Source organism: Camelus ferus, chromosome 25 (genome assembly GCF_009834535.1).
Source record: "Camelus ferus isolate YT-003-E chromosome 25, BCGSAC_Cfer_1.0, whole genome shotgun sequence".
In the NCBI taxonomy this organism is placed as follows: Eukaryota; Metazoa; Chordata; class Mammalia; order Artiodactyla; family Camelidae; genus Camelus; species Camelus ferus.
This window is the reverse complement of record NC_045720.1, coordinates 16,158,302-16,302,480: the sequence shown is the minus strand read 5'-3', so window position 1 is coordinate 16,302,480 and position 144,179 is coordinate 16,158,302. Positions and strand designations below refer to the sequence as shown.

General features: G+C 40.6%; 1 protein-coding gene across 11 annotated transcripts; it reads right to left on the bottom strand.

The window, feature by feature from the left end:
• Positions 1 to 33,240: 33,240 nt before the first annotated feature.
• Positions 33,241 to 134,434, bottom strand: ENPP2 (ectonucleotide pyrophosphatase/phosphodiesterase 2). 11 transcript variants are annotated; one of them, XM_032468152.1, is made up of 28 exons: positions 134,299 to 134,434; positions 132,975 to 133,424; positions 105,236 to 105,338; positions 95,844 to 95,999; positions 91,856 to 91,981; positions 89,799 to 89,859; positions 87,754 to 87,851; positions 87,459 to 87,538; positions 86,568 to 86,687; positions 79,489 to 79,544; positions 74,897 to 74,962; positions 74,131 to 74,203; positions 69,314 to 69,469; positions 67,206 to 67,314; positions 64,334 to 64,459; positions 61,046 to 61,077; positions 60,225 to 60,352; positions 57,831 to 57,918; positions 57,580 to 57,667; positions 56,299 to 56,471; positions 53,677 to 53,728; positions 47,276 to 47,350; positions 45,826 to 45,962; positions 44,696 to 44,831; positions 43,955 to 44,032; positions 40,140 to 40,272; positions 38,527 to 38,683; positions 33,242 to 33,837 (listed from the first exon to the last, which is right to left on the bottom strand). In XM_032468152.1, the coding sequence occupies exons 2-28, from the start codon at positions 133,203 to 133,205 to the stop codon at positions 33,667 to 33,669; spliced, it is 3,009 nt and encodes a 1,002-aa protein (XP_032324043.1). In that variant the 5' UTR covers positions 133,206 to 133,424; positions 134,299 to 134,434; the 3' UTR covers positions 33,242 to 33,666. The 11 variants fall into 11 exon arrangements, with proteins under 11 accessions (XP_006186538.1, XP_032324043.1, XP_032324042.1 ...); XM_032468151.1 differs by having other exon boundaries at positions 56,287 to 56,471; positions 134,299 to 134,427; XM_032468154.1 differs by lacking the exon at positions 47,276 to 47,350.
• Positions 134,435 to 144,179: the final 9,745 nt, after the last annotated feature.

The following is a 144,179-nucleotide window of genomic DNA, read 5'->3' as shown; positions in this document are numbered from 1 at the left end:
CTCAAGTATTAATATACCATATATTCACTAATATACCTTAGTGAAAATAAGGCACTATATCCTTTTGGACAAAATATGAACCTGACTTTTAGATTTCTGTATAGATAAGTGAAGTCATCACTTAGGAAAATTTCTTGAGAGAAAAAAACTAAAACAGAAAATTGAATCCATTAATTTTACCTTTTCTGGGATTTGGGGGAAAAATATCATTTTTTAAAAATAGGCATAGCTATTTTATTTATGTTTATTTTTTAAAGATTTTATTTATCTAATTTTTTATTTTTTCTGTTAATGTAGGAACTGGGGATTGAACCTAGGATCTCATACCAAGCACAGGCTCTACCACTAAGCTATACTCCCCACCCCCGTCATTTTTAATTATAGTGATTGAAGCATGTCTGTCCAGGTAAAGGGCCCCATTGCTCTTAGGAATATGGATTTTGAACCTTTGCTAACATGGGAGAAAAAAACCGTCAGGAACATTTTTTTTTAATGGTGTTACATACAAAGTGCCTGTGCGTGGCCTCTCCCTGTGACTTGGGCTCCTCACAGCACAGTGCCCGGGTTTTCCGAAGGAGCATCCCCGAGTGCCAAAAGGCGAGACAGGAAACCCGCCAGACTGAAGCGAACCTGGGCTCTGTCTAGGGCTGGCAGTGTCACTCCCACCATATTCTGTTGGTTAAAGCGATCCCAGCACGTGCTCAGATTCAAGGGGGAAGAAAACGTAATTCCGCCCTTGATGAGGGAGGGGGAGACAAGGTCATTGAGAATGTGAGACGGGCGCTACTGCTGTGGCTATTTTTGGAAGCTGTAATCCACCACAGTTATTATTATACGTGTAAAGTTAAGTAGCTTGCTTAAGGCCACAGAGGTAATAGGTGATTGGAACCAAGACCTGAAACACAGCTTACAGCCTCTACGCTCTGAGGCCCTCTTACGGCCCCAGCACTCAGTTCACACACTGAACTGCAATCATCTGCTTGCCTTCCCGTCTCTTCCAGGAGCGCTCCTTGAGGGCTGTGTCTAATTCTTTGTGTTTTTCGCAGTGTCTGGTACAAGTCCTGTCACAGAACGGGTGCTCAATACATGTTTTGCTGAGAAAATAAGTGAATCTTGCAGTGTCACTCATCCTTCGTTCCACCAAGCTGGGATGGAGTCATTTTCTGGGGTGACTTGTTTGCTAGCCCGCCTGGATGTAAATGACGCCAACGACATGGAAATGCCTGAAGCAGATCCATCAGCTGGGAACTCGTCACTGCAGAACGCAGACCTGGCCCTGTGCTGAAGTTTACCATCTTCTTATTCATTCTTATTGCCAGTGGTGATGGTCAAATTAAAGAGTTAAGGGAGTGGTGCCTACGCTGGAAAACAGCTTTGCAAATGACTCTCATCCACGTGAATAAATGGACACCTGAAAGTTCCGTTTCCACTTTTTATTCGCAGTTCCTGAACTCTCAGAGGTGAATTACATGCTATCGGAATTGCTGACTAGTCTCCATTCTCTTTTTCCATCCTGCTTGGGGGCCAAAAAAGGTTGACTTTTGTCAACAGAATCAGTCTTCGTTCTCTCCAGTTAGTTCCAGCCAGTGGCAAGTAACAGCAGGAGATGGAAGGACAGGAGAAGCATGAGGTTGGGGCATTTCTCCTCCCAGAATTACTCCTTTTAGGCCATGGGTAGGTGGGGGCCAGCTTCCTCTATGGAAGCCACTTCACCGTTGGGGGCCGGCAGCCTCCCACCCCCACCCCTTAGCTGCAGCTCTTTCTCAGGATCCCAGTGTGACTCCCAGTCCCTCACCTTCAGGTGTAGGGGGAGGATAAGGGCTCCTGCCAGCTCTGGGCTACTTCCCTGTTCCACGTATTGGTTTCCCTTAAATCAGCCCTTACCTTCTTAATTAGTCCATTCCTTAAACTCTCCTCAATGCCCCTGTTCGAGTTGATTTCCTGTCAGAACCTGACTATTGAAAACAGTGTTATGATTTGAAGATTGGTAAATGCCTTGCAATGTCCCGTTTCATGAATTACTCATGATTTTGGTTAATGTTCCAAATCCATGTTACAAAGGGGAATTAATTAAACAAATATTTACTTAGTTGATACTATGTGCCAACACAGGATCAGGCTCTGAGAATGAATTAATTCATTAAAAAATACATGTATACATATTTTACAACAAACAGTATTATTGAAATATAATTCACATACCATACAATTTGCCCATTTTAAGCTCACAATTCAATGGCTTTAAAAAAAAAAAAAAGAAAACACCATAGTCTAGTTGAGTGAAAAAAAGCCTATTTACTGTGCTGGATTAAATAAAGTGAAATAGCGTTGTTTTCCATAGCCAGAAAAAAGCAAATAACTTGTATGTCCATCGATAATAGAACAGAATAATATAATAGGTTGGAAAATTTTGAAGTGCATTCATATTTGGGTCTACTGAAAATAAGTTATATGTAAAGCTATTGGTATGGAATTATATCAGTGATGTATTGTTAAGGGAGAAAGGACATTTGTAATGTGCATGATGTAATCTCACTTTTTATAAAAAAAACACAGCTGAAATGACTCTATCCATGTATACTTATCCTTTGTCTATAAACAAGAAAAAAGTGTGGAAAACATTACAGTGTTAACATCAATTATCTCTGGAGTGGTTGGGATGGAGAAGAAATTTATTAATATTTACTTTACATAACTTGGCATTTATGCAGTGAATGTGTCATGAACAGTTTTTGTAGTTTTTTGATGTGTATGTGTAATTTTACAGGACAATTTAGTAATAAAATTTAAAGAAAAAACAAGATAAATCTAGAGCTGCTCCTGAAATCTTTCCACCGGTAACAGTGACTCTACTGGAGTACATTACCTGCCTCAATGCTACCTGGAACATGAGCGAAGAAATTCAAATCTATTTTAGTAAGAAGGGGCAGAATCAGCATGCTCACAGGATTTAGGTTTGTTTAAAAATAGCATAACCAATTTTCTCATGTATAAACATCTCTCTCAATGACAGAAAAATTACATAGTGCTGACTAGACGACTGTATTTGGATCCTGCCTCCTGAGATGGAAGGTTTAGCTACTTGTCCAGCATCCTTTGGATCTGTCCTCATCCATTATGAAACAATCTCTATTGCCAAGGATGCCCACCTCCAGCTCTGCTTAGGCACCAGCTGCATGATGAATCCTGAACCAGTTAATATGGGAAGGGAGATGGAATTATACTGATTGGTTAAGGCAGCCTGGATCCACCCCTGGAGCAGGTGGAGTCCATCTCTTCTAATTCACATGGCAACAATGGTTGATTCATGGACGTATTCATGCCTAAGTTGATCACAGTCAGGCAAAGGATAGTTCAGTTTGATGGTAGGGAGATTTCCTCTCTCTCTCTGGGATGTAAACAAGAAGATGACATTGGTCTGAGTTGCTGCTGGCAGGCATCTTAAACCACGAGGGGACTTTAAAATGATGCTAAGCCCTTGGAACACAAAGAAGAACAATGGAAAGAAACTAACATTGGTTCCATCATTGAGACACTGGATCAAACCGAGCCTGAAGTGCACACTAACACCAGACTTTACAGTTAATATACATTTCAGACTATACATTTTCTTTATTGAATATGTTCATTTGAGTTAATTTTTCTGCTTTGTGCAACCAAAAACATCCTAGACATACAGATAGTCAAAAGGCACATGAAAAGATGCTGAAAATCACTAATTATCAGAAAAAAGCAAATCAAAACTACAATGAGGTATCACCTCACATAGGTCAGAATGGTCATCTTTTAAAAAGTCCACAAACGATAAATGCTGGAGAGGGTGTGGAAAAAAGAGAACTCTCCCACACTGCTGGTGGGAATATAGTTTGGTGAATGTAAAAACAATGTGGAGATTCCTTAAAAAACTAAAAATAGGCTTACCATATGATCCAGCAATCCCACTCCTGGGCATACATCTGGAGGGAAATCTAATTTGAAAAGATACATGCACCCCAATGTTCATAGCAGCATTATTTACAATAGCCAAGACATGGAAACAGCCTAAGTGTTCATCTTGACAGATGACTGGATGACACAGACTGGATAGAGAGAGAGAGAGAGAGAGAGAGAGAGAGAGATAGAGAGAGAGAGAGAGAGAGAGAGAGATGTGATATAGATATATACATATGTGTGTGTGACACAAACAATGGAATACTACTCAGCCATAAAAAAGAATGAAATAATGCATTTACAGCAACATGGATGGATCTAGAGATTATTATACTAAGTGAAGTAAATAAGACAGGAAAAGACAAATATCATATGATGTCAGTTTTATGTGAAATCTAAAAAAAAAATGACACAAATAGACTTACTTACAAAACAGAAAGAGACTCACTGACATAGACAACAAACTTATAATTATCAAAGGGGAAAGTGGCGGGGTTGGGGGTTGGGGAGAGGGATAAATTGAGAGTTTGGGATTAGCAGATACAAACTATTATATATAAAATAGATCAACAAAAAGGTCCTATTGTAGAGCACAGGAAACTATATATAATAAATTATAATAACCTATAATGAAAAAGAATGTATGTATATACATATATATGCATCACTGAATCACTATGCTGTACACCAGAAACTAACACAACATTGTAGATCAACTCTACTTCAATAAAAAAATTTAAAAAAAAAAGTATTCACATGGACCCACCATCTGCATAGGCCAGAGATTTTAAAAATGTCAAAGTTGTATTTCCCTCCATATGTCTTGTTATTGAGAAAATTCTGGCATTTTCTAAAGTGCCTTAATGAAAGCGACCCACTCAGGGGAAGCAAAGAAGGAGCAAAACCCGGACCCATGATGGTTTTTCTTGGTGATGGCACCCGCAGAGGGTGTTAGAACAGCTGGGATGTGCTCTGTACCTGATTTTATATTTTATTCACTCACATCCTGCTGCCTGGCGCTTGCTTTCCTCAGAAGTAGGCCACAGACACCGTGTTTTGTATGTCGTAAAACTCCAGCAAAGCAGATGCTTGTTTCCACCACTAGTAAACATCACAGCCTTTAGCCAGCTTCACCATTTGGAGGGAGGGAAAGTCTGTGTTTGTTACACTCATCTTCTCTTTGGCTCCCCAGTTCACTAAGGTTCACCCTACATTTGGTCTGGAAAGCAGAGAGGGACCTACCAGGCTCCCCTGATAGACGTGGAGGCCACGGCTGCACAGCTGGAACCTGGAGACCATTTGGAAAGTCCTCCTCGGCCTGCAAGCACCTCCAGCAGCCTCTTGGTGGAGACGGTTTGGTTTGATGTTTAGAAGTGCAGTCTTTGGGGTCAGACACTCCTGGGTTTGAATACTGCCTTTGCTTCTTTCTCGTTCTGGGACATCGGACATGTTTCTTAATCCATACATACATCCTCCTCCGTAAAATGGAGATGGTAATTCACATCCACCTCTTAGGGCAGTAAGGCTTGGCAAAGGGATCTCCATAAATCACTTAACATGGTGCCTAGCAGGTAGTGAGCTCACAAGAGATTTTAGCTATAAAGACTTAGGGGTAAAGGAAGCAATAGAAACCATGAAGGCAGCTCCACGGAAATAGTTAAGGTCTAGGTGAGGGTGATTTTCAGATGATGAGCGAGGGGCAGAGAGCACAGACATTTAAGAAGTATTACCCAGACCTCCTCAAAAGGAGTCTAAACTCATGATTGTGTTTTCTTGCCCAATACCTTGCCAGTTCTTCCACATTATCAATAATGAGTTTGCCTATCACATCTGTGAACAATCAGACCAGGGCAAAACCTTTCAGGCATTTTCCCTCCCCATCAGTAAGTTGAAATTGCTTTTCCAGTCCCCAAACACCCGCTACTCTACACACACACACACACACGCACACACATATTCAGCAACTCATTGAGGTATGTTTTGTGCATGACAGTGGGCAAAAAGAAAAAAAAAAAAAAACTATTCCTTAAGATCAAACATTGTTTTCATGTCTAGGTTAGCCTTCCTGGAAAATCCATCCACAGTATTTTTCAGGCAGGTTAAAAATCTCTGAGCTGTGATCAAATAACGTGCCAAGAACATGGTTAGACAGAGCGGCTTGGAAAACTGGAGAGGAAGGTTTGTTTCCAAGTGAAAAGTGTAGAATAGTCACAGCTGGCATTCCGGCATGAAGGGCTCTGTGGGGAAGGCCGTGCTCTGGAGAGAAATCAGTCGGTTCGGAGCCGGGGGGCAGATCACTCTCAGGGTGCGACTTGCTGCTTCTCTCAAGATGGACTCACTCCTCTCTCCTTCCTCCATGTTGAACAAGTAGCTTCATAATGTGCCCCTGGAAGTTGGGTAAATATTTCGCATTTGAATCGGTAGAGGTAGCACTTCTAAGCTCTGTGTTATTTGGTTTTTTTTCCTCTTTCTCCCTTAGTTGACACTTGGATTCTCATGACAAACGTGATCCCTAAAGCCTATGAATTGGACGTACCTTCCCAAAGCAGAGTGGCTCCTATTTCATCCTGGAGATTTTTCAGAAGAGGTTACACAGCTAGCAGTGGGACTGAGGAAACTTTCTCTTCCAAGAGCCATCACAGAAAGGAACTCGCCTTCAGATTTGGTAAACAGGGCAGGTCTTACTAAGAAGTGGCGGAAGCTAGAACCCGACCAGTCCTCCCCCACCTTGCAAACCAAAGGAGCCCGAAATTCTAGGTGTTAGCTTCAACAGCACGATGTAAAACTAGAGCACACGATTCACCATTAAACGAACAAGAATTTGACTCCTGATCCTCCACTGCCTAGCTGTGTAACTTGGAGTGGGAAAGTCACATTCCCCGAGTTTCAGTTCCATCAACTATAAAATGGAAATAATAAGAATGGCCTCATGGCATTGTGTATATCAGATGAACTCAGGGCGGTGGTTCTCCTTCACAAAGCCAAGCAAAATAAGCATGGTTAACCTTAAAATGGTTATAAATATCATTCATTACTCCTCTACTTTGTATTACTGGTACCTGTTAAAACAGCTTTTCCCTTTGAGAAGAGCACTTCAGCCATACTAATTATTTGCTCTTTAATGTGAATAAAGAATAAAAGTAACGGACTAGGGGAGAGATGACTGAGGAAGGGCTGGAAGAAACAACAGTGTTAGAATATACTACGAAAGCAGTCATCAGGTCTCCTAGAAGTCTTAATGGAAACATTCTCCTCTACAAAGCTTCTTCCATGCTGCTACCAGGTTAACTTTCTTTTCTCCAACAGAGAAATGTAGAGGATGTGGACTTTCGGTCAATAAATTAAGTATTTAGTGAGGGCCTGGGAAGTGCCAAGCACAATGATGGGTGCTGGGAATGTAACAAACAGACTCGTCACGTGCCCTTTGGAGCCTGCAATCCACGTTGGTGGTTGACACCAACTAGAGAAGAAGGTCCAAGACAAATCCGTGACATGCTCCTATGTCTAAGGACGGGGATACGTAAGAAACTGGAAAAGAGGCTGAACAGAGGTCTGCAGAGAAGCAAGAGGTGGTGGGAAGAGATGGGATTTAGTGCAAAACGGGAGATCAGTCTTAGGCGGGGGTGGGGTGTGTACTTTCCATCTATAAAAGAAATCACTCAGTTACGCAGCAGATATAATCCGCACCTACTCTTTCTTAGAAACTGAACTAGGACCTGACGATTCAGTTATCAGAACAGATTGTGTTTCCCGGGAAGCGGACTCTGAGATGGAGGTCAACATGCAAGAGGTTTTATAAAGAGTTTATTAAGATCAACACCTGATGAAAGGAGGGGATGGAGGCTGGATTGGGCTGAGGGAGGGGTCAAGTGCAATGTATGTCCAGTGTCAGCCTCAGCAAACCTCACAGGGAGCTCTGGAGCTAGAATGGCCCTTCAAATTGTCCTCAGTTGGGCTGAGGTGGCCACATCCCCCAGTCACTGGATGGGGACCAGGCTGGGATGTGGTCTCAGGCAAGGTGGCTTTCTGCCGATGATGCTGCCACTGAAGGGACTGACAGTGAAAGGTCATCTTCCAACAGCACTCCCAGCATCCGGGGGAACAAATCCTTCACAGAAGGGAGACACGTACAGTGCTCACCCCCAAAGAATAATACAGTTTCAGCTCCTTGGAGGTCATACCCTCGCTCAAGGTTACAGACATGAAATAACTCGTCCAGCAGGTGGCAGCATTATGATTTGAGTTGGCGGGCCTGGATTAAAGCATTTGTTGAGTCAGGGTTCTTGGATGCAAATAACCGAAATGGATTCCAGGTAACTAAAACATAAAAGGGTTTATGGAAGGGCATGGATTAGCCCAGGAAATTGATGGGAAGGCCCAAGAAACAAGCACCAAAATGGATGAATAGCAAAGAGAGGGTGGGTATCCGGAATCTCAACCAAGGTCCTGCCACGCGAGCAGCCTGCACTGGGTGGCTCTTCTGACACCCGTGCACACTGGGAGCCACCACCTCTGCCTCTGGAATGAATTCTCACCTGTTCCCTGCTACTCTGCATCACTGGCCCAAATTCAGAGATGCAGACAGAAGCATCTGTTTGGCACAGTGTGGGCAGGTACCCACATTCTAGCTGCCGGGGCTGAGAGTGAAGAAGCATTTGGCCTTTCAGGCATCCTTAGCAGAGGAGAGGACCTGCCTCCCGCCTCAACTTACAGAAAAAAATATCCTCAAACATCAGAACATTAGAGGGACTTCAGACACTAGACTGTTTTTTTTTTTTTTTAAACTAGAGATGGAGACAGAAAGATAGAATGCAAAGCCCGGACCCATCAACTTGGCTCAGCCCTCAAGAGACAGAGTAAACAAGAATTATTCAGGTGTTAGGCCCCAGAAACACATGGTAGGGGCAGACCCTGGACTGATGAAACAAAGTAGACAAACACTGAAGACCAGTCTGTCACTCGGGCTGAACACTTGTGAGAAGCGGTTAATGAGAGTTATGCAGACGGGGTCCAGCGGGACAGATAGGGTGTTGACCGAAGGCCTCAGTCTCGGTGTAATGGAAATGCATTCAGGAAACCAAGGCCGAGTCATGGTCAGAAGATGGAGATTAGAGAGAACTGAAGATCCGAGAATGGGCAGACACCCATGGCTCACTGCCCCCGCCCAATACTGGCAGAGAGACTAATTCCAGGCCCTTTCCAGTGGTACAGGGAGGACCGTCGAAATATGGTCACATTTGGCCGAAACTGGCTCAGGCACCAAGGAGGAGGGGCTGCGAGTCTTTGAGTTGAAAGTTTTCTGTTCCAGCAAATGAGTGAGGCTTGGAGAGGGTGATGCTAGGAAGAGAAATGACCCAGACGGAGGCTTGAATAGCTTTCATCTCTGTATCTGCTCCTCCAGAGCCCTCCCCAAAGTAAAAGAAAGGCACGTTAACATTTATTTACTGCCAACTATACTAAACCGATGCTATAAATATTCTGTTTAAAACCTCAGAAAGTCTGTTATCCTCATTTTTACCAGCGCAGAAGCTAAATATCATAGATGTTAAATAGCATGAACCAATTCTCATGGATTCCAACTCCAGTCTACCCCAAAACAGAACACACCAACTTGCTGCTAGTTACACTCTCTCCAACCCCTGTTTCATTCCAGTTCCTTCATGCCTCACCTGCCTCTGATAGGCACTTTGTATTTCTGAGAGTCATGCTTCTTAAATGGGAGCTTATAGTCTCATTATAATATGTCTCGGGGTATTTGAGGTCACAGACTAAGAATAAGCACATTCCTGCAAAACACAGTTTCACTTGAGGATTTTGCAGGGCTGGGGTTGCAGGGCGGGGGAGGGTACAAAGTTGAATATTCGAATTGGTTAGTGCTTAAAATATTTTTTTCGTTAAAGAAAGCACAGATGCATTTAAGGTATGAATATTTAAGACAAAATAGGCCATGTCAAAAGAAAAATCTCGAGCCACTTTGGGCTACGACAGATCCTTCAAGATATGCATTCATTTCACACTGTCATTGAGGCTAGATTGATAGCCAATTTTAAGAGACACAAGTTAGGAGGAGACCTGGGGAAAAGGAGGTTAAGCTCACCACCACCCCCACCAAGCCCACCTGTGGGCAAACAATCTCTGGCCTTCATTCTGGAGTTTCCCTATCTCGGAAGAAGGCAGTGAAGAACCAATGAGTATTTGGAGAAGCCAGGGCCCTGGGGAAACTTCCTGAGACTGCCGCGCCAGCCTCTGGAAAGGATGGAAGCTGCTAGAGACAAAAGAATGAGTCAGAGGCCCATGAGTATGAGGAATGGAGGAATAATGAGACAAAACGCGGCAAAAGCAAGCTTCGGCTTGGGGCTGGGAAAATTTCCAAGCAGTGAGAACAGTTAGGTGGCCGCCTCACGGAAGAGGGAAAAGAGGTTCCCCCAACACTTAGCTCATCAAACCCAACAGGACTTTAACTCAGGCAGCCTCGTCTACAGGGAACCATCTGTACCGACTCCGGAAGGGCAGGATGGCCAAGCGGGTCATTTTCAGCTCCTATTTCTGTTACTCTATGGAACGGGGGTGATTCAAACCGTATGTCTTTAAAACCGCTCTTCATTTTGGTGGTTTGGTTGTTTGGGTTCTTTTAAAGCACCACGTGACCGAGGCCCTTGTGACAAAACAAAGCACTCTCACAAACAGAGTTTGTTTCAAACCGGACTCCCTTATCTTCCCTTCCCCCCATGCACGGAAAGTAATAATGTGCTTTCTTTTAGAACTCGTTCCAGGCTAAACTGGATTGATGTTGCACTTTACGTAAACCGTGAGGCCAAAGAACAGAAGACTCTGAAAGATCCCACACTGGGTAGGATCAAATTTCAGTGCAGCCTGGGGCTCTGAATCTGACAGTGGTACCCAGGGACATGTGGCTTGGAAAAAAAAGTGCTGGTTGTTGTTAACCTCAAAAGGACAGGGATGAGCTCTGAGTGGACAAACATGCCTCTTTTGTGGGCAGATGTTTTATGAATGCCTTGTTCCAACTCTAGTAAAAACAGTAAAAACAGCCTGGACTTCAGAATCAGACAAAACTGGGTTCGGACATCCTGCCACATGGAAGAAAAGACTTTGAAGAGTGGCTTTATCTTCTTGGAGCCTCATCTGTAAAATGGACAGAATAAAAACCACCCCAGAGCCTGGCAGAGAGTATGAAATGAGAAAGTGTGTTACGGGGCCAGAATCTAGCAGGTGTATATTTTAACAAGCAAGATGGTTGAAGATCTGTCTAAAACTCTCTTAAGACTGTATGTTTCCACCATTTCTGGTGCCTTGGTACCAGTAATTCAGTTGTGTCTGAGATCCAAGCCGTTATTACGGTTACGTTACTCTGATGTATGAGGTCTTACCTCACTAAGAGATACCAGCTGCCTTCCTAGTTGGAAGCTGTCTTACTCTTAGCCCCCTCCGGCTGCTGTAACCAAACAACACAAACTCGGTGGCGTAATCATCAAACATTTATTTCTTACAGCTCTAGCGGCTTGGAAGTCCAAGAGCAAGGTGCTGGCTAATTTGATTCCAGGTAAAAGCCCTTTTCCTGATTTGCAGATAGCCATCTTCTCACTGTCTCCTTACACAGAAAAGAGAGAGCAAGCTCTTTTTAAAAGGGTACTAATCTCATTTATGTGGGCTTCACCCTCATGATCTAATTACCTCCCAAGTGACCCACCTCCAAATACCATCACACCGAGGATGAGGGCGTCAATACGTGAATTTGGGAAGGGAGGCACATTCCATCCATCACAGAAGGGAATGTTGGTATTTCGCTAACAGGGCCCCAGCTTCAGACTACAAGGGAGGCTCTGCTCTGTTAATTCTTGGTCCGTAAGGGTGGTCTTTATAGCTCAGACTTCCCTCCCAACCCCTTCCTGAATCCTAAGGGATTAACCTGTTCCCTACCTTCCAAATGCTATGAGTTAACTTTCCCTTTTTATAGGTTTTCCTAAGTAAATACAACACTCTCTAACATCTGCCATATAAGTAAGAGATTACTTACTTGTTGCAATGAGAGTGTCAAAAGAGTCAAGATGAAATGAGTAACAGCATGTGGCTGCCTTGGCTGCCTGTCTGGGTTTGCCAAGCGACCTCTTTTCTTGCTATTGCCATGATACCCACAGGCCAGCATATAGCTTTGAGGATGCAGCTGAGTGAATGAATTAGGGGACTGCTCCAATGGGAGAAGGTCTACAGCTCCAAAGTTCCTATTCATTTTTAGGCATTGGGGGTATCTGGTATGTATTCCTGCCAATGCAAAAATGTTCCAGTGTCATAAATAAATATGGAAAACAGAGGGTAAAGTCTACAAGGAACAGAATCAAGGCAATAGAACAGTAGGTTTCTTTTATTTGCTGGGCTCTCACCGAGTCATTTCCTTCAATGCACAGAACCAGGCTGCTTAGGGCAAAGAATAGGGAAGTTGTTTTTCATCTGAGGGTGTCAGTTGAGAAGGGCTCTCCATCCACCTTGCACTGATTTGCTCTGAAGTTCAAGTGCATGAACTCCTCAACCCCATGAGGTACCTGTGTTCCTAGCAGTTACGAGTGTCCTGGGGTATTCAGATACTAGTTAGAGCTGGGGAAGCAAATTACAAAGACAGATTCTGGCTAATTTAAGCAGGAAAGGGATTGTCTGCACAGGTATTGGACACCTGACAGAACTGGCAAGAAGACGAGAGAACCGGGTATGGCAGGAGCCAAGGGCAACTTAGCCAAAATCCTGCCCTAGAGACAGTCTGCCTAAAATGCCGCTCTTCTACGTAGAATGTCCTCAGCCACCAAATTCTTGCTGTGATGACACTGGACTCATGAATCTGCTGAAGTCTGCAAGAATAATTGTTAACTGACTCACTCTACTCACTTGCGTAATTTCCTCAACATTCAAAGCTGGATGCTGGAGAATCCAACTGACTACACATGGGTCACATAACAATGACCAGTTACTAGAGCAGAGCTAAGGGGCGAATAGCCCACCCCTTTCATTTCTGTAGAGAGAATGACTTCCCACCTCTCTTAGGACTTTCCCTAAAATGCAAAGGACATTTTTAGGTTCTGGGCAGCCAAAATGACTAACATCCATCACCGTCTTCCACTCTGGATACCATCTCCCCAGATCTGTCTTTGCTTCTTAACATTTTCAAAAACATTTCTCCTATCTAAACACAATGAAATTCTCCCCAGAACAACCAAACTCATACCGTCTCCTGATGGAAGGCAAAATAATGTGTCATCTGGTGCTGCAGCCAGCCCCAGGTCTAGGATCTTGGGATAATGTCCATTCTCTTTCTTCATACCCGTTCACTTTGACTGAACTAAAAGTCAGTCCCCAACAGTACACAACATGTGTACACACTTAAAAACAGAATAGAGAACTCAGAATAGGAAGAAAAATACTCACACACATATCAAGGAAAGAAGTATGAGTTGAGGCTATATTCCTCATTTTTGTAATTGATATGAGGCTATTGCTGATGTTACAGGTTGGGTTCTTAGGGAAGCAGACTCTGAGATAGCATTTAATTTTCAAGATATTTATTTAGGAGATCCCTTGGGATCAACACCTGTGGAAAGGTAGGGAATGAAGTAGAGTAGACAAAGGGTAGAGTCAAGCCGCAATGCGGGCCCCTTGGAAGACCATGGATAAGCAATCAGTGGGTGAGTCACACATAATTAATCCATTTCAACCCTCCTATCTCAAAAGTCTTTGGAATCCATTTCTACAATGAAACTGGCATCTTTTTCATGTCGGTCCAGACTTCAGTCAACCAAGTGAACAAACAATTAGAACCACTCCTAGGTGTTTAAACTTGTACAATGAATCCAAAATAACCTCAGAACCGACTGATATCAATAAATCAGCCTGAAATAAAATTATCTTCTTCCATCCTTAATCCAACACCTTCAGAATCCATTCCTGCACACATATCTTAGATTTTTGTCCATGTAAGTTAGTAAATTCTTGTAATACTTCTGGAGTATAAGATTTCTCTTCTCAGATTTAATTTTTTAAATGCCCCCAGCCCAGATATTCTAGGAGCAAACGTTTTTATAGACAGAGAGTCAATGAGGTTGCTGGAGAGAGGACAAGGGGAGAATTGGCTTCCCCCTCAAAGAGTGAGGGAGTTGGGCACAAAGCCTTCCAGCAATCTTGGAAAGGAGTCACCTATTTCATTGGACCATGGAGGGTCACTGCAGTAATGAATATGGACACTAAAATGTCACACTGTCCCATTCTTATTTATGGGGTCCCATCCTACTTCGTTGTCTTAACTTTAGAAGAAGTCTAATAAAACTTTGAATTGAACCGATTTTGTAATTTGTCAAACCCCAGAACGAAGCTGTTTGTTTGGTTTTGGGCCATCTCTGTCCTAAGCCTCCAAGAGATAAGATATTTTTTCTCCATAGTCATAGAAAATACCTCTCTTTCAGGCTGTTCCTTGAGCCAAGAATGTAGGAACTTGAGTCAGCCCATCTCTTTAAGGCAATCCAGTACCATTAGAAGTAGACACCTTGTGATGAATAGTCTCCCTTTGCCCACCCTGATCTACACTCTGTTCTTTTCCTCCTTGTTCTTTTGCCTCAAAGAGAGATCTCCATGGACTGCATCAACCAGGTGACCTTAACCTTCCAGCTTCAGGTTGGCGCCAGCCAGTAGGACGCATGAGGGGGAGAATCAGATGGAGAAAGATAACGGGGAACTTATTTCCTGATTCCAAATCTGCCAGGCCATGAGACAGCAGTAGCTGGATTCTTTTGCCAAAGTCCACAGTTCCTATTGGAAAACCCTGCTCTGTAGATACAGCTGTGACTGCAGCTGTCTCTGGGTTCTGGTAACTGCTCCTTCCCCTTGCCTGGAAGGCATAGGAGCAGTAAGGGACCCTGCAGTTCAAACCCCTAATCTACTTCACCATCTTTCTTAGATCCATTCAGCGTTCAAATGTCAAGGACAAAGTTCTGCTCCCGTACAAAAGGCTTAGCCAAATATTTGAATCATGTTAAGTCCTTTAACTTTTTCAACAGTCTGGTTATATCCAGATGCCTTGATAGGAAAACATTTCTTTGTTGTACCAAAGGCGTGCCTGTGATTAGATGGGCAAGTTTGCATAGAGGTTAAGGAACAAAATTTTGGATACCTAGGTGGCAGAGACTTCAACAACTTCCAGTCTGATAGTCAACATCAAACCCTCTTTGATAGACTGGGATAACGTCAATGTAAATCCACGAAAGGCCTTTAAAAGGGGGCTCACAATAAAAAAAGGTGAAGCATAGACAGAAGATCTAGGTTCGAGGCCAAGGTCTACTGCTCCTAGGAAGAGGACTGATTCTGCTGAGCATGCAGCGATGGTGAAGTTCTTCCTGACTCAAAAGCCATTATGAGCACTTTGAGAATAATGCCTTTGCATGAGAATAAACCAGAGAGCCACAACGGGAAGTTTTCTGGCGGCAGATAACAATGGGGGAGTCAGATTACTTTCCCTTGAAGAATCACGATGGCAGGTCCAAGAATCTGGGCCAGCATGTCTTTCTACCCAAGCAACTTGAGATGCAAGTCATTTGAATATCAAAAAATTAAAGAAGGAGCTTTTTTTTATGCCATTAAGCTGGTGAGGCAGATCATCTTAATTAAATGGAACTACTACTCACAAAAGATCTCTATTACAGTCACTCCCTACTCTTTGTAGAGCCCTCTGTGTATGTCTTGGGAGGAGATACTTGGTATCTGTATGATGAGTTGATACACATTTGGACTAGTGGATCAGTAAGGCCACCACTGTGCTGATAGGAAGATGCACCGAAGTCCAAGCAAAGCTCTATCTTCATTATGCCTGCCTGCCTACGCTGTTGTATGGGCATTATCTGCTGCAAAGACTGGACTGTCATTCATTCATTGAGTGTATTTAAAAGTCTTACTGAGTGAAAATCTCTTGGTTAAGTATAATAAGCACTAGGCTGGGAATGAGTAAACCAAGCTGATTCCCAGACCTCATAAACATTTAATTATCTTTGCAAATATGGACAAACAAGTTACTCTCTTGAAACTTAGTTTTCATCTGTAAAATCTATAAAATGGAAAAAGTAAGGCCATTCTTGACTGCAACCCAGAGTTACTATGAAGATCGAATGGGGTAATGTATGTGACGTATCACTGCAAATCGGATTAAATAATGTATAAATGTGAGATGACCTAATTCATCTTCCAGTTTTAACTGGTAAATTTGGGATTGGCAAGTACCCATTTGAAACAACATTTCTCAGAGGAGTTCAGGGCCTCTCGATCATCAATTCCCCAAGGCTTTTAAAGGGAGTCACAAGGCTGAATCTCCACTGCCACATTCAGAGTATGAAAAGCCCATTTAGCTGTCATCCCCTGCTCTTGGCAGCCTCTCAGGGAATGCCAGCAAAACGTCTGAAATTGGAACAGCAACCCACCAACTACATCCAAATCTTTCATCAAACTGAGCCTAGTTTAGAAGCAATATTATGTTAACATTACCCCCACCGTGGATTATTTCTAATGAAACCAATCTGCCAAGGTGAAATGAGAGTATGTGTCACGGAGAAGCATAATTGGATTGACTTGAAAACTCAGCTGAAAAGTAAATATCCTTTCAATTAAAGATGAGCAAAAAGGATTCCAGAAAATATCGAGACTTCTGACTCCTTCAAATCTGTGGCCTGTCCCTTAAACCAAAATGTAATCAAATCTTTTAACGTTTCTGAATGTAATTGGAATAGAAATTTGTCATTCTGTGTCTTGAGTCAGCTTCTCCTGATAGCTGAACTCTCTTAATTGTAGGCTAGCAAACTTCAAAGGCTGAATCAGCTCTTTTAAGCTAGCATGGCACCATTCAGGATGTGGAAGATACCAAAACAGTCTTTAAGTTCAACCTCTGAATGGTCATCACTTCTTTCCTCTCCTTCCTGGCTTGATCATCTTCTATCTCCCTTGGTAGCCTCTGCCTGCTAGAGTCCAGAATTCTATGCTCATTCTATTTTCTGGACACCATGATGGGCTTTAGGAATATAAATGTGAGTAAGACAGGAGCCTTGACATTGAATACTCTGCTTTCATCCCCATCAGCTTCTTGGTTCATTCTTTCTGTCCCAGATCAAGTACTTCCTCTATGATGTCTATCCTTATTCATCCAGGAAGACTTAAAACTTCCTCCTTTATGATTTAACTGCTCCTGGAACATATGTCCATTCTAATTTATATGGTATTCATTATAATTATTCATTTACATATTTCCTTGAAATCAATGATCAAGTCTTTTAATCTTTGTACCCCAATATCCCACATTGTATCTGGCAAAAACAGGTGTTAAAAATGTTTGTTGCATAAGTGATTCCCCAATGCAATCATTCCCCAGTCACTAAGCACTTCCATTTCTGCCCTTTGAGTGGTTCTTTTCTCCAAGTCCTTTTTCTTCACTACTTTTATGGCCCAGCTTTGGCCCTTCAGATCTGTTCCAAATAAGTTTTCCATATTCTTACACATCTCAGATCCATTTTCTGTTCCTACCGAAGTTATCTAAAGTATATGTCCAACTATCTTACTCCATTCATCAAAGATTCTCTCCTAGAGATACAGTAACCATATCTGATCTAATTTACATTCTTCAATCTTTTTCTGCCCTCTCCAGCCAAGTTTACTGTGCTCCTAAATAATTCATACACTTTAGTATCTCTGTGGCCTTGCTCCTGTGTCCCTAAACTTTGGAGGGCCCTTCTATTCATGTCTGCCTATTGAAAACTTACCAGTCTTTAACGTTTTAGCTGAAAGATCACTCAAAAATCACAAAAGCACAGGCTACTAAGAACCTAGTCCCTGAAACTTATGAAAGTAACTTGCCACAATCACATCTAAAGGCAGAGCTAGAACAAAAACCTGGACCTCTAACTCCAGACATCTTTACACTGGCTGCTGCCTCACCTATGAATAGCACTCTCAAATCCTGTATGGCCCAAAGGGAGTTTTAAGAGTTAAAGAAGTACTGGTAATAGTTACACCACTCACAATGACACCTAAACGAAAGTATAAATCAGGACATATGGTCAACCTTCCTAAATCTAATCCCCCTTAAACTATGATCAAAGTATACAAACCCTGTTAAACAAAGAACTCTACAACATGTAGATCTTTCTCCTAATGACAGCCCATTGGATAATTAAGATGATTTGAGTGTTTAACAAGTGACTTTGTATTACTCTCGGTCCCTATTTTAAAACAATGGCAACAATAAACACATACACACAAACACACATGGCACTGTGACCTATGGTCCTTCCCTGGTACCAGCACAGCTATTGTATACCAAGTATTTCTTGGGTTCTAGAGTCAGACATACCTGTGAGGGCCACACAACCCCATCACTTATTTTATAAACATCACAATTAAGACAAAATGAAGACAAGAGGGCCTATCTAATGGGATTTTTCATTTAGTCATTCAACAAATATTTGCTAAGTGCTTACCAAGTATGAGATATTGTGCTGGCTACAGGGGATACTATAAGCAAGTCATTGCTCCTCATTACAGTCTAGTCAGGTAGATAGATATTAAGCCCACATGAATGTACTATCCCAAGCAAAGATGAACGCTATGACACTACACTACCACAAAACAAAAGAATCTGAACTACGTTGTGAAGTCATGAAATACCTGAGGACATGATGTTTATCTTGATACCTTAAGAGCATGTGCAGGTTATCTAGGCAGAAGAGGGAAGGAAGTTTATTTAAGGAATTGGGAGATTAGCATGTGCAAAAGCCCTGTGTCCATGTAGAACCTGGTCTAATCAAGAAACACAAGAAAGGCCTTTGTGACAGGAGTAGACACTGCGAGGGAGAAAATGATGGGAGATGGAACTGGAAAGGGAGGCAGGGACCAGTACAAGAAACAACCCAATATGAATTGGGTCTCCATTTCTTTGCAAAGAGCAATGGAGTGTTAAAGACTTTTGAGCAGGTAGTCAACCAGGAGCAAAGGGGAAAATAGATCGGCACTCACAAATTAGATTTGCATTTGGAAAGATGACTTTTGTAGAATAAAGAGTGAATTAGAAGAAGAACCAGAACACATGCAGGGAGACCAAACAAGAAACGTTTACCTTGGTGAGAAGCAAGAGTGGTTTAGACTAGGATGAAGGCAGACAAGGTGAGAAGGAAAAAAAAGAGGTAAAATGTACAGATTTAGTGACGGTAAAAAAAATTGAAGATAATGGCAAAAAATGACTCCTAAATTTCTGGCTGAATGGTGAGGCCATTCACTGAAAGAGAGAGCACTTAAAAAAAAAAGTGAGTTTAAGGAAAGTTTATACATAATCTTGGATATAATGAGTCTGAGGTGGCCCTGAAGCATGAAAGTGGTGATACGGAATAGAAATTTGGATATATGAGTGTGAGGCTTTGAGGGAAGTTCTGGACTAGACCCTGATGGAGTGCTCATGGCAGCCGTGTACATCAGTGAGATTCTGGAGAGAAAATATAGAAAGGAAGAAAAAGGAAGAGAAGAGGGTATGACCAAGCCTTGGGAAACTTTAATATTTAATGGCAAGTTAGTGGGGGAAAAGACATTGTAAAGAGAGAGAAGACTTGCTGAAGATGGAAGAAATCCAAGATGGTGTGGCATTTTGGAGTGATCGTGAAGGAGGCGGGCATCTGTATGAAATACTGCTGAGAGGTCAAGAAAATGGGAACTAAAAAGTGGCCTTTGGATTAAGTGGCATGAAGGTCATTCGTGATCTTTGCGAGTGACGTTGGAGGAGTGAGAAGGCAGAAGCCAGATGCGGGTGGAGAGAAAATGGAGGCATCAAGTGTGCACAGGTATTTTGAGAAGTTTGGCTCTAAATATTGGAAAGAACTCAAAGACTATTTGGAAGCAAAATAGTTAGAGAAGCTGTAAGAGGAGACAGGTACACCATAAGGGAATTTTCTTTTCCACAGTTTGAAAAGAGTTAAGTGTGTTTCAATATTTATGGAAAGTTCTGGTTGAGGGGACTCACTGACAGTGGAAAGTCCCTGTGAAGACAGAAAATGAATTGAAAGTACAAGGAGGAGGCTTTGACCTTCAGAGGAGGGACATCCTAATAATAATGTAACAGGGGGTGGAGGTGGGTTTTGCTATAGGGACAGATATACACTTGCTAGTCTGAGTCTGGAGAACTTCTGGTCTGATGGCTTCAAATCCTTCTGAAAGAAAGAGGAGACATCAGAAACTCAGAGCAAGGGGGCATGAAACAGGATCAGATGCTGGGGCAGTGACAGTGATCATTGTGGAGGGTGGTGAGAGAGCTGATGGACTGCACCACACGGAGGCCCGTATGGGAGTGTGATTGCTGAATTTATCGTGCTACCACTGAGCCCTGTTGTGTGGCTTTCTCCAGCATCCCCACGCTACTCAGATAAAAATCCAGAAAAGCAGAAAATAAGTTAGGATTTTGCCATATCGATGTAAGAAAAAGATAGATGAACAAGAAAGTGGCAAGAAGAGAAGAGCAGGTCTAAGGACCGATCCTGCAGCTCTCTTTACAAGCAGGTATTACAGGTTACAGAGTGGCCCTTTTCCTGGCATCCCAGAATCGCCACTAAGGCCGAAAGCTGAGGGCCAAGTTGCCACGTACAAGCCACATTCCAGAGGGAGCCTCCAACACCGGCTGCCAACAATTAGGGCCATTGTCTCCCTCCCTTCCCCTCCCTTCTACCACCAGGACTTACTAAGAAGAGTTAGAACAGGCCCTCTGACCACAGAGCCTCATTCCAATACCCTCACCACTACCATCCAACACACGCAAGCATCTACAAACACTCATCACCATTTTTAAAAAGAAAAAAAAAAGAATGAACAGTAGAGACATAGACTTTCTAAAGGATGCAGAAGCGGTCAGAAAGTTAGAGTCTTTGCTCAAGACCCCTCAAGGAAAGGAGAAAGGGAGAGGGTCCCAGAGTGCTTCATCCCTGGTGTGTTAATTTCACCCCAACACAGCAGTTACGTTGACCACAGCCTGTGGCCTGTCCCACGTCGGTCCCGTGAGTTCATGGGAAGCAAGCGTTACGTGAGGAGCTGTGGGTTTTGCTGAGCAGCCCCGTCCCTTGTTGTTTTCCCTCCTCTGAGCTTTTGTCCCTCTCTAGTGCTTCTGAATCAATAACTGTGCTTTCTCGCTTCCCAGACTCAGCCACTGGATGGGAGATAAGAGCCGAAGGTGGAAAAGGCTGGCACAGTTCTCTCTGACAGCTGCTTCTCGTCTACCGCTCACATTTGCCCAGGCTAACCAAGCGACAGTTGCTTCCCCTTGCCAGTGCCGTGGGACAGAAGGTGAGCCTTGTCTCCTCCCTGTCCTCAGGGAATTGAGGCTTGACTTTACAGTCACAGCCCCTCGGTCTTGGAGACACCAGAAGCGTTACTCTGGAAGGCTCAGACTAAATGCTTTCTGACTGCAAGTGCGTCACCCTGCTCCTGGGATCTGGGGGACATGGCACTTCTCCCAGGCTGAGAAAAGAGCAAGGGATTCCTGCCAACATTTCAGTCCCACTGGTGTGCTGAGATCTTACCTTAGTGCAAATCCATCACTGAGCTCCAAAGCAGTGACTTCCTCTCCCTTTTCCAAAACCAACACTCAACTGTTTGATGAGTCATTGGTTCCCTGACATTTGTAGAATACGCTTGAAATGCTCCCAGAGGGAGGAAAATTATACTGCAATCAAACCACATTCTCTCTCTCCTTTGCCCTCCCCTGCCTCTCCAGACTCTACAAATGAGGAGCCCAGAAGTTTAACGGTGGAAGCCTCTGGAGCTATGACTCTTTCTCATCTAATTCAGCTGAATGAGCTGGTTTGTGGGTTTTCAAAAAAAGAAATAAACTAAGTCTCCCCTAGCCTCACACGGGATCAGGACTCTCTAGTTTATTCCTGTAACTGAGAAAGCTTAGGAGGAATAAGACAGGACCAGTTCCAGGTTAGTATCAGTTATGCATTTGTTCATTGCAGCACTTAAGAGATGCTCAGGTTAGAGTCAATCAAGGATGAATAGACATTAACGAGGGAGCCAGGCACCAGGAGGCAGCTAGTGAGGAGAGTGGGGGACCGAGTGGACAGGTAGGTTGGTGATCAGGTGGAACAGAGAAGAGATGAATTAGTGGAGGTGCCTGTGTGGCAAAAAGTTAGAAGTTGAAGCAAGAGCTTTGAAACAAAGAGGATGATGATGGTAGAAATGTGAGGGGTATGTGTGGCTAAGATTGTTTTCTTGAGTCTTGAATGGATTCATAGACCTTAATCTACAGAAGGAAGAAAGGACCAGCTCCTATGTGAGTCAAGACACTTTCAATTAAGTGTCAAGTTCAAGCCCAAACTAACTGGTCCATGTTACTGAAAAGCTGGTGGAAGTGCCTACCCACATGCGTGGCTTAGGCAAGGGACCCAGGTGGTCTCTCTTTACCTTGCTTGAGTCCACTGTCATGCACTACACCTGGAGTGGTCTTCCCTCCTGGAAGAAAGACTATCATAGTTCAGCTTTACATCCTCCTGGGGTCCAGTCTAGTGGGGAAGAAGCATCTCCTTTCACGACATTCCAGCCAAAGTCCCACTGTGTCTTGTTGGTCCTGATGATATCACATGCCATTCAGAATCATTCACTGCACCCAGAGAAAAGCAAATCTATAATTGGTCAGATCTGAGTAACCCACCCATAAAACTAGAGTGGACCCATATCACTCAAATGGCATGAACTCAGAGAAGGACAAATAAAAGTGATTTCTTAGAAGGAAACAGGGTGCTGCTACCAGAAGAGGGGTACAGTGGGTCCCAGCAGCCACAAACACTGCAAATATCCTCCCAGTTTACTGAAACTTTGTGCTAATCTCTGTATTCTAATGGCTGCAAAGAAGATCAACAAAACTGGAGTTAAACTAAGCCGTCTGATTCATGTGACTGGTGAATTTTTCTGCAAGAAACCTGCTAATCTTCATGCTAGGTTTATCTGAATTATCTTCTGTTATTTTCACAATGATCCTGTGAAGTAGGTGCTTTATTATCCCATTGTACAGACAGGAAAGTGAGGCTCAGTGAAGTCAAGTGATTTTTTTCAAGGTCTCGTTGCTAATAAGTGGGTGAGTCAATAGTCAGAACCAGGAAGACTTAAGCCAGAGAAGCTTTTTGAAAGTTTTAAAGTATTGTAAAATCTGGCCCAGAGTTTTCACTTCAGAGATTATTAAGAAAAAATTCCCCCAGGGACAAAATGTCTTGCCCATAGTCAGATAGGGAAGATACTAATACGAATTTATATAATTTAAAATCACCTACAAGAGCCGTGGTACCAAACTCACTTCTAAGAATCTCTTATATTTAGTTTCTTTCAAAGCTAAATGAAAGCAAAGACTTGATTGCAAAGGCAAAATGTTACTGAGGTCTAGTATTTAGTCCATCTCGCTGCGTTATTCAAGGCTCTTCAAGCAGCCAACTAGAAAAGGAAAAATACAAAAAGAGTAGAGGTCAAGGAGAAAGTGTGAGGAGAGATGAGTTTAGAAATGCTCAGCTGTTGGCAATGACCCAGGGTAGCATAAATCCAAAAGCCATTTATATTATATTTGGTTAAGTAAAGTGATTTGATGTTTCTTCCCTCCCTATGAGATTCGTGTAAAACTTCTCCTTCTTACGCATTCATCTATTCTTCTGACATTATCAAGTTCTTGGCAGATACTAAGAATACACCAATACATAACTGAGATTATGAGCCAAATAGTTTCTAACCTAGCCAGAGAGGAACCAGTGGCAAACAACTAACTAAAGAATGCAGAGATAAATGTTATCTCTTTCTTGGGAAGACTGCAAGGGGAGTAAAAAGATGGGAGTAAACAGTCTTGACATTGGAACCAACTATTGGTGAAGGGCACGTGAAGAATTCTACATATGAATTGAGTAGACAGATTTAGAAATTAGGGGTGGAGTGGGAGGGAAAGTTTAGAAACTCAAATTTACAAGGTTCTGATCATTGGATTAGACCAGAGAGATCGTCCAAGTCACTCTCATTTTGCACTTGAGAAAATTTGGGCACAGAGTAGGCAAGTTCCCTCCAAAAATTAGTGGCAGCATAAGACTAGAATACCAGTTTCCAAATTCATGATTTTACCTCGGGTTTATCTTGCTGATTAAGTCCAGAGCTAGGCAGTTAGTATGCACTGGGTATCTACTGTGGATCAAATGTGGTGCTGAGACCTGGCGGTGGAAAAATATTGACTAAACCACAGTCCATGTTCCTAAGAGCTCTGGAGGTGGAGGCTACCCCAGACAAAGATCATGAAATATAGATACCAGGGGGTGAGGAGAACGCGAGAAGTTTGTAGCAGCCAGCAGATGCTTTCCAGAGGAGGTGCTCCCTTGAAAATTAGCCAGGGCAAAATAGGGCAGAAGGATACTTTACGGAGAGATCAAAGACACACCTTCATTGCTGGAAATTTACTGTATGTCCTTATCCTCTCTAACCCCTAGCTTTCTCATCTATAAGATGGACCCACTAATACACTTAACTCATGGGCCTCCAGGTGACTGATCTGTCCCATGTGCCCGGGACCGTTCCAAGTGTTAGAACAGAAAGTCCTGTGTCCTGGGACCACCCTCCTTTCCAGGACAGTGGATGATGCTACATTTTGTAAGGATTAAATTCAGTAACAACTGTGAAGTACTGTACACAGTGCCTGAAACGTGATATGTTTTCAATACATCATTATGATTAGTGTAGATCTCCTTTGCCACACCCCTGGGGTTTTTTACCCCCTGGAGATACTAAATATTTGTCGGACTATGCATAATAATACTAAGTACTGAACGTTCATTACGTGGATGAAGAGTGTCACCTGCAGAATCAGGTATCAGTAAACAAAGGATGTTGGGGCCAGCAAGCCAGCAATCACTGCAGTCACCCCCAACTGTGCACCCTGAGGAAATTCAGAATGGAAAAAACAAAACAAATAAACAGCAACAACAAACGAACAACCCCCCACCCCCAAAACCAGGATACTGGCCCTAGATGGCTAGGTGCATGATCAAAGGAATAATTTCGATGAGCCCAGACCTCTGCGCCTTCCCACACATAGAAAAGCACTAACTTCCTTAACGTGAGATGTCCGGTTTTCTTCCATTAACAGTACTCTTTTGATGCTCCCACTACCTGGTTTTTGTTGCAAAAATTCTGATATATCCTGGCTCCCCCCCTACCTCGTGGGAGCAGTCCCTCAGAGCGATCCAAGAGGCTGTCTTCTGGGCTTCAGTCCTCAGAACATTCACCAAATAAAACAGCGTTCTCAACTTTTAGGTTGTGCCTTATTTTTTCACTCGACAATATTAATTTTCACAAATACCCAAAGAGGTACATATGACCATCCCCGTTTTACCAATGAGCTGCCACAACATGAGAAACATGACTGAGAACTGGGACATGGCAGAGTCCAGACTTGAACCTACATCTGATCTCAAAGCCCCAGGCTCTTCCTTCATGTTGCAGATTCGAGCTGTTGATGTGAAAGGGGAGAGTGGAGAGACAGGACTCGTTCGACCAAGTGGGCAACAGAGTTTTAGCAGAGTGGGGGAGCAGAGCAAGGAGCTGTAGGTCTCTGGCTGGGGTGTTATCACGGCCCAGAGCGAACGTTACCAACGCGTGGAAGAAACATTTCTCATTTCAGGGAGCCAGAAGTTGAGAGTAAGTGTGGGCCCCCGGTTACCATTTTACTTTCATCTCGCCGAGAGCTTTTCACCCACAATGGCACTCTCTTTGAGGGTGAAGAGAGTAAGGCCTGTCAATCACTCATCTATCAGTTAATGATAATCAAATCTATGTGAGACACTATGCAAAGGTCTCTGAATGCACTGATCAACAAGACAAGAGATAAATAGATGAAAGTACGACGCTGGTTGGAGTTATTACTGAAATGGCAAACAAAGCTCTAAGGGAGGAGAGAGAGAAAAGATTATTAAAGATTTTTAAATCAGATAAGGAAAATGACAATGCTTTTTCCATGGCAAAGTACATAATAGAAATGTGAAGTCTGTCAGCATGGGGGCAGCGTGACCAGCTCGTCACAAGTTGCCCAAGACTTCCTCAGTTTTAGCACTGAAAGGCCTCCAGTCCAAGGCATCTGGTCACTCTACATGGGGGTCAAAATTAAATGCCTAAAGGCAAGCAAAGTACATTAATGCAGTAGGGTAAGAATAAAAACAAATGCACTAACACAATAGAAAATGGGGACTTAAGCACCACCCAGGGTGGAAAGAAGAACAGTAAGACAGGTGGGTTTACTGGAACATAGCAAAGCCCATTTCGTTTTATGTAGCGTCTACAGTTGCTTTCGCTCTACAACAGCAGAAGAATCGAGTGATTAGAGGCTGCACGGCCAGGCTCTTTACAGAAAACATCTGCCATCCTCTCTTCCAGAAAATGCTTGTCTAAGGGCAGCCAAATCGGCTTCTACTGATTACTGACGGTAAGAACAATAGCCTACAAACGATGACTAAGTAAAAAACACTTCTAGTGTTTCAAAAGGGTTCAGAAATCTGGACTTCTGCATGGAATGTGATGATTTTAAATTTTGGCATCTAATTTATTTTTTAAAATATCACGCGGGCACAACAAAGCAATCTGTGACCCGTATCCAGCCTTCAGGCCACCATTTTGCAAAGCATGATGTATATCATCTGTTCTATACTAACACTGACCCCCAGGAGGTAATTATATTTGTTCTTTAATTTGAAGGCAAATCTATTACAGCTGACTTTTTATTCACCAATTGCTCTCAATTTCAAATTTGTTTATAATTCAATGATTTTATCCAGTAGTGCCTTCCTTTCCAAGGTTCTCAAATCTTCTCAGCAGCCTGTGAAAGCTTCTTCCCATCCTAACTGGCATCAGATCCTCCCTCAGCTCTGCCCCTCTCCTGCAGTTATTGTCTGTTTCTCCTGTTTCCCATCTTCAAAGGGCAGTCTCCATGCCCTGCCTCCAGTGTGGGCTCCCATTCTCTCCTCCTCCCAGTACAGTTTGGCCGTTTTTCAGACCACTTCATTGAATGAGCTTCCAGGAAGGTCATGGATGACCACCTTATTGCAAAATTCAATGGATGCCTTCAAACTCCTGTCTCACTTTACTTCACTCTGGCATTTGACATCGCTGACCACTTCCCCCATTTTGAAAGTGTCTGTATCCTTGGGTTTCACAATACAAGCTCTTCCCTGGTTCTCTCCCTACCTCTCAGCTACTCCTTCCATTTTAAAAAAATTTTTTTCCTGGCTCATTTTTTATTTACCTAATATTCTTGAACACCAGAGAGGTACCAAGCATGGTGCTAAGCCTTTTCCAAATGTAGCTGGTATCTACCTTTCTCTCTATTTTTCCCCCCAAATAAATCTCACTTCCAATCTGAGATTCCAGCTTACATGATGTTTTAATTCAGTCTCTATGGAGATTCTCACCTTCCCCGCTGGGTTATACCAGAATCTAGTAAATGGAAAATGATGGGAGAAATATAACAGGCATTTGTGTCTTCACTGTGCATATCCCCAGTTCCTCTGAGGTTTGCCAGTCTTCTGTTTCCAAGCCATGGCCAGGACCTCCAGGACCTAGGGTTCCACCTCCCTGAAAAGATCACAAGCACATCCTGCAGTGTAACCACCGCTCAGATCCACAGACTTCTCTCTGTCCCGAATCCCAGGAAAGGTCCCTTTTTCTCTTGGTGCTCTAAAGACTATTTCTTTCCACCTCTTCAGTGGGTTTAGGTTTTCACAAAAGACAGGAAATCCATTAATTACAGACTACTTCTGCTCCCTACACCCACTCTGCAAAAATCCCCCAAGCCAAGAAAACAACTTTGAAGGGGAATGCCTTCCTTGGAGGGGAGTGGAGATAAAAATGGAGGGAAAATTTATCAACTTGTATTTCAGAGAGATTTCCTGTCATAATTCTATGCCAACCCTGAGAAGAGTGATTATCACCTAAAATTTTATAGATGAAAAACTTTAGACTTAAATTTTCCCAAAGCCATGTACCTGCAAATCTCCAGTTTTTCCCCACTGACTAACACAGCCTCCTCTTCTCTTCTCTGGAATGAAATGCTGGCGTTCTTCCTCTATCTTGGTTTTTCTCACTCTGTGACCTTTATGAGGACAATGTGCCCCACATGTACTGTATTAACTGACAGCTACATAGCAGGTGTGCAGACTTTCCCTCCACTTGGGTCTCCTACTTTGCCTGCTTCCTGGTCACATCACTGAGATGACTTTTTCATACTTCCATTTCAGCCCTAATAAATTAATACCTTAATTTATTGTTGCTTGACTACTCCAGCATCTTTCTGTTCTTTTCCTAGAATATTTGATCCATGGCCGCATTATTTCCCCAATTGCCCAAATTCAAAGCCTCTGAATTATGCTTATCATCCCTCTGTCTGTCTGTTGAATCTCCTATTGATTTGTCAAATTTTTCCCTCCTTTCCATTCCCAACGCTATTACAACAGTTTGGGTCTTTACCCTTACACCCAGTAACAATAGGACTCTTTTTTGGGGGGAGGGGGGTAATCAGGTTTATTTCTTTCTTTATTTTTAGAGGAGGTACTGGGGATTGAACCCAGGACCTCATGCATGCTAAGCATGCATTCTACCACTTGAGTAATAACCCCCTTTTTAGGACTCTTTACTGGACGCCTACCCAAATTATGCTCTGCATTGAAGAAAGACGGAGATTCTTAAGTCACAACCCTGAGCACACTGGTCTCCATGGTAACCAAGTGCCAGCAGGATGAAGCCTAAATCCTTTCAGCAAGCTCCTCTGTTATTTGAGCTCAGCTTTGCCAGTCTTTCAGTCTCAACACCCCAGTTCCAAACCCAGCATGAGCGTGCTACATGAAACCAGTTTCCACTCCCTCAGCATGCTGTGATCTCTCAAGGACGCCTGCTTTTGCAAGCATTTGCTAGCACTGCCTTCTTTCATTTTCTTCCTGAAAGACATGTACTGATCCTTCAAGTGTCTTACTGGCTTCAGCGCCGTCACTTCTCAATGTCTCTTCTGACCTGTCACTCCCAAACCTGAAAGGCAGTTTGGGGTGCGGTATTAGCCTGGCTCTTGGAGTCAGAGAGGGATCCCAGTGCTGCTCCTCTTCCCTTTACCTGTGTGACCTTGGACAGCTCAGTTTTCAGCAATCACTCTGATTTTTCTCGGCTACAGAATGTGGAGTTTAGTGTGCACGTCGGGGCTGTTACGAGTGGTGAAAGATGCAGCACAGGTAGGCCACTGGCTCACAGTCTGCCGTCTGGTAGTTGCTTAACACATGCTAATTTCCACATCAAGGTAGGGCCACTCTTCCTTTGCTTTCTCACTAAATATACTTTGCACTGTAACTATATTTTAACATGTACATGTGACCCACTCTACTGTAAGGTTTCCAAAGTTAAAACCATTTCTTGGGCATTTTTAGGTTTGCAGTGCCTGTCTCAGTCTATACTCCCTAAACTGGATGTGAAATTCCATTCAACATTTTAAATGTCATATGAATTCAATTTAGGAAAAAATAAAAAACTATCCATTACCTATTATATTCAGGGTTCAGTGCTTGGGGAAGCAGGGAACACAAAGATGAGTGAATTCTTGCCTTCAAGGACCAAGAACAGGAGGAGACAAGGCTGTGAAGCCAGACATGGCAAGATGGATAAGTTTCATTGGGCAGAAGACCCAAGGCAAGAAAACGCCACAGAGACAGAAAAGTCCAGAACTCTGCAGAGGGTCCCAAGCATTCAGGTGAACATTAATCAGTACCTGAGTTTCCACCAAAAGGCAGGAAAAGAGCCACCTGAAGGAACTGGAGGAATCAGAGCCCAGAGCTCACAGCGGGTTTGGAATTTTGCCTACTCCCAATAGCCAGAGTGAAAATATTCACAGGGCAGGGGCACCATTTCCACTTTTACATTCCAGCCAAAAGTTGGCATCCCTGCCAGGGATGGGGACAAGGAGGGGACCAGAGGGATCAGGACATGATCTTCCTAGAAATGCAGACTGAACAGGAATTCCTGTCACACTGGGCTGGGCATCGAGGGCTCTGTTTACCCCAGCCTACGAACTCAAACATCTCAGTCTTGTTCCTCACTGTCCTGTACAATCCCTCTCTCTCTTCAAAGCCATGGGAGAATTCCCGTTGCCTTTACCACTTCCCACCCACAAGGCAGCCCCGTCCTGACTCAGCAAAGAGATAGTGAGAGACAGCTGAAGCCAGAGGAGGGCCAGCAGGAGGATCAGCCCCGCGGTATCTGCAGCCACCCTCGTCCCCACCGCAAGGAATAACGGACGCTGGAAACTGGGGGCTGTAGGCAAACCCAACTGACACCAAACATGGCTTTTGTACAGAGAAATTTTTTCTTAAAGCCAGCTCTCCTAAAAACAATTCAGAATGTTTTTTGCCCTTGAGAAACTATGTGGCTGCTTTCCTGGTTTACTCTATTTACACTGAGCTCATTTTAGAGACGCAGTTTCTGAATCCGTCCACCAGGACAGGACCACCAAGCTAGCAAGCAATTGGCAACTTGCTCAATGAAAGCATGAATGGACCAAGGTCTCGATATTTAAAAAAAAAAAAAAAAAAACCCAACTTAAAATAGTCTTCCAGACCTCATTTTAATAGAGTCCCTGTCCATTCAGGGACTTTCATAAATAACCCCACAATCAATGGCATGTGTTTATCGGCAAAACCACTCACCTGAAATACACAGTGGTTGGTATGGAGTTTATTTATGAGAAAGAAAGGCTTGACCTAAGGATAAAAATAGAACAGCAGTACTCAACTAAGTTTGCAACTGCTCTCCCCAAAAGCCTCAGGTATAACCTATTTTGAGAAGAGTTCAGTCTAAGGTGATGTGGAAATCGAGCTAAGCAAGGAGCTTGCAAATATTAAAAAATTTGGGAGTGTTAGGGCAGAATTACTGCACCTAATAGGCGGACCCTCTGATATCAGATGTATTTTATGTGGAATTACATTTAGAGCACACCAGGTAATTATTGCATATCTATGTCAGTGCACCGAAATCTTAAATCAGATCCTGTCACGCCTCTGCATGAGACCTCTCGATTATTTTCCATTGCACTTAAAGTAGAATACTCAACGGGGCCTCTAGGGAGGATCTGCTGAGCTGGTCCTTACCAACCCCGCCGCTGTGTTCGAGCACGCCTGTCTTCTTTCAGAACTGCACACGTCCCAACAGCTCTCCCACCCCTAGTCTTTGGCCGTGTTCTTCCTTCCTGTCCCTGGGCTTCCTGAGGCCAGCTCTTCTCAGTGTTGGCCACACTGTCATCTAAGTCTCTTCGCTTTGCACTCCCTTGTCCCTTGGCACCTGTTTAATTCTTTAGCACACATCACAACCAAGCCCTGGGGTTTCTTGAGGGGGCTCTTTCTCCCATTAAAAGGCAAATTCTGTGATGTCAGGAACCATGCTTATATTATTTTGTTTAATCCTCAATAGCAAGTATAGGCACTGCCTGGCAGGTAGCAGATGATCAATAATGAATATTACATAAATGCTGAGTGATGTTCTAATTCATTTATACCATATTTCTGTTACCAAACCGGGTTTATTTTGCCTGATGTGCAGTAAACCTAAACACTGAGATGCTGAGGTTTGCCGCAAAGAGAAGGTTTATTCTAAAGGCAGCCAAGTAAGGAGACTTGAGAACAGGTCTCAGATCTGCTTCCCAGAAGGCTAGAGGCTTAGGGTATTTATGGGATAAAAAATAATAAAGAAGCAGGGCAGTCTGAGGCTTGGGGAGCACGGGAACCGTGGGGAAAGGTGATTGGAAAAAGGTGCGATAGTCAATCATCGTTCTGTGCAGGTGTAACTTAACTACGGACCTCTGCCTGTTAAAAAAAAATGGAGGCACTTAGCAGGACCCGGGGGGCGGGGTCAGCCCTGTGATGTCAGAAGGCCGCCCAGAGGACACCATGCGCATGCCCAGCTGGAGGGTTGGCGGTCCTCTCCAGTCTTAACCAGCTCAGCTCAAACTCGACACAGCTGACTGCAAGTTCCTGGAAAACAACTTGGACAAACACCTTATTGTTTAGGCTACAGGCCTCTTGCAGGACATGCAAGTCTTTCTGTACATGACCTTGATTCCTGAAGGCAGGTAGAATGGATTTGATTAATGATTACCCTCCATTTCACTTTCACCCTACCTACCCCAAACCGCAGAGCCCATTCCAGCCTTCTCCAGCCCCATCCTTTCTTCCCCTTTCCATAAAATCTTCCCTGAACTCCTCACTTTTCAATATTTAGCGTCAAAGCTGATGAAGCGCCAGAGACGTGCCTGGAACCCAGCGGCTACTGGACAAATAACAGCTGTCATCAGTGTCACCACAGTCATGTCTTCCAGTGCAGTCCCGTAGCGGTGCTTTCCAAGCATCGGTTTTCTCACACCACCTGCATGACAGTTCCCATACCTTCAGGCCTACTTTCGTTGTTACGGATTTGTTATTTAACATTTATTTCTAAAGGAAAATTTATAGAAATTAAAAACCCATTTCACTGACCAGAAAAGGGGCCTACTGTAAAAATTAACATAATGAAAAACAACAATGGCATGCTGTTCTCTTTTCTTTTTTTTTTTTTAAGGGAGATTAATAACCGCTAGAGACTAAGACCCACCTTTCTCCATGATACAATCAGAAGGACTGAAAATCTGACTTTCTCACTTTGTGCTTCATTATTATTTATAAGCCATAACTGGGTCCCTCAAGAATCCCTCCATCCATCACTCAGACCCTTCCGCCATATTGCATTATTAGTAACACTTTTCACTTGGCATTTATTATTCTCTCCCTTGATTGGTTAATTACATTTTTATGTCAATCGCTCATCCCACTGTCTCATTTCTCTTTATCTCCTCCCTGGTTCTTAGGTTGATACATTATACAGAATATATGATTAGTACTGTCTCAGTTGAGTCTAATACAAACTTGGAACCAACTTGATCAAAAGATCTTGTTCCTCCAAACTTCAAAATAATTTTTTTAAATAGATAGGTGAGAGAGGGTATTCAGGGGTTCTGCTTCCCCTTTCCCTCTGCCCTTATGATTCCCCATATATAGGCACCCCATCTATCTCATCCAGGCCACCGTAGTTGAATATGGAGGATGTCCCTTTGTCTTCAAGAACTACATCCACCTGGTAAGAGGACCCAAAACAAGAAATTTTTACTTTTCATGTGCAAAATACACCAGAAGCACTCTAATTTATGTGAAATAAAGGCCAAATAAACCAGGAAAAAACTGAATGGGTGATTTATTATATTTAAGATTGGTCTATAAGGCTTAAATATATCTGTCATAATTAACAGTGAATGCAACTTTACAAAATCAGTATTTCAATATAGTACAGGACTACATGTGGCAACTGTGCATTGGAAAATTGATATTTCCTCAATGCATATATCAGATTTGCAGCACCATTTAGAAGCTCCCACTAAAAATGCAAGCTGCGGTATTTATTACAAGCTCTACTCAGAACACAAGGCTACCTAAATCAAGAATTAGAGAGAAACAGTGGAGTCACTCAGGCGTAATATGTCAGATCTGGTACAGGATTAAAAGACTAACTTCTTTTTAATGTCCTGGTTTCAAATTAATAAATACAAAAACAATATAAAAATATACACCAGTTGATAAGACTGCACCACAGAGGATCAGAAAGTTAAATCTCGCTCTCATATGTATGCAGGTATGTCTTTAGTGTCAGAATTTCTGGATAGTTGCGACTGGTCTTGCGGAAGAAATCCAGACTGGTGAGATGTTCAATGTCCCGCACCCTAGCCGTGTGCATCTTTATAAGTTCTTCTACCCACTTCGACTCATCCTCTGAGCTCTGCAATGGAAAGGGAATACAATCAGAGTCAGAATTTTCCAAAGGAGTCTCTCCAAATGGTCAGCTTGCCCCAAGTCCACAAATGACCTCTACACACTCCTGCACCCAAAGCCAATGCATGTTATTCCTTCCTGGCCTCCCCACTGCTCTCCCACATTCCTGCCGGCAACGGGCCACAAATACCGGCCCTTGGCTGTAAACATTTTCAACAGCAATTAGGTGTTCCAAATAAACGAGGCATGTGGTGTGAAAGGGCATTTGACTCAATAGGTTCTCAGAACATAAATCAAAATTAGGAAAACCAAAGGCCCTGGAGAATTCAGTAATTCGTTTCTTTCCCCTGCTGTCAAATTGCAATGTGGAGCACAGAGCATGAGGAATTAGGAATGTGCCTCTGCCTCCCAAGGAACGTGGAGAACTTGTGCCCAGTGCACAAAATGATGTGTGTGTGAATTCCTAGCCTTTCAGAAGAACATGCTAGATCAACCACATCATCTGCTGGATTGCAACCAGGTGATATTTGAATGAATTTGACTCAGAGAAGCTCAGCTGATACACCTGGCACTTTGGGGCCCAAGGGACTGGCTTGGAATTGCAGCTCTTCCACCTTCCAGCTGGGAGACCCTGGTCAAGCTACCCGACCCCTCCAGACCTTGGTTTCTTCACTGGTTCACAAGAATACTAATGCTTACTTCAGCAGCTCCCTGGGAGGCAGGAGGGAGGCAAGGAAGAAAGAAGGGGGTGGGGAAAGGTAAAGTGAGGAAGCAACATCATGGGGAAAAGCAAGGAAATCTCTTTCTGTCTTAACAACTTGACAAGAATTGCCTCATTGGCACAAATTCAAGGTGAAAGGTGTTTAGATGTCCCGCCCCAAACAATTTATTTCACGTCTAGGCTGAAACGAAAAAGTAATGCAGACAAAGCATTTTATGTTTAAAAACCATCTTCTTTTACTTTTGAGGGAAGTTGAGAGAAAGAATGAGATCTGAGAGCCTTGAGAATTATGGGGAAAGGTCTACCTTCGTGGTAGACATGGGAGGCGGGCCTTTGCAAATAACTTCATTCCCAAATGCCCCCCAGAATTGCAATGGCTTCCAAAAGTCTTCCTACAAGAGGCAGGGTAGCTGTATGTTCTAGGGCTGAGGACGTTCTGGTGCCCGCACCCACCTCTCTGACTGCTAGTGGTCTCAATGAACTACCCACCGAAGCCCAAGAACCTGCAATGGGTTTTCTCGGAAAGCTCTAACCCACAGACCTGGACAGGGAGCTGCAGCAGCTTGTGCCAGGGCTAAATATGGACCAGGAGGGTGTTGGTTCAGGAAACTGATGCCTGGCCATCCCAGGAAAAATGAAGAAACAGGAAGAAATTGCTTTGCAGGCTGGGGAAGTGAGGATTTTAACCCTCCACACCCCACCCTCCTAGCCCAAGCTAACCAAGATCTCTGCGATTCATAGGAAAGGACAGGCCTAAATATAACTCTACCCACAACGGTGCTGACCAGTCCTCAGTGTGACCATATAATTAACGAAGTAGGAGGTCTCCAAATGGGTCAGGACCCCCGCAGAGTAAGCAGAGTAAGCACGAAATTATATTTTGGGAGAATTTTCATATTCAATTCATTTATTTGATTTTTCAATGGTCAGTAAGTCTAATGTTTCCTTTGTAAATGCAGTCATTTGAAATGTGTGGACAAGGGGTGAAAAGGTTTTTCCTAATTTAAATGATGGCCAGCTGGGATTATAAGAATTTAGGGGAAAATCTGTCTTTTGCTATTTCTTTCCTTGGGAAGTGACTTGCCAGTTTCATTTGAGAGACTGGTTCTCTTTCATTCTCCTCTGGTTCTCAATGCCAAAATCCTGCCTCCAATTAGTCATTGGGAAATACTGGGGTATGCTACACGCGAAGAAAATGACTTCTGCCCCTTGCTAGCCGGCAATCCACAAAAGTTCTCGCTGAGGGAAACTCTAGTACAAAATGCAGAACTGATAAAAGTTGAGTAAAAGTTCATGTGCACCAAGGGAGGACAAGAAAAACTTTAAAAATAAATAACTTCAAATGTTAATGCAAATGATCCATGAACATGCTTGCTGTTCTTCTTGCTGTGCGTATTTACTCTTCACCTGCCTTTTCTCCCCGACTTCCTCCCAAGCGAGTTTGTGAATTGAAGCCCCAGCAGTTTTAAGGCGAACTGCAGGGCAAGGGCAGGTTTCTACGTAGGCAGGAGGTTCTTCATTAAGAAGCGTGCTGGCCATGAACTCTACAAGAAACACCTCTAAGCTCTGTGCAGAGAGGAAGACTTTTGAGGCCAGCAGTGGATTTCACTTGTCAGATGTTAACCTTTGGGGGGAATAAAGAACTGCTTTTGAGCTGAGTTCAGAACAGCATTTTTCAAACTCCCCCATCACCAAATTTCTCTAATGACAGAGAAACTTGAACATATGTTCCCCAGGAATTGAGGCATCCCTACTTTAAGTCTGAAATGTCTTTATAGTCTCTGCCTTGTTTTAAACATGTATGGTAATTTTTAATTTCACTCCATAATATACGTGTTTATTTTTTGCAAAAATTTTACCTCCCCACAACAAGGTTTTAGTAAAACTAGAGTTCAGAAACATACATCATGTTATACAGATTAGCAAATGTACACCAGTTACATATATACATACATGTACACCATGTACATCATCAGTTAATCTCATGGGTTGTGAACAACCAAAATCGAGAAGGTCAAGCCAATAAGCTGATTACTGCTCCCCTCTCACCTGAAGTTCCCTTGCTTCTCCACTTCCCATCCAATTACTTCTAAGATCTTATTGATCCTTCCAGCACAGAAGATTGCCTTCCATGTACATAGCTGCCTTTCATCTTCCTCTTGAAATTTCCAGGACCACACCCCAGTTCAAGTTCTGTGACCTCAATCCCATGAATCTTGCCAAAACCCTTTGTGCACCATGCTTGCCCCTCTCTGATTCAAATTTATCTCCTGAAAGCAGAGCCTAAAATGTTGCTCTTAGGCTTAAACACCTTCTGTGGCCATCTGATGCCTGTGCAACGAGGAAAAGTCCTAAGGTCCCGAGGTTCCAGCAGGGAACCTGACCAGATTGAAAGAGGACGGGCTTGTGCATTCAGAGACCTTGAATCTAAAATTCTGCTCTCCTGCTGACCATCCAGGGACCCATAATATACACTTTTGCTTTATGAGCTACAGCTTTCTCAACAATGAATAAAAGGGGAGGGGAGGAGATCACATACACCTGCCTCATAGGGTAATGAGATGATTGGCAATCATATGGGAGAGGACCTGCTCTGTACTTGGATGATAACATGAACTCAACAGATGGGAACAACTACTACTGTGGCTGCTCTGACCACTGCTACCACCACTTTTATTTTATATTTGATTCCGTGCAACCTGTAAACACATCTTCCACTATTACCCTCATTTCCAGTATTCTGACCAAACTTCATTAACTTCTTAAGCAATATTTCAGATGTCTGTTTTTTTCCCCCTGCATCCCTTATTCTGTTTTGGATGGTCGTAGCCTCAGTCTTCACCCATCATTGAAGCCAGAGCTCCAAAGCTGCCTTGTCCACGAAGCTGATAATCTTTGTTGAAAATATTCTTAAGGCTTTTTGCCTTTGTTTATAGGGATGGGTTTTTTTTTTATTTAATTTTTTTTAATAGAGGGGCTGAGCACTGAACCCAGGACCTTGTGCATGCAAAGCATGCACTCTACCACTGAGCCATCCCCACCCCGTCGAGGCTCTCTGCCTTTAAGCGAAGCAATTTCGGTACTTGTTTCATTTGCTCTGCCCCTACGCAAGGCTGCCTAGAGTCGCAACCGTTTAAAACCCTATAGTTTCTCCCAGAGTACCTTACAAAATTAGGGAATGTGAGTACTGCTTGTTGACTAAAAGTCTTCTTTGTAGATTTTATCACCTATCCTTCTATTACATAAACAAAAGCACAGACTCGGAGCACAGAGTTTCTATCACATTGTAATCATGAGCTCTGTCCCCAGTGCAGAGTTAGCACAGGGCCAGGAGCATGAGGCGTGGCTCCTTCTGCCTTCCAGGGGCTTCTTCCTCGTGCTGTCCTGCTTTCACGTGGGAATCAGTGAATCAAGAGTCACCTGTGCTACTTGAGAATGAGGTGACCTCTTACATCTGCCCTCATAACTAGTAGCAAATGAGGATCTGACTTGTGAAGTACACATTCCTTTGTGTGTGTATCTTTGTAAAAAGTTTTGATTAATGAAATTTTCAAACATCCACAAATGTAGAGCGAATAACATAATAAGCTCCCAGGAACGCTTCCCTCATTTCAATAATTGCCAAAACTGTGCCACTTTCCACTTTTTACAAAATACATACATCTTTTGCACAACTGAAAACATCTGGGCACTTTTGTCACTTGTCAAAATCGAACACAGATATAGAACTACATTAAATGCACGCACACCACACATACCCTTACACTGAAAAATAAAAAGCCACTAGAACACAGAGTTCCCAAGGGTTATGAAAAGTTTTGTTTGGGTCCTTTCTAAAGACCCAATTTGTATACCCATTTGCATAGTCCAAATATTTTATACTAAGCGTGTTCTAGTCAAAGGGTGGGAATACAAATTAAGACACAAGCACGGATTATGTCAGCAAATCCTAAAGGATGCTGTCCTTGAACTCACATTGCAGCTCTCCTCGTTGTCCGGTCTGTGAGGAAGGATGAATGAGGAGACCGAGAGGGGGCCGTCACACTTGTCAGCGGGCTGCGTGAAATCCAGGCAGCTGGTAATGATGCTGTAGTAGTGAGTTGGAACGGGAATGGAACTGCCTTCCACGTACCTGAAACAGGAAGGCAAAATAAAATTACAGCTGATGTAGTGGCTTTCTTTTTTAAGTGGTGGTCAATGAATATTGCCGAAGTCACTAAAATTAAATTCCTGATTCAGTTGGGTCATTTTTCACTCACAAGCATTAGCCCACTTGTGTAACTTTGAATGTAATGTTTTCAGTGCCTGGAGTCCCTTCTTTCTCTCTACTGGGTAGAGTGAAAAAGATATTCCAGACAAAGAAAAACAGCTTGAACCAAAACATAGAGGCTGGACATGATGAATAGATAAATGGAGTAGACATGTAAGCCTGGAAGGGTCAATAAAAGCCAAAGTAGGGGGATGTTCTGAGTGCCAAAATTGTGGAGTTTGGGCATAATTATGTACACAGGGATGCTCCATGGAAGGTTTCTGGGCTAAGGAGTGCCACCAGGGAACCCATGTTTCAGGAAAATAACTTTCATAGAGTTTGAATAAAATGGACGAGGCAGGAGACACTGGAGCTAGGAGAATAATGGCCCTTTTGAGCCACAATGAGATCCTGAGCTTGGTACAGTGAATTCATTTACTAAAGAGATTTCTAAGGACTGAATGCTAGTGATGCGCCTAGAGGTACAAAAAAATCTTTTCCAGTAGAGCTTTAGTACAGAAATTCACAATTCCTCACCCAGCTTTCTATTATCTTAATTTTAATCATTTCAAAATATTGAAATAATGATTGAACTGATAATGTACTTTGGGCTAAAAACTGTAACAATAATCAGCAATAAAATAAATGTACAAGTAAGATGAAATTTCCCTTATGGGTGACTGGAAAGGGAGTAAGATAACTTCTATTTCATTAGTATGAAAAAATAGCATTTTGTTGTCTAATTATCTATTACAATGAAACCCTCTCATATTTTATGTTGTTCTCTGATTGTTTCATGCTTGTACAAAATTAAATGATGACCTCTTATGAATTTGTTGCATTTGTATTTTCTTATCTTCTCCAGTAGACTGTGAGTTCCTTATGAATAGAGTATGCCTTATCCTTTTATTTCCCTAATAGCACTACAGAGAGGGATAGAAATGAGATTGGATCAAAGTTTATATGCAATCTCCTATTGAGATATACTGACTCAGAAAACCTAAGAATCCTAAAAGTTCCCCAAAATAATGAAGATAAGAGAAAATTATCATCTTCCCACTAAAGAGCTGTTGAAGAATAAATGAAAAAAAAAATCTTTTGATAAATTTCCTTTCATGGAATTGAAAAGTGCATTTATTTACCACAAAACCCATTCCATTCCAGCCACCAGGGCTATGTTTAAGCAAAGGTCCAAAAGAACTGAAGAATTCACAAGGAGATTCAAAAAGCAAAAGATTAAAGAGGTACCAGCTCTTCTCTAATCTGAATATTTGAAAGATAATCTTTAGTGAGGTCTTAGAGTTTAAAAACACACACTGAGTAGGAATGAAAAGCTTACTGTTTGATTTTGTCTTGGGTGTCATGTAAGCCATCATAGTCATAGTCAAAAATTGGTCCACTTATCACATTGACTCCATTTCTTTCTGAAGCATACTTCTTCACCAGAACCCTTTGGAAATAATTCCAGACTCCTGTGCAAAGACAAAATCAGTTCTTCATGAACAAACTCCTTGCTTAGGCCAAGTTCTCTCCAGGATGCCTTCTACAAGCCAAATGTCACAAGCTAAGAGACAATAGAGCTGTTGTGATTCTTGAGAACAATCCCTCCTGAAGCATTAGCTGTGTGTGTCATCTATGAACCAGCAAAGAGAAAGATATTGGAGACACTGGTAGAGGAGTTGAACCCAGCCCAATAAGTCAGGGAAGCATTTACAGATGAAGTGGTTACTCGGCTGAGATCTGAAGGACAGGTGGGTGTTTCCTAGGCAAAGAAGTGGAGACAGAACATTCCAGGCTGGGAGAATATTATGTATAACAGAGGAAGTATGGTGTTTGTGAGACACTAAAAAGAAGGCCTTAATCTACTTTCTCTTCTCTCATGTCATAGACAAGCTAATTCCCAAGGTTATGTTTCTAGCCATGACCTTTCCCTGCAGCTCCAAGCATGTTATCCAACTCATGCCTTTTAATACCTAATAATCATGCATGCATTTGAATACCTAATAATCATGTCTAACAAAATATTATCCAAACAGAATTCTTTATTTGCCTTCTCAATTCAGCTCCAGTTCTTGGCTTCTCCATCATAGTCAATGGCATTTGCACACATCTAGATGTTCAGGTAGCAATCTTCTGAGACATCCCTGACTTCTTTATTTCAGATGTATGTGAACAAGTCCTGTCAGTGCTACCCCAAAAATACATCCCAGTCTTCCAAATCGGACTACTCCCACCATTTTCACTGCATCCACGCTGGTCTAAGTCACTTCCCTGTCTGCAATGAACTACCGCAGAAGTCTACTTCCCGAGCACCCTATGAGAAAGTCTTATTTCCCTGTAGCCCTTTCTCTACAGAGTAGCCAGATGGATCCTCTTACACCATAAATCAGATTGTATCACACTTCCCCAACACCCATTTCTAACTTCCGGATGATTTCTCACTGTAATCAGAATAAAATCCTCGCTTTCCACCATGGCCCGTGCCCACCTCCATGACGTTACTTCCTCTCCCTCTCTGCATCAGGTGCATGGTTTTCCTCCTGTCCCCCAACTTGCCAAACTTGTTTCACAGTAGGATTTTGCATATGCTCTTCCTTTTGCCTGGAAAACTCCCCAGATCTGAGCACACTTGGTTTCTCCTCCATTGTTCGTTTCTCAGTTTTACAGTCATCCTCTAGAGAAGATGCCCTTGTCCATGCTGGCTTCAGTTTACATTATGGTTAATCACAGGGGCAGGGGAGGGGCAGAATGGAAAAAGGAAAAAGCATCCACAAAGAAAGAATAAAAGAATGCCATTTACAGCAACATGGATGAACCTAGAGATTATCATACTAAGTGAAGTAAGTCAAAGACAAATATCATGCGATATCACTTATATGTGGAACCTAAAAAAAAGAATACAAAAGAACTTATGTACAAAACAGAAGTAGACTCACAGACATAGAAAACAAACATGGTTACCAAAGGAGAAAAGTGGGAGAGGGATAAATTAGGGACTTGAGATTAACAAATAGACTCTACTACACATAAAATCACAAAATGTTATGGTAGCTCATAGAGAAAAAAATGTGACAGTGGGTATGTATATGTCCATGTATGACTGAAAAATTGTGCTGAACACTGGAATTTGACACAACATTGTAAAATGATTATAAAATCAACAAGGACCCACTGCATAGCACAGGGACCTATATTCAATATCTGGTAATAATCTAGAATGGAAATGAATCATAAAGAATATATATGTATGTATAAATGAATCACTTTGCTATATACCTGAAACACTGTAAATCAACTACACTTCAATTTTTAAAAATAGTGAATAGATGACCAAAAAAAGAAAAGAAAAGAAAAGAAAAAGGCAAAAGAAGGGAAGAACAGAGGAGGACAGGAAAGGCAAACCAAAGAAGCTGGCTCTCAAATGTTAGCTTTCACTTACCACGTTCTACTCTGCATGGGGGTTTTGAGGTTCAGACTGTTATCATTTCTTGTTATTAAAAAATACTTTGGCATTTTCCTTATGGTGCTCTGTTCTAAATGAGAAAGACAGAGCAGGCCACCAGAGCCAAAATACCATGGATAATTATTTTCAATAAAGAAAGGAGGACAGTGGGGGAGAAGTTCAAATGTTAACTTCAGCATAAAAATTGGAGAGGCGTAGAAGGAGAGAAATAACAATGAGAACAGTCAAAAGGCCAAACCCGCAGAAATGTGGCCTGCGAAAAAGCCATGGCCCTGGGCAAGAACAGCGAGCCCTCTGTGAAAGGCCTTTGGCCACACCAGCCTCAGGGTGGTACCATGTGTTTCCTTTATTGCTACTTGGTCAAAAAAGCATCAGTAAAGAATAAGAAATCCAGGAAACCCTGATTTGCGGGAATTCAGTGAGGCTGCGTTCCCTGTAGTATTATGACGACTGGATCTACATAGGTTTATGAACCATGTCTCAACCGGGCCTGAGAACAAACCAGGAAACCGCCTTTTAAAAGCATACTTTAATGTTTCACTCATACGCAATGGATTCTACCTTTGAATAAGCCTTTGTTTACTAACTGAGGACATCAAATAAACATTTTTTTCCTCTAAACCATGTTGGCCATCTCATCAATGTCAAACTGGGGAGGCCTGCCCCAGTAGGTGACACTCCACCATCACGTGTTCCTATTCTGAGACTTGACTTCAGCCCTGAGAGTTGTGTAACAGGGCCCAATGCCCCTTTACTGAGTGGAATTAGGTAGAAGTGTTTCCTTTTCCTACCGTTCCCATAAGCATATATAAGTCTGCTCACTGTAAATGAGCTAAAGCCGGGGATCAAAGCTACTCCATGATGCTTTCTCTATCTCTGAATACAGGGTTGTTCGATGGATGGATGGATGGGCAAATGAATGAATTCTTTGTTATCAGAAATAGAAAATGGATTATTTTGGTCATTACACAATTGTTATAAATCCATATAAGCCATAAAAGTTATGCAACCAAATCTCATAATTTTACAAATGAGGCTAAATGGCATTTCTGTGATCACACAGCCAGTGGTAACACTCCGGGGACTAGAACTCAGTTTGGGGGCCAGGGCTCTCTGTGCCGATACCATTCATTCCACAACTATCACCCACAAATAATTATATCACATACAGAGAAATGATGAGTGTATATAATTTGCACAGCCCTAAAAACCAACTGAATAAAATACTCTGATGATTCAGAAGACCCTTTAAGTTCTTGCTGGGTTTCAGGGTCAACATTCAGACTACATCATCACCATCACCCTAAAGGAAGGACGTGCTAGTGGCCTTCCCGTAATATTCAATAAATTAATACAGATGCTGTTGAATGTCAGGCAGCCTTTAAAATACCGAGAGGACTCTTTTTAACCACCAATACAGTGAGAACTGAAACAGGAAGAATACCAGATTAGAAGGAAAGCACAAACGTGATTTAGCCGTTTCTCCTATTCATGACCTGGGTTACTTCTTGTGATTTCAATTTTGGATTAACAGTAGTGAATTTACAATTAAAGGTTTTTGAAAATTGTAAAGGCTAAATACATGAAAGGTATTATTATTAAAATTAATATAGAGGTAGAAAAGGTAAGTGGTAAATTTAGAAACACTTCTTTCCACAAATAATAGCTTAATAGGTAAATATTGGACTTACGTTTGAAAGCAGGATACATTGGAACCATATTGGTTACAAGGAATGCATCATATTTAGTTTCTGGTGAAGAGCTCAGATCTAAACATCAGGAAAACAAACAGTGTCTATTACATATAAAACCTACATCAATAAAAAGGTAATCTTCTAAAATGGTCCAAATAATATGAAGTGAATGGATTTACTATTTTATTCCTATTTATTTCCTTCTTTATATACCATTTTCTACTTTGCTTCCCACTCAGCCTCTTTTCTTCACTCAATAGGTCTCTCTAAAAATTTTTTTACAATTCTTTTTCTTCTTACTTAGTCTTGGGTCTACTAACTATTATGTAGAAGAATTTCTTGATTTCAGTCACATAATTTAGACTTCAAAAAACATCATCACGGTAATGAGGAATTATTAATGTAGTCTTAAGTGACCACCTTTTAGTGTTATTTAAAAGATTAATATCTTAATAATTTACTATTTCACTTTCAGATTCTCATTTAATGATGTCAGGGAACACACAGAATATTCCTTTGCACTTTAGAATTGCCCTGGAATAGGATTTGCAAAAGCTGGTCTCTTTTCTGGCTGCTTTTGCAAGGATCCCATAGAAGTTCATCTCTTCAATCTCTTGAGCACCCCTCTTGAAGAAAACCCTGAAAACCACTGAAATCCTAAATACCAAGTTGCACACGCCAGACTCCACAAAATAACATCCCTCCAGAATGGTCAGAGCCTGGTATTCTGTAACTTACAAGGAGGAAAGAGAAATCCATAGGACATCTGTTTATCATTTTTGTAGGCCAAACAGCTCTGACTGAAACTCGGAGAAACACGGACATCAGGCCGGACACAACTGGTCAGGTGTTCGGGGACGCCAGAGACCTCAGCCTGTATGGTGAGTCAGAGGTATTCAGTAATGCCATCGCAGAGACAACACCAAACCAACAGGGAAATACTGAAGCCAGATTGCTCAGTTTCAAACAGACGAAATTAAAACCCCATTAGCTTTTCCTATAGCTGATAGTTTCATATTCTCCTTAAAAAAAAAAAAAAAGGGCCTCAGTTTTATATGCACTGAGCTAGTAATTTTCAAAGTCTTAATTGTTTTTAGTAGCAGAACTCTCTTATTAGTCTTAGGTAAAACAATAATACACAAGGCATAAATCTCACTGTTGATATAATCGATAGGATTCCATAGAAGACAGCTTAAAAAATAACTCTGAGGAATAACACAGATATATCTTCTATTAAAAAAAAAGACTGGATGTGTATTGTACCTGCCTGAGTAAAAGTAAGTGCACACAGTACAAATTAACAAGAAGCTGTGTTTGGGGCAATAGAAGTAGTCATTTGTACTCAGAAATTAAAAACGTATCTCAACTGCCAAACAAATTTTTCTAATTCCTGATATAAACTCACCTATCTCATCTTTACCAAAACTAAAACCCCAACATAAAACATTTATTTAAAAAAACAGAATGTTGATAGCGAGGGAGGCTGTGCGTGGGGCGGGGGCGTGGGTATACAGGAACTCTCTGCCCTTTCCACTCAGTCTTTCTGTGAACCTAAAACGGCTCCAAAAAATGAAGTCTATTAAAACAAACAGCCAAATCTTGGTGGTTTCTGCAACTGTTGGGCAATGAGAAGCAGAGTGAAAGAAATGAAAAGAATTGGTATGTTATTTCACATATTACCATGAAGTTGTTGGAACACTGCGGAAAGTCTAATTCAAGATAGTTTAGAAATGATCCAACATAGGATATCTTTCATTAGGAAAAATTAAAATCTTATCTAAGCCAAAATTCTGTTAAGAAAGCAATCATTATATTAAGTCAAGGAGTGTAATGACATGAAGAATATGAAACCTAATTTTCTCAATAACCTGTTTGGAAACAGTGTATGATGTCCAGAGTGGCATTAGGAATATTTCGCTATAACCGCTTTCAAAGTCAGTGTGATATAAGATAGCGTATCTAGTCCGATAAAGCACTGCAGGCCGTCCATAGAGCAGGTGTCTCTCTAGGAAAGAAAAATAAACTGTGTTAAAGACATATTAAAGTTTACATCAAATGTTTGATTTGAAAGAGAGTCAAGTTGTCCACAATTTGCTTGCTTACTTATTAATAAGGTAGCTCCTTCTCCTTAATTTAATCAGGTTAGTTTTCCTAACACTTTTGTGGTTTATTTGATCACCTAAGCATGGGTCAAGGCTTACAGTTATCAAAACTGTAATGTAAATGCCATATTTATTTTAATGTTTTGTTTTCCAACTGTAAAGGATTTTAATCTGTATTGGAAGGAAACAGTATACAGTAAATTTTGAAATGACACTGCTGAATGGGAAGTCAAGAGGATTGAATTTTTATAAAATTAATTTATTTGACCCTGAAAAGGCACATCAAATTAACCAATGATTTAATTAAGAGGCACTCTGATCATTATTTGTAAACTGCAACTCAAAAACGTATTATTTCAGCATAAAAAGTGAGTAGTAATGAGCATTTAAAGAAAGTAGATTTGTGACATGGAGGAAAACTCTTTAGATAAGGACTTAAAGGAACATGTATAGATAAAATAAGTGGGCATTCAAGAGAGTCCTTTAAATACAGAAGAAAAGAGGTCATTACTTATTAAAGAACTCAGACCCCAGTATGTAGATTCTGACCCCTAAGAGAAAGCTTTCCTCTTAGGGGGAAAAAAAAAAAGCTTGAACCTTACTCTTCTAAGAAGACATGGGAATTTAGTGTGCAAACCTTCATTCCACACCCACAGTAAGTGCCTGGAGCTTGATCTGCCCATTTTAGATAGGCTAAAGTCAGAATTGCCATAAATTCTTAGAAATTGGGGTCCTATAGACCAAAATAGTTAGAGATTGAGGCTTAGGCAATTCACAGTTACCTAAGTGATAATCCAAAAGAAAAAAAAAAACTGTTACTATTATTTCTGTTAGAAACAGTCAGTTCTGGCAATCACTTATTGAATTATGTATACATGTTGCTTTAATTAAAGTATTACCATTCTACACAAGGAACAGAGAAAACTCTTTGTAGATTACTTTGCGAGACCCTCCCAAGTAGAACTGCTGATTTGAGGCAAAAAAAAGCCCACCCGGTTACAGCACAAGCCTGTTCTGGGTAGCTGGGCTTCGCAAGCATTGCAGTAAACGTAGAAGCCTTGGTTAAGCTGCCAAATTTGGGGACCCCCCCTAAGAATTAGAACATAATACACTAATATTATATAAATGAAATATAACGAACAAGTAAAAAGCCAGCAAATCATAACAGTAGTACTTGGGGGCAGTTAACCAAGTCAGACTTTCCTTCAAACCAAACCTTTTCTAGGTTCAAAATTTCCATTAACGTTTTCCTTGATTTCATTTTTGCTGCCTCTGAATTTCCTGGTTTCAGCTGGAAGCAGAAGTATCAAGATTCTTTGAGAAGCTATTCTCTTTTTATCATTCAAGTTTTAATGCTTACCCAACACATTCCTCCTAGCTCAAATGCAAACCTAGCATATTTTCCAATCTATCCCATCAAGGGGACAACAAAACAGTAGCCATATTTCGCCAGGCAACACCCCTCTTTGGAGCAGCCATCAAATAATAGTTTCAGACAATCTATAGACTCCACCAACTCTGTTTCCTTCTTATTTCTTGTCATTCCTCAACACAGCATCCATTCCACGAAGGCTGATTCATTTGCAATACTGCTCATGACCGTTGTCAGCAATTCTGTGCTATTATATATGTGACTCCTTTTCTCTTTACTGGGAATAACTTCTCCACCAGTCCTGTCACTATCTTCAAAGATTTCATTCATGTATCCCCCCTCATCAAATGTATACTGAATACCTTCTTTGTGCCAAGCCTTGGGCTATGAAATAAAGATACTGGGTAAAGAAAATTAAGATAGAGCTTTTGCCCTCAAGAAGTTCACAGTTCGATAGGAGAGACAAACATGACACAAATAACTAAAATGCAATATGGTGCACACTCTACCGGAAATATCAACACAGTGGAAAGGGAACACAGAGCATCAGACATGCCACAGGTGGGGATGAGGTGGCATCACTACAGTCCTTACAGAACTTACGAAGCTAAGAGTGACACCCCCATCCCATTATGCCTGCTGTCCTGGTATAATTGCCCTTCTCACATTTAAAAGGGGATGACAAATAATAGGGTCACACAATTCAACTCTCATGGAAGAGACATGAGGAGGAGACGGACAAAGGGAACAAGATGGAAAGAGACAAATCTTAAGTCACTCACTCCTGACTGATTTCTCCAGTTAAGCTTCTCTATCTCTACTCACACTTCTGCTCTGCATGTACAGACTATTTTCGTCCAAAATGTGGGCTTCATGGCTCCCAAGCTCTGCACAACTATAGTTTTTGGCACACAGCTGGAGCACAAATAATTAATGATCTGACCAACTTTCTCTCAATTGTTAACTGAGCATATATGACATGAAGAGAAAAGAATGTAATAGTTTTAGCAGTCTCCTAAAATCCAGTCTGGTGCCCAACTGACCCTAAGAATCAATTTGGGTCTTCCTGAAGCATAAGAGTCTTATCTAAGAGGTGAAATCATCCAAATTATCTAAGAAAGAGGTGAAATCATCTTTGCAGTAAGAAACACACACTTTAAGGTCCAGAACCAAAATTCAGATTTTCCTTTTTCAGCTTATCAGCATATCCAAGAATCACAAGTTCTTGGTCACAGTTTGAGTCTGCTACTCCTTATGACACCTTAGACAAGCCACCCGTTGCGTTTCTGTTTAGCAAAATGTCCCTAGTCATGCCACAGGAGTGTACATGAAACTCAGTCTCTGGTCATGTAAGTGTTTCACTGAGAACCCAGTCCCCCTGGAGATGAGCCTGCGAGCCTCTGCTTTCGAAATATGTTCCTCGTGATTTCGTGATACAGATCTAGTGGAGCTTGTTTCTTCTCAGGCTGGGTTTCTACTCCATGAAATTCCAGCCAGAGCTTTCCTTCCACACCCCAGTTCCCTGTTTACAATAGTGTCTGGCATTTTTGGTACACACCAAGGTTCTCCTCCAAATACCACACTTGGCAAAATTCTGTGAGGCAAATCTTTTTAAGTGGTGTGGACTTCCTTAGTGCTCATTCTTTTTGTCTTCCAAAATTTGGTCATCCAGACTTGAGTTTGTGTTTCTTTTCCCTCCTCAGCTTCCTGATTCATATTCCCACAGATTAGCTGGCTGACTTGAGAGCCACAAGAAAATCTCTCCCCTTTTCTTTGTTTTTTCTTAAACATTCACTCCCACAATAATATGCTTTTACATTTTACCACAAAATCTCTATCCAAGGTCTTTCCTTTTCCTACATCCTTTCTCCTCCTAAGTGTCTACTACCATTTACTGCCGTGTCAACCTCCTCCAGGATCAGATTCGGTGCCTCTGTGAGTGTCCTGCTCTTTCTTACCTCAACCCTTAAAACACTATGTTGTAATTCATCAACTAGCTAAATTTCACAATAAAATAATAACTTAATGAAAACAGGGCTTTTATCTATTTTATTTAGCATTGTATCTCTACCACCAACAATGCCCAATATCTACTTGGTAAATACTTGCTGAATAAATAAATGATTGTTTTATTTTTTTTTAAATACTATTCTTTATGAGTTTTAGGAACTGGCTTTCTACATATGATCTGCCTGATATAACACCAAGAGATAGACTGGGCAGATCAGTATCTTCATTTTACTAATGAAGGAACTGGCGGTTGATGATTTGTACAAGATAATTCAGCTACATAACAGCACCGAGAATCTAGGTCTTCGATGTCCTGGTCCATTATTCTTCTCCTTATCTTTTTGGGTTGTCTCCAGGTAGAGGCTGCCTGCTGGGTTATTCTAATGGAGAGCACATTGGAATGAAGACCCATCTACTCCTGAGCAGGAGCTCTGCCTGAGTCACGCCTGCTGAAAAGCTACTGAGAGCAACAATTTGTATCCAAGCATCTCATACTTTGGGAAACAACTTCTAACCCCTGATATGCACTGAGAATCACTCCAAACACATTCTCTTTGTTCCAGCCCTTAGAAGAAGCATTTACAGAGGAAAGTACGGGGGCTTTAGTGTCATATAGGACCGAAGTCAGATCTCAGCTCAGCTCTCTACAGCTCTGTGATTCGGTAATTTAACCTCCCAAAGCCTCATATCTCACTGGAACATTGCACTGTCTACAGGAATATATGTTAAGCACCTAGCTCAGTCTTGACCCAAAGTAGTTGTAGTGATTTAGTAAAGGGTATACACTCGCCTTCAATCTCAGCAAGGAAGAGTGACAGGTAAAGGTTATTCAAATATAGTGTCTATTTCATCCAATTAGTCTTGAATCCTACTATAAATCATAAAAAATTATATCATGTATTGATCTCTTCCAAGTCTCCCCCAAAACACACACAAGAATACGTACACAGAGAAACACAAGCATATCTCCTTCCTTCTTCAGCATGGCTAACATCTCCAGTGAAATAATGAAAATGAGAAACATTTTAGAATTGAAAAGAGCTACAGAGGCGAGTCCCTCTCTAGTCACACTCAGGACTCTTCTTTAAAGTTAATAAGAGTTACTAGCGTTCAAGTCATTTTTCTAACTAAACTAACTCCTCGTGGTGTGTGATAAGGAGCCAAACATACAGGTGTTAAAATGATCTTTAATTCCTTTTCCCACAAAGATGATAGTGAAGGCCAACCTGACTAAGAAAACACAAAACATAGTCTAGCAATGTAAATAAAGAAAAGACTAAAGTGAAAATAAATAGTGCAATTATTCTTACAGTGAAAAATAAACCTGGTTCTAGGGCCAGAACTGCTTGCCATGAGAGATTTAAACATGTCCATTTGTTCATTCATTCATCCATGGATTCAATGGATTTCAAAATGAAACTTCAGTAAGTTCGCCAAGACATTACACACATGTGATTCAGAAACAGTAGTCATGCAATCAAGATCTGGAATTCACTACATATCTAGGAACATTAAGGCTTTAGCAACAGTTTAGATCACAGTTTTTGAAGATTACATTTTTCTTCCTTTTCATTTTAGTAAAGGACTTAATTCTGGAAGTTTAATATTTATAATAAAATATAGCCTAAGATTAATTTAATATGCCTCTCTTTTGTTACCTCAAATATCCCCTGGGTATAGTGGAATGTACAGCTTTTACACATGTGTTTTGTACAGATGCATGAGTGGTTTTATGTCATGTGACATTAAAACAGCCACATATGAGTGTCACAAATGGAATGTGCAGAGTACATGGTTTATTCTGAAAAAATTGGCTACCTAGAGGGTATTTAAAAAAAAAACTAGGAATGAAAATAATATAACTGTACATTTGCATAGAACTTTAGTCCTACAAAATGGTTTAAAAGCTTCAATATATATTCAAAGATATCTGGAAAGGGGAAGTGATTACTCTGAGTATAACATGCACTTGAATTCACAAGTTTCTACTCTAGCAGAGCAGACAATGAAGATTTCCAGTGGGGCCTAGACTTATGATCCAAGATACAGCATAAGGCCTGAAAGAACTTGGACCAAGAAAATGTCATTTTGTAGCTAAAGAAATGACTGAGACAGGATCCTTAAGGAGACAAAGACCAAGAGAGAGAAAGAGAGAGAAAAACAGGACAAAGAACACTGAGGCATACACATACTCTAGCATCTAAACAAAACACTGCTCTGCACATTATAAGACAACAATACGTAATTACTTGTAATTCATGTAATAGTTTTAAAGTCTCCCTTGTATCACGCTAGATATTGGCGATTGCAAAAGGCCATTATCATGCATACATACAAAATAATGCTCTATAGACTGAAACAACATACACCAAAAAAGTCTACTGAATATTAAACTGTTAATTATAACAAAAAATAAATAAAGTCTCTCTTGTATCATCAAAGGCTACCCCACTAGGCCATGAGCAGACCAAGAGGATGCGCTACCATGATCCTCCCCTAATATTCTGTCATCATTGTGAAGTCACATGTTGGAAATTATCGGTGACAATGCTGACAGAACGAGACATCTTGAAGAAATCAGCTCCCAGCCCAGGGCAGGTGCTCGACAAATACCCATCAGGGTCCATTTCCATGAAAGTATATAAACTGTAAGCCTCAGTGATACAACATCATCTAGAAATACGACACTAATATTCACCTCTGAGCAGAGCAATGGAGCAGTGAAGTTACTAACTATGGCTCCTTCCAGCCCTGAGAGTCAGCGATTCACCCTGAAGATGCCTCTTTATTTTCATACTCAGAAGTTTGAAGCTACTGTTTAGGGTGAGTTCTGGGACTGGTTTTGTCATATGAGCACACTGCCACCAACAAACTAAATGCAGGGTGTTTTCCCAGACGGAAATGTTTTAGGACCACGAATAGCTCGAGTTTGAATCAGCAAAAACATGAGCGTCCATTCAAAGTTATCATAATTCACTATTTCATTAGTGATTTTTTTCAAGATAAACCTTTCAGTAAAATCTCTGTCTTGGTGATTGAATATTTGAAAAACTCAAATCATGAGACTCTACCCCCTTGATCTGAGCAGCATTTCAACTTCTCTGGTTACAGTGACATTGCGGTCCATTAGAGGTTAGATGTCAAACATTTCAAATCACTTCTAGAGTTTGTAAAGGATTGTGTTCCACCAACTAAGTCCTATCTCCAAAGCTGTGTTTACCCAAACATGCCAGAGTCTGTGTGTTCTATCATGAAAAAGAGAAGGGGGAGGGTGGCGATGCAGAAAGAGAAGAGGGAAGATGAAGATCTTTCTTTATAAAGCGGGAAAATAAGTCAAGTAAATAAAATCTTCCCCCAGTTTCCTCAACCTTTACTTAATCAGATTGGAAACAGCACATGTGATAAACAGAACCACATGTCAGCTAATAACCCAAGTAATGCTCTCAAGAGAATTTGACTATGTGCATCTTTACTGCATGACTTGGGCTGCTGTGCTTGAGTTCTGTCTTCTTTTTAATGTAAGTTTGGTCATTCTCTTGCTGTTACAAGATGCTATCCCATTCTGCTGTAGTAACCTGACTAGAAGCTTTCCCTCCTCTTCTAATTTCTTCTCATTTTCTGGAATTTCTAAACCAGAAGAAGAGCTTGTGTAGATTGCATTGTTGTTCCTAATAATTTACAGCTCTTTTGTAAAGGATTATATAATTTCACCCATTGCCATGGGACTTGCAGTGTTATTATTGTACATAAAACAAGAGAAGGATGAGTTAGGGTTCCAGATAATTTTTATTTGAAGACAGAGTTCTGATTTGGTTCCTTCTGTGCATCCCTCCCTGTTACATGCACATTGACTCTCCAGGGAGGGAGGCTTCAGGCCGGGTAACAGCTGCTACCATTTATAACTGTGACTTCCATTCCCCTCATGGAAGTCCCCATCAGCACCTAAACTTATGATCCATCAGAGACACAATGGTATGTCTGTTTTTCAGAGGGCTTAAAGGCTATTGAGGGGGGAAAAAAAGGTAATGGAACTTTTCTGACTATTACACAGCTGGCATCTTGTCTACATAGAATAAACCAATACTTTTCCAGATGGCATTAAAATCACTTCACAACCTAAATTCAAATCTTAAAAAAATATTGTCCTTACACTATGAAGTAAATAAGAAGTCTCTCCAATTTTTGAAAACTAGACAACAAAACTTATCTGGTTGTTTTTTCCATCAACTGCTTACCTTCTGTAGACCCTTTTATATGAAGGCGTTTGTTGAGTTCATCCAATTTGTTCTTCATGTATGAAAACCAAAAGAAGAGAGAGAGAGAGAAAAGAAAGAAAATCAGAAATGTTCTTTTTTTCCAGTACCCTTCTCTCTCCTTAGTACCCAGCCAAATTCAAAACAAGATCCTTAAATTTCATCAATATCATAAGCTCTGTAGAGGTATTACTATTCTATCTCAAATTGAAATTTTAGGCTTCACTTCCTGGTGATTCTATGGTCATGAATGTTATTTACTCTCTCCTCGACTTTGTTTCCTTTCCTTAAAACTATGGGTAGTTATGGTACTAACCTCCCATGTTGGCAATGATGATTAGGGCATATATATGTACATTAATTTGAATATTGCCTCAATATTTCAGATTAATCTCAAGGTACACTAAAGTGAATCTCAAACTAACCTGTGAAATTGCTTTTTCTAAAGCTGAAACATAATGACTCAGCAATTCTGAAAAGTCATGACTCAGCCACTCCAACTCCCACTACAGCTACTAGAGACACTCAAGCGTATGTGCACAAAAAGACATCTACAGTAATGTCTATTGCAGCATTGTCTGGAGACACTAACAGCTGGAAATTACCAAATGTTCTCAAATAGGAAAATGAATAAATTCAGTATGGTATATTGATAGGATTAAATATTAACTCAGCGGTCAAAATAAATGAGCTAAAGCTTCACATAATAATAGGCATACATCTCAAAAACATAATGATGAACAAAATAATTGCAGGACACATAGCATAATAGCATTTACATAAAAGTATATAATGTGCAAAATGATACTATAGGTTATTTTAGGGAACTATACTAAAGATTACTTAATATATTATTTAAGAGCTACTTAAGGTATGGAGTGAAAGTATAGAGGTCTGCTTGGCAATTATGCACACTCTATTTGGGATGTTAATTATGTCTGGGGTAGGAAGGAAGTGGGGTTGGGATGGGGAGGTGTCACGTGGAGATTCCACTCCATCTGTAATGTTGTCTTTCTCACAATGTGTATATTAAAATCTTCATTTTATTAATCTCTATACCTTATCAGTAAGTCTGTATTTTTTTTTTAAGAAAAGGAAAGTAGTCTTTTGGTGAAACCCACTGACAAAATACAGATGATCTAGAATTCCTCTAAAATGGTTTAAGATAAAATAACCAAACTATTTCTTGTTCCCCAGAAGAAAGGTAATTCAGACAACAAGATACAGCTAACAGATTCCTCTAAAATTATATCTGGAATTCACTTCAAAGACCACTTCCTGTTGACTTGGGCAACTCAACTCCTCTAGCTGAGGTCTTAGAATTACCTGTTTTATACTAATTAGCCTCATTAGTTCTCATCAGGAGCTACAGTAGGAAGGATAAAGGGCGGGGGTAGGGGGGACAGTAAGGAGGCAGAGCAAACTTTCTTCCATGGTGGGCCTCCCAAACTGTGGCTCCTAGGCCCCTAGGAGGTAGCAAATGGAAGGGAAGGGGGCTAGACCAGAAGGAAAACTATTTTCCATTTTTCTAATAGAAAGGTCTAATAGAAAGATGACATATTTGCCTGTAATAAAACCACACATGTGAAAATAACAGATTTCTTTGCCTTGTGTTGGAGTCCTATCAACTCAGTGTGGTAACACTGGTTATTTCTTTGCTGTCAGAAGCACTGATTGGCAGCTCTAAAGTCTTTGATCAGTATAAAATTCAATATGCAAATCATTGTTGAACACATGTAGTTTGTTTCAAAAACTGTCCAATCACAATGTGCTGGGTAGTCCTTATTTTCACCGCCACCAACAACGTGCTGTTCCCTTCCCTACCCGGCTCTGTGCCCTGGGAGACTGCCCTCTAGGGACTGCATCAGAAAGAAAACTTGCCCTCTAGCTGGGCTCCAACACTGGGAGGTCCCAGCAGGGGACGAGGGGCGGGTAGGATTTACTCCCCCAACTTCCCCTTTACCAGGCTGCAGTGTATTCATTCTACCCATCTACCAAATCCCAGAGGTCCTTCCTATACAGCTCTTTCTCCATGTGCTGGTCACTGCCTTAGTGTGGAGCCCTTTAGTGTGGAGGCTGAGGATTGGTACCCTAATAGCCCCAGGGTGCCTCACCATCCCTCACTGATTTCCCTCTACCCTGCCCAGCCTTTGTGAATAGTCTTCCCATTAAACATGACTGAAACAAACCCTTTAAACTTTTTTGAAAAACCTCTTCTGCGTGGGCCATCTGTTTCCTATTGAGACCATGACTGATAGACATGTAATCCAGGTTGAAAAAAAGGAAAAAAACTTTGGGCTGGGAATTGTGACTCCACAGCATAGCATTACGAATTTTACTTTTTGCTCTTCATTATCTATGCCTGTGCTGTCCAGCAGAGCAGCCACTGAGCCACATATGGCTCTTTAAATTTAAAGTAACTAAACAAAACTAAAAATTTAGTTCCAGGTGCTCAGAAGTTACATCTGGTCAGTGACTACCATCTTAGAGATAGATACAGCTATAAACTACGTATATCATCACAGAAAGTCCTAACGGATGCTCTACGCCCACCAGCCTCCTCCATGAAAAACATAAAAAGATTATTTCTACCTTTGGCTCTACCTTATCATCACAGGTACAGCCCAGGTCAAAGTCAGACTGAAGGTACATAATCCCTGGGTAACTGGGTCTCGTAACCTCCTCTGGCATGGTTGGCCTGAAAGTATTAGTGCGCAGGAGATGATTCAAACTTCCATGGGTCCCGTTATTAGGCGCTGGCTTCAATCCCAGGAGATCTGATAAGAAGAAAGAAAAGAAGCCAGGTAGTCTGTAAATATTTTAGATGGGATATAGTGAGAGTCAAGACCATTCACCTTCCAAGGGTCTGAAAACTTGGAATACACATTAGAACTGGACAAAACCAAATTTAGACCGTAGGCTCACTTCTTACTTCCTAAAGTATTCCTGCCTGGTCACATTTTGACAACAGCTTTTGGAAATAGCATGTTCATTGATTGTAAAGAGAGACATTCCCAGAAAGAAAGAGTGCAAGGAAGAGGGTCTTACTTGGCTACTGCCTGTGCCTGTGATGGTTTCCACTCAAGCACTATCAGTGTCAGGATCATTGCCTTTCTGCTTGTCTGAGACTTTTAATCCCAAATTTTGAAATGGGACTTATAATCAGTAAATAACCTTTAGTCTGCCCTCCAATGCACTCCACAGAAGTTCGGGGACAAGAGGAGGCTTTGGCCTTGTGCCCTGAAGTGCCGCTGTGAAATGAACAGGCTGATTTCATAGCAAGTGAATGGTTGCCAAGCGAGCATACAGTGACTTGCCTAAGCTGAGAGGCAGGGCAGGGGAGAGCTAGCAGCCAAGATGGGAAAAGAACCCAGGAGACCCGACTTTCAGACTCCCCCTCTAACCACCAGACTGGCACTCCCTTACTAAATAGGAAAAGTTGTCCTCATTCAGCAACTAGAAACTCAAGGAAGAAAAATAATTAGAAGCACATAAATAGCTGGCCAGGATGCAAGCTGGCAACAATTTTAACTGGGCTGCAACGCGAGAGATGGAGGTGGGAGAAAGCTCTGTACCGAACTCTTGCTTCACCCGGTCTCTGACCAGTGGTGTCAAACTGTAATGCTATGTTAGATCAGCCCAAGGCTGCCAACAGCAACACTATGAAAACTCCCCATTAGTCAACTGTTGAAGGAAGACAAAGAAGCCTTAGAAGGGGATGATATTCTGTCCCTTGAACCAATGGGCAACTTACAACATTTTTTTGTGTGTGAAAGGACGAGGTGATCCCAGAAAACAGACACCTCATTTCTTTCTCTGACATTGAAGGAGGTCATATGTTAACTCAAGATTGTTTTATTGGTTTTGATTAAATAAGTGACTTACCACACATAACATTGTAAAGTTCAATGTTTTCAAATGGAGGCACTTTAGTCTTGTACTTAAATGTTGGGCCATAACCTACAAAAACAGTCTTCCAAAAGAAAAGAAAACAAACAAAAACAATTAGGCTTTGCTAAGATCCAGTAGCAACCCTTCCTCCATTTATGAGTACTTCACGAGCCTCACTCACACCACCATCCCCATCAGTTCTGAGAACAGCTCCAACACTTCAGTTCATACTTCTGTGAGCATACCTGCATACTGTTGACCTTGTTATCAAATCCATGGTCTCCCTGGAAAAAACATTTTCCCGATGGTTTCTTATAAACATCCAAAGGTTTCCTATAGCAAAACAGTTGCACAGTCAGAATTTCTCATGAAATCATTCTGATTAAAAGAAAAAAGTTCAGTGAACAAAAAAACTCTCTATGAAGTGGATTTTGCAAGCATATTTGTCTCCATTTTAACTGCATCATTCCGGTGGGGATCAAAAGATGATGATGTTCATTTGCCCCCAAGCACTTTTGCTTTGATGGTCAGCCCAGGACAAATGGGGACCCCTGACCAGAAGTCCTGGTGCCCTCCTCTTACATCGTGCTGGCACTGAGCAAAGCAGTGGTCACAGGTACAGACTCACCTCGGAGATGTTGCACGTCTGGTTCCAGACCAAGCAAGTCAATACCATAATAAATTGTCATATGAATTTTTTGGTTTTTCAGTGCCTATAAAAGTTATATTTATACTAGACTAAAGTCTATTAAGTGTGCAATAGCATTATGTCTGAAAAAACAATGTACACACCTTAATTTAAAAAATAATGCTGTTAGAAAAATGGCGCCAATAGTCTTTTTCAATGCAGGGTTGCCACAAACCTTCAATTTGTTGAAAACTCAATATGTGCAGAACAAACGAGGTATGCCTATGTTCTGTATGCTCATGCGCTTCACTAGCTCCGAGACCGTAAAATTCTCCCCTCTGGGACCAGGTTTGTCTGGTTCGCTTCTACGTACCCATCACTATGCTCAATGCCAAGCACATAGGCGACACTTTTAAAATACGCTGATGTTTAATCAATGAATGGAGATCTATCTTCTATAAAAATGTTTGCATACAAATTTACCTAGTAGCACAACTAGAGAGCATAACTGAGTGGTAAACTTAACATTTGTAATAGTGGCATATTTAACAAAAGCTAAGCCTCACCTGGACAGTATCTCTTATTTAGAAACAGAAAACAGAAAGTCTGCTTTCCAGACATCAGAAGCACTTGACATTCCTTGTTCTGAGAGGAAGATGCCTTTTGCTTAATGTCATGTAGCACTTTTCAAAAAAATGTTCATGTTTATTAATACAAATATTTCTTAAGTACCTATAAGTACATCACACTGAAGTAAAGTACTTGGGGGAAAACAAAGAAATTAAATTTGGGGGTCCTCACTCTTAGGAAAAGTACTTTCAACTTGGGATAGTAAGATATGTGCATATAACAACTCAACAATTCATGAGTTAAATTTAAAAGATTTACTGCTAATTAAAATGCTTGGTTTTGGTCTACGCTAATTTGCTCAACAGTCGTCATCTTTTACTTAACTTCTACTCAATTCCCAGGTCTTCTTCCTCTAAATCTACCAGTGGTGCCAAACTTGCTTTCTCTTCCAAGCCATCCCATACTCAGATATACTCAGTGAAGCCATTTTGGTCACATTTTTGTAACTTTTCCTTGAAGATTCCCCTTGTCTGTTCTACGTGACTTCAATAACTTCTAGTCCTTATGCATCTCTCTTCATAATCCTACATATTTAACCTAATGTATCCCTGACAATTGCAGTAGGGTATTTATGTATTTGTCACATGCATATCTCCAGATGGTCCATACGGATACGAACTCTTAGGGACCAACATTTCCTCGTTATCTTCTCTCCCTTGTAAGTTCATCCCAGTACCTACCCAGACTGCATCTGGTAGCTGTTCAGTTATTACTACGGATGGATTTACTACACTTTTCTTAAGAAGAAAGTCAAAGCAAGAGTGAGTGGGTAAGGGCTGCTTCCAGGTCTGTGCAAAAGGGATTAAGCTTTTGATAATTAGCTCTTTGGAACAGGCTAGAGTTCAGACACATCCACACCAGATTCAAGAGCAAGGAGTAGTCTCTTCCATGTTTGGAGAGGCTTTTGTAGCTCAAAACAAGGCAAACATCTGAAATATTTAAGGCAATGTAAAACATGCTCGCAGTAATAGAAGTGTAAAGATTAACAACATTTTCTGAACTCTTCTATAAATATCACTACAGACTACAGTCTTATCAACAGAGACCAAATCAGCCCAGTGTGGCAAGGCAATGTCCCAGCCATACTTTTGACTCACTCAAGTAATCAGAATAGGAGCTAGAATGTTAGTTTGAAAAATGAAAGAGACATACACACAAAGATGGACTAAGAGGCTACAAAAAGCCACAGGGATGCTGAGATCAGGGACCGAGAGATGAATTATCTCAGCGTTAACTGTTTATCTAGCATATAAACTCTTTGGAAACGATGCGATTTCCAACTGAGATTTCTTTTTATAATGGCTAAGGACCTTAAAGCACTCCAGGTGCCAAGGAGGTAGTTACAAAGATGAGACACAGGGACTGCCTATGCCCAAGTTACCTTGCGACATGCCACCTGCGGTCCACCAATAAATGGATATCCTCAATTCTTCTATTATTGGCGTAGTGCAAACGTTTGGGAAGGTGCTGTTTCATGTAAGGCTTAAAGTGCTGATCTGGTTTTTTACACTGAAATACAAATGGATATTGGACTTTAGGTGGGGTGTCTTCTAGAAAAGTCCAAGATATTCTTTCTCTAGAAAGCTGAAGGAGGTTTTAAGTCAAACAAAGGCTAATTAGTGAATAAATGGAACTTGTGAGCCCCCCATCAAATAATAAAAATTGAAAACAAATAGATTCAAAGGCGATTAGATAACTTTGAAGAAGACATGGAAGGTTGTCAGAGGGGAGTTAGAAATTTTTGAGATACATTCCTGAATCGTGAGACCATCACCGAGAGCAGCTCAAACTCCAAGGCTTTTCCCAAATGCTGCAAGTCCGGGGATGGGAGGTGGAGTGGGGAGGGAGGAGGATGCATGTTCAGGCCTATGTGATCACATTCTCTACCCTGGATGGGGAAACGGTGGAACAGGGTGGTGGGCAGATCTGGTTCAGAAAGAGTAAGGGTCTGTTTAATCATAAATAAATACTTTCCAGCTCAATGGCAAGATCAAATATTCTCATTTTGTATCGTTGCCAAGACCATTAGGGAGCCTGCAGCTGTCCCCAGGCCAGAAGTTTTGAAAGCTCTTAGGGGAGCAAACATACAGGATGGTAGGGCAGTGAGGAAAATGCTCCTCTCACCCCACAGGGGAGGTGAACACAGGAGGTGAGTGTGTGGAAGCCACGCCAAGCAGAGGCCTGGTTACATGCGATACTTACCGTGAGATTAGCAATAATGATTTTAGGGTCATCTGTTTAAAGAGAAAAGGAAAAGATTTCAAAAGAGTTGGCAATAATCACTGAGAGAAATCATTTTGCGAGAGATTCCATTTTTTTTTCTCCTAGAAGAGCTACCACTTTAGGTTTTGTTTAAAATATATGTAAAACTGTGGGGGTATTTAATATTTCAGTAAGTGACAGGCAGAAAATAAGTGGACCAATTCCTATGGTCAGTGTCCCTGCTGGGTCCAGGTTAATGCTTCTGCAAGGGAATTCCTCCTTCCAGGGCACCAGGATATTGCTGGGTACATTGCTTCTTTAAATTCTCCCAGATGGTCCCAGCCTGGATTTAGTTTACTTGAAATTTAACATCGGGAACTAAACTGGGTATTTGGGGCTTCTTATGAAGCTTCCTATTTATCCACAGATCTTTGAAACAAGCCATCATCCACTTTAAGATACATCTTCTAATCCATTGAGTTACATTTTTTTAAAGGGAGTTTTGTTTCCTCGGTGACATCACAGGTCTAATTACATAGGTAGCTGCCCCCTTCCAGCCACAGACACACATGCATGCACCCCCTTTATTTTCACCACCGGCAAACAAAGGATATTTTAGTCAATACCCTGTACGAGCTAAAAGCAAAGCTATGTAAATGATGGCTCTGTGTAAACTGTGGACAGGATTACACTATCTGAAGGTCCCCTTTTGCGGGGGGGGGGGTGTAGGGGGAAAGAGGAGATTGTATGTTGCTTGGATTTTTGTTCTGTTTTCAAAAAAATTTGCTTCAGTATGTCATTATAGAATCAGCAGAAAAGGAAAGCAGCGCTCAGAAGAGATACCAACAGTCAGGAGGCAGCTGTCCCTGGAATATAAACACCAGTAGAGCAGGTCATGTCTCTGTCACTTCCTGCTGCATCCCTGGGGCCTGGTGCATCGTAAGCACTCAATAAACATTGGTTAATAAGTATAAATAAATATTAGTTCATATTTGTTGCAAATGCATGAAGAAGCTTGCCTTGCAGCATACATATACACTCTTCAAAGACAATGTTCAGAATCTTAGTTCTAAAGCTGTGAAATCCAAAGGTAAAAATGGAGTCCCTTCTGCTTAAACTGGGGTTAAAATTTAGTTACATCTTTTAATGGCAAGCAAATCAGTAATCATGAGAGCAATAATAATTAACCCAAATTGTGTGCATACAACGTGCAGTCTCCCTGTAAGAGCTTTGCAGACACTGTCTCTCTGGTCTTTCACAACCACTCCGGGAGGTAGGTGCTGTTAGAATCCTTGCTAAGCCAATGAGCATTTAGAAGGTGGCGGCAGGGCGCACATGCACACTGGGACCCTACGGGCAATCTGACTGAGCAAGCCATGCTTTGAACTGAGACACACTGTGGCCTCATAAACCACAGTCCTCAAAGGAACCAAACAGTGTTAAGCTCATATTCTTTGATAATGAAGAAAAATAAATAGCTCAGACAAATCCCAGAGAACTTCTAGGAAATAACAGATGTCTGAGCCCATGTGGGGGACACCAATCCTACAATTCCAAACTACTCAGTCCTCTTCGGCTGACAGCTCCCACTTTGTGAGAGCAGAAAGGACCCCCAGTGCAAGGTGGTGGTTAAAACTCAGTTAAGCACCTGGGTTGAAATCCCAGCCCTGCCACTGTCATACTCGTAGCCAGTAACCTCGCCTCTCTCTGAGCCTTGATTGTTACTGTTTATAAGAGGGGATACAATAGCTGTCACATAGGGCCATTGGAAGGATTAAGTAAGATGGTGTGTGTATAATCTGGCTGCAAGAGTGATGTGACGAAAACGTCACTGTCGTAACTAACATTTGTATAGCTTTGACTATGTGCTAAACACTAGTCTAAGTGATATGTAGATAAGCTCTCCTTTAATCTTCCCAGCAACCTTATTTTACAGATGAGGAAACCGAGGCACAGAGTATTTAAGTGGCTTACCCAAGGTGACAGCGTGAGCAGCCGGCAGAGCTGAGATTTGACCCCGGACACCTTGCCACGCTGGCTGTGCTCTTAACCACCCTGCTCGCCTGTCCCTCACAAAGTGTATCAAAGTGTTTTGTAAAATTACAAAACATTTAATTATTGGTAGTTATCATTTCATTGGCCCCAGGAAAGTTTTTCTTTCCCCTTAAAACAACCCCTCCATTACTTTCACTGATGTCTCAAATACCTTTCAAAATAGATAAAACCTTTCTTGCGCAAGCCCTAAAATGCAAATACTAATTCATGAGGTTACGTAGTGACTTGGCAGGCCGTCTCTGGAGAGAGCCTGCCTATCTCAAGTGAGCAGAGGAGAAGAGAGGACACAGAAGACAGAAAAGCATGAAAAAGAGAAGGCAGAGCCACCAACACTGTTTATTTCACAGCGTTGCCTGGAGTTGACCTTGGAACAGTTCCCATTTGTGTTGACTCAGGAACGTTGTTTGGGAAAAACTTAATTTTCCAAAGCTTTATGCTTGATGCCAATGGTTTCTTATTCCCAAGGCTAAAAATGCTAAAGGAGTCTTTTTTTTCCCCAAAATGCAGCATGTTTCCAATAAAACTATACACTTCTCAAAAGCTAGGTGGTTGGGCAATACATAAAATATCCGAGCCCATAAATCAAAGTTCTCATCAGTGGCGTATCAGATCCCAAATGTGTAAAATATGAGTGATGATAAGATTATTCCTGTTTATCTCTAATCTTTTAAAACAGCTGCCACTTTCCAAGGGCTTAATAGTTTCTCCTGGGTTCTGTCGATCACTTTTATAAAGGTGAAGGGTCCCCTTCAACCATGCTCCTGGGAAGGTTCAGGGTCTGAGTGTGGTTCTGTCAACGCTGTCATGGACTCCCCAGCTTCCGCTCAAGAGTAAGCCTGAACCTCTTCTTGGAAAGTTTTTCTCTTGTAAACAGAAGTTTATGGTCATACACATGCCTCAAATTAAGTGTGTTTTCCACATGATAAAAACAAGAGCAAATATTTATATAATGCTACCATGTGCCAGGAACTGTTCTAAGTGATACACATAGATTCATTTTCACAACAACTCCCATGAGCTAGCTGTTATTATCATTCTCTTTCTTCAGATTAAAAACAAAAACAAAAACAAAATCCCTGAGGTTTAGAGTTTAAATGACTTATTTAAGTTCACTCGGCTAAGAAGTAGCAAAGCCAGGGATTCTACCCAAGTAGCCCAGCCTCAGAGAACAAGCCCTTTCTCACTCCACTAAATTACCATTCTAACAGCTTGGCACTTTAAGAGTCAACTTACATTTAGCATTATTGCTAAATTTGGATCGAATTCTTCCTAGGGTTCCAGGCACTAAAGTAATGTCATCCACGTTAGTCAGGTAATTGCTCAAGAATTCAGTCCTATCACATGTGACATCTTCCATTCCTACAGGAAAAAAAGAAAGCATTTTCAGGCAATTATAAAATTAATATCTCAACACAGACACTAAAGATAATATTCAAGTATCTCCTAATTTGCTTTTAACAACTTAATGTGGGGGCCCCTCGCTTCTGAGATTTCTTAACTTGACTTTAAATTTTGTAATGCTTCTTTATATAATCTTTTCACCAGACTTTGACTTAGTCACATCATCTTGCAGCACCAGAAGGTTGAAAACACATCATCTCAATTATCATTTGAAGCCATTCAGCAAGAACAACAAGACAAAGGAAGTAACCATGATCTTAAAAAAAAAAAAAAAAAAAAACAAAAAAACTATATACATGGTCATTATGAAAAAGATATATTCTTTAAAAAAAAAAAAATCCTAGATTGCTTTAAACTCTTCCCAGCTGGAGGTGGTGTAAATAACTGGAATATATAGTTCTGTGTCTCTTTTACAAAATGTCATTTTCCAACTCTCTCTCTCTAATATATCTTCTGACTTGAGCACATAATCACCAGTCCTCACTGCCTCCACTGGTGGCCTTGGATGTTACTGACAGAACAATACTGGCAACAAGAGATGAGAAAGAAAAATGTCCGCCCCATGACCACCCAAACTGAAAAACAAAATAACGCTGAAAACAAGTCGTAAACAAGGTAATCAGTCAAAACTGAAAGCTTGCAACTAGAACACAAAAAGGGTCTAGGTAGGGAATTTTTTAAACCAACAAATATTCTCCCCACTCACCCAAGATTTGTTCCCTGCCTACCATTAAGGAAAAGTTCTTGATCAATGTTAAAAAATAAATTAAAAAAAAAAAAGCAAGCTCAAATCTTTGAATCACAAACCATGGAGGCTGGAAGAGAACTTTATTGTCATTTCAGAATTTATCAGATGAGATGGCACTATAAAAAGTTTAAGCCATTATTTTGTACAACCCAATATCTGAATGTTCTTTAAGAGGGAGAACATAAATGATACTGTAAAGGATTCCCTAAGATTTTGGAATTAAAAAATATAACCCAGAGTGGCCCAGAGCTGGTAAAATTCAAATTATCACTTTCTGGGGTCCTAGATCCAGACTCCCCTCCCCCCTTTTTTTTTTAAATACAAATTGGAAGGAACAACAGAGCAGAAGGGCTATATATCCTGATTTTTAATATTTAAATCTCAGGAAGAAAGAAAAAACAATAAACATCTCATGTTCTAGTACAACATCAATCCAGGAAAGGGAAGTCTCTAAATATATATTAGTGGAAGACTAGAAGGATCTTCCATTTGCTACATTTCTAAGTCACCTTATGTCCCGCCAGTGGTGAACCATCTCTCTTGCTTTCAAAGTGCTTCTCAAGCATCATCACCCTTCATCCTCCCAACTAACTCTGTGTAGGTGACGTTAGTGTCCTCACTCTATGGAAGAGAAGGCTGAGACTTGGATAGGCTTATAAGTGGCACAGTGCAATTTGAGCTCCACTGAAACTCATTCTTACTCCAAAGCCCAGGCTCTGAAACACTAGACCATACCACCTTTTAAGGAAGAGATGCTATGCAATCTATTCATCCCAGAAGTCTGCACACTGGCATGACAAGGTTTTAATTCAGCCATGGCTTTTACAGTGCTCCAGCATGTGACTCATTGGGACCCATCTACTTCTTAGACATCTGGCTCCACCATGTGACCAAATGTTCTTGACACCTCTGGGCAACTTAAATTGAATTAGCTGTGTCACATGCTCCAAATTCTCTGTCCTATCTGCAGGTCTCCACCAGATCAAACTCATGGAGCATGATTTTGCAGATGGTCACAGGGATTTATTCCCTGCAAAAGAGCAAGTTAGTCCCAGGGCTTTTTTTTTTTTTTTTTAATTTCTCATAGATTTTCTAGAACATTCTGTAAAGAAAACTTCAGGCCCAGAGCAGAGTTTTGATTAGGGAGATTTATCTGCCCTTCTTAACAGAACTATCAATGAGTCAATTTTCTTCTTCCAAATCCTCTCCTAGAAGGGAGAAGCCCCATAGTCCAGGGTCACAATTGCAATTTGCTAGTTCTGGAATGCAGGAGGCACTCTCCGGAACTTAGGCTGCACACTTGTGAAATAAGAATGCTCTCTGATGGTCCCCCTTCAGCTCTATAAACATATAATGTTTCTGATGCTCTTGGTCCATGAATGTTTCTACGTTATACAGTGATTTAGAAGAACTGCTTCCTAAAGAGCTTCTTCCTCTCTTTAACAGTCTTCTCTACCCAAGCAGAGTCCTCTGGTTTGGGTCTTGAATTCACTCAGTGAATGCATGGAAATCATTTTACTTATATGACACTTCTTTGACAAGAATCCTATGTCTCTGCCCCTTTATCATGTTTAGATTTAATTTTTAGCCACATGAACTCTGTGGGTTCCTTTGGGGGATGTGGCTAGTGGGCATATGTCACATTCACAGAGCAAGCTCTTAATATCACAAGTGAATTGTCTGCAACTCTTTAATAGGAGACAGATTTTTGTAGAAAGGCTTTTCCTGCAAAGAACAGAAAGATACAGGAAGTCCCTGGTTTTGATCAAAATGAACACAGGGTCATCTCAGGTCGTCTGTTGGTTTTAAGTTGTGGCTCGATTTCTTTCCCCATCCTGAAGAAGAGGGGAAGAGGGTGAAGAATACAACCTGGGATTCTGAAGGCAAAGGTTGCCCCAAGACCATCAGAAACATTTATCCATCTACCATATTAGCAAAGAAGAAACACAGCTTTACCATGGTCTCCAACAAAGATGACATTCACACAGCGATGCAGCTTTAGTTGTTTCAGTCCATCCATTAATTGCCCCACTGTTTTGTCAATTTCCCTCAGAGGATTTGTCATCTGGAAAAAGGAGCAAATTAGTCTCTGAAGGTTTTTTTTCCCCTTTCAGTATCTCATAGATCTTCTACCCCTAGAACCTTCTGGAAAGAAAACTTCAGGCCCAGAGGCAGAGCTTTGTCTAGGGAGATTTCCTGCCATTCTTAATGGAAATCTGGTCTAAGCACTTTTATTTGTGTTCTTTCAGGAACATAAAACTTCTCCTCATCCAATCCCTTTCAAGATTCTTTAATTAAAAAGTCAAAATATTAAGGGCAACTCTTTTTTTTAAAGAGATAAAATGGCCTTTCTAAAATGTAACGATGTTCTTTAAATCCAAGAATTTTGAAAGTGATCAGAAAATTAGATGGATAGTTTAAGCCTCTTTTTCCCCATGTGAATCACCTAGACTTTGAACCATGGCAAGAAGATGGAGGCCAAGAGAATCAAAGTAGTTCTGAGGTTAAATGGTAACCTTCCACTGGATGCCAAATTAGAACATCATTAATACAATGAGATCCATCTAACGTTCCAAAAACCTTAACTGTTAATTTATGACAACATAGATTCTTAATAGAAGGACCCCTTCTAAGAAATAGGCTACTACTTCTCAAGTTAGCCCCTTTCAAGCTGATTTTGAGTACAATAAAAATCTCCAAGAATCCAAACTTAAACAGAAGTGAATTGTTGAGCTTGTTCTAGAAGATTTCTTATTTAGCCTAACAAAAAATGAAAACTCAGTTCTCTGAAGCACATTTCCAAAGCATAAGAATCATAATCCATCCCATGTTCTTGCTGCAAACGGAAGTTTCTAACAGTATAAATGTTCCCACATACTAGAGGCACGCCTTTCATTCTCATCTCTGTGTAATGGAAAGATTTTCAAGAAACATACATCAGATAAACACTTAACAGTACTTCAGCTGAATCTGACTACTAAGCTACAATCACATCCACTCCAGGTGACAGAGATAAGAACAGAAGGGATTTGCACATCTTTTTTCACTCAGACACATAGTATTATCTTCCTTCAGCATCTTCTCAGATGACTCAAGATCTTTCCTCATATCATGTCATCAGTAAAATCAGGTGTAAACTTGTTTTCTTCATGACAGGAGTCAGTATTTCAAATTCTGTTCCAAGGAGTAAGTCACAAGTGAAAGTTTCAGAATGATACGTGCGGCAAACTCTGAAAAGACTAAGAGATGCTGGCCTAGGCGGGATTTGCTTCTGAGTAAATCATGCTCTCCTCTAAGACCTTCACCTACACGAAGAAATACCAAATGCACAACATATGTCAACCTTGGCAACAAATTATTTTATTTTATTCAACAAGACGACTCAGATTAAAATCCAGAACCTACTTCTTAGTGATTAGTCCAAACAATCATAAAGAAGATAGCACCTCAGAGGTATCTGAAGGTTTCAAGAAAAGTAACAACCTATAAGCTATTCTGGATGTAAAGAAAAGAGCAGACATGGCTCTTACCTCAATAAGAAAACACATCCACTTCTGTCTACCCATTGTTTCCTCTCTCCTTCTGTCTCAGCTATTCCTTTGTCTACTACCCAAGACCTCCTCTGAACTTGAAGGTATTGACCAATAATCGAATCCGATATTCTACTGAGTTTTAACCTACACTGTTTTTTGAGGATTTCCCTGACTACCTCACTGGGTTGTTCTTAAGAACCAAGGCTACAAAGCACTCTGACAAATTCTATGGAGAAGTGCAAGCAAAACCAATAGCCTTCTTAGCATTAGTTCAAACCTAAATGTTCACACTAGTTTTAGGGCAACTGACTCTAAAGAAAGTAGAAGGCTCTTTTTTCCTGGCTGAAAGTTCAAGAAGTCTTCACATCAGGGTTAATGTCTGAAGTACCAGATTTTCTGGACTTAAAGCCAAGGATGATGTACCAGATTTTTCCTGAAACTTGTTTAGCTGATTTTCAGATCAAGGCACTGAAGGAAACCTTCAACTCAGACCTGCCCACCACAAAGCTTTGGAACAATAGATCAACTTACTTTGTCCTGACGAGTTTCCGCAGCATAATGATCCATCTTATGTAATTTTCTTCTTCTTTTCTTTGGAGGAGTAACTGGTCTTTCCTGTCTCCTCTTAGGGGTAACCTTCCTCTTAGGTCTCTTAGCCGGAGTAAAAGGTGAGCCATAACTACTCTCCTGTACTGGCGGATAGAGATGTCTGGGCTCAGAAGCCGTCTGTCCCTCTGGGTCAGATGATAAAGCCCACACTTTGCTTTCTGGGGTCAGTGGGGTCTTAGTTAAAAAAAGCTCAGACTCCGTAAGTGAGAAAAAGTTGGTATGAGGGATGATTGGGGGAACTCTACTGAGAAAAGCCGCCTGAATGGATCTTGATGCTGCTGGCACAGCTTCTCCACTGAGAACAAGAATATAATTTAAGAGAATCTAGTTATGTGGGTCTCTTTTGACTGGGGAGCCTACTTGTGGATACATCTGAAGGTGACACAGAGTTCTGCATGACACAACTCCTGTGTTATGGAGAGGCAGGTCATTGCTTGTGAAAAGCTCTCCATTTATAAAGTGCTAGCTGAAAACTAAGTAGAATATTCATCGCTTGGTCATTTCAAGGTGCAAAGGGATTCATACAGGTCGTTCCAATTCAGATTCTGATAGGTATCTGTTCATACCACGAAATATATCAAAACAACTGTCACCTTCAATGGAAAGGATCAGGAAAAAAATTTTAATGCCAAGGATGGAATGAAACATAAAAATACCAAGCAATCCTCCTTGGTCATGAATGTGCTTCCACAAATCAGGAGAGAGAACATCTCATTGGCAATTTAGGCTTCTGGTACAGAGGAACTCTAAGTCAAGAGGTAACCATAAACAGAACTGTCTTTTAAAAAATCCTCTTGTAAAATTAGGTAAAAAATGTAAAAAAAAATCATCAAGATCTCTTCATCTTGGTGTGTATATCACGCCAAGGAAGAGTCTACTTCTGCTCTTTCTGTTAGAAACCCCTTTGGGAGATCAGGCTGTGGGGAGTGGCAACACTATGCATCTTGTTTTGAAAATCAAAGAGCAGTAAGAGCTGACACATACACTGAGTAAGGAAGATACCCTAGTGGGACTTCCAAATGCTGGAGAAAAACAGGCCCCTGATTTGCTGATGGTGCAAAGGTGAATTAAAGCAGCAAGCCCTGCTGGCTACCTAGCTGGCTTCTCTTGGTAGGACTGTCCAGAGGATCATTCAGATGCAAGAAGGGGCAGGAGGAGAAACAATGTTAGTGGGTCCAAAAAGGAGGCCATCTGCCATGCGATGTCACTGTTTCCAGAGCAAGCGACTACAAAGGCCCTTCCACTGCTGTCTCGTCCTCTCTCTTTGGCAGAGCAGTTAAAAGACACAGCCCCACAGACTCTGGGTTGTTTTGGGTTTTTTTTTTTTTTTTTTTTAAGTGCTTCTAGTTTTAGCCAATTCTCCATGAGAAGAGAGGAAAAAGGAAAAAGAGGGTTTACCATTTCATGGTCACCAAGTACATTCAGCTAGCGCTCAAGTCTGCCCGTCAGACACTCGGCCATTTGCAAGAGACCTCAACATTCCGAAGACTCCAAAGGCGAGCCCTTTCGATTGCAGCAGGTTAGAGGAGCAGCGGGAGAAACAGGATTTAGTCAAAATGAGTTTTCATCCAGTGATTATATGGCATATATTTCCTTCTTCGAATGTTAGAGGTAGACGAAAGCTAAGTTTTCACTGACCAGCCATACTTTAGTCTTGACTTTAGAAGATTTAGCCTGAGGTTATTAAAAGGATGGGAAGGAGAGGGGCAAATTTCCCTGCTTTTCAGAAGGATACTTTGCCATCTGGAGTAGTAACTAGCCAGCCAAAGCTCTGCCTCTAGGCCTCGAAGAGCAGCCGAACCAAGGGTCACAGAGAAAGCACAGAAGGTCAAAGAGAAAAAGGTTGCGCCAATAACCAAAAGCAAGCATATTTCTGAACATTCACCATTACACTATGAAACCAGGAGCAACACACCATCTCTTGGCGCTATTAGCTCAATCTCTGGTCATCTCATTTAATAGCCTTTGTGAATTGTCCTGAAAAAAGTATACTCAAGTGAATAAAGCACAAACTTCAACCGTGTTGTAGCACACAACATTTTGCTAGATCGAATCATTTCAATTACATCTCAAATGCAAGGTATTTTCTCATTAGATGTAAAAGATAACATGTTACTGATTGTAAAAATAATACTGCAGAAAGTATAATCTTTACATGCATAATAAATGAGAGACATACAGGCAGATAAACCAATTAGTCTACCATGGAAGAGAAGTTTTGTTGGCTTTGGTTTCATGTTTTAAAAGTATAAACTCTTTTGTTTTTCTTTCAGTAAAAAATAAGATTCTTGTCAAATGAGAAATAGTTGACATCTGAAAATACTCCTTGCCTTATCAGAAGAAAATGACCAAGTTCTCAGGTTATCATAACTGAAAATACTTTCCAAGATACCTCATCACTAGCGTTTTACCCCATAGATATAAGAATATCCTAGTTACAAGAAGCATTAATATGAAAAGGAACATAGCATGAATACTTCCAACTCTTAATTCAAAAATACTCAGGAAAAAAAAATCTGTTTGTAAATGCATGAGAATCCTGAGCGTAGAAAAATCATTACAGCAAATTAAAGCATCTTATGCTTCATTTATCACTGCTTGATACTTAAAAAAAAAACTTTTTGTTTATTTCTTGATTAAAACACACATACACACACTTTCAAAGTAAGTAATTATAACAGAACTACACATACTAGAAATCCAGAGATGTTCATGGATGAAGAACATTCATTGCTAAGCCATATAACTTTTAAGGAAATGAGAATTCTAAGAATTATACCTCACCTGTATTGTTAAAAAACCAATGTTTGGCATAAAGAACATGTTCCATAGGGCTGGAACATAGTTTATTAATGGACTACTTTGCTTATCTCCTAGACTGAAGGAGAGTTAAATGGTTCCCTGGTCTGGAAGTCGGAAGTCCTATGTCCAAGTTCACTTACCAGCCAAGCAAGTGGAGTAGCCCCTCACCTCTTTTAAGTACCAGCCTCTTGCTTTTAAAAGAAAAATGGCTCTACCAATCTCTGGTTGCCTATGCCACAGGGTCTTTTGGGGGATATTGTCATCCAAGCAAAATTGAACCTTTAAATAGGGCACGTGGAACTGCTTAGGGTTTGGTGTTTGGTTTGTTTTTTGTTTTTTAACATCCTAATAAAATGTGATTCCTTTTGTTCCCTTTAGATTAATCTCAATGAAAATCATCCTAAAGATAAAACAGCCATGGTCATTCTGGCAAGAATAAGATCTGTGTTTAATGTATGTGGATGCTTATCTCGTTTTATCATTTGTGTTTCATAATCATGCACCAGTGGTTAAACATCAAAGGACTAGGAAAAAGAGCATTAGACTTACATGACTTCAGTGATTTAAGGCCAAACTAAGAATGGTTTCACATAGCCATTAGTTTCCAGTGCTTAAAAAAAAAATCGCCACTGAATTGATGTTAAAGCCTTCAGAAATATTTATGGCTCCTTAGTATTGACTGCCTTTGTTTAGATATGCTGCATTTTGATCAAAAATACTTAAACCAAGACACATATATCTGTATTTCCTTAGTCATCTTTATGCTGAACATAGTAAACTTAATTCTAGCCATAGGCTATCAGAGAATAGGAGGTCGTTCCTTCTATCATCAGAGTTTATGAAATACTTTCTCATCGAAAATCAAATTTTATTATGTTGATGTAAACCTCACCACTCTAGTAAGGAAAAGAGGTGGAAAACATTTAAAATATTAAGATTTAGGTTTGCAAATCCCAACATATTTTAAAATGACCTAGGCTGAAACACTGGGGAGATTCCCACCTCTTGATAACAGAGGAACACAGTAAAACACCGAGAGTCCCTTTCGTACCTCCTGAATTTGAAGTTACACTGGGATACTAACTTACAAATGGACTGTCCTCTGCTAAGATGCCTGAGTGCTTGACAAAAGGGTGTCAAGCTGTTCTGCTTAACAGATTCGTTCAACAGTGTATTTCTCTCAGTTAAGAATTTGTTTCACAGCGGGGAGGGCATGGCTCAGTGGCAAGAGTTCATGCTTAGCATGCACAAGGTCATGGATTCAAGTCCCCAGGACTTGTATTAAAATAAATAAATAAACCTAATTACTTCCCCCTCCCCCAATTTTTTAAAAAAATAATAAAACAATTAAATTTTTAGGAAAGAATGTGTTTCATTTTGGGGGGTGATGGACATGTTCATATTCTTGATGGCAATGATGCTCCCACAGGTATCCACCTATGTCAAGATTAATCAAATAAAGAAGAGTCCAATGCTCTCAAATTTGCCAGGTAGCCCGTACCTGCTGAGGGAATCAGAGCTACTTGGCTGACCGACCCTCTCCGAACTGCATAATCATTTTAAGGGAGCTGAAATTCGGTGGCAATGTTTTGTATTGCAGGTTTATCTCCAGATTCTTTTCCACTCCTATCCCAGTGACGGCAAATATCAACCCTTCACCTTTTGACTGATGCCTGCAGGACTGGAATATATCCCCTCCTATGAACATCAAGTTTAGGATACGTTTGAAATCAAATCAATCTGAACCAAAGTTCCTGTAAGAAAAACAGGTATGTTTGAGATGTTTTAAAATGATTTTACTCCTGTAGTTCTTTGACTATGCATCTACCTTGCAGATACAAACAGCCCAAAAGACTTTGTACAAATCCTGAAATAAGGTCAGTAGATTAGGTAGCCCAGGGCCACAAGCTCTACCAGGCAGAAGATAAGCTACTAACCTCAGGGCCAAAAGGGCCATATTTGTGTCCAGAGAAATCAGGTTGTTCGGAATAGAAGGCATAGACTGAAGGCCTACGGGAAAATTGGAAGGTTCAGAATTCCACAAACCACACATGACAAAGAATATCAATTATCCTTACACATTAAAAAAAAATCCTCTCAAGTAATCAAGTAAATTAAATGCCCAACCACTGTCCATTTTACCATGAAAAACGTCTCTTTCTTTTTTTTTTTTTTTTTTCTCTTGCTTCCACACCCACCACCCCCTCCACCACCCTCAGTGTGGTGATGGCCTGATTACTACCTTCAGGAATAAAAAGTCACCAGGGAAATCTGAATGCAAACTCAGGCCTTTGATCCTCAAGATAACAAAGCCCCGTAATAATTCACAGGGGCCAAGCAATCTACAGCTTGAAAGAAGGACTCCATTAAAGTGAAAAGTCAGTCTTCATGCTTCCCCAGTCCTTGAGATGCTGCTGGTTTGTTTATCAAAGCCGGGAACTCCCTCAAGCTCTGCTGTGGTGGCCAGGATTAATAGCTGGAGTAATCCACGTAATTAAATGGTCCCCAATAACCTACGTCCATTGTAACCTAAGTCCTTCTTAGGGAAGCAAGCTTAAGGCTAAGAACCACAAAACTTTTAATAATACCAAACCTTGGCTGTGCTTCCAACGCCCAGTCTAGCCAGTTATTCACCCAATTCCAACCGAAGATGGAAATGCACTGGAAAAAGAAGACGGAGGGTCAGGGAGGGGAGACAAATACCTTTCGTTGTCTGGCAGGGTGAGCCACTGCAGGATGGTTAATATCCTCCGCTCGTGAGGGATGACCCTGTAGGGCAGCCACAAGCAAAGCATGAGGTTAGGTTGCATTTTCCACCAACTGCAGCCTGATGAGCTCTTGCTCTTGCACTCTGGCCAAGGGCTCTCTATTTACCACCATCTGTTTTCACTTTGTTGGAGTAAAATTTCCCCTTTCCAATTAGCGTTTAAACATCCATGTCTATCTGCAACGCGTCACATTGCTCAGCCTCTGCCACCGAAGACAAGACTGGAAACTCTGATTCACAGTCAAATGAAGACTCTTCCTTGCTGATCACAGGCTCTGCTACAGAAAGGACCCTGGATTCAGAGTCATCGCCACTTAGTGGGTAAAGCCATTAGCTGTGGCCGCCAAGGGATCAGGACTTAACGTCCCCAGCCTGGCTCTTGTTGGTAATGTGGCCTCTCTCAGCCTCAGTTTACTCATCAGTAAAATAAAGATAACTAGCAAAGCACACCACACAGCTTGGTTGTAAGGGTGAAATGAGACAACATAGGCCAAGGGCGTGTACAATGCCTAGCACAGAATAAATGCCAAAAAAAAAAAAACACCTTACATTTATTAATGATCATAATTAGTCATCACTCTATCTCTACATAGCTATATGACTTTAGAAACATTATTTAATCTGGAACTTTTAAGTATCTCCTCTATAAAATAAGGGGTTAGGAACAGTATTCTTGAAATTCTCTTCCAGCTCTATAAAAATCTATCAAGAATAGGCACATATAATTATGAGACTGACAAAAAGGGTATAATCTTCATCCACAATGACTTTTGTGTTTAAGGCTCATTCCTCTGTTGAAATATAATTACCCTAAATCTGGCACTCACTTCAGGAGCTCTCAGCTAGCTCTGTATCATGGGCTGAGTTACATTAAGATGCTCACAAGCTGAGTGAGATCTTCATTTGTGGGAAAAGTTGCTTATTCTTTCTTAACAAGGAGTACAACATACTTTCTGCTTCCCCATCCAAGACTAGGCATAAAGCATGTTTATGATGAATTTTAAACTGAAGCCCAAGCTTAACTGTGGATAGTAAAAATTATTGTGGCCAAGAGTGAACCCTAATGTAAACTATGGTCTCTGGGTGATAATGATGTGTTAATGGAGATTCATCATTTGTAACAAATGTACCACTCTGGTGGGGGAATGTTGATATTGGGGGAGGCTGGCCATGTGTGGGGGCAGGAGGCATAAGGAAAATCTCTGTATCCACCGTTCACTTTTGCTGGGAACCTAAAATAATAAACTATCAAAAATTTATCGTGGAATATTGGGTGAGCCACTTAAACTTTTACTTTTGGTAGGCATGTGCATGAGAGAGCTAGGAAAAAGACAAACCTTCAAAGCCATGGGAGATGGCGAGAGTTGGCGAGGACTCTGAGCAAGCAGCCTCCCCCATTTGCACCTCACCGCCCACCGCCATTAACTCCCCCTTCTCTGACAGATGGGGGATTTGTCATTCTTCCCTCTGGCCCCCTCTCTGTCTAGAACTATCCTACCAGCCCAGAAAACTCATGTTTACCATAAAATGAGTCCTAATTTAAACAAATTCCAATGCTATTGAATAAATGCAGCCCTGTTTATTATATCCTATAATTGAATTAAAAGTAGGCATAACAAAGCCAGGTTAATCGCCTGAGGTATTTAATTCTTCAGCCTTAGAAATCCCCTGCATCTGAACAAAATAATTACATACTTTGAATTCTTTCCTAACTTAAAAAAAGTGAATGTCGTAGCCTTTTCATTTTCCCTTACTTCACTACCTCTCTACAAGCTGCTTTATTTTATGAAATTGGTGTTAAGTCACAAAAAATGGATTCTGATGGAGTCACTTGGTGCTAATGGAAAAATACAAACTAATACAATTTGCAGTCAAGCTCAGAGTGGTTACCCTTTAATGCCTTCTTTGGATGGGGTACTTGAACAGTAGAGAGCAGGGGAAAAAGGCATCAACTCTGAGGCCAGAATGCCTGGGTTTGTGTTAGTGATGAGATCAGGCAAATTATTTAACCTTTCAGTGTCTCTATAAGATGAGGATAATAATAGTACCTATCTTATAAGATTGCTGTGAGGATTAAAAGAGAGAACACATGTAAAGCACTTAGAATAGTGCCAGGCACATAGAAAAATGCTAGCTTTTATCATTATGTACTGGATTCACAGGTCCACAGAAATTACACATTCATTCATGAAATATTTGTTAAAAGCATATTATGTTCAAGGCATTTGTGTGAATATAAATAAAGATACAAGATATTCCTACCAAAAGAAAAAAAAAAAAAGAACCTAGTAAGGAGAAGTCACCATTCTCTGCTTGTAAAGATAAGCAGGTGATTATCGTTTTCTGGGCAGGGGCTGAGTGCATGTGAGCGGTAAGAGCATGAGATGAAAACTGTGGAGGTCTGAGTAGCCACTGTAAGTGTGACCTTGGGTATGACATTTCACGTCTCTAAGCCTTGGCATTCTGATCTCAAACATGAGGGGTTGGACGCAGTGGCCTCTAAGTTCCCTAGGAGTTCTAGATTATCTTTATGAAATAACCTCACAGACCAAAAGAGACATGGTCCTCAGCTATCAGTGTTTAAAATACTTGACAGAGACCATGCGTAAACAGATCTGACAAAGGAAGACTGTATTCTTAACAGAAAGGGAAATGGGGTTCTTGCTGTCGTCTTTACCATCTTTGATTGATAAAGAATTTGTTATGAGATCAAGTACATTAGATATGGTCAGAAAAAGAAAAAAAAAGTAAGAAAAATGGAAGATGACTAGATGAGGCCTTGAGTGGTAAAGGGGAACAATTACCATAGGACAGACATAGCCATTGTCTGGTCATTGTTGAAAGAGATAACGTGAGTAAGAAAACAAATACCATTTGCTGGTTGTTCTCTATGTACTAATTACCCTACTAAGCACTTTAAATAAGTTAACTCATTGTATCTTCACACCGCCCTTCACACACATCGTGCAGACGTGATCAATCCTATTTAAGGATGAGGATATTGGTTTATTGAGAGATTAAATCACCTGTCTAAGGCCAGCAGTCCAGTAAGTGACAGAGCTGGGATTAGACTCAATCTAGATACCCATATTTCGGGAGAATTACTGCCTTTGACCATGAATTGACATAAAAGAATGCAATGGAGCATCAGCCGAGGATGATTTCAAAATGAAAGACTAATGCTAGGTTGCAGTACAGAACCAGGTGGAAAAGATGACCTTCAAAGTCTAAGTCTATGGTTTGAATCTGGTTTTAAATTTAAAAATTTTCATAATGTACTATGTGTGGATTTCCTTGGCAGATATTCCACTAAATAGCTGGAGTCATGACCATGTTGTGTGTTCTTTTAATTCTAAGAAAGACTTTTTTATAAAGAAAGAAAATTAAAAAATCCAAGTCACTTCCTGGACATAGAGATAAAAGAATAATTGTCTGAGAAGCAAAGCAAAAACTGCAGACATCTTTGGAGCACACAAAAGCCACCTTCTTAGAAGGTTTGAACTGGGTGGAGAAAATTGCCATTCAAAACCAGAACACTAAGCCTTTTCAATGAAGCTCTACAGCAGTTTGGGGGGGGCAGTGAAGGTGGGGACTAAGTATTAATTATGCTGTTGGCACCTCTCCATTTTGCCAGGCAAATATGTTGTGGAACAGAAGAAATCACTTCTATAAGCATCAAGGACAGTCAAGGGTTAAAAAATGTAATGCATAAGATTAAACTGGTAAATCAACCTGTCATTTTGAACTTACACTTATTTCTCAACTGAGAAAAATCTCTCTTAAAAAAGTGAGGGGTTGGTAGGTGGAGACTTTTAAGGGACACTCTGTCAGCTTCAAATCACTGAAACCAATTTCAATTTAGCTCTTCAAATTTGAAAAAGCTGCTTTATTTCTGAATTTGGAGAATATAGGCAGTACCATTCTGGATTAATGTGAACCTGTGATTGCTCTCAGCACACTACTATTATAGAATAGTCAGATTTTTGTTAAGGCATAAGAGGCAAATACGAAAACAGCTTTAGGTGGTTTAAAAAAAAAAGATGGAAAGAACATCTCAGTGGGAATAAAATCCCCATGAAATTTGAAACAGATTCCTTTTCTTACTAAGGAGCCTCAAAAAATAATCATGTTGACACTTTTATTAGGTAAGTTTCATCTTAAGACTTTTTTCTGAACATTAACTACAAATCTCCCCATCACTTCTGTGGGGAAGAGTAGTTCCTTTTTTCTTATTAGGGAAATCCTGAAGCTTCCTGATGACTAGAAGTAGAAGAGAAGTTCTTCCTTACATTCTATTAAGAAAAGATGGGAAAAAAGAGGGAAGAGGAAAAGAAGGTGGAGATGGAAGGAGAGACAGAGAGAGGATCTCTTCAAAAAAAAAAGCCTGGAAGGTTATTTTGAATCAGAAAATATCCATAAGTTGGAGTATGTTAACATTTAACTGAAAGGAAATCAGACTGAATGAATGTTTCATAAATTGAATCATAATTGTAATTTTACAAACATTGACAAAATAAAGGTAACTTACACAGACCAGAAGAATGTCCCAGCGTTCACCCCTTGCTTGGTCGCTGTAATCCATAGCTAATGAGGAAAATATAAGAGGCTTATAACATGTTCTGAGTTTTGGTCAAAGAAGAAATGGCTTTAAAATATATTATAGCTCAGGTATCTTATACGACCAATACCCCACCATAAATTTCCCAATATTTGCAATCTTTTTTTTTTTCACATCTGGAAGTCAGAATTATTCTTTCCATAAGCGTTATTCAATACATTCTCTGCAGAAGCTTTCAAGCTTTGCTGTGATTCCAGTGGCATTTTGTGTGTGTGTGCATTTTTTTTTAACTCATTTCATCTCAAAAGTATCTTTGGTACCTGTCTTTTCTGGTCATTTTTCTGAACATCTCACTTATATGGCAGAATTCTGCTAATCAAAAGATGCCAAGTGATCATATCTTCCCTTGACTATTAAAACCCACAGAGGAGAACCCCAGCTTAGCATACAGATGCCAACTTGGTCTTGTTTTGTTTTAAACAAGGTGGATGTAATGGGGGTTGAGGAGGAGGCAGTTTTTATTCTGGATTTCCCCTTGCATTTTTTACTTAGTCTTTTAGTAAATGAAATTTTAGGAGTAAGTTCCTGGGATAAGTTTGGTGAACCAAGTATGTCATTAAGGCTTTTAAAATATTCTTTCCAGCTCAGCTGTTGGGAGGCAGAAGATACAGCACTTAAGAACCTGAGCTCTTTGACCAGCTAGCTGGAGTTTAAGCTTTGCCTCTGTCACTTTCCAGGCACGTGGTTCTCCAGCAAGTTATTTAAGCTCTCTGTGCATCAGCTTCCTTTAAAATGTAGATAATATTATCTAGTGTATAGGACTAGTCTAAGCTTTAATGAGTTAATACATATAAAATCCTTAAAACAGTGTCTTAGCATTTGGTAAACACTAGATCAATTTTCATCTTAATTTTTATGCAATAATGGAAATAAATGTAATCCAGTTATTCTAGGAACATTAAAAATAGCTTAGGATGGCCAGTGTCCCATTGAACAGAAGTCTGTGAGAAGAAACCCCTTAAGTTTAGGTGGCAAACAGTAAAAAGAAGCATAACTAGTTTTTTTTATAAGACCAAAGCAAAAATGGTCTAGGATTTGTAACCAACCTCTTTTCTGGTTTGATTGCCTCCAGATTTTGACAGTGTTTTACTTACTCCAAAAAAACCCTTGCTTTTTGAGGAAAGGGGCAATTTGGAGATGTGGGGCATCCAGGAGCTTGGCCATGACTTCAGAAAAGTCTGGAACACCTGACCTGGGAGAATTCTGCAAGGATCTCCAGGTCCCTCAGGAAGACTGAAAATCTCCAGCTGCAAAATGACAGCTGCTGCTGCTAGCAAGTGAGGGATGGGGCTGGAGAGCACAGGGCATCCTCTCAGATCCTTGGAGGTCTGAGCTGCTAGTGGGCGTCATCAACATGAAAGAAGTGGAGTCCTTGTCCCACTGGGATGGACCAGAGAGGTCAGGATCTCAGATAGCTCTGAGCACCCTTCTGGGATTCGGTCCAAAGTATCCTTCTGCTTTACAGACAAACTCCAGCATTCCCGGGTAGCCCCTGGCCAACAAGGATTAAAAATGGGTCCTGGAGTTTCATTCATTCTTGTGTCAGCACCTCCACTACAAAGAAGATGGACTCTGAGTGCTGGACATCCTGCAGGTGCCTCAAAACCACCTCAGATACCAGAGAGATCAGCTTCTTATACTGAGCGATCTACTTTCATACTTATTTTAATTTCAGAGACACAAACATAGTGTATGCATAGCCAAACAACTGCCTAGAAAATCTAGTGCCTTGATATTTCCAAGGAAGTTGTACTAGGCAATATTTGGCAGATTGAAATGTAAGATCAATCTGGGGTTTTCTAATGAAAATTTTAAAATATATAATTTTGTCAAATGATGACCCTACACTTTCAAAAGTTATATGGTGGGATACATGCTGATGTTGGCATTATCTGGGCTACAGGAAGCCCTGTGAGTAACTTTTAGCTTACTAATACTCAGGGGAAAAGGTCACCGGAAGTAGTCTGCGGTTCTATAAGGAAAGACCACTGGGAGAGATGACAGATGCTAAGTGCGCTAAAATTATCTCAGTGGCAAAATCAGGATTGTTGGTTCTTTACACTTTTCTGTACTTCCCAAAATTTTTACAGTGACCATTAACATCGTGGGAATTAGAAAAAAAAATCAGCCAATTAGAAAAAGCAATGTGAACTGTAAAGATGAATTAAAGGTTAAAAAAATTCTCTATTTCTTTCAAAAAAGAAGCAAAAAAATTCTCCCTGCTTCTTGATAAAAGTCATGTTAGCCATATTTTCTAAAAGAAAATTGGGAGTTCAGTCAGAAAAGTGCGAAAAATGAACAGATAAGAGAGAATACTTGAAATTAAAAGACATTTTAAAATCTCAAAGAAAAGGATCCTAGCAGTAAGGAAGCTGGGCCATCAAGATTTGGCAAGTGGTACAAGACTGAAGCATAAAGAAAGTTTCTTAAGTTAAATCAGATCAGAAGCAGCTATAAAAGTTCCTTTGCAAGTTATACATATATTATTATATTTCAGAACCCTGGAGTTAAATCTAGTAATTACAGAGAAAAAAAAAAAAAGGCACTAAAATGTTGGTCCAAAAGAACAAAAATGAAAAAGAGTCTCTCAGGCTGTCAGGAAGGGAAGAGAGAGAGACAGAGAGACAGACAGAGAGAGAGAGAGAGAGAAAGGGGCGAGGAGGCGGGGGAGGCGGGGAGAGAGAGGACTGTAAAGCAGAAATCATAAAACTAGTTCCTTGTTAATTTAGAGAAATGAATTTCTCATTCTAAATCTGAATGCAATATAAATTTTCTCAGAGATAGGTAAAACAACACAGCTAAAAAAAATTAGCTGAGAAGACACTGAGTTTAGCCTTCCCACCTTTAATCCCAGTATTTCTTCCATCGCTTTGCTTTATCTAGAGGCAGGGTTTTCAACAGCTATGTCCTAGATACCACATTTTGAAAAGGGGACAAATGGGAATAATATTATACCTTCTTGATATGTTATCAGGAATTTAAAAAAAAAAACATTAAATTTTTTTAAACACTTTCCCTCTGGGACCAGGAGGATTTAAATGTGAGATCCAACACGTTCTCAAATTCAGTATTATGTGCAGCTGTGGGAGAAGGGGAGACGTTTTGAAAAAGAAAATAAGCAAAAAACACTTTTGAAAACCCTGAACTTCTACTGTAGTCTTTCTCGCAGTTCTTGGCAAGGAAATTACACTCTTGCATTCAAAAGCACAGAAGTAGAAACAACAAGGACCTGCTTTATAGCACAGGGAACTATATTCAATATTTTGAACCTATAATGGAAAAGAATCCAAAAAAGAATATATAACACGTGCAAATGAATCACTTTGATGTACATCTGAAACTAACACAATATTGTAAATCAACTATACTTCAATAAAAAAAATTTTTTTAAAGCAAAGAGATGGAATAAGTAGAATTCTGGGAGGCCAGAGGAATGGGCGGGGCCTCAGTATCAGTGGGAGGAGAGCAATCAAGAGATTCAAGAGTCAGAACAAACTACAGATGTGAGAGTTGGGGGAGGCTGCAGAATCACAGAGCTTCCAGGTGGTCAGGGCCAGAGGGACGTGAGTGATGAAATGCAGGAAGAAGTGCAGGTAAACGTGCTGCAGATGGGGGTACAGAACAGTTCAATCCAAAACATAGTGAGTGGGACCCCTAAACGTGTGAGGCTATAGGTTAGGTCCTGAATATAAGGAGATAAATATATCAAATCTCTACCCTCATGGGGCCCACAGACTAAAGCAGATATGTGAATAATTTGAAATGATATGGTCACGATTATGATAGAAATAATACGACAATGCAAAAGAGGGTCCCTGAGCTTGGCCAGCGCTGATAGAGCTTAGTGAAAGCTATTTGGGACTGGATACTTTAACTGAAATTTGAAAGAGAAATGAGTCTGGTAGCAAACGGGAGCAGAGTCTCTCCTAAGTACCTCATCATCCTGGCTGAAAACCACCGTAGGGCAAGCAACTCGAGAAGTAACAAGAATACAACAAACTAGTGAATAAAACAAAAAAGAAGCAGACTCACAGATTCAGAAAACAAACTAGCGGTTGCCAGGGAGGAGAGGGAGTGGGGGAGGGGCAATATAAGAGGGGAGGAAAGGGGTTATTACGGGATTATGTGAAATCATGTGTGTGAAACTTTTGAAAATAGTAAAGCACTATAGAATTTAGAGACTCTTTCACTCAATAAAAAAATTAATTAAAAAAAAAAATGTGTCTGCCTTCCTCCAGAGACTATGACTTCAGAGGACTTGCCTCTCAAGTTGGACTTGTCTCTCAAATGAACACTTAGCAAGCCCCTTGGAGTCTCATTCATTCTCCACTTCTCTGAGTCCAGCTTTAACCTGAACAGGGCATTTCCCCACTGAGATATCTTAGTGTTAGAAATTGTAGGATTAAAGCAGAGAGATTTTGTTCAGAGAAACAAATACACGTACGCAGTCCAGTAAGAGTATGCAACATACTTTTGTAATAAGAAAAAAAGGTAAATACAGTTTCAAAACAACAATGTAAAAAAGAATTCCATTATAATATGCAGGAGAAATGTAGGGTCATACAGTGAATGACAACTTTTACTAGTGCATTCTGATGGTTAACAAATTAAAAGCTGACTTAACTTTGTTACAGTGGTCATATCAGATTTTTTAAAATGAGATGAAATTATAGAAGTTATTTTGGGAAGTCTGATGATGTGATTCAAATTTTCAGTTGGACACTATACCAATGCCTCATGTCATACATTAGATTTCAAACTAGAATAAAAGTGGCTCTTATTCACCATTTGATCTGACTCATATATTATTTGCCAAATGTCTTTCATGGTTTAATCACCCAGTAAAAATAAGTTGAGTTTAATTTAATAACCTGTCTAAGGTTTTTATGAATATTTTCTCCACCCCAATTATTTTTTCCACTGGTGATTTTCTGTGAACTATACAAGCCTCTGAGAGGATGGTGTAAATGCTTAAGGAATATTTATTGACTCATCTTTTCTACAGGATTTATAGTTTCTTACAGTTTTTGTTCATACATCCCTCCTACATGCCAAATTTCAATAAAACGTGTTTTTAACTTAAATCTACTGTGCTCTTTGGAATTCTTTTGGTGGCCTCTTGTTCAAGAAGATAGCCAGAAACACAAATCAGTTTTACCGCAAATCTTGGTCGGGACTAGGAAATTACTAAACTTGGTGAAATGTGTCAACTTTGAGAGTTAGTGAGGAAACAGGCAAACAGAGTGAAAACAGAGACTTCACTTCATGGAGCAGGTTAACAGCATTCCCTCCGCTCTGTTTCTGCAGAAGTTAATGACTATGTGGACTCATCTTCTGAGTCATGCCAACCCCGAGGGAGCCTAATGTCAACACTTGCTTTAAGTTGATCCAATTTGATAAAATTACTATTTATCTCTATATCTTTTGTGGCTCTTCAAGCAAGCTTGCTTCCATGACAAAATTAATATAAAAGACCAACTAGCAACAGCTTGACAGAACTCTAATTTCAATCATTTTATTTACACCTAAAATGTTCCTCTATCATAAACTTTGTTTGTGAAATCCACCCTGTAAACAAATTTCGCTATGCTTACAGCGTAGGGCATCATAGATTTCTGGGAGTCCAGCCTGAATAAAGACAGCAGAATCAGAACTTCTACTAGAAAGAAACACTTCTTCAGACATACAAGAAGTCTTCCAATGTTTACTTTTTTAATGAAAAGCCCATATTTAACCTTGCATACTAATTTGTTATGCAGTATGAATTTTTTTTTTTTACCATAGATGATCTTTTCTCAAAGAGGAATACCATTTTTTTTCTTCCTTTATACTCTCCATTTTGCCCATAGACTGCAGCAAACATTTCCAGGTAGGTAGATACGTGGATGTGTGCAGACACACTGTCCACTCTTCCTGCCAGGGCAGATTGTACAAAAATCTCCCAGCCCGCTTTCCTAACCAGTGCTCCAGGAAGCCACAGCTCCCTATCAGAGTTGAAATGCGATGGAAACATTTGCCACCCTTCCTCCACCTATTTCTGATCAACTGCGTGTACTGGGATGTGTTCCTACAGGGCTTTGGGTCCTTCTAGCCAGGGTCACATGCACTTCGTTCAGTTCGGCACATTCTACAGCCATGGTTTTAGGTTGCTGCTTTGCTCACATCTGACCAAAGCAAGATGCCTGACCATACCCACAGTCACAGGAAAAATATTGTGCAGAAAGCCACCTACATCCCTTTTTACTTTCTGACCAGCCATTTATTTGATCTGAAGTAAACAGGATGACTTCTTTCAAAGTATTAATTTGCTGGTCCAGAATCAAGGTAGGATTCCATTTACTATATGTAACTTCTAAAATGTTTTTTAAAAAAAGATTAAACAAAAGAATTCCTAAATTCCTTGTGAGTTTCACTGAGCCTTTCTTTCCTCAGCAAGTGTCGCTGCTCTAGTTCATATGGCAGATGCGACAAAATTTTGCAGCAGTCATGTCATTCACTTCTTTTGCACTGTACCCCCAAATTCAGTAAATCTATAAGATCTGACTATTCCTTCTTCAAAATGTTTCTGAAAGTCACTCTTTTGTCACCATTTCCACCACTATTACCCTAATGAAGACACTTGTCATCTCACAATTTTATACTCATAACCTCACATACACATACATGCATATACACACATAGGCACATAAACACATGTGAATATACACACATTGTATACGCACATGTATACACACATACACACATATATAAATATACACACATAATACAGATGCACATAGATATATGCACATACATACACACATATATTATGTACACACATATATTATGTATATATTGTATACATATACTATGTACACACATATATACACAGTATCAGAAGACAGAAACATTGCCAAGTATGAGGAAATTAAACACATCTTTTTCGCAGGTAAAAAATTTGGTGATGAAATGTTCCAGTGCACAGACACACACAAAAATACAAAACTTACCGGTTGACCTCCCCACCACCTATGATTAAATTTCTCTCGCCCTCGAAGATGGAAAGTGGCATCAAATACAGGATCATACATTGAATTGCCAACAATTCCGTGTGATTCTGGATACAGCCCCTTTGTAGAAAAGCAAATTTATTGTTAAAAATAATCCATACACAATAGTTCTATAATAAAGTTTCTTATCATAGAAGGTTTTAGAGAAATATTTAATTTCCAAATTTATATAAGATATACATATTTAACCTTTGTATGTGTCTGTCTGTGCAAACATGAATATTATCTAGGGACAAATTATAAGCCATCTGAGAAACTTAACATGATTATAAGAAATTTAATATTTGGGTTTTTTAAACTGTTGCAATTAAGCAAGACGACAATAATTTTTATTACAATAAATTAACGTTTAGATTGAAATTGACTGATGTGCTTCCAAAGAAGCTTCTACTTCTAAATACACTATTCCTTTTCTCTAGGTTGTGTTTCTATCCCAAATCCCCCAAAATTAATTCAATAAACAAATCCTATTTTTTAAAGAAGAAAGCAAGGTAGAATTGGGAGTATGTGAAAATTAAAACACAGTAACCCTAAAGTCAACATTTTTATTTGAAAATTCAGGAAATAAAGACCAGATCTTGTGGTATCTGAGACAGGTTGAATGCATGTGTTCAGACAGAACTGCCCCTGAAAAAACAATTTTAAAGCTGCAGTGAAGTCCAGTCACCCACAAAGTTGTAAAAAGCATTTACTATGAACAACTGATACAGATAAGATGGAAAACAGAAAGATTTTCTTTGAACACTAAGGAACATGTTTTAAAATTTCCCTTTAAGTCATTTCACGATGAAATCAGCTCTTTGAATTGACACCACTTGAAAAAATACTTACAGTGGCCAAAGTGTATAAATTAGGGAAAGTTTTTGTCGGGTACACCGGCCTCATGTAGGGGGAGTGAGTGCCACAAGACCCTGGAAACAGAATTCAGATATTAGAGCAAGAGAACAAATAAGAATCACTTTACGTATGGAAATAATTGAAATCCATTCTATAAACTGACAAAGAAACGTGCTACCTTCACTTTGGAATTTCAGATAGTAAAGCCAGAGATCTCAAAGCCGACAGCTTAGTGGTTACTGTGCAGATCATGGATTACAGATGAGAACACAGTATGAAAATGACTTACTTAGTTTTTCAATATTAGGCATGACCTTGCTGCCTTTCTTCATATATGATGCACGGAAACCATCCACAGAGAAGATGATTAATGGAGGACGAACAAACCTTAAACAGTAACACATTAAGCTTTAGAAAACCTGTTGCCACAGAGTTTGCATTATTTCTAGTCATTCTGTATAACTGGAACCAAGAATTTCCAAGATGAAATTTCCAGTGAGGATATCTGTATCAGCCTGGACTTCTAGTCACATAACATTTGTGGTGACTTAAGTCCAGAGTTAAATGACCAGGGAAGGGACTGGACTCCAGATTTCCCCTAATGTGCTTTCTGCACTGTTGCCTCTTGCCTTGCAAAAAGGTTTTTCACAATGTAAAAAGCTGTTTTATTTGCCTAGAATATGTATTCTCCCACTTACTACCTGAAAAACTCCTATTCATTCTTTAAAACCCAGCTCAAGATTTGCTCTTTCATAATATTCGTTGCTCACACTTCTAAATTCCTTTAAGATATGAATTGATACCTCTTTTATCATTCATATATTTTACATTATATTATAATGTTATATTAACATGTTTATCTTCTTCATTAGTTTCAAAGCACAGTTTGCGTCTTATTCATCTTTCTATTTTGAGGCCCCATAGCTGGGCTCCCATAAATATTTATCACATACAGGAAGGGAGGGAGTGAGGGAGGAGGGTGAAATAGGAGCACTCCTGTCACTAGAATGAAACACTTATAAAGAAATTATTTTAGGTTTAATTATAAATTGATCTCAGAAATAATTTAAATTGTTGAAGCTCTCTAAAAATTAATCAATAAAGAACTAGATTATCCTTCTAACTAGGGCACGACTGATGAAATAGGGCCTTTGTTACATTCTAAAGATACAGTTGGTCAATCAGACTTGAGAATACTAAACCATGTGCAAAATTGTTTCTAACGGTTTGAAGATAATTCAGCAAGCATAGACTTGAGTTCATTTGAAGCCATATAATAAATGAAGCACATTTTAGTGTGTGGGGGGTAACTTCTGGTTTATTTATTTGTCTAATTTTTTAAACAGAGGTACTGGGAATTGAACCCAGGACCTTGTGCATGCCAGGCATGCACTTTACCACTAAGCTATTCTCTCCCCAAATGAGGCATATTTTAAATGAGTGACATATAAAGCACTTAGAACAATACTATATGAGTTCATTATTATCATTACTATTATCATTCAATGCTTCTACCACATATTGCTTTTTCCTCAGAAAGAACCAAACACATTTTAAAAGTCAGAAACTATTGCCATCCCATTCTGAAAGTCCAAAGAAGTTCAAGTAGCTCATTAATGTTAAAAAGGAGACAAAAATAAGAATATCTAAATACTTGGATTTTGTGTCCCAGGCTGTGCTGCCTAAAACAAAAATATACTCAATCAAATGCATTAATGAAAACACATTTGTAGAAAACTAATTTTCTGCCAGGCATTTTAAGGGTCCATGAATTTTCAACAGTTTCCTGGAAGGCGTAATAAGTGCCTTATGCTGGTCACACTTGAGCTGTGGGATGTCACTCAAGTCTGGCTGTACCCCAGCAGAGCAGCGCTTCAGTGGGTTGTCAAGTTTCCGTAGCATCTGGTTGGAGTTACCATCTTGGATAATATTTTTAGTTCTGTCGTCCTCCCCTCAGCCACCCCACCACCACCAAAAAAAAAAAAAAAAAAAAAAGGCAGCACTTCAGGGAAAAACAAACCACTGCCAGAAATGTTTCTTTCTGTCTTCAGTACTGTTTAGATATAATTTGTAAAATCTTCAGCTAAGGTGAAACACAGAGAATATTCAGTCTCCAACACGTGCAGAGGTGATAGGAGGGAAAAAAATTTTCATTCCCTACTTCAAGAGATCCATTCTAGCTTTTGACTGGTAAATTACTCATAAGTACTCATAAGTTTGCCTATATACGAGGATTTTAGTTTTATGTTGTTTGTAACCATTTATCCATCCACAAGCTGTGATATTTTATCAACTAAAGCATAACACTTCATAATACTCATAGAGTGCACTCACCCTGCAGGGCATTCCGGAGCCTTTATTTCCTCACAGTCATCATCTACCCAATGGGACTCTCCTGTAAGGAAAAATGGGTAGACTTTTATCAGTGAATTTAATTATAAATGCCATCCAGAGCCTTGAAGAATAGAATTGCCAGACCTGTGTCCTGTTTGATACTTGCTGTTTATGGGACACCATCTAAAAAGCACTTCTGAAATAAAGCCTCGTGTCTGCTTTGCCTTACTAAACTACACCCATACATGATGAGAAAGTCTAGATTTAATAACCCCAAGTGGTGTTTATTTGAGCCTTCTGAGTCTAGATGGTTCATAGATAAAAACACTAGTGGCGTCAGTGAACAAAATTCCATGTTTGTTTCTCCTCCAGAAATAAACTGTTTGGTCATTAGATGGGACATTTTTTCCTATGCCACCAAACATCTCAAAGCCATAGAAAACATGACAACTTCCCTCTAGTTGGGGAAGAAGATTTGGACTACTCAGGGATGATAGGTGAAGACTGCATTAGAGAGACTTTTTGCCAATGGATCTGTGTATAGCCCTTGAGTTTAGGAATTTAAAAAAAAAATGCTATCTTTTACTTTTATCTTCCACCAAAACTGAGAGCATAAACCTATGTCTTTCTTGAGTTACTTCTATTAAGAATATCGAACAGAAAAGAGCTCAGGTTAAAAAATGAAGTTTACTTTGGAGAAAATGAAAATTATCAAAAAGCATTTGCTTTACATTGTCCTAAAAGAAACAAAAATCATATGCCTTGAATGTAAGTCACATTTGTGACCAAGACTTTGAAAAACTGTTCCCATGTAAAGAGCACCGGAAATCTCATCAAGAATCTACTGACAGTTGTGTAAGTACCGAGCTCCTTAAAATGGGGATGTTTTACCACACGTGTATTAACCCAGGGTGCACACATGAGCACCACAAAAGTACTGCAACTAGAATTTTAAACCAGCCAACGTTTCATGATTCAATGACCAATGACACCTAGGACTTTATTTTCTCCTCTGATTGCCTTTGTGGTTTATTGGTACATTTACCAGGGAAATAAAAGGGAAAAGGAAATAAATTCTCAATTTTCTCTTTTATCAACAGTTACGTAGGGAAGAGAAATTTTCCAAAACTCAGCATTAATGTAGTACATCTTGCCCCAACTAAACATTACACATATTTCAGAATAAATTTGCTTTTCCCCTAAAATCTTTTAACAGAAACTCTTCTTCAATGTTTCATGTCACAGCTGGGAAGAGGACTTAACCACTAAAAAATGACTTGCAAACTTTACACAAAGATTCTTGGATCTTTCCATTAATTTCTATAAGTGGATGTCATGGCAACTTAAACTCCTTGAAGACAGAAACTGCATCTTTTATACGTTCGGCAGTCCACTGACTAGGATTTACTACTGGAATAAAAACATCACATTCTACAATCAACCACACAAAGTCAGCACACATGCATGCATGGCTTTAGGGTATAAAGGGAGTTACTGGTGCCCCATCCCCTTTAGCAGCTAGGTCCCCCATCCCCAGGCTGCTGCTAGTGCCTCGGCTTACAGCTTATACCCGGTGGGTACAAAAGCCATGTCCCTTGCCTCAAGGGTAAGAACTTGGATTTACTTTCCAGAGCCCGCAGTAGAGCAGGCCAAGTTGACTTCACCTGAGGCCACATCCTTGCTTATCTCACTCCTACCCCACATCCCCTGCTCACTTATGTGGTCCTCCCACAGAGCACTCCCCCCAATAAATTCCACATACAGAACTTCTGTCTCGTGCTCTGCTTCTAGGAAACCTGGCCTAAAACCAAGACAGGAACTCTTTTAGAAATCTCTTCATTATATGGCTCTATCAAATTATGGAGCTGGGAGTTATTTCCATGTTATTTCAGATCAGTGAAATGCAGAGAAGCAAAACTCAGACAGAAGCATGTGAAATTGAAAAGAACCACCCAGTCCTGCCTCCCAAGCCCACATCCAAGGTGTTTTACCCACAATATCCAAGATCTTTTGGAATGTCTCCAGTTTTTATTCTTTTCAAGTTCAAGCCGATGTACCTTTGCAAACCACTTGGTAATTGGTGCAGCAGTCTCCCTTGGCCAAGCAGTCTTCCGAGCAGTGGCAAGCATTGTCTTCATTTCTTACTTCTCCGCACCTGTCCTTGGTGCACTCCCAGCCTCCAGCTGAAATCGGCACAAGAGAACACGTTCATGGCTTCACGCAAACCAAATGAAAGAGGCCACAACTGCCAACCAAAAGAGCTAAAACCCCACAACATTTAATCTGCTTGTGAAATTAGAGCTGGCCTGCAGCCTAGATGATATTTGGAGGACTTACAAATAGGATGGATTTTTAATTTTTCAAATCAGAGTACAAAGCCAAATGCCATTGGGCTCCTTTGGAAAAATGGAACCCTTAACCATTTGCAAACTATTGGTCCTAAAAGACCAATAAAATGTATGGTGTACAAGGCCTGCAACACCTACGTCACGGGCATAGCTGCAGTAGCTGGGCTCTTTTATTTTCCAACTAACTTTAATCAGCTTGATTTAAATACAAGTGATGGTGCCACAAAACCACAAAATGAAATCTGCCCGCTAGATGATGCACCTGGAAGTTGAAGCCCTAAACAGACACGAGGCATACAAAGGCACACGAAAAACATTCACAGCTCTAAGTTTTGACCAAAATGTGGCCCTACCTACAACCAGAGGTTAGAGTGCTTATTTCCAAGGAGGCCAGTTGCTAGGCTACGGGTTTCTATCTGAGCGCACTTAACTGACAGCTCACAACTCAACTCTACCAAGGAAATATATTCAGAAAAATAATATTTTCATTTTAAATGAAGTGCTGTACTTTTTGTATGACTTTCATCCACTAGCCTGTGAGTTCCGCGGCAAGAAAAATCACATCTCTTCTTTCACCACTGTATTTCCAGTACCTGAGCCTTTGCCTGGCAATGCCAAGTGTTCCATGAACGCTTATTAATCTAATTGAGAGTTATCATAAAAATAAAATATGGCTCTTTAAACTCAGGGTTTTTGTATTGAGAAACTTCATAGTTAATTCAGTTTATTCAATAAATACGTCAACTATGTTCTCCATGTTCTGGGTGCTGGAAAGGTAGTGAAGAACAAGAAAGACGAGGTCCTGCCTTCATGGAGCTTACATTCCAAACTGGGAGAGACAGACCATAAGCAAGTAAACTAGTCAACCAGATCATTTCAGCTTGTGCTAAGTGCCATAAAGGAAATAACAGGATGGCACCGACAGAAAGTGATGAAGGCTGGGTTGGTCTACTTGACACAGAATGGTCAAGAAAGGCTTCTCTGAGCTAAAGGACACTTCGCGTCTTCATCTCTTAAAATATGTCATGTAAGTGGAAAGCAATGTCTTAGAAAGCAATGCTGCTCCCCAGTAACATTCTACCAAGAGATACTGCTGCTATGTGCATAAATGGGTAAAGAGATGTTAGTTGCCATGCTAAAAAAAAAATCCAACTACAGTTTAATTCCCATTTTTTTAGAATTACCTTCACAACCTGATTTCATTCTCTGATTTTTTTTATCCTGTATTTCTTTCCACAGCTTTCTCTTCCCAAGCAGATTAAACGCTTGGGAATTCTTTTATGCAGGATCTGCTATTCCCAATGGTTAGCAATTTTCCAAGGTTACTTTGACTGACAGAGGCTATGCATGTTTTTTCCCCAATTCAAGGGTAACTACCAACTAATATAATTTTATCCTCCCCTGCTTCCAGAAGAAAATCCCTTTGCTTACAGAAGAGCCTCACTATTAACAAGCTGGTTTTATTGTAGAATTATTAACTTTGTGTAAGAATAAAATTTTAAAATTCAGTGACTACAAGCAAAGTATGAGTCAGTCCACTGTATAATTTTCAAAGCAAATATGGGGATAAACATAAAAATATTTAATCTTATTAGATAATAAGAAAGCTATCAGATCAGAAAAAAAATCTTTTTAAATGAGAATATGCTGAAAAGGGAATGGTGAAAGGCTCTTGTACCCTTTGAGAGAATTATGAACTTTGAGAAGCACAATTTTGTAATATATATTTAAATTTTAAAAATGCATATATACTTTGACCCCAAAAATCTGACCCCTCAGAATTTATCTTAAGGAAGAGACAAAAATATGAATATGCATGAACAATATTCATTGATACATTGTTCATAATAGCAAAAATTGGGGAAACATAAATGCTGATCAATTACTCAACGAAGTGGGTTGCATCTGTTCAATGAATACTATTTAGGCTTTTAAAAGGATGATGTATACGAAGGAATATAAATACAGCTACACCCTCACATGGGCATAAACATACACACGTATAAATAAAAGCACACATACATTCTAAACACACACACAGTCTTGGAGTTTACACTGAAACATTGATTGTGTTTATCTCTACAGAGGTGTTAGCATAGTAGAATCAGAAATTTCTTGTTTTCTCCTTCAACCTTCTGTTATTATTTAATATTTAACTCTTCCACATTTGGCCTAAGTTATCTTTGTACACAGGGAAATTAACTACTTTAAAATGTTAGCCCAGATTTATTAAACCTGCAAGGAAGGGCATGCGCTACATTCAGAGAGAGCTAAGCTAGAGTCAGGAGATCCATTAAATGTCACAAGGAGCTCTCAGATCAGGAATCCAGAGGGGCTGAGATGATGTGTCAGGGACAAGATACTCAAGGCAGAGAGAAAGCATACAATGCTAGTTAGTCCCTCAGTGCCAAGCAAACACAGACTGCTGGTTTGAAACAACGTTTTAAAGCCAAAGAACTCTGCTGGAACATCTGTTCCATCTATATATTCAGTTTACAAGTTTCTCAGCATTTAAGTGTGCAGACCCACAACTAAGGAAGCTGGGAGAAGTTCCAAAGGAAAGTAACCCCCAAAATGGCCAAAAGTTTGGAAAATCTATTATACAAAAAAAAAAAAAAAAAAAAACAGACTAATAAAACTTATTCTGAGGGGAAAACAAACAACTCAGAACTAGTAAGGGAGCTGATGTCAGTTTTCATCTAAATCAAGGTCTATTTCTTTACTAAAGGAGAATAATGTTTCTGTTTCTAACAATATCATTAAAAAAAGATCAGATTAATATCAATGATAATGAGTTAAATTTTTTGAAAGAATCATCTAACCGTAAGAGTCAAAAAACAGGTAATAATCTGTCATGAGAGCTGTGGAATCTCTGCATTTAGTGGTCTTAAGAGCAGGGTCGCTCATCACGTTTCCCAGAGACTGAGAATGGGACGCTGCCCAGAGGTGTGGCGGAGAGCTGGTCCGGTGTCTCCAAAGTCCCATCGAAAAGTGTTGGGCCTTGGAAACACAGCAAGAACGGCAGGACCCTCCAAAGGTGCTCCTTCTCAACTTGAGCACATTCATCCAGAGGCCTGTGTATTCTACTGACTGCTCCAGTGAAGAAGAAATGTAAAGAAAGGTCAGGAAGACTGCAGAGGAAGATTGAGGGCTGCCCTGAGCATGCGATCCCAAGCAGAATTCCATAACCATTTTCTTCTTGCACAGAGAAAGAGAATGACCTCAGGGGAGACCAATAGTCACTGTATGATAAGACAAAATAAAACAAATGCTAGATACTGGACAGGCAAGCAGAAAAATAAAATTAAAATTAAAACAAAAATAAAAATAATAAAAAAACCCCAACACTTTAAGAATGTGCACAATTTCAGCCCAGGTATCCTAGGAGTGAACGAGAAAATCGACAGCAAGAGACAGAAATAATGAGGATGAAAAAGAAAAAAAAATGCTGGCCACAAATACTTCCAAAACCAGCAAATAATGACTACAACTGCAAAGAACCGTCTTTGGGTGGGCCTTGTGTGGAAACAAGAGTCAAGTGGGGTGTGCCCATAATACAACTGATAATCATTCAAGGAACAAAACTAAAACCCACTGTCTGGTTTGGCCGAAGCAGGGTGGCAGCACCAGGGTGCACCACAGCAGGGCGTCTTGAAGCCGTCTAATGAAGGCTAGAGAGGACTCAAAAGTTACGCACCTGTCTTCAAACAGAGCTCATCAAAGTCATGGCAGCAACTGCTGTAGCTCTTACACAGGTTGTCACACCGACAATCAGGGGGTCCAACCTCTTGAAGTTCAAAGCATCTGCCCTTGCAAGATCCGGAGGTGTTGGTCCAAGGAGAGTCTGATAACACTACAAGACACAAGAGACAAAGGCAACGGGACTGAAGTGTGGATTATGTTACCATGGGAAGGTGGCCCTGGGAAGCAGTACAGTGCGGTGATACAATCACACTCTGGCTGAGCAGCCTGGCTCCATCACCTGCTGCTGGCTACGTACCCTTAGCAGATTCCTTTGCCAGTTTCCTCATCTATAGAACAGAGGGAGTAATAAAAGTAATTTGAGGTTTAATAAGAATTAAAAGAAACAAACCATGTAAACCATGTAAACCATTTAACAGAGTGTCAGCCATATGGAAAGTAACAAATGTTGGCTATTGGGTTTACTACCGTTGACAATGATTATTACTACAAATCTGTGACGGTTAATGTGTGCTATGATGCCAACAGAGAACAGAACTTTGTTGTACACACTTAGAAACAGAAGTTCATTCCCCTATCCAAAACTCTATGGCTTTTGTAAGGAAAATTGAGCCTAAATGTTCTAAGAACAGTCTGAACAGATGGGCTTGGAATAGAAGACTTTTAAGATCTCTTCCAGTCATAAAATCTACACTCATAACCTGAGTCGCACAAACACAAACTCTACAATCCAGACTTTTCAAAAATAATCCTCCATTACCTTCATATGATATAACTGTATATCTAGAAATCTCAAGAATCAACTAAGAATGTGGAAAAAAAATTCAATGAGATGAAATCCTTAAATTTGTTAAGAAACAGGCAATATGAGCTCAAAGATTAAATGGAAGCTCCATTCATCATAGCACCTAAAAGGTAAAATATCTAGATGTAAATTTAATAGGACATGTAGACTTACACAAAGAATACATTAAAACTCCACAAAAAAGATATTTTAAAAGATTTCATTGAATAGTAAGACATACCATCTTGGAGGTAAAAACATCAATATTATAAAAATGTCAGTTCTTCCTAAATAAACCTAAAGATTCACTGCAATTACAATGAAGATATAAAAAGGAATTCTTAAAACTTGAGAGGATATTATAAGTTTATCAAAAAATAAACATATGAAAACAGAAAAAAACTGAAAAGAAAGAGTAATTTGGTGAAGACTAGGTAGTAAAATATATTCTGAAGTTAAATAATTAGAACAGTTTAATACTAGAAAATAAAGAGATCAGTGTTGGGCATGAAGATGAGAAATGGGGCCAAATATAAGACAATTTATTTTATACTGAAAGTAACATTTTAAATCAGAGAAAGAAAGAAGGATTAATCAATAAGTGAAAAAAAGGATTGCTGGGGTAACTGGCTGACTAGAAAAAAATTAAGCTGGGTCCTAGCTTACATCTCAGTTTACAAAATAATTAATTTCTGATGAAGGGACAGTAAAAGCAATCTTACACGTGTTGCTAGGAATGAAAATTTTTGTCAAGTAGAACACAATGTAGAAGGATCTATCACCAGTTTAGAGTGCATCTGAATTTTTCACCCAGAAATTTCATTACTAGGGGTTTATCTCTCATGGGTGTTTGCAAAAGTTTGTCGAGATATACATACAAGAAAGCATCACTAGATCCATTGATGCTATACTGCCCAGCCCTTGAAAAGAACAAGTCAGATCTGCATAAGCTAATAGGGAAACAGCTACAAAATTTACAAACACTTTTAAACAGCAAAGCACAGAAAACTGCTATCATAGTAAATAGTATATTATAGTTTATGTTAAAAATAGTGATAAAGAAAGAAATAAGGATAGAGATAAATACAAAGCCAGAGCTAGAGACAAGAGAGGTGGGGGGACACAGGCATTGAGGAAAGGTGCCCATGTTTTGTTTTGTTTTGTTTTGTTTTTTTCACTGTAAGAAACTCTTTAACCAGAACTACATTTAGGGAAAATGAGAAAGAGATAAGCAAGGGGACTTTTTAGTTTAAAACTCCTGACATTTAACAAATGCCTTTTTGTTTTTTTGCTTGCTTACTTCTCCTGTGTGTATATATGTATACATGCATATGTATATATGTACACAAAGTATACATTATATAACATATAATATATAAAATCCTAACAAATGTTACTTACAACATGCTATTTGTAACTTTATTTCCTTATTTACTTTTGTAAATTTTTCTTTTTTTTTTTTTTTAATAATTAGTATCCATTACTTGTAAAATAAAGAAAACACCAGAAGCAGGGTTGGGGGAACAGATGTTAAATGACATTTCTAGGTTCACTAAAGCCATTTATCTGAACATCCTGTTCATCCCTTAGTCTTTTGTCCTCTTTAAAGTCAGAGTCCCCCAGTCCTCGCCTGTGTGGCATTAGATCAGTTCAACTAAAGCAAACAGATTCACTAGAGCGTGAGATGCGAAGCACTTTTGCATGGTTGAATCTGGGATGTTGAAATACATACCAACCACACCAGTTCAGTTTAAGAAATAATGTCAGGTTTCCAATGCAGTCCTTTCCCTCTGGTTCATAAACCACATTTTTCTATTGACTGTGGCCAACCTATCAACAGTGCATGCTGGACCATAAGAAACCATGAGGGGAGAAGGGTTAACAAGTGGAAAAAAGGAAAAATAGAGAAAGTCCTAGAGTAAAGAATAAAGATGAGAAAAATGTTTATAATTGAATTCTTCCTCTTGTAAGGGTACTGCTTAGACCGAGTCATTCCAACAGCCACCTAATAAATCCTGAGCAGCATTCACGCCCGTGACTGCAGACATAAATACGCTCAGCTATGCTGATAGCTGAGACAAGCCAAAGGGGTCCAAAGGCACATTGTTCTCAGCTGTTTGCTTGTCCAGTCTCCTCTTCTTTATGGCACCCCAGCCGGCCTGTGAAATTTTCCTCCATTCATGCCCTTTGCTTTCCTCTGGTAATCTTCTTCCTTCTTTCTGTCTTTACTTTCAAAATATCTGTATGAATTTTTAGCTATTTTAAACTGTTCTTCATCCATTCTATCAACACAATTTTTACCATTTTCTTACAACATTAATTACCCTCTAAGTTCATCCCTTACTTTGATTTTGAAAATAGCTGAATTTCACTCAATTGCATGTCCCTATCAATTATAATCTTCCTTGGCAACTCTTCAACTATAGGCAGCTTTGTTAAGAAAGAGTTGCACTTACAGTTGTAATGCAAAGATGTATCTCATAAGAAGTATTGTTTTCAGGACTGGGTTACCAACAGCTTTCAAATAAGAGTAAATTCCAGGGCCTGTGTGGATTAGAGACACATACGCCAAAATTCATTCTTGGCTGACTTGGATTCAGCTGACAGTGGCGGGAAAAGACATAGGAAGAGGAACAACTGAGCCATGTACTTCTTCCTCCAAGAGCTGAACTGCTGTGCCTTTTTTCATAAGATAAAGTGAGAGAGTAAAGAAAGTTCACTTTGCCTTTCCACGGCCTATTGCATCCCTGCCATCTGCTTTCACAACAAGTTCTAACCCTGATTCTTTTTGTAGTTCTGCAATTCATCCCCCATGTGCTGGCTTTTTCATTCCGTGTCCAGGTCCCCACACCAGGCTAAGGACAGATTTTAGGACTTCCCTTTTGATGGCACTTGATTGAATCCTTAGATATGGAAAGATTCTCTGACTCATTATGTATGAATTCTAAAATCTGTAAAGCCTTCCTTTCCCAGATCTAAAAATCTCAGGACTAACAAGAAAGACAAAAACACAAACAAACAAACAAAAAACCTCAAAAGGATCAAGTCAGAAATCTGTTCTAAGTTTGATGAGGGCTTGAAATTTCGTATGAGGCATTTGCCAAAACTTTTATGAGATTCAAATGCTATTGCTGCCTTTTCAATTATATATTTAAATGATGTTATTTTAACTCAAAGAAATAAGTTAGTTCCAGAATCTTAAAAAATAAATGACACAGGTCTACACAGACAGAATTTCGTGTTTTAAAAATAGGTACTTTGAATTTTAAAATTCATGTATATGTACATGTATGATATATATAAAAACAATGCTATTACATTCATTATTTTTCACAGAAGCATAATTTCATGATTAAAAAAACCAATGTAAAACATTATTTATTTCATTCAAATTCATAATTCTGATAGAAACCATCAGAAGTTATGAATTTGAGATTATTGTTACTTAGTTAATTAAAACATTGTTTCTAAAATATGTACACAGAGGTAGTACAGTGGAATTCTAGTGCCATTTATATGTGGGGAAAAAACGATTGATAATTTAATTCAACTATTGGAAAAAACCTAACTCATGACAAGAGCTGTGACCTAAACACTACTTCATCATGGACCCCAATCATATTTCCCTCTAAATCTCTCTGCAAAATGGAAAATTTCAGATTTGGATGATGGCCAGCGAGGGAGGCTGTATTTAAATTTGAAAACATTTAGCTCAGCCCAAAGCTGGACAGTTCTTCTAAGTCTTGTCTGGTCCTGCATTCAGAGTTTGCGATAGGACACCCTCTCTGTTCCTCCCATTCTCCATGGTTCTCAGCTCCAGTATTTCCTGAAAGCGATAGTAAAGTCTGGAAATGAAACAGACTGTGGTTATGCCACCACCTTTTTCAAGAGCATTGAAACAGATCTCGTTCTCCTGTGTCTGCCCGCCCTGTCTGAAGTATAAAATGCAAGGAGGCAGACAATGTGGAAGACATTCAAAATGCTGCCCAACTCTCTAGAATTTAATACTGTCTGATGTCCCTTCTGGAGTATATGATTCATTCTTTCTGGTCATACTTTCTTCTACTGAAGTTGCCATTTTTTTCTCGATACTGTTGCCTTCAGCCCTTAATAAAAAGCACTTACGTATAGGCCTGCATGTCAGTTATCCCTGCATCCTAAATACATCACTTTTTATAAATACTCATGACTTTGGCATCACTGTCCTCTCCTCCTCTTCACAGCTTCTGAACCAGATTTCACAGACAATTTTTTTAATAAATAGGTCCACCTGGGAAATTTTCAAACACCTGCACTTTCAATGTATTTATAAATACAATGTCTTTTGAGGAATCTCCATACTGTTTTCCATAATGGCTGCACCAAACTACATTCCCACCAGCAGTGTAGGAGGGTTTCGTACACCAGAGATTGACACATTGTAATTCACTCTACTTCAATAAAATAAAAAAAGAAAGAAAAATAAATACAATGTCTTCAGGTAGAAAGACCTCATAAACTGCAAGAAACAGATTTCTAGATGACTTGAATACAATTTAAAGCTTTAATTCCACTTATAAACCAATCAATTAGCATTTATGATAGTAGTCAGTAGTGAAAGTCTGAATGATTTACCAATCTTCTATTAAACAATGAAACATCATTTTATATAGCAGCGAAGGTCAACTTGATAAGATAAAAATTTAGACACTGGTCTTCAAACAAAAAGCTAAATCAAATGTATTATCATATATTTAACACCTTATATTCTCATCAGCCTTAATACAGCATTTTGTTTTCAAATACCTTTTCAGATAAAGAGGCAACATTATTCCCGTTTTCCTGGTCAGAAGATCAGAACTCTAGGCCTGATTTAAGCTAGCAAAGGTTTGGCTAAAATTTTAGATCATCTGAATGTAACTACAAGACCATTTTTATGAACAAAGGATTTTTCAAATTATGTGCATAAGCTCTGAATTTTAGATGTGCTTTTTAAGACATGATTTTGAAAGATATAATCTATATTGAACTCTATTGAAGGCTGAGATTTCTGGTGAATGAAACAAGGTAGAAGACTCTGTATAGCTTTAAGATAAATGAGAAATAACTGCCCCAAATTGCCATTTAACAAAGACCTGAAAAATCCACGCTCTCTTTAAATTCTGTTTAAGATGATTTCATTTCATTGACTTAAACTCCCCAATTTCTACCTTAGAGTTAACATAAAGTCCCATGACATGACAGTCCTCTCAGTTTTCCTCGCAGAGTATGGCTGCCATATCTTTCGGCTTTGCAGTTTCCTACATGCCACCACCCGATCATTCAAGTGGCTTTTCATTATAAAATAAAGTCCCCGAAGTTATCGAAGGAACATGAACCTTGCCACTCCCGTCACCATTGTCTGTCTTCTCTATGATTCACAAGGAAAAGCTTTACTCACAAAGTTGTTAGAGACACTCTTCACTTCACATTTCCTCATGAGTTATGTTCATATTCACATACTTTTAAACTTTAAAGCCACTAAAAATGGTAATGAATCAGACTGAGCTTTCAAGTCTCTTCTAGCCAGTTATTCACAAAAGCTTTCAAATTCCCCCTTGTCTTTCAAGTATTAAGTTGCTTATCTCCAGAGGATATCCCATTTCCATCTGGTGAGGGAAAGAGTGTCTATCCCAAACTACAGTGAAATAGACTCCACCATCACATCACAAACACACACATGCACGTTACATGAGTGCACACACACTTGCACACACATAAATTCTCTCACAACCTTAAAGGTAAATCCAGCTGGCTACATCAGATGTATAGAACAAGGCTGTCAAACTGAATTGCACATATTATTTACATTTTCTTTGAAAATTTATTCCAGCCATCTCATATTCCTGATTGCCCATTATATTTACCCAAGAGTTATAATTAGATCTGCTCATCTCATATCTTCTAATAGCTTGATAGATCCTTTGTGATTTAGGAGAAGTCCTATTCCACCATGACTGCCAACAGATCACTAGATCCTAACAATAAATCCAGCTAACAAGGGTGCTAGTTAAATATAACAGTTTCTTTGCATTGCCACAGCCTTGAAACTAACACCTCAGTCCATAGTACAGCTGTGAGGGTCTACATGTGTGCAGAATGTTCTTTGCTACTGTTGAGAACTCGGAGGCACTACTTTTACTAAACAAGAAACTGAATGCTTTTGAATAAGAGGTCTTGCTCTGGGTCAGTCTGAAGCTGGCCATAGATCAATATCCTTTGTGTTCCTTCTATTTGGTGGAATAATCTTGAAGCACTGAGCTTCCCAGGATTCCTTTGGCACATGAAAGCATTGTTGAAAATAGGCATAGAAGCCTTTCCTCCTAGTAAATTGTCCGCCCAGTTTTTTCGGATCCATAGGCTTTGCTGACAGAATAGCCAACCATATGTGTTATTTCAGCCACATATAACATTTAAAGAGATGAAAATGCTTAAACTCTCTGCACTGCGCTCTCACCCAGTTTCCAAAGTACATCTTGGTCTTTATTCAGGAGAAATCAACCACAATGCCTAAAATAGCTAAGCTACATCAACAGAAAATTAAAAATAAAAAGTGCTCAGGCATACCAAAATTCTAAACTCAGACTTCAATGGCATTGCATCCTAAGACCAGCCTTCCCAGTGGTAGAATTTTCACTAATAAAATTTTTTTTAGAAGATGCCATAAAGGCCAAAAGTAATCAATGATTTAATTAAACAAATCAAGAAGCAAATATTTTGTGGTATATATAAGTTCACTTTGATTTATAGATTATGATTCAGCTTATATTATTTTTCCAGAAGTAGCATTGATTCATTAGCTCTCATAGTTGTTTTTAATAATGTATGGAAGCAACTTATTACATACAAAATATATTCAAGGATTAGTAAATCTGGTCTACATTCTTCAGGCTCTCCTGCAGAGAACACACACTTCAAAAGGCAATGAGACAAAATGGACAGAATCATGGGCTCTTTTTTTTTTTTAATACAGAAGGAAAATGAGAAATCATCTAGGCCTGTTGCTCACTGTACAACCAAGGAAACAGACCGCTCCAGTGACGTCCCCATAAGTGGATCGAAGGTGCCAGGCTGGGACTTTCATGACTATTTTCCAAAAAAGTCAACTTTGAAAATAATGGGTGACTTGATTTTACACATTCATCAGGGCAATAGCGTTTAATATCGGTTTTAGCCAAAGTAATAGATTAACAAGAAACAGGAAGATAGTTCCCTCTAGGGTCCACTGGGAAGAGCCAGCAGCGGGCTCTCAAACTGCTAGCTTGCCCACCTGACCCAGCTAGGGGTCCAATCCCCTTTCCAGTCTGTGCAGTTACAGTCAGTGTGAATGGAGTTACACTTGTCTGGAACAAGAGAATGAAGTCTTTGAAGAGAGCATTTGTTACCAATAAAAACGGGATTCTCCAGCCCAGTGACCTACTCTCCTCCCCTTCCACAACAGAAGACAACTCATTTTGTCCATTTGGCTCCCCGGAGAGGGTGCAATGTTTATGATCCATTTTCTCACTTTTCACCCCAAGCACCCCCCTACTTGGAAACATTAAACTACTTCTAATGTAATTCTTTCAACCTGACTCAAAAGTAACCTACTTGATGGAAGGAAGGCTTAGTATACCATCCATGTATGGATCATAACTTGGTTAATAAAAACTCATGCTGGCTAAACAGAGACAGGTGATAGTCTTTTATAAGAGTCAAGTCAAGAAATACAGTGCAGAGAAATACAAAACGCACAGGAAGGCAGACAAACATGCTGAGATGTCAGGGAAAGTCAAGAAAATATTGCCCCCTAGAGTACCCGTTACTTAATATGTAATTTTTATTTATAAAACCATCAGCAGCTCCAATTTCCAGGAAATTAACCAACTCATTACTTAAGACCAGGCCAGTTAAGCCCCTCCATCTGCACAAGGAGCTCCTTTATAAGAATTCCCACACTGCTTATGGTGCCGAGTATTGTAAAAGGGAACTCTTTCATTTCAGTCCTGTTAGTGAGGTCAGGACACACTATTAAAACCCACCTCTCCTCAGGCCCAAAGGAAAATCAGTGAGTGCAAGTCAATTTTGTAAGCCCTTCTAAGCATCTCCTCTCTTTTATATTTTTCCTGATTTAGGTAAATCTTAATCTCATAGTCCTGAAGTTTCATAAAGACAGTTCCCTGCCTTCTTTACTCCCATTCCTCTTTTTCTCCAGGTCAGAACTTTCTGGAGTCAAATACTACATCCCCTGCCGCGTGACCATAAATCAAATTCATGTATCTCTAATGTGAAGCTAGCACCTGTTCTCACCACTTCTGTTTCAGCCTTGTCTATTCATAAGAGCTTTAACTTTATTTTAGCACTTACAAATTTCAGGGGACATAAATCTAAATAGCCAGTTGTCTATCATGAAGTGATCATAAAATGTTCTCTCATTAAAACCGCATTCTCTCCCCAGAATTATACACAGAGCTGGTTTTATTCCAGAGAAATCTAGGACTAAGTTACACTGCCAGATTAAAGATGAATTTTTTCATGAGCTGATATTGATCCCCCAATATATATTATTTAAAAGGACTGAACATGGGATTAGTTGCTGCACTTACCTGTGGGAGGGCCTTCATCCCATCCTTCTGCCCTCTTAATTCGATTGGCTGTGAATCCTAAGCAGATATTGACACCAACAGCAAACGTGAACAGGGATATTACCTAAGGGAATCAAGAGACCAGATTGTCAGTGCAGCCAGTCAGCTCTAAATCAAATTCCACGAAGGCAAGGCAAGTGCCTTCACCATCACCACCCAGTCCTACACGCTCCCTAACACACCACACAGCGCTGTCTTCCTTTTAAAAACAAAAAGGAAAATTTCGAAATCAGAAAGCAACTCTGCAGAGCAAGGCTTTCCCCTGTCAGTCTGTCATTCTCCTACCTGAGACAGCCGGAATGAGTTTCTCCTGGCCATGGCAGAGGGTTCTTGGAAAGCCTCTTGCAGTGTGTTCTCTTTGCCTACCCTGAATGCACTGCTTTTTTGGGGCTCTGAGTTCAGTCTATTAACTACAAGCAATCCCACCTGGGAGGTTGACAGGCTCCTCTGATTTGTCCGAAGCTTGATTTCATCACGGTTCGTTCACAAATCGCAGCTCTGAGCATAAGAAGCTTGAAACATCCCTCTCCTCTCCTCCACCCACTATCGGTCCCTCCCCTGACACACAGATACTTTCATGTGGTTTCCTCTGGTAACATAAGGGTTTCTTATGTCGCTGTAGCCAATAACAGTGCATGCTCATTTTCCTTCCCTCCCAAAAACACGGTTTTTAAAAAAGAAACCAAATGGATTTTATCCGATAAAAATGAAACAAGAGTCATAAAAGGGTTTCTACCGGCTCTCAGCTTTTAAGGTTTACAGTGTGGTTATTCAATGTCGTCAACTTCACGACTTCATTTAAAAAAAACAAAAAACAAGGAAAGTTTTATAATTTGTAAAGCTAATAACTTTCTCTGTCTTGCCCATGTATTTATTTTTCTGGCAGTTTAAAGGACCCTGTCCCTATTGCCACATTCTTAGCTGCTCCTGACTCTTCAGATATTTCTCACAATGAAATCTCCCAAGACTGTAACTAAACACAAGAGATAGCATTATTTTTCCCCCATGTTGTTGTTAGACTTGAGAGAAGTAACTTTTATCAAACTATTGGGAATGCCAGCTAAGCAGCATAGAGTTCTTCTGCCCTATGAGGAGGGACCAAATATGTTCTCAAGTTAAGTTCAGTTCTCTCTGCCTCTTCCTCCCTCGGGGTTTTTTTTTTGGGGGGGGGGTGGCAGCAGGGGTGGGATGGAGGGGCTTTACTAGTGATTGAATTGAGGAAGGAAATCTCAATGGCAGCAAGCATTGAGCTTTAAAGAATTGTTTCCCGAGGTTTTTCCCAGATAAATTATCATCCAGCCACCAAACACTGCGTCCTTTGATGCTATTGTGAACATGACATTCTCCTGAACGAAGCTCGTGGGCAATCAGGAGACTTCTAAAAGAAATCGAGGGCTCAGAAGCTGAAAGATCCTTAAATCCTGTACACTTTCAGGATTCAGATGAGGGAAGAAAGCTTATCTTGGCTTTTTCTCTGGCCAGGCTGGTGACCCTCGTTCTCGCCCACAGCATATGCCTGCCCGTAAACAACTGCGGTGCTTACCACGCAACAAATTACCGAGGAAGTCGTGGCTCCGCTCAAACAAAACCTGATAGCACAAAAGCAAGAACTTGTTTACAGCGGATTGCACAGTAGGCCTGGGTTTCATTATACATTCTAGAATTTAGCAACAGTTAATCGAGAAAAAGAAACACAGACTTATAGTTGTCTTTCTAAAATCCTTTTCGTTTTGCACTCCTGCAGAGATGGCAGGCTTATGGACTTCTCTGCAGAACTGTCTCACTTTCGTCTGTGTGCCAGACTGAAATGATTTGGGGTCGGGCATTTGGCAAGGCTTATGAAAGATGTTAACCCCACGTGAGATTTTTCTACTCTTTATGTTCAAGTTCAGAATGCAGGCTGGCTTTTGCAAGGAAAACTGTAAAGTCAAAAGGAACCTATAGAAGCAATCCTGTGATTGCACTGTATACCCCAGAGTTCCAAATGTTCCGGAAAAAAAAAAAACCTGCCTCCCCAGCTCTCCAACCTCCCCAGCCCTCGCCAGAGTCCAACAACTTTAGAATCTGTCTGACATTTGATGGTAGAAACCCAGCCTGAGGACAATGAAGGCTCTCCTTGAAAAAAATTAGACTCAGGAGCTGATCATTATCTATTAATTTTTTTGACATGCAGGGTTGCTGTGCAGGGGGGAAAAGTCTTAAGTGTAATAGCTAAGTTTATCCGTAATTGGCTTCTGTACAAGCACTTGTTACCAATTATCTAAGAGGACTGAGCTCAGCCACTATATCTGTTCACCATTCTGCCAAAGAGCCTTGTCTTCTGCTGGGTCATTGTGCATACAGAACAGATTCTCTCTCTCTCTCTCTCTCTCTCTCTCTCTCTCTCTCTCTCTCTCTCTCTCTCTCTCTCTCTCACACACACACACACACACACACACACACACCATCTAACCATAATTAGACAGAATTTTACCGAAGACATCATTATCAATTAACTATCAGGAGGATGACCAAAGTCCTTACCTTGGGCATCAAATCAATCGCAAAATAAAATTACCCCTCATTATCTAAAATTGAGAAAACCAAAACACCAGGTAACACATCCCACAGCATCTAGAAACTCAACTAAAAGGACTGAAATATAGTCCAAACCTTTATGATGAAACTAAATCAAGAAAGTTCACCTGCTCTGGTATTTAAGATTTTGGTAAAAGGTCACCTGTGTTTGGATCAGTCGACGAGAAAGCGAGTGAGAAAGCCTGAAATCAACTTTCAGCTTGGTTTGCTAATCCAGCCGTGTTTCAGAGAACACTGCCCCCTGGCAGAAGAAAAACCAAACAAATCTTAGAACAGTCTCAGGCCCTAAAAGTCTTTCTGTGCTTCTCAAGCTTTACTGGGCATGAGAATAATCCTGAGAGCTTGTTTAAAATGCTGATACTTACACCCGCCGCCCACCAAGATTCTGATTCATTAGCTCCAGGAGATGGGGAGAAGGCAGAGGGAGTTTAGGAGCCAGACAAGAACTGACGCAAAAGGCTAGTCTGATGCGAGTAATGTGAGGACCATAGAGCATTAGAATCAGTTACTCTCAATCAATTAATTTATGCCCTGAATGTTGACTTGCTTGGCCTAACTCATAAAATAATTTTAATATATCAGTCATAGGCTTCACTACTAATTGGACACAGTTTAGATGTCTTAATGACAAACGGTGGCTGTTTGTTCCTCCGTGGGAATCCTCTCCAAACTGTAGGCAGCAGGACAGTGCTTTATTTACTTTACTGGTGGTACGCAGCAGTGGCGTGTGTATTGCTTAATTGCAATACAGTAGTTGCATTTATACAAACGCACAGTCCATCTTTTCATGAAATAGTTCTGTGAATCCTTGTTCCCAAGCTCTGATTAAGGTAAGAGGGCTTGAGGTTAACAGTGATATTTGAAAGATATGTAATTGAGGGCTGTCATTCTTGCTTCCTGAAATAATTATGAAGTTTGCATGAGCAAATTCAAACTTTGTCTATATCCAGCTTCTCATGGTGCAGAATGAGCTGCAGTCATGGCGCCTTGACTCGACTTAACTCCATTCCCAGAATACGTCTACGACTAGGGTGCTAGACTGTCTCTGACCACCTGGTTATCAAGGGTATCATGTAGCAGTCACTACAGTACGTACAGCAGGAGAGTAAGAAAACAGCCCCTGTGTGTGTTCTTTCTCTCCTGTTTTAAAACTCTTTCATTTAAAAACTCTTGTTTTTCAATTCTGCTGTGGTTGAGGACTATGAGCAAATTCAGAATGAAAGCTGGACAATAGTTTTCACAAAAGGGATTTTTCCAATCTACACGTAGCAAAAAAAATATGACTGCTAATAGAAAAACAAGCAGGCTCAATTGCTCTCACAATCCAGGACTGCATATTTGTATAAAGTAGACACCACTTAAGATTTTAAACCACAGAGGCAACGTTTTACGGGTAATCTGTGGTCCCAGGGGGTTCTCCAGTAGAGAAATAGCGTATGCCTATACAAATGCAAACAGGACGTGTGTTATTAGTTATTACACAGCTGAAAGCTGAAATCAACACTGTCACATCTTTCAATGACTTCAATTTCTATCATAAACTTCTATGCATTACTTACTCCCAATGGAATGTAAGCATGAGCCCCTGCACCAGAACACTCTCTAAGAATATGCATTCATTGCACAAATATTCACCAGCTCCCGCTGTGTACTAAGCACTCTTCTGGGCACTAGCACTATACAAGGAGCCAAACCAAACATCATCCCCTGCCCTCTATATCAATCAAATAGACACAGAAATCAGTGTAAAATTGCAGCTGTGGCAAGCATAGTAGAGAGGTAAATGGTGCTGTGAGAACATATAATTCAGGTTTGATGTGGTCATGGAAGACTTTGTGACGTGTCAATTGAACTGTGAGATGAGAATAGAGGGAGTCACCAGATAAGAGAGGAGGAAAGGATTCTAGGCAGTGGGAACGGGATCTGCAAAGTTTCTATGGTGGGTGGAGGCACTGCACATCCACCAGGTGAGAAGACAGCCGGTTTGACTAATGCAGGGAGAGTGACACGGAGCGTGGAGTGAAGTAAGACTGGGAGGTCAGTAGAGGTCAGCTCACGTGGTCAGTTCATCTGTCATATCAGATGGTATTGACCTCATCCTAAAAGCTTTGGAAAGCCTTTAAAGGGCTCAAGTTGGTGAAAGTTTAATTAGATATGAAGTGTTAATCTTTGTATGGTGTGGATATGAATTGGAAAGGCTTCAAGAATGGATACAGTAGATTCGTTTGGAAACAATGGCAGTAATCCAGATGAAAGATGGTGAGTGACGTTGTGCAGCAAGAGAATTATGTGTTAGTGAAGAGGGAGAGGATGGAGAGCTGGGAAAAGACTTGTTAATGCATTGGGTATGGAGGTCGAGGGGCAGCAAGCTGTTAAACGTGACCCCTGAGTTAATGATTACTCCATGATCATCATGACCAATGAAGCCACTTCTTAAGTTTTAGCTGGATTGTAAGAAATTCTTGCTCACACTCTAGAATTAAATAGTTAAAATAAGGGATCTCACTAATAGCTTTAAGACATGTTTCAGTTGTTTTAAAAAATCTTCCAAGGCAGTTGATGTAAAGTTAAGTTATAGTGGACTTGAAATACTTGAAAATATATTTATTCATAATTGAGGTTTAAAAAGAATTACTTCCAGGAAGTAACTCAGCTTTCTTCTGAACTCTAGCTTATATTAAAATATTTTAAAGCTCAAACTCAATTTAAGTCTTTTTTTTTTTTTTTTTTTTTTTTTTTTTTTTGGCCGCTCTGAAACATGCATGTTAAAGTCCGGGCAAATGAAAGAAGTCTGAGTTCCCTTTGTCATGTGGACTTTCTCCTATCTGAGCACTAATGGGTGGGGATGTGACCAGAGAAAATTGTTTGATTCAAAGTATCAACCTGAAAATGCTCATCCTTTTCCCTCCAGTCTCACACAAGCAGACAGAGAAGCTATTGTCAACTCCGCTTGCAGGTGAAGCAATGGAGGTTCAAAGAGTGTGTGACAGCTCCAAAATGGTAGAATAAGTGACTGAGCCACGTCTAGAAACTGGGCCCCCTCAGCCAGGCTAGTCCGCTTTCCACCATAGCAGGATTTCTCTCGATGAGGCCACACGAGGGCCCCAACTCGACATGTCCAAGAAAGACAATTCCCGCTCCAAGTCCTTTCCAGGGAAGGCTTAGAGCCACTTTTTCTTCTACTACGATCCTTTCACCTCTTGTTTCTAATCAGATCCCATGTCTGTAAATGCTTGTAATTTAACACGGTTATTGCCATCCTGCACCAGAGCTTGCTAAGTGCCACGAGTACCGAAACTATCTTCCTGGGTGATCACTTTTCGGTACATCTCTCCCGCTTCATCCTTCGGGATGCACATTAGAAATTCGTCTCATAACTGCTCCTCCCATTTGCGTCCTCTGCCCTCTTCAAATACCATTTCACTGTGGCCTCTCTTATCCAACCTGCCATTCATTCTCATCCTTTACCCAGAGAGCTCTGCAGAAAATACAGGCACATCCGATGAGTTTCCCCCTCAAACTTAAAACCTTCCAGTAGCTTCCTTTCACAGCAGCTCTCAACGTGTGATTCCCCAGCAAGGTCAGAAGCACCAGGAGACTTGTTCGAAATGCAAATCCTTGGGTCTTACCTCAGAAACTCGGGGGCAAAGCCCAGAATCTATGTTTTAATAAGCCCATCAGGTGATTCTGCTGCAAGATTGAGAACCACTGACGTAGAGGATAAAATCCAAACCGCTTAGCAAGGTGCATAGGACTCTAAATCCAAAATTAAGCTCCCTGGATTCAGATCCAAGCTCTACCACTGTTTAACTGTGAGACCTTACGCGGCCCTTACGTGAATAACTTCTCCATCCTAAGACTCAGTTTTCTCATCTGTATCCAGCGCATAGGATTTTTAAGGGTATTACGTGAAATAATCCATGTAAATTGTGTAGCATAATGCCTGGAACGGAGGAATGCTTAATAAACCGTAAGTTTTCTTCATTAGAAAACTATTTGCTATTCCTTGATTAAGCTGTGCTTTCTTATACCTTTCTTCTTTAATATTCACTGCTGCTTTGGCCTAGAATGCTCTTCTCCCCCTAATCTCCCTGGCAAATACAACACATTCGTGAAGATTCAGGTCAGGTATCACTCCTCTATGAAGCACACCCTGATTTTGCCCCTTCCCAAGCAGAGCAATGGGCCTCCCACATTGTCTATAATCTCTTTTTAGGCATCCCTGTCCCTCATGATCTCTTCAAATGTAGGGACCAGTCATTCTTGCGCTCCACAGAGCTTTGCATCTTTCCTGGGATATAACAGATGGACAATAAATGTTTGTCAAATGAAGAAGTTGGCACCAAGAAATTTAAATTGGAACGTGAACTTGAATTTTTGCTCTCTTATTAACTAGCTGTGTCACTTTAAGCCCATGTTTATTCATCTGTAGAGCAGGATTATTGGGCTAACTCAGTGGTTTGAAACCCTTTTTAAGCTTTAAAACCTGATTTATTTTCTTTTTTTTTTTTGGTGGGGGGTTCTAATCTCATTTACTAAGGTTGATGCGAAATTATATATAAACAAACAGAATCTCAGAGCACATTATAAGCATAATATAGTTTATTCCAGGAATGAAAGGATAGTTCAATACTAATAAATCTCTTAATGCAATTTATCACAGCAATAAATCAAAGGAGAAAATAATGATTATCTCCAATAAATGACTTTTTGGCTAAAACCTGATTTTCCAGTATAATTTCAAAATGAACATCAACTTCTAAATTTGGAGCTGCTCTAGTGGGAGTGGGAAGCCAGGATCCCATCTAAGCAGCCACCTCCCCTCTCCCTATGGTACTTTCTCAGAGATGTGGAAATTCAAGGAGTGCAATTTATAAAAACAAACAAACAAAATAATAACTAAGTGGATTCTATTACTTAAATATTTCTCTAAACCCTACCCTTTGTTGTAATATTCATATACCTACACACACACACACACCAAAATCTGACCCAAATTGCTCCTAGATCAAATCTTCCACTGACGAATGACAGAAAACTCTCCCTCCAGTCGATCTCTTCCCCCAGGAAGTCCAAGCTAATTTCCATACTTCTTATGCTGTTTCTCAGCCCTGCTCCTCTTTCCATTGTGCTCCTTCCAATCTCAGTCAATCCATGGCCTTCCTCAAGGCTCAACATCTTCACAAGAACCCACGTCACAACTACCGCACCCACTGTTCAAGAACCTCCAGATTCTACTCAAGACGTTTATCTCTTGTCTCTTTAGTGTTCCCTGTTTTACGTAAGTATTTCTTGCCTCAGCAATAAGAATATAAATTCCCAGAGAGCAGGGGAAAGAAACAACATAGTATAGAGAATAAGAATCTGGATTAAGGAGTCCAACCAACTTGGGTCTGCCACTTTCAAGCATGAGATCTTGCTTAACTTCTCTAAAAGTCATATTTCTTTTAACAAAAATAATAGTTCTTATCACACATTGTTGATACGGAGACCAAATGATACAATGCATGTTAAGCAGGTAGCTCAGTATTTGAACATAGAAAACACAAATTTCAGCCATTATTAAATACAAGAGGATAAAGACTATATCATCTGCTGTCATGGTCTTAGTAGGTAGCAAAAGGCTGGGCACATAATAGCTGCTTGGTAGTGACAAAGGTTCTAGGAGAATTCACTTTACTTAAGGAGAGATTATATGTGGATTAAAGTTAGAAATGTTCTGAATCACTTTTCTCACATTGTCTCCAACCTCGAGAGAAAATGAGCAGCACTTGTTTGGCAAAGGGCGAGGTGATTCTGGAGAGATCTCTGAAGGCACAGGTTTCAACCACAATAATAAAGTCCCCCCATTTGCATTGGAAAGCCCCATGAATTTGAGCTTCAACTCAAGAAATGCGTTTGAACGTAAGCCTAAAAGGAAGTTCGTGCTTTCTACTGGAATGGCATCGTCACATGCTTAGCGGCACAATGGTCTCATCTTGGGGAGGAAGCAAAACTGCCATTTCTGTGATTCCCCCTGAAATCAAATAACAACGTATGACATTCAGCAAAGTAGGAATAGAAAGAAACTTCCTCTGCCTGATAAAAGACTTCTTCAGAAAACTCATAGCTAACATCATACTTAATAGGGACAGACTGAATTCGTCCACTCTAAGATCAGGAACAAGACAAGGATGTCTTCTCTCACCATTTCTATTCAACACTGCACTTCCACGTAGAGCAATTAGACAAGAAAAACAAATAAAAGGCATTAAAATCGAAAGGGGCAAATAAAACTACCGTTAGTCACAGATGACATGAATTTATGAATCCATTTTTTTAAAGTATTAGAACTAATAAATGAATTCAGAAAGACGGCATGATACAAGTTAATGTTAAAAAATCAGTTGTATTTTTCTATGCTAATGGAAATGGACAATTTTAAATGAAATTAAGAAAGCAATTGCATTTACAATAGTGCCAAAAAATCTAAAATACTTAGTAATCAATTTTGACGAAAGAAGTGTGAGACTTCTACATTGAAAACTAGATGGGATAATGGAACAATATTATAGAAGACCTCAATAAATGGGAAGACAATTATGTTCATGGATTGGAAAACATTATTTTCAAGATGGGAAGAAAGTGAAAAGATGGTCCACAGAATGGGAAAAAAAAATTGCAAATCATATATCTGACAAGGGTCTAGTATCCAGAATATATAAGGAACTCCTACAACTCAGCAATAAAAAGACATATAACCCAACTTTTTAAATGTTCAAATGATTAGAAGAGATGTTTCTAAAAAGAAGATATATAAATGGACAATAAGTACATGAAAAGATGCTCAATATCATTAGTCATTTGGGAAATGCAAATCAAAACTACAATGAAATAAGTGTGTACCCCTTCACAACCACTAGGATGGCTAGAATTAAAAAGACAGAAAATAATAAGCATTAGGAAGGATGTAGAAAAATTGGAACCCTCATATATTATTGATAGGATTAAAAATGGTGCAGCCACTTTGGAAAACAGTTTGGCAGGTTCTCAAAGTGTTAAAGGCAGAGTTACCAAATGACCCAGCAATTTCACTGCTAGGTATATACCCAGGAGAATTGAAAACATATGTCTAGGAGGTGGATATACTGGTAGAGCACATGCTTAGCATGCATGAGGTCCTGAGTTCAATCCCCAGTACCTCCACTGAAACAAAAATAATAAATAGAAAGTAAAATAAATAATTTAATTAGTTAAAAAAGAAAAAGAAAACATATGTCTACATATAACCTTGAACACAAATGTTCATAGCAGAATGATCATCTGATGAATGGATAAACAAAGTTTGGTCTATCCATACAATTCAATGTTATTCAGCTATGTAAAGGAGTGATACCTGCTAAAACATGGATGAACCTTGAAAACATCATGCTAAGTGAAAACAGCCAGACACAAAGGCCACATGTTGTGTGACTCCACTTAGATGAAATATCTCGAATAGGCAAATCCATAGAGAAAGGACGTCCATCAGTGGTTGTCAAGTGATGTGGAAGTGACTGTATTTGGATATGAAGTTTTGTTTGGGAGTGATGGAAATGTCCTAAAATTACATTGTGGCGGTATTCACACATCTCTGAGAGTGTATTGAAAACCACTGAAACGTTCAGTTTGAAAGGATGAATTTTATGGTTTATAAATTCTATCTCAAGAAAAAAAAATGCTGCTTGAAAGAAAAAAAAAAGAGCTAGTGAGATTATTCCTACAGTGAAGCAAATTCCAAAGTATTTGGACCCACAGAAAAGGACCATTAATCCTGATCTGTAGCTCTTAGATCAGTGCCTTCAGAGCTGTCTCCAGAGTCACCTCAGTTACCCTCCAAACCTGATAATTAAGAGGAAAACTGAAGCATTGGAGTTGTGGTGTGGGCCTATTTCAACCAGCCCCTATGTGTGATGAAACCCTCTACTTTCCTAAAAATAGGAGGATTTCCTGGGACTCTTTCAGAGAACTTCAGGGTCTCTGCCATTTTGCTTTCATCAGTTTCCTGCTTCATTTTACTTTCAAATGAAATAGCCTAAGAAGAGGACCCAGAGCATAGTAGCCACATCATTCCGCCCACAGATCTCAAGGGGCCTGAATCTTAATGGCAACAAACTGTAATCAGAGTCTGTGGGACAGTTGCAGGAATTTAAGAACAGTGACTTGGAACATCATGGATGGACTTTGAGGGCATTATGCTAAGTGAAGTAAGTCAGACAGAGAAAGACAAATACTTGTATGATCTCACTTACAGGAGGAATCTTTAAAAAAAGAAAAAAAAGAAGAGCTCATAGATACAGAGAACAGATTGGTGGTTTCCAGAGGTGGGGGGTGGGAGTGGATAAAATGAATGAGGGGGGATCAAAAGGTACAAGCGTCCAATGATAAAATAAATAAGTCATGGGGATATAATGTCCAGGATGGTGACTGTAGTTAATAATACTGTGTCGCATATTTGAAGTTGCTAAGAGAGTAGATCAAAAAAGTTCTCATCATGAGAAAAAAATTTTGTAACTACATGAGGCGATGGATGTTAGCTAGACTTATTGCGGTGATCATTTCTCAATATACACAAATATCAAATAATTATTACACACTTGAAATGACTATAATGCTATATGTTGATTATACCACAAATTTTTTTAAATGCCTTGCATTTGAAGAACATTTCTTTAAAAAAAAAAAAAAAAAAAAACAGGCCTATGAGTTAGAAGAATCAACTTTCACTCACTCTTCTCATTTTGCTACCATGAAAGTCTGCTCATAGGCAAGGTCACAGAGCTAAGGGAGCTCTGGCTGGGAGATCAGGACAGCTCAGGACTGGGTGGAGGAAAGGGGAGAACAAGTGTGCAGGAGAGGTACCACACCTGGCATGGAGCACACGCTCCATGAGCGGCAGCTGGTACTTAGTAAGTGCCTGCCCTTTGCCAGGCAACATAACCAGAGACATTTGCATGTTGCCTTATTTAATCCTCATAAAACCCTTCACAGTATTATCATTGCCAATATAAGAGAAAACAAACTCAAATATAGCAGGCAACTTGCCCAAGTTCAAGTACATATTAAGTGGGGGAGTCCTCTTTTGTCCATGATTTCCCAATGAGGATTACAAAACTGGCAGGATCTAAAAGGAATGTGAATTTCAACTATTTTCTAAAAGAAACATGAGTCTATTAAAAGCATAGAATCTGATGTTTTTGATAAGTCTTGACGCTTCCTACTGTTTCCTATTTCGGCACATATCAGAAGCCACAGATTCACTTCTATTCTGGACTGACCTTGCTCTGACCCCCCCAGAAAAAAGAATTGATTGGTAATGAGGAAGTGATCAGAGCTGTGGGCATCACAGCCATGTCATGTCAAAGTTCCCAAGAGATCAGAGAGAATGCGGGTCATTGTTAGAGAATGGCTGTAAATTTTGGAACATGAGAGGTTTACAAATTCGTATAGTGTTGATTCAACACAGATTTAGTAAGTACTCACTACGATATAAGCTAAGTGAAAGCTTACTCTGTGCCAAGTACTTAATATCAGGCATATTGAGATAAAAAGCATGTGTTAGTTGGAAGGAATGGAAGTCAACAGTTGGTTAAAACACTCTGGTGTGTTCTATCCTAGAGGTATGCAATGATCATGAGCGGAAGACACTGAGAACTGGCTCCTTGAACCTCTAGATCACTTCCAGGGCACCCTCCTGTCTTGCAGGGTGTTTTGTAGGATGAGTTATGGATACAGTTTATAGACTCTGCCAGTTATGCTACTGAAACTGTCTTTAGGCACAAGAGATTTGAACAGCAGAATTAAGACAGGATCAGTCTTCCAGCCCCTTCTGGCTGTTTCTCTGTGCAAACAAGATTGTGGAAATGGGAGGTCTTCTGAAACATGATTTCAGTGTCTATTCTCCAGCCTGCTAAGCACTAGGAGACATCTATGGGGATGACAGAGATGGTAGCCTCCGGATTCCTGAATCATGGATATGGGTGTGTTCTCAAAGACAATATATCAGCAGCAGCTAGCTGCCCTGTACTATGTACCATGGACTGAATCAAAATTCAACAATATCTTGACAGGTTGAAGTCAAGAGGTTTAAAAAAAAAAAGAGAGAGAGAGAGCCAGATCAATCTGTCTGGGATAATATTCTTGAAATAGAATACGAAATTCAGTTACATGACTTCACTCTATGAGAGATCTGAATTGAAAACAATGCTTGTCAAAGAAAGCTGGGAATTTTTGTTACCTGCAAGTTCTATAGGAGCCCAGGCTTGACTACAACCCGAAATGACCTCATTCTACCTTAGGCACCTTTGCTGAACAATTACCACCAGATCCAGGAGAGAAAAGTTCAGCTAAGCCTAGCACTGCCTGGACTCCCTCTGGCCCGTTTTCACTTCTGGATGTCTCATTCAAGTAGGTCACGTCGAAACTAGATGGCACTGAGAGAGGCCTGAGCGAGACGATGAGGAGTCCCTCTTATCCACTCCACTCATTAATTCACTCATCCATTTGTTCATTTATTCAACAAGATTTTAGTGAGCACACAGTATGTCTCTGGCATTGGGAATGCAAAGTAAACAAAGCAAAGCCTCTGCCCCATGGAGTTCACATCCTAGTGGGAAAAGAAATACAATAATGTAATCGATAATGATAAGGAAAAATCAGTAGCCCTTGGTGCTGCCAGAGTTCTTTTATAAAATATGTACTCATGGTTACTACTCAATAAAACGTTGATCAGGAATTCTTATGAAGTCTCTAAATTCAAAAAAAGACTGGCTGTACAACATCTAAGGTTCCTTCCAACTCCAGTCATCTATTATTTTCCTCTCTTCTTAAACTCTCTTGAGGACCTGAGTTCCCTCTCTCTGTAATGACCAGCAAAGAGCCACTCAAATTAAATTAAATAACCAGAACTTGGTTTTATTTTTTTTCCTGAGCAAATCAAAGGGAAAGGTAAGGATCCTTATACACACTTTGTTCTTACTATTTCGTCTCCTGAAGGAAAGATACATATAGATACAGATAGGTATAGACAGATAATTGGCATGTGCAATTTAATTTATGCCAATGAAAGGAAACATGGTCAGGGCTGGACTAAGAAAAGGAGAAACACCTTTCACCTCATCATTTGATGGACTTAAGAAATGAAACGATCTACTTCTGGATGGATCAGGAAGACAGGCATGAGACATGCTGACCTTACACGGCCTCTCCCAGCCTTATTAGGTCTGTTACAATCCTTTGCAGACAGACAGCCACTGCAAAGTTGAAATCCAATAACCTCAACTTGCAGTGAGTATTATGCAAGAGAATGCAGAAGCTCTGGACCTTCCGTTGTCCCGCTAAGCTTCTGTTGCTATTACGAGAGATGTTATACAACTTGTTAATTAAGAAAATCCTGGGCTGTTGGGCTTAGTTAGAGTCATGGCTCAGATGCTCGCTAGCTAGCCCGCGTTAGGAAACCTCTCTAGACCTCCATTCCTCATATGTACAATGGGAAGAATGCCAGTACCTTCCTCACAGGACGGTAGTGTGGATTAAGCAAATTAATCCAGGTAGCGTTCATTGCTAATAGCAACAGCTACCATCCCTGGAGCACCTAGACTGTGCCAGGCATTGTACAGAAATAATCTCACTGAATTCTCTCAGTCTTGCAAAGAACATATTGGTTACTCTTTTTGACAGAGGTTCACACAAGTTTTAAGTAATTTGCCCAAATACACACATGTTTGTTCAAACTCAGATCTGCCTAACCAGAGTCCAGCTCCCAGGTATTTCTTGCTATAGTCCACTCTGCTATGATGTATTTTGTTCTATTATTTTTAAAAGAAATTCTTCCAGTCTCAAACCTGAAAGGTAGTTGAGGTTTTCGGGGTTTTTTTGGGTTTTGGTTTTTCCCAGCGCACTCCTTCTGTGTCATCTGACCCGAGCAGCTGCTTTTGCGTGCCTTCTAGGTTTGGAGCTGGGTGAATCTCGGTCAGAGACTTGTAGCCCATGGCTTCATGTGACAAAATATTTTGCAAAAGATGCTGTTTTGTCGTTTTCCCAGCCTTCCCTCCCTTTCTGCAGCTGTTTCGCCTTCTTCCTGAGGATTGATTAAAAATTCTGAAGCTCTTATTCTTGCAATTAATCTCATGTGACCTTACTATTGACAATGACCCAGTTGTTTCAACTACAACACAGTGGATGAGAGGCCAGTGCTAAGAACAAAGATCACCGCCTGCCGGAGCCAGGAGCAATCTTTCTGTATTGGTTCCTGGCCTGGCACGTACCATATTCTAACCCTGATAATGACCTTAAGCATAATAACAGCTACTGTGTGCCAGGAGCATACCACTTGCTAAATAATTAACCAGGATTTAGCATTCATTCACTCAGTTGTTCATCCACTTACATAGCAAATATTTTCTTGAGAATATATCATGGTCCAGGCATTGTGTTTAGGCACAAAAAAACCCGAGCAATTAGCAAAAGAACCCAAATACTTTCTCCTGGAGTTTACTTTTGGGGGATAGGAAAAGACATAAAATATATAAGCATATCAATGAGTAATAAGAGCTATGAATAAAGACTAAAAAACAGTAGTAAGAATGATGAGAGAAAGCAGTTAGCCCTTGACCCACACACATAAGGCCGTTTGAATTATCCTATTTTACAGTTTGAATAATTTGCCCAAAGTCACCCACTGTTAGAACAGAATTTGCCCTATTCTGATGACAACAGTAATAAATATAGCAATAGTGATGAAAAGTTACCATCTATTAAGCTAGTTACATAATGGCATGAAGTAGTTATAGAATCCCATTTTATGAGGAAGAAACCAAGACTCAGAAAGATGAAATAATTTGGGCGAGAGCATAGGTCAGTGGTAGAACGCATGCTTAGCCTGCCCGAGGTCCTGGGTTCAATCCAGTACCTCCATTAAAATAAATAAATAAACCTAATTACACCCCTCCCCCCCCCCAAAAAAGAAAAAGATATAATTTGCTCAAGGCTACACAGTAAATGGTGGAGAAAGGATTTAAACCCAGTGTGAATGGTTCGAAGTCCCTAATCGTTTCACCACAACTTGCCTCCTGGATTGAGTTTGTTACAATAAAAATTTTTCCTACTAAACTAAGAGTTCCTTGAAGACAGGAATTACATCTCCATCATCTCCTGAAAGTTCCACATCTGGTATGGAAAGTGTGGAACTTTCTACATCTGGACCAGATGCATTCCCCAGACAGCTAGAAATCCAAGCACCCTAGAAAGATGGCTGCCAACTCTGCCATTCAGACCTGCTTAACCTCCCTTGGCAGTGGGTTGCAGTGTGTAATTAGCACTGCGGGAACTATTACCCTTGAACCCCAGAGTGCCGAATGACATTCAGAGTTCACAGTGCAATAGGTAACCTGCTAGCATCAGCCTAACCTCCTCAAAACACCCACATTTACAAGCAGACTTATGACCGGGACAGACTTGTTTGCCTCTTTCTCAGACTTGTGTTTGTCTGGGAATGAAAGGAATAAAGTGGGATGCACATGCCTTGCATTTTAATGAGGGCCAGGATCCTATGGAGCAAAGAGGGCATTGTGATGCATTTGAAGAGCTTGCAGACTCCGGCTGCATCACCCAGCTCCAGGCTAACAATGCTTTCCTCAGCACTCCTCAGCGCTGGTGCTCACAGCTGCACTTGGCACTTACATACACATCGTGGCTAACCCATCGCAAATGACAAGAATGGGCAAATGAATGAACGATCTCTCCTTACTGATGTTCAGATTGCTTCATGAGAGGACAGCAGATCTGAATGTAAACATTTTGAAACCGAGTATCATTCTTTTTTGGTTAGGATTTGGTGAAGAGTGGATAGTTCTCAAAGTCAGGCAAACCTGGGTTCAAACTTCAAGGCTGCTTCTTGCTGACTAGCTGGTTGAGTTTGGAAGCTGTAACTCAGACTTCTCCACCCTCACCGAGTCTTTAGTTCTCAGCTTAAGAGAGAGGCCTTCCTGATCCCAACCAGACGACCCCCTGCTTCCCCCACCTCATTGTTCTCTTTCTGTCCCAACCTTTATGCCTTCCAGTACTTACTCTAACTCTTAGCATGTGTGCCTCTCACACTAGACTGTAAGCTCCACAAGGTTAGGAACTAAATGCGTGCCTCTTTCCTTTAACCCCCAGAGCCTAGCACAGTGCCTGGCACCCAGAGACATTCCTTAGAGTTGGATAAATACACTAAAGAAGGAAGTGGATGGCGGAGAGAGAGGAAGGGAGATGCAATCAGAGTGTGGAGAGTTGAGACAGAGGAGAAAAGGGGACAGGCAACCATCCTGCAGCCTTATGCTGTGTCAAATGGCAGCAAGGTTGCTGGGACCACCTCCTTCCATCCCCAAGGCTAGAGTTCTCAAGAATTCCCTAGATCCTAGAGGAGGGCTAAGCCCCACCCCTAGAAAAATAATGTCACTTTCTTTCTCCTGTTTCCATGCACCCAAGACATGCGAGAAAATTGCAAAACCCTGCTGACAATGGCCACGCACACTCATGCCACTCCATTTTTGCAAAGCCAAGTCTCCAGGAGTCTCGGCCATGTCTTTAATTACTTCATATTGACTAGCCCTTGAACAGTTTGTACACAATGTCGCAAATTTTTCCAGTCTTTTCAAGCCTTCCACTTCCCTCACTCTCAGGAAACAACTTTATTGCTTAATCTCTTCAAAAGATCGAGGCTTTTCTAATATATTTAACATGCTCTACATACAGACTTTATTCATAGTGACTCCAGACACAAAATACGCTTTAGAGGTTGAGGAATACTGGTAAAAACTGATTTTTTTTTTCTAGTTTTTGCCTAAGGTTTAAATTATAGATTGAGGTGTTTCTGAGGACAATTGCCTGTCTTGTGTTATTTAAGAAGGTTATTCTCTGGCAGCCTGGCTATATTTTTAGTCAATTTGGAGCCACTGGGAGTGGATATTAGGACTATAAATATCAGGGGTAATAGTAATAAGGGGTTTAAGGTCCAGCAAGCACTGGATGAACATCCTGTAACATCGCATAACACGCCTTCCCAAGGCAAACATGGCCAAACAAGGACTACAAGACGTGCTCAGACCAAAGACATCTCTCACAGCACATAATATCGGAGATACTGTGGGTTTGGTTCCAGACCACTGTAATAAGGCAAATGCCACCATAAAGCAAGTCACACAAACTTGTTAGTTTCCCCGTGCATATAAAAATCACATTTACACTATACTATAGTCTATAAAGTGTGCAATAGCATTACATCTAAAAATCAATGCATATACCTTAATTAAAAAATCATTATTGCTAAAAAAATGCTATCATTTGAGCCATCAGCAAGTCATAACCTTTTTGCAACAGCAACATTCAAGATCAATGATGACAGATCATATAGTAACAATGAAAAAGTTTGAAATATTGCAAGAATTGCCAAAATGTGACACAGAGTCAGAAAGTGAACAAATGCTGTTGGAAAAATGGTGCCAATTGACTTGTTCCACCCAGGGTTACAACAAACCTTCAGTTTGTTTTTAAAAAAAATGCAATATCTGCAAAGCACAGTAAAGCAAATAAAATGAGGTATACCTGTATAAAGGAGCTGGCCAGACATCTTTCCTAGCTGTTATCTGACAAGCAGGGGCCACTGTGCTCTGTTCTGTTAGCCAACCCAGATGATCCCAACTTTTCCAAACTCTTTATTTCACTCTGACTTTGAAATAATAGTTGTTTGGAATAAAAATAGTAAGTGACTGGTGGACCACATGTCAAATGCCCTTTCAGCGTTTTAGACATCGTCTCACTTGACCCCAGCATCAATCACGCATCTAGGTACAGCCATCATTGGTAATTTATAGGGGAAGAAACTGAGATACAGAGAAATTAAGTGGTAGAGCTGGGGCTTAGGCAGTGTGGCTTCAGAACCTGAATGCTTAACTGCTACCCCACTCCTTCTGCCTTATCTTTGAGATGGATAGCATTCCATTAGAAATCACAGATCAGTTTCCCCATTGTTTAACCCAGTTAGGATAAAAGGAATTGACCATCAGCCTTAGGGTCAGCTGTAGTTAAGAGCAGAAGTTTTGGAACTCAGCCGACCTGGGTTTGAATTCTAAGAGCTGAAAGACCTTGCCCAGTTATTTAAACTTCTGCAGGCTTTTATGTTTTTCATTCTAAAAATGGGAAGAATGGCAACTCCTTCAAAGGGTGGTTTTGAGCAAGTGTAGGCAAACCTCTCCTGTAAGGGGCCAAATAGTAAATATTTTAGGTCTTGCGGGTCATATAACAATCTCCTGTCACAACCACTCAATTTACTGTTGTAGCATGAAAGCAGCCACAGACTAAGCAGAAACAAACAGAGGTGGCTGGGGTCTCGTGAAATTTTATTTACAAAATAGCCAGTGCAAGCTGTAGCTCTCCAACCCCCGGTTTTGAGGATTACGTGATACAATGCATGTGCTTTGCGTGTTCCCCAGAGTACAAGTCGTCAAACACGGAACTATCATTACGGTTTCAGCTTGAGATGACTCGGGCTTTCAAGTTGGGTCCAAAAAATGCCAATCAAAATCAAGGCAATTTAACATTTTCAGGAACCTCTGAAGTCTCCCTTGAGTAAATGTATTATTTTCGTAGACTTTTGAAATATTAACAAATTATCAACACTCTAACCCCTGATACAACCGTATAGGTAGGTTTGCCAGAGATAATATTATTTTTAGTATTTTCAATATTTGGGACATATTTATACTAAAAAAAAAGTATTTCTTGTTTATTTGACTTTGAAATTCAGCTGGGGCATCCTGGGGTTTTCTTTGTTGTTGTCTATTTTTTTTTTTTTCCTAAATCTGATAACCCTACCTACAGACGGCTACAATTCCACAATTTGGGAACCACTGGTTTTATCGCACAACAAGAACAGCCCTACACAAACGACATTCTGTTCTTTCAGGGAGGACAAGAATTACATTCTTATGGAATTATCCCCAAGGTTCAAAACTAATAAATCTCCTGTGTAGAAGCCACTGAAACTCTATGAGACAACCAGTGCTCTGCGCTCACGGGTGCCAAGAACAAGCTTAGGTCACCCAAGGAAAAAGTGCGATAATCTTGATTAAAGTCAAGCAGCTTCCTGGAAATTGTTTGGCGCCCCTCAGGTCCCTATGTTGAATTAATATCTGAGCAGTATTAATGATGGAAAAACTCAATTATATCCAACACGTCCAAAGCTTTGCAGTTGGATTTGTCAGTAATCAAACTGTATTGAGAAAGCTCACTTTGTCCATAAACAAAGCTTCTGAGTGGAGAAGAAATATTCCGTGCACATAAACACGGGCGCCTAAGTTCCTGATAAATATTTGATAATGAAGACATGGGTGGAGTAGGTGCCTTCAGCCCTCAGAGATCTTCCAACAAGTGGGATTATAAAATCATTCTCAGGGGATTTAGGGGAGAAAAAAATGAGAAAGCTGGCTTAGCACGCCACAACTCATGTCTTTTCAAATTTTAAAGAAAGAAGATGGTATTTGACACATCCATGAAGGTGAAAAGCATCGTGCTTTAATTAAAAAAGTATGGTATTTAGCACCAGAAGGCCCACGTTTTGAGTTCCAGCTCGGCCACTTCCAATCTGTGCAACTTTGAATAATTCACTTAGTCTCTCTGAACCTCTGTTTCCTATCCCTAAAGCTGAGATATAAGAATGCTCATCTTTTATGCTATGGTCAGGGTCAAGGGAGATAATGGTTATGAAAATTCGTTGTTCACTGAAATAGCAGGACACTATCACCTGTCACTCCTATGAACTCTTAGAAGTCCAAAATCAAGGTGTTAGAAGGGTTGGTTCCTTCTGAGGGCCGTGAGGAAAGGCTCTCTTCTTGGTTTTGAGGATGGCCATCTGCCTCTGTTTCTCTTCCCATCATCTTCCTCCATGTCTCTGGGTCAAATTTTCCCTTCTTATAAGGACATCAACCACTGGATGAGAGCCTACCCTGATGATGATCTCACTTTACTTTGATGACCTCTGTAAAGACCCGTATGATTGTTGACTTTATGTGTCAACATGATTGGGCTAAGGGATGTGCCTATAGCTTGCAAAACATTTCTGGGGGTGTGGGCGAGCATCGGGCAGGGTCTCTCCTTTCAGAGAATTCTCTTTATTCTGTAACATACACGTCATCACTTTTCCTTATATTTAGCTTAGGAGTAAAAATTTGTCACATTGATATTCACATAGATGCGGAAGCTTTTAGATTTCAAATTCAATTCTTCATTCCAGAAATGTAGTTATTGGTTATCTCTCACTTCTGCATCAAGCCCGCAGACTGTTGACACATTTTCAAATCAGGTATCTTCATTAGAGGGTTAATAAGTGGACATAGACATATGTGTATATATAAGACCTCATACATAATAGGGTTATATAACATAGAATCGGAATAAAGCTTTTTAAAGTAAAATCAGATCTTTTTTAACTCATGTGTTCTTAGCAACTCAATGTCATTTTTTTTTATCAACTGTCTTGCCATTTTAGAAAATATAAATGTCCCATACAGGATGGATATATGGGTACATGGATGTATGTCTCAGAGGGTCATCATAGCACCATTCATAACATCAAAAGATAGAAACAGCCAGATGCGCACCAAGAGAACTTGAAGCACGAGACAGCTACAGAATGGAACACAATTCACCACCCATTGAAGACCATGTTTTTGAAAAGTATATAATGACATGGGATAAAACATTTGCTACATTTTAGTGAAAAGCAGGTTACAGTAGGCTATGTGTCATTCCAATTTTAGGACTTCATGTGCATAAAAGAATATAGAAGGGATATTTGCCATGTTTATATGCTTATCCATAGGTACAGAGATTGTAGATGATTTTTTTGTTTCTTCCGGGTACTTTCCTTATTTAAAGTTTTTTCTACATGATGCACACATCATTTATAAAATGGAAATATGACTTTTTAAATAAATGGAAATTTCTTTCTGAAAGGTTATTGCCTTAGACACAGCACCATTCATACCATTGGATGACTATTTTTCACAGATCTTAGTACTGGTCTTCTAGAGGGAAATGGAAGGAAATCAAATATGTATAAAAATCACTGTGTACTTAGCACTACAGTGTTACAGGAAGGCTTGATGAAGGGCTCAGCGTGTGATTTAGGTTAGGCCTTGGTGGGAAAGGAGATTGTCAGTGAGGTAGACAGAATGTGCAGGGGAGGGGTATTCCTGACACAGGAAACGGCGTAAGTAAACTAACATGCAGCGAAATCCTGGGTCTCTTCTGAGAGTAACAAAAAGTTCAGTGTGAATAGTTCATAGGGTTCCTAACAGGATGCCAGGGGACGATGAGATGGGGATATCAAGTCAAGGGACGGTGATCATAAAATTTGCTGTTCAAACTAAGACTTTTTGAGAGCGAACATCGAGTGCTCTTAATAGCCACTAGGAGACCCCAGGCTGCCCTAGGGACACACAGGGAAACCAGGACAGACGGCCACTCCACAAAGGGCTGGATCCCAGTGGGCCTTAAATGCCAGGCTAAGTAAGAGACTTGAACTTCATACTCAGAATCTTGGGGTGAAAGGAAATGTCAGTGCCCTCCAGCCTGGCTACCCCATCCCTGCCTCTCCAACTTTTCCAAAAATATTTATCAAGCCTTTGTTTAAATGCCTCTGTGACAAAGAACTCATTGCCTCGGAACAATTCTGTTAGAATTCTTCAGAGTATTGGACTGGAATTTATCGCCCTGTGTCTCCCACTCATTTGACCCAGTGCTGCCATCTCAGAGAGACAAGCACAATGTTAATCTCTCATCCACATGACACTGAAAGATGTAAAGACAGAGAATGTGGCTCTCTAGAGCTTCCTCTTGGCAGGTTAAATGTCCTACAGCCTCTCTTCCTAGAGCATTCCTTTAGTTTGTCACTACTTGCTTTGTAGCTCCTAATTAGCTTGTTAAATATTCCACTCTTGTCATCTTCCTGCTACCATCTTGGTTGGAGCCACCATCCTTTCTTGCTTATACTACCACAATGCCGCCTAAGTCATTTCTCTCTCCCTCTCTCTCTCTTACTGACCACCTCCCCCCACCCAACTCATTGCCCATACTGCTACCAGAATGCTCTTCCCCAACACAAAACTGATTGTGACGCTGCCCTGCTTACAAACTTCAGTGGCTCCCTATTCTCCTAAGGACCAATTACAGCTTTACAGCATGAAGTTCTAGCCCCTGCTACCACTCTAGTCTCATATCTCTCATCCCCTTGCCTCTGTGGGTCATGTCCTTTCTTTCAATTCCTCAACAGGTCTCTGCCGTATTGAAGTTAATATCACCTGCACTTGAAACCCTCTTCCCTCCACCATCTGCACCTTGACAACCCCTACTCAGCTTTTCGGTTTCAATTTAAACATTACTGCCTCTAGAAAGTCTACCCTGGTTCCATGAAATCTGGATTAAATGCTCCTTCTTAGGTGGTTCCACAGGGACCCAAGCTTCCCCTAATATAGCAAGTATAACAGTGAATTAAATCATCTACTTGTTCACCTAGCACCTTTGCTGTATTGCTGTCTCTATTGCTATATCTCCAAACTCCAGGAGAGCAGGTCTGTCTTTTTTCAGCACAGTTGTCATTAGTACCCAGCACAGTGATCAGCACATAGTATGTGCTCCCAAAAATGCTAATGAATTAATGTGAAGCACCCAGACTTGATATAATTGTTCTAAACGTGGTTTGCATAATACAGAGTAGAATAACTACAACCCTCCATATTTAATGCTTCATACCTCTTTTAATAAAACCTAACACTATTTCAGAAGAAACATCTCATGATTGATTGTATTATCAGGTTAAATCCCTAAACCTTAACTATATGAAGCCATCACTTTGTTTTTAACTCTCTCTCTCTCTCTCCTCTCTCCTGCAACCCACTCTCTTCCCCCTACTCTCTCCCTCTCCCTCCTTCTCCATCTCACTGCTCCATACCCCCACCCCGCCCCCTGCTTTCTCTGTCTCTCTCATACACACACATCCAATAATTTGCAATTGATTTTTGGCACTATGCATGATAGATTTTAATTTTTTTTGCCTGTTTGTTTGTTTGTTTGTTTGTTTTTCTTAACAGTCCGAGGATTGAACCCAGGACCTCGTACATGCTATGCATGCACTCTACCACTGGGCTATACCCACTCCTCTGCATGATATATTTTATATCTACCTTTACACACTCCTTGCAAAAATAAAGAGTCAAAATATATTACAATTTACTGATAACTTCTAGGCTCCTAATCTTTATGCCTTTTCCCTGAGCAAATGTGATCAGTGTGTTATGCCTTCCGGGATGTCAATGACATTGAATGAAACAGGAATGAAGACGGACGCCAGTAGAACAGCACCACAGACATCCACCTGCTGATACAGCTCTCCTCTAACAGATGCATTCAGCCAGCCCATAATCCAGCCCACATGCAGGCTTCTGATCCCAAAGACTATCACAAGATCTGGGCCCTTCCTGAACTCAAGGTTTTGAATTGACTAATGTTAACTGAGTACAACACGTTCCAAGTCCTTTCACAAACTTTATTTTAGCTACCATTTCCAACCCTTGTCATCCTTTTTTAACAGATAATAAAACAATCACTCAGAGAGAAAGTCACACGCAACTAGTGAGTGCCAAAGCAGGGACATGAGCCCAAGTCTTGTGACTCCAAGTTCAACACCACACATGACACTGGGATCCTCTCAAAAGAGAAAGTGTGCATTATTGGACCATGCAGGCTCCTATTATTCATCACCTACTCCTCCAAATATCTCTCAAATGAATAAATCCTTTGCTTAGAGATTCTTACCCTGAGGTTCATGACAACTCAAGGGGGTCCAAGAGTAGGCTTGTATGAATCTCCTGGAAGTTTATGAAAAGTGCCACATGTTGTATATTGTGTATTTTTTCTGAGAAGAGTAACATGCATTTGAATCTCAAAAGGACTGTGACTCCAAACAAGAACAATCTGCAGCTTAAATCACTCTCTATAGAACTTAATCATCATCCACCTCTCTGTCTATGCACATCTTTAGGAAATCAAACTGAATTTTTTCATCTTTAGTCTCCAAAGCCTCCATCACTCTCTAGCAACCCTTAGAGATCTCACCTGCCAGTCCTGACTTCTGGTTTCAAAAGACACCAGCTTGTATGTTTGACATCAGCTTATCAAAAGTCTCTCTTAGAAATCCACTTAGCTTGGCCTTCAGTACCCTCTTCCCATGCCAGGTTCTGCCCTGAAAATGATTCCTTTGCCTTCAAAAAGCCAAAACAAAATTGCAAAAGGCTCTTCATGCAGCTTTTCCCAGCCTTGGGCAAGGTTCAGGTAGATGTGGGTAGCACATTAGCCGAGGTGTGGATTGGAGAGGAGTTGTTAGATCTGGAGACTTGGAGAACTATCTCAAATACCCAGAAAGTCTGAACTCTTCTTTTGTTAAATATTTGGAAGATTGTGCCTTTTCCTGATAATCATGGTTGACATTCATTCTTCATTCTTTACCATATTGTTTTACAGATTGGATCTCTGAACATAATAGTCATTGATAAGAATTGTAAATGAATTCATACAAATTCACTGATGATCCACATTGGGTCCAGTCTTTAGGCGCTAAGGATGCTAAGACAAAAAGAGCTGATGCCTGCCCTCGAGAAGTTTACAGGCCAAGATGGGAGAGACGAGTAATAAAGATATTTGCAATAAAGAATAGTAAATGCTCTGATAGAAGGGGTAGAGGAAGCTCTACGAGAAAAAGAAAGAAGGATGAGGAGCAGATGATCTGGTTAGTTTCCAAGAGAAAGTGGCTCTCAGCTGAGTGTTAAAGGAAAAATAGAAATTAGGCACAGACTTAAGAGAAGGACAGGGAGGAAAGTCATGTTTAGTAACTAGCTTACTATGCCTAAATTTGCACACAGTATGCCTAAAGTGTGCATTAAAATGTACATCCCATATGTGGTGAGGGAGAGACTGGCAAGAGATCAGGTTGAAGAGGAAGGGAAAAGACAAGTCTGGGAGAACCTGTGTATGTCAGTACTATTCTCAAAAGGGAAAAAAAGAAATCCACTGAAGACTTTTCAAAAAAGATCTGCATGATCATATTGCATTTTAGAAAGACCGTTTGACACCGTATGGTGACAAGGGGCCTGGGGATAGTAGTACTGGTCTTAAATGAGACACACAGAAAGTTGTGACCAGAAGCACATTTGGAGTGGTACTGGCTGACACCAAAACAGTGGCAGGTGAGATGGAGACACAGGTGTGTGTATGAAAGGCATTAAGCAGGAAGAGTAGATAGGACTTGGTGACTGATTAGGTGTCGTGAATGAAAGAGAGGAAGTCCCCTAGGATAATTCTACTGCGTCTGGCTGGGACAGCTAGGGATGCCATCGGAGCAGTGAAGAGGAGAAGCAGGCCTGGGAGAGGAAGGGGAAAGACAAATTCAGTTTGAACATGTTGATTTTAAGGTGCTCCATGGGACATCAAAGTGGAGAGGTTCTGTGTGAAAGGTTGGTATTTACAGGAAAGATCAGGAGAGGCTACAGATTTGTATGAAGTGGGTGTAGCCAGGGGGGTGGATGCGATTTTCCAGAAAGACTACTAGATGCAAAGGAAAGAGAGTCAAGGAGCAGAGTGTCTCTCCAGTATCGGTGAAGGGAAGACCTTTCAAGGCATTAAATGATAACTCAAAAGGTCAGAGGGAAACTAAGGAAGTGTCCTACCCAAGAACTCAGGACAGAGTGAAAAAAAAACAGAGAGGGTAACCAACAGTTCAAAGATGACACAGAGGAGACTTGGGGGGAAAGGTTGGATGCTACACACTCTATGGTTTAGCCACCAAAAGGTGTTTGATGGCCCTGACCAAGGTTTATCTTCAGGGGGCAGAAGCCACTGACTGGGTATGAAGGAGCTGCTGTGCAGTGAGGACATGGAGGTGGTGAATGTCACCCACTCTTTAAAGAGGTTTGGGGGGAAGGAAGAGAAAATCGAGATGGCAGCTGGAGGGGAAGTGCAGAAGCTCTACAAACATCTCAAGACTGATGTGAGGAAAACTTCCTAGTCTCCACACAACTGGCTGTGTGATAAATACAGAAACAAATGCCAGAACCCGCTTCCCCCTATGTATCCTGCAGGGCTCGAGAATGGCTTTTGTTTTCATTGTCTTTATCAGTGAGAAACGGCTCAGCTCGGACCTGTTAAAATGAAACCAGAGTGTGTAGCAGAACACCCATCGAAGCCTTTGACCCACAGCTCGCACCTGAACGCCGGCCGTGCCCCATGCCCCTTCCGACCCTCCCCACCTGCTCGATTTGCCCTGAGAGATTCCCAAGCCCGGACCAAAAGCACCACTACTCAGCTGAGACTCCAGGCTCCCTCAACTCTTATCCAAAATGAGCCAGATTCATCTGAAAGTCAGCTTGTTCAAATAATGCAGTACAAAGGGCCGAGAGACTGGCTGCCCGCCGCCGGCGCTGTGCACGCGGGTCAACATCTTCCCTTTGTGGAGCCCGCGAGGGGGCCCGGCCATGTGGAAGGGGCCCCCTCCCTCTGCGAGATGATTCTGTTTCCTTTGGAGTCAAATGTAGGCTCCCAGAGAACACGACTGAAACAGATGGCTTTAAAAATCCCCATCCTCCCCGCAAAGCCCTTGTCCAACAGGTAATAAACAAAACGCCAGGCAGTCCCGCGGCCCCCGGAGGACAGAGCTCCCCGATCCCGGCGACACGCTGTGCCCCGGGGAGCTCCCTCTTGGCACCGGTTCCAGCCGTGGGGACCGGAGACTCGTCCACGGCCCCTCTCTGCAGGCTCTACAGGCTGCCTTTCCAGAAACGAGATACGTATTTACAAACCCAAACATTCCCTGGCAGCGAAAGCTCGAAATGAGTTCAGCTCTGCATCTCGCGCGTCTGGAAATCGCTCCAGCTGAGTGCACGGGAACGCAGCCCAACGGGGACCGTTTTCCGGCGAATCCGGAGGCCCTTTGCAAAGTTTCCCGGCTGACAGAACAGCAGCTGGGACCCGGGAGCCCAAGCAATGGAGGACGGGGAGAGGGAGGCGCCTACCGTACCCGATCGGCGCGGCGGCTCATGCTGCGGCCGTCTGGGCGCCTGCTCCGGCCCGGGCGCGGCGGACGCGGCCTCCGCTGTGAGCTCTGCCCCGGGACGGCCGCCCCGGGCTGCTCTTGTTTGCACTGGGCCGTTTGCTTTTGGGATTTCTCCAATGCAGATGTAGTCAGGGGGCCGCTGTCCCGGGGGACAATGATTCCATTGGAAGCTGGCCTTTGACAAGACTCACACATGACCTTTGACTAAGATGGCTTTGGGGAAGGAAAGTGACCGGAGGCTGAAGACGGAGCATCCAGGGCAGCCGCCCGCATTCCCACCCGCAACAGTGCCAAGTTAATTTTTCATCCCGTAGTCTTTCAAGGAGAATCTCTGAGAGGTTCGATTTGCCATTTCTCTTTCATTCTGCCGGATTCTTTCCCCGGTTTCCGAAAGCCTTTTGCTGCCGAAGTTTCCTGAATGAGTATGTCCAGGTTAAACGTAAGCAATGTATTGTATACATTCCTCTAACACTGGGAAATAACACCCCCGTTTTTTTTTTCCCCTAAAGCATGCTACAGTTTACAAAGGGCTTTGACAGCCATGCTGTCATTTGGCCTCCCAGACAATGCCAGGGAAGCTCTCCTGTTACTGCCATTTTACACATAAAGAAAAAAAGACCTCCAGAAAAATAAGGTATTTGCCCAATCACCCACCCAGAAAGTGAAAATCTGGGTCCTTTTACCCCCATCCTGTTCACATCCACAAACCATCCACTTCCCTGCTAGGTGACCCATGCCACTAACTTAATTATAGCACACATTATAAAATAATTATAATGCATAATATAAAGCAAGAGTAACTATAGAATGTTTTAGCTTTCAATTTATAAAAATGTTAGAAAGTGTTTTAATATATCTGTTTTGGTTAAGGATACCCACAGATATCTCGAATTTATTGACTACATTTTTTTATTGTCTAATTTTTTTTCTCTTTACCGGGTGCTAAAAGGATGCTGTGAGAACCAGACTGGCCACTCTACAGTGTTGGCACAAGCCGTGGGTTCCTCAGGCTGCTACAAGAGTCTATCATCACTAGTCATGATCAGAGACTTTCCCCTTCCTTTTTCTGGGTCCCTCCAAATGGTGAAATACTAAATGGAAGATGGAAGAGGAAGGGGCTATGGGACTGTGAAGAGAGCCCTGAACAAGGAGTCAGCATCCCAGAATTTTAGTATGAAGAGGAGAGCTGGGATGCAGGTCTGCAGAGATGTTCTAAGCCTGCTTGGTTAGGCAAATGGCATCATTCTAATTTCTCCACTTGAAGAAGGGGGAAGGGGGTGATACTCACGCTCAGTCTGGAAGGACTGGAAGGAGTTGGCCAGGAGGAGAAGAGGGAGAAAGACATCACTGACTGAAACAACACCATGTCCAGAAGCTGTCCTGATGCCCTTGGCAAACTGAAAATAGTTCCTGCAGGCAAGAGCAGAGGGTGTGGGAGGCTGTGTCTAGAAAGGAGGATGTGGGTTTGGACTCTGATCAACCTCCTGTGTCACTCAAGGGAATCTGGACTTCATCCTGCGGTGCCCAGGGGGTTAATATAAGTTGCCCTGGGTTATCAGCTCATAAGAAAAGGATGCAGGAGTCATAGGTTATTCTACAATAAGAAAAATTTACTAGCAACGTAGCTTGCTGATAATGGGCATTGGCTTCATCAGACAGATGCAGTTTCTTCTTTTGCCTAGCTACAAAAATGCAAGCCATATACTTAACCTCCCTAGGCCTCAGTTTTCTCATCTGTAAAATGGGGATTATGGTATATGCTATGGGCCTTAAATGAAATTATGTAGGTAAAACCCTTTGCCTTTCTTCTGACATACAGTCAAACTCAGTAAGAGGTAGCTGTTGTTATCTTTTAAAGTAATGTCTGCAGCACCTACCACGGATTAACAAGGAACTCCCTTCCTTCCAGCTTGCTCCCTTCTTCCCATTATACTTTTTTGACATTTGACTCATTAGGGTTTGCCCTTTGTTCCTTCCACTTTGTTCCTCCTTCTCGACATTACTTCCTTCCTTTAGGTCCCAGTCTAGACTTTAATGTCAGTTTCAGTCTTACTCTTCTTCCACTTCAGTTTGTTCACCTCCTGGTCCTACCACTGCTATGCCCATCTGTAGACACCCCACCCAAAACGTAATCATCCGCTAGAGCTACACATCGTCACACCCCATGTCCACTGGCACCACCATCTATGTGTGGTCTGCAGCCTCGGCTGGGTGCTCAGCACCACTGTGTTCCTTACAAGTGTCCCTGGTCAGCCCCCGTCTCCAATTCCACAGTCACTAGTCCCACCTCTGCAGAACCCGGAGCCCACTCCCAGCTGACTTTTTTTCAGCAAACAACCTTCTCTCCCCCAGCAAAGAACACAGTGGCTATCAGGAGGGAACTCTGCTTCCTGTCTTTGCACCAGAAAACTTATTTCCAGTCCTAACTCCTTCCCTCCCACTTCAGAGGTGGCCCTCCTTCTGTGTGCTATGGAATGCCTCTCTTCCCATGTCTTCTGGAACATGCTTTTGTCAATAATCCCTCTGCCTTTCAGTCTTATAGTTTCTTCTCCACGGACTTCATTAGTCCACTTATTCAGCAGACATTTATAAAACAACTATTACATGACAGTCAGCATCCTTGATTCTGGGCATACAAGGATAAATACCACACCACACATAGCCTGTAAACACATTTAACTGTCTCCCATACAGTGTACTCCATTTTTCCTAACATGTTCTGAATACGTGCCTATTCTTTTTAACAACAGTAACAACACATACACATTTACACCACACGTGTCCACTGCCTTGAACATACTTCCCATGCATCTTTCAAGGCCAGTTCCTTCGTTTAGAATCAGGTTTAAAGTCACCACTTCAAGGAGTCCTTCCCTTGCCAGCCAATCTAGAGAACCATCCTCTCCCTCATTATTGGCTACCTGTTAACCTTCATTTCTGTCATATCATTTATCCCATGTTGTAATGAGAGACTCCGAATAGGCTTTCTTGCCTATTTTCTGTTGCTTCCACTAGTCCGATCTTCCACGAGGGCTTGGACTCATCTTTTAGTCACTGCTGTATCCCCAGGGCCCAGGGTGTACTTAATAGGCTCTCGGAAAACATCTGTTGATTATAAACTCCCAAGTGCCATGACCATCTTTGCCTTAATTTTTTTTTTTTATCTCCTGCTGGTTTTCAACATTTACTACAGTGAGAATTCCCTGAGAAGCTTTGAAAAATCCTGGTGCACAAAGCACCCTCTGGGGTAAGACCCTTATCTGTTTTTGTAAGTTTTCCAGGCAATTGTAAAAGCCAAGCTTAAGACATCTGACCTAACCTCTGCCTGGCATGTGGGTGATGCTGGAGAAAGAAACGAATGGATGAATGAATGATTCAAGGAATGGGGTCATTTAGCTCCTGCTTATCTTTCACTCCTCTTCCCCCCTGGTCCTCCCACACATCATCTGTTATCCAGCATGCAAACCCCCAAACAAGTCCGGCGCTCTCCTTGCTCCAAGCGTTCATGTAATATCAGCTCTACCAAGATCACCCACAGAGCAGGGGGGAGGAAGAATAAAATAGGAGTCCAAGATTAACATATACACACTATTACATATAAAATAGATGAACAACAAAGACCTGCTGTGTAGCCCAGGGAACTATATTCAGTATCTCATAACCTATAATGGAAAAGACTCTGAAAAAAAAATATATATATACACATAAATATATATATATATATGTATAACTGAATCACTTTGCTGTACACCTGAAACTAACACAACATCGTAAATCAACTATACTTCAATTAAAAGTTAGTTAATTAATTTTTTAAAAGAAACCCATAGAGCATCTTGGCTGTCTACAGAGATTCCTCGCTGCTGGACTCCCTGGTAAAATCCGAGTTTGGGCTCAATAGCATCTCTTTTGCCAGGTCTTTCCCGGCAAAAGCCCTGTTCCCATTAGCAGTCACCCCCCACTTCACCCTCCCCTGGCCCATTCAATCACGGCTTTGTTTTCTGTCTCTGTGATTTTACCTATTCTGAATATGTCCTATAGATGGAATCATATAATATTCGACCTTTTGTGTCTGGCTTATTTCACTTAGCATAACATTTTCAAGATTTTACCCTGTAGCACACTTCATTTCTTTTTTATGGCTGAATAGTGTTCCAGCATATAGATAGACCCCATTTCTCCACCCTTGCATCCTTTGAAGAATTTTTGGGTTGTTTCTGTCTTTTGGCTCTTGTGAGTAGAGTTGTGAACACTCACAGATGTCCCCAAAGGGCTCTGGGCACAAGCCCCTGTTAGAGGAGTCATGCTGCCACCAGCAGCTGTGTCACGATTGTCTCTCCTTGTACCCCAATGTGTAGCAGACTGCCCAGCCACAGATGGCACTCCACAGATATTGTGGAAGGAATTCATAAATTAATGGATTAACACATTAAACAAATTTTTAAAGAGATGCTCTATGTTTATTTTTATCTTTTGTGTGGGTTTTTTAAAACAGCCTTATTGAGCTATAAATCATATAACATAATTCCTCCATTTAAATGGTACAAGTCAGTGGTTTTTAGGATATTCACAGAGCTAACCATCACCACAGTCATTTCTAGAACATTTTCATCACTCCAAAAAGAAACATTGTACCCATTAATAGTCACTCCTCAAGACTCCCCAGCCGCTTAGCCCTAGATACCACCGATCTACTTTCTGTACCTATGGATTTGCCTATTCTGGACACGTCCTATAAATGGGGTCACACAATGCCTGTTTTTGTGTGTGATTGGCATCCACTTCCACTTTCGAAGACTTATTTGGCCACAGGACCCCTTTCACACTGAGTCGCTGTGGCAGAACATGGACTCTGGAGAGATCTTGGAGGACAAATCATGGCAATATTTCTTAGACCACATTACACAGCAACCTGGTAAATTATGCAAGTTCCCAAGCTGGGGGAAGGAGGATAGAAAGGATTAGCCACACATGCTACCAAGGGAAAAAAGGGAAAGGAGATGGATTCCAGAATGGCTCAGCTCTGCCTCACCAGCCCCATCCCAGCCAGGCCACTGGGACAGGACCTCTTGTGGCAAAAGGACCCCACATTGAGAACAGATTGCCCAGGTCAGACTCTAGATTTGATACATATTAGCCATTACTCTTCATTCCCAGCATCCTCCTCTCTAAAAAGAGTATAAAAACAATGCTATCTTATAAGCACCACATCACAGTCTTATAAAGATTAAATGAGAGTATGTCGAATCAAAAAAAAAAGAAGGAAAAAAGACACAAATGAACTATTTACATAAGAGAAACAGACTCACAGACATAGAAACAAACTTATGGTTACCAGGGGAGAAAGGAGGTGGGAAGGGATAAGTTGGGAGTTCGAGATTTGCAGTAATAACTGCTATATATAAACTAGATAAACAACAAGTTTCTTCTGTACAGCACAGGGAACTATATTCAATATCTTGTAGTTACCTATAATGAAAAAGCATATGAAAACAAATATGTGTATGGATATGAATGACTGAAACATGCTATACACCAGAAACTGACACAACACTGTGAACGGACTATATTTCAATTAGAAAAAAAAAGATTAAATGAGGGGATGCTTATCAAGTGCATCATAGCACAGCACTTGGGACACTATAAATGCCTGATAAATGTTTCTGGTGTTGTAGTTGTCGCTGTTTGACCTCAGCTGTTTCCATATTGTTCTTCTAAGTAAAATTTAATATGGCAAGAGGGTTCTGCTGCTTTAAAAAATAATTCAAACCATTATTCTAGGAAAACTTCACACACCATGCAGATATCCACTGCCAGATGGTCATCTGTGTTCTGCTTGATGAAAGTAGGGACAGTGGCAAGATTTAGCTGAAGCTGAAGAGGACCTGTCAATGGAAAGTTGTGGGGAGGAGGTGGGTTAGGTCCATTCCTGGCATAAAAAGCTGATGGAGAGAACCTAGACCTTCCCACCAAATGCTCATCAGTGCCATTCGCAGGCAGAGGATGTTGGCTATGTGGATCTTGTGTCTTGTTTGTCCACCTGCACTACTCTCCAGCAATTTCTTTATTTTTCTTTTACTATTCTTATATGTCAGCCCTGCCTCTGGCATCCTCTGCTAAGCCCTCTTAAGGAGTGTCTCTTAAGTACATCTGAAATTGACCTGTGGTAGGCAATCCAATGGTCAGACACAACCATCTGTAGCAAGTGGCCACAGGACATATCCATTTTGCTATCAAGTGGTCAATTATTCTGCCTGTTCCCCAGAGGCTGTTTTTGCAGTTAAGCGTCAAGTCTCTACTTTGAGTTACAGAGGGTAATTAGTGGAACTTCGTCTGCCTTCCACTCCTTTGAATGGCCTTTCCTGCACATCTGGTGAACCTCTGCACAGATTCAGCTCAACTGCCTCTGTTTCTTGCCTTCCTGCCCTCTGTCTTCTCACAGTCCCTTACATGCCTGTGGGATAGCGCCTAGACAGTGTCTGTTATCACCTGTGTATATGACTGAGCAACTAAAACACGAGGACTTTTCTCATTGATTTCTCTGTCTCCCATGTTCCTAGCACACAATGTTCATTCCTCCAATTTTACAGACATACATGGAGAGCCTACTGTGTGCTGACACCTCAAAATGCAAATATCTCATAGTGGCATGGGATTTTAATTCTGAAAGCAGTTTTGAGACAAGGAAATGAGATCCAGAGAAAGTTGTGTCTTATTAAGTTTCCCAGTGCCTGAGGAAGGAAAATATTGGGGAGAGAATTCAACTCTCTTGACACCTTGTTCTTTTATGGCAGGGATTTTTTTTTCTTTTTTTTTTATGATTAAAGTAACAGATTTTTTTTACATTATTAGAAAACTAGAGAATATATAAATGATTATTTTGTTCATTAATGGTTTTTCCAGATCAAACAGTAGACCTCAAAGCACCCCTGAGTTGGTGACTAAGGATGTTAACACGCACCAATGCAAATCTGCACTGTGGCTAATTCCATTACTGTCTGACTGCCTGTACTCCTCACACCCAGCCCTGCTGGCTCCCATCTCACCCACGCCAGGCCAACCCAACCCAGGACCTGTAAAAATTTAACTTGGTGTGATTGCACAACCGTGAAAGCTCAAGTTGCTTTTTGGGGTAATGAATGAGATTCTTCAGTTGCCTCGTGAAAATGCTTCCAGTGGGAGGAAAAACAGAACAAGTTGTCACAAACATAAATGTCCCCATCAGGCTCAGGTGAGGTTATTATACAACTAAAGGCCATAGAGGACACCCATTTGGGCCAGCTCAGGGGACAAACAGAATCTTGTTCTATTTCTCTTTCCACTCCTTTGTTGAATTTCTCTTGTTAAGAGCCCTTCTGGAGGTGATAGATGTGTTTGTTACTTTGATTTGGTGTCTGCTTAAGGCCAAACTCATCAAATTATATATTAGATATATGCAGGGTTTTTTTTAAATATCAATTACACTTCAGTAAAGGTGTTTGGAAAAAAAAGAATCTATTTCCTCATCATGGTTCAGCAAATCCATGATAGTTGTCTCTCACCAAGGTGGGCTTTTGGTAAGAAAGAGCAAGACTACCATCCCTGCCTAGCTCCTGGAAGGCTGCTTGCCGAGTTCCTCTTAGCTACTCACGATGGCAGTAACTCCAATGAATGCTACTACTTCAGGTCAGGCCACCATTTCCTCTCATCTGAACCGCTAGAAAGTCTCCTAACCATACTCCTTGACTCCAATTTGAAGTCTTCTAACCTACCCTCCATGCTGCAGCCAGACAGACAGTCCTAAAATTCTAACCTGACCTAATTCCTCTGCTTAACACCCTGCAGGGTTTCCCATTGTCCTGAAGATAAAGCGTCAACTCCTTGATCTTGTTTAGCAGTAATCTGGTCAAGGTTGCAGCCTATAGACAAACGTCTCTAGCTAAGGAGTTGAGTGAGCTGAAACCTAGTCCATGTTCCACGTCCCAACCCATGAGCCCTAGCACTGACCCGTTCTGCCTGAGACCCAGGAAGGGTGAGAGATGCCCCCAGAGGACCTATTACTTCCTGCTGTAGGTGCGTATCTAACTGCCCCCGTACCTACTTCCATCTTAACTGCAGCATTATAATCCTGCCACATTAGCAACTCGGAATTCCCCTCTGTCTTACTTCTGGCCCTTTGCCCATGTTTTCCTCTGCCTGGACTTCTCTCCAGTCTTCTCTTCACCTGGGTAACTCATATTCTTCTTTCTTCTTTCCACATAAATATCACCTTCCCTGACCCTCTTGGATTAGGTTAGTTCTCCCAATATGTGTTCTCAAAGTATCATGTGTTTTTCAGAACAGAATGCTCATTCTATGGTTTTATAATTGCCTACTTATCTACCTTTCCTTGGGAGCAGGGACTATGTACCATGTACTTTGGTGCACTGTACCATGGTACCTTGTAACTTTCTTGTCTCGGTAGTCAGTGAATTATCTGTTGATCAAAGAAGTGAATGAATAAATGGATGGATGCATAAATATGTTTTTTTTAAAAACCTTGATTTCATGTTTCCAATGAACATCACATTTTGACTAAAAGCACTCTGAAATCATTACCTACTGTCTTGTTTCTGTCTTGAATGTATTGTTTTCTATCTTGACAGAATGCATTTGAAAGGGTGGAGTTCTAGGAAATGGGAACTCAGCTCATCCCAAACCACAGCTTTCCCATTTTGCAGACTGAAAATGTTAGACTTTTTTCTTTGTAGTCTTGATGGCTGTTTTCAACATGAAAAGATGCTGGTCTTTCTAAGATGCCTTCACTCATGGATCAACCCACCCTCCTGCCAACATGGCACCCAAGGTGACCCAGTAAAAGGCCTTGAATGTCTTGGTGAGGAGTTTGGCATTCATCCTGTGGGGAATAGAGAGTTCATGAAGCAAGGGAGTGACATACTCACATTTGTGCCTTGAGTAACTGCTCTAGAAGGGGTAAGGAAGATGAGAGCCTGAGGGCAGGGAAATGAGAAAGAAAGTCACTGAAACATCCAGGCAGGAGATGATGAAGGCCTGGACCAGGGAAAGGATCATGGCAATAGAGATGAGGATGTATTTTTTTTTAAAAATTGAGGCAAAATCTCTAGGACTTCATTAAATACGGTTATAAGGGAGGGAGAAGAATCAGAGAGGATTCCAGGGTTTCTAGCTTCAGCAACTGGGTCACTGGTGGCACCATCGTCTAAGCTTAGGATCATGAAGATGGTGAGTTCACTTTGAGATGTATTCTGTTTAAGGTATGGACTTTTATAGGAAATAAATGTAGGAATCATCTCTGGATACACAGTTTCAGGCAAACCTTATACATAGTAGGTGCTCAAAATGTTTCTTGAATTGAATTGAAGGGGCAGTACATCCTACTTACAGAATTTTCAATATTTAATTTTGCCTGTGTCTTTTGTCAAATTCCATTCAAAGACCCATCCAACCATACTGCTCTAATATCAACATAACAATATATTTATCCATATGACAAGCTAAGAAATTTCAACCCCCTGGAAAGTATGACTAAGAAATTTTACTGCAATAGTAATTTTCACTAAGTGGTGGAAGGAGTCAGGAAAAGGGACAGTTATTATAGCAACCACAAATGGGTCCAGGGCTACACTTGGCTTTCAGTTTCACTACAAATTTCAGAGAAGCCATAAAAGATTCAAGTGATATCTGGTTGGTTGATTAGAAACATGTGAAGGGACCCCAAACAGGCACGTGTTTCACATTTCCTACACCAAAGTTTGCCAAGTATTAATCATCATCCTCCCTGTGTTATTCCAGAAAACATAATCACTCCAGCTGGCCTTTTGGAAGGACAGGACTGGGGTCAGGAGAGCATCCACAAATCCAGGACTTCCACAGAGTGTTAGAGAAGAAGTACTGGGCAGAGGAGAGGTTGCCGCAGCGAACTTTCCCCATCTTCCCCGACTCTTCTCCTCACATTGTCCTCCACGTGCCCACCCTCAGCCCCGCCCACGCTCACCTCCACAGCAGAAGAGAAAGGGAGTTTGGAGAGGTAACCTCTCAAGTGAGAACACCATTGCTTCATGCTGAACCTCTCCTCCCCCAGAGCACAGATTCCAGAATGGAACAGACACAGGCTTTGGGGCCAGAAAGTCCCAAATTTTAAAACAAACTCCGCCATCTACTTTGGGTAATTTACTTGACCTCTTTGAGCCTCAGATTTCTCCATTTACAAAACAAGGATAATAAGACCCTCCTTGAAAGGTGAAGAACGAATGAGATGGTTTATGTAAAACACAAACCTGTGTGTGACATTCGCAAACCTGTTTAGACCTGTCTTGCCCCCGTCCTTCTGTCCATCATGACGACCTGCCCAAGCTAGCGTGGAGTCCAAACTGTCCTTCTACACAGTCCCCACTCACGGAAGTCTCACGGGAATGAGCCCGACCTTCACAGAAGCTGGAGATCTGGTCGGGATGCTCTGAGGGGGGCTCAGTTCCATCTAGTCCTCCTGGGACTCACAGAGCAGGTGAATGAGAACACATCTGGCCTCCCTCTGATTAAAGTGCTACCAGAGCAAAGACGATGAAAAAGCTGATTTTGCCTGAACAGTCGGGTCAGACCTCATAAATAAGGCATCATTTGAACCGTGCCTTCATAGATAAGTAACAATTTTCTAGGAGGAAGTCAGAGACATTTCATGCAAAAGGGGTAAATGAACAAAGACACAGAGGCCATGATGTGCTCAGGAAATAATAACTGGTAAGGCATGCCTAGAGGAGAGGCCATGGTGGCAGAGGATGGGCAGACAGATGAGTGAAGACATCTCAGAAAGACCAGTATCTTTTCATTTGGAAACATCCATCAAGACTACAGAGAAAAAAGTCTGACACTTTCAGCCTGTAAAATGTGAAAGCTGTGGTTTAGGACGAGCTGAGTTCCTGATTCCTAGAGGGCCACCCTTTCAAATGCGTTCTGTGAAGGTAGAAAAATATATATATAGTTAAGACAAATACAGGACAGTAGGTAATGATTTCAGGGCTCTTTCGGTCAAAACGTGATGTTCATTGGGAACATGAGTTCAAGGTTTTTTAAAAACATATTTATGCATCCATCCATTTATTCATTCATTTCTTTGATCAAGAAAAATGCTGGGAGACTGGTTTGCAAGGTCACTTGGATTAATTTACCAAG

Bases quoted from the DNA above. Each gene is read 5' to 3' on its own strand.
- ENPP2 (XM_032468151.1), bottom strand. From the start codon at position 133,205: ATGTGTGAGTCTTGTCAAAGGCCAGCTTCCAATGGAATCATTGTCCCC. The intron at 96,000-105,235 runs GTAAGTGCAGCA...TGTGTCTTGTAG, and splicing joins GGATGAAGGCCCTCCCACAG to TGTTATCAGACTCTCCTTGG. The intron at 61,078-64,333 runs GTAAGTTGACTC...CTCTTTAAACAG, and splicing joins ATTTAGCAATAATGCTAAAT to ATGACCCTAAAATCATTATT.